The sequence below is a fragment of the Ovis aries genome, chromosome 8 (assembly GCF_016772045.2).
Source record: "Ovis aries strain OAR_USU_Benz2616 breed Rambouillet chromosome 8, ARS-UI_Ramb_v3.0, whole genome shotgun sequence".
NCBI classification, from domain to species: domain Eukaryota; kingdom Metazoa; phylum Chordata; class Mammalia; order Artiodactyla; family Bovidae; genus Ovis; species Ovis aries.
Genome location: NC_056061.1, coordinates 29,561,556 through 29,705,734, shown reverse-complemented (window position 1 = coordinate 29,705,734; position 144,179 = coordinate 29,561,556). Strand labels below are relative to the sequence as shown.

At 44.0% G+C, this 144,179-nt stretch overlaps 1 protein-coding gene across 14 annotated transcripts; it reads right to left on the bottom strand.

Annotated features, from left to right (window-relative positions):
* Positions 1-28,164: 28,164 nt before the first annotated feature.
* Positions 28,165-143,931, bottom strand: SCML4 (Scm polycomb group protein like 4). 14 transcript variants are annotated; one of them, XM_042253340.2, is made up of 9 exons: positions 143,741-143,931; positions 143,583-143,654; positions 98,557-98,771; positions 81,773-81,902; positions 78,438-78,638; positions 73,375-73,569; positions 48,241-48,531; positions 42,477-42,622; positions 28,165-39,992 (listed from the first exon to the last, which is right to left on the bottom strand). In XM_042253340.2, exons 2-9 carry the CDS (start codon positions 143,638-143,640, stop codon positions 39,867-39,869), a joined length of 1,362 nt encoding a protein of 453 aa, XP_042109274.1. In that variant the 5' UTR covers positions 143,641-143,654; positions 143,741-143,931; the 3' UTR covers positions 28,165-39,866. The 14 variants fall into 14 exon arrangements, with proteins under 14 accessions (XP_042109274.1, XP_042109275.1, XP_042109279.1 ...); XM_042253341.2 differs by having other exon boundaries at positions 143,583-143,676; positions 143,780-143,931; XM_042253342.2 differs by lacking the exon at positions 28,165-39,992 and adding an exon at positions 39,999-41,838.
* Positions 143,932-144,179: the final 248 nt, after the last annotated feature.

Genomic DNA, 144,179 nt, shown 5'->3' with positions numbered 1-144,179 from the left:
ATTTCGGATAAAGGTGGAAGTTGAGGCCCTGCCCCCCACTGGGTTTATGTCCAGTCACAGGGCACATCTAGACAACATTTTGGCTTCTGAAAGATGAGTTTTATTCATTAACTGGCACTTTTTCTTCCTTAGCAGTTGCAATGATGTAGACTAGACTCCCTGCATTTTACCTTTTAAAAGTGGTTTTCCCTCAACCCAATACTCTGTTAATTTAATAAGCCAATCAAAGGCAAATTGTTGTTCTAATAAGGATACAATTGAAAGTGGACCTGTTTAGATTGTTTATTTTGCTTGGATAGCATTTCCTTAACTAATTTCTCTGGCCCGCTGGATCAGCGCCAGGAGGGCAGAGGGTGGCTAATATCTTCTAGGGAACCACAAATGAATGAGGTACCAAGCCTTTAACCGGTTTCCCAAGCACTTCCTTTTAAAAAACAAAAAGTTAAATATAAAAATCATAATACTGAAGATTGGTTGGCTCTAGGAATTCATTCCCTTGGATGTAATTTTAGGCTTTTGTTTATCTTTCTTGATTGATAAAGTAATTATCAAAATTCGTTAGAAAATAATAGCCAACTGGTGAGAAAAGGAACAGTTGGAAGCAAAGCAGTGGAGGAAAAGCCTGCACAGACTCAGCCCCAAGCTTCCCAGTGAAACTCCGTGTAAATTCGTCTTCTCTTTTGCCTTTCCTGTCCCTGGGGGCTGATCATGGCTCTGGCTAGATAAAGCTTCTCCATCATCTGGTAGCTAATGAACTCCTCCAGAAAGGCTGCTCTTATCCTCCCTCCCCTGGTCCCTTCTCTCCTCCTCACCTTTTCTCCATCCCTCTTCACTCTGAAGTCTGCCACAGGCCAACCAGAACCCCAGCAGATGTTTGTATTTTATGAGCCAAATGGGAGCCTGAAGGATCAACCAAATACCAGCCCCAGTGAAAGATGGAACCAGGCCATCTGACATCAGAAACACAGAATGCCCACCCAGGCTGGGCTTCCAGGGAGCAGAAGGAGGGCTTGATAATGAGCTGGCACACCCTACGTGCTGGCCTGTTGCTCTACCTTCTGAAGAGCACACAGGGCCCTTTCATGGAGGCTTGGGGAGGTTGGGCAAGACCTTCCATGAGCTCCCCTCCCTGGAAGGCAGTCCTGGCGCACAGCAGCTTCCCCTCTCGCCAGAGCACCATGTGGTGCCCTGACTGTGACTCCTGGCCCAGGCACGAGCTGCAGGTTAAGGACCACTACCATTAGTGGCTTGGAAGTGCCATGTGGCTCAATAGACAGCCCTGCCTTCACACCACTGTAGGACCAAATAAGGAGAGTGGACAGAGTGTGGGGGGACAGATGGAAGGTCTAAGTTTCTGTCTAAGCCTCACCATTTATGCTGCTGTTGGCTGTGTTGGTTTTTATCATCTCTGAGGCTTGCTTTCTCCATTCGTGATATGGAAATCAAAATAGTCACTCGGGGTTACTTCCAGGATGAAATGATCAAATGTGCGCTAGCTCTGGGCCCATTCCTTCACTTTCTCTGCTCTGCCCTATATGGGAGGAAATCAGACTCTGACTGAGTTCAGCCAATGGGAATGGGGGAGAAAGGTTTCCTCCCCACCCCTCACCCCAGCCCCTCTGCTTCAGGCAGCTTTTCCAGTAGCAACTTCCTCTCTGCCGAGTCTCCTGTTCCCTCTGGAAAGCCCAGAGTATGGCAGGTCCCTTAGTGGCCTCCTCCCTTTGTTCCTCTGTCTTGGGGTAGTCTCACCACCCCCTGCCTAACTGCTCAGCTTGCCATCCCCGTCATCGAATTCCCTTGCATGTGAGCTGTGAGCGTAAGCACTGAGGTGCTTTCTGTTTCTCTGGTTGGACCTTAGCTGATAGAGTGTGTGAACGTGCAAATGTTTCTCACACCTAGAGGAAACAGACGTCCTGAAGATCTCAGCACACGAAGATCAAAGGGGCAGGGCCTCTACCCTGGTTCTTCTCACTCTGAAGCATCAGATCCTGGGCTTTAACCATGAGGTCAGGGTCTTCCTGCACCAGCTGTCAATCAGAAGCAATTTCCAGAGGGGTTCTTCAACTTGGGCTTTTATAAAGACAGAAAAATGGGATAAGATCTACATATTTTTTAAAAATCATACATTAGTTTAAAAATATACTATAATGACAATATCCAGTGGACTTCTGGTCTGCTTTCCGCACACTCTCTGCTAAGGCAACTACAGGCAGTGCAGCCTGGTCTGTCTAGACTCTTTCACGGTCGCTGACCTCCTGAGTCTCCTGCTACTCCTGTTCCACACCTGGGAGCATTTTCTCCTTTCCCAGCTTTGTTCTCCAGTTCAGTGAGTAAGCGTCCCTGTCCTACCAAGGAGGGGGTGTGTGTGTGTCCATCAGCGCCCTGCTCCATCCCTCCTGGGTTAGCTCAGCCCTCCGTGCTCTCTCTCTCCATCTGCCTTCTGTCTTCTGGTCCTTCTGTGCTGCGGGGATGGGAAGGTTGTGCTCCACTCCTTTTGGCAGGAAGTGTAACTTCCTCATTGAGGTCAAATCGAAAATGGATTTCCCCACTGGGCAGAGAGAAGGAGGCCCAACTTCCCTTTCGTGTTATTAATCAGTGCCCCTCCCCTGCCGGTGGCTGCCGGGCTTAGGACAGTCTTGCTTAACCATTTCTTGCTCAGCATCATGAAATCTCCAAAGGCACTGTGGGAGCTCTAAAGTGCTGGTTTTTGGATCATTGTGTTCTGTGTGCATCTCTTCTCGGGTCCTGGGCTACTGGTGCTGCGTGGGGAGGGGGACAGTTAGGACAAGAGTACTTTTGCCTGAGGAGTATATTTAATGCATTTTTCTCACTCCCATCTCCACAGGCAGATTTATGCTATTTCATCTCAAACTGACAGGCCTAGAAAGACATTCTTTATGGCTATGTCTCTCTCCTCCCCTTTGACTGGATTTCATGTCATTCCTATTGAAAGTATACTAACCAAACCACATGCGGGCATTTGAAACACACCTGCAACCTCACAGATGACATTGTACACTCAAGCGTAAATGGGGGTATCCTTAGTTTTGTGCTACCAACCTCTCCCGGATTACAGCCTTGCAATTTAGACTCATGTGTTCCTCACACAGTCATAAAATCCTAACACTTCAGATCTGGAATGGACTTGACTGTTCATGCCGTTCCTTGCACCTGTCTATGCACCTGAGAGAACTGAGCTGTGGACATAGGTTGCGTGACTTGGCCAGTGGCAGGTGGCCAGTGAGGGGCAGTGTCAAGGAGAGATCATGGGTCTTTAGGGACCTCAATCTAGTGCTCCTTCCAGTGACCACTATGGTGATTAAAACCAACAAACTTTTGTTGCCTTGATGCGTGTGAGTTGTGTTCCACTGACATGACACTCGGAGATTAAGTGTGCCCTGGTAAGTATTTAACCCTGGGCTCCATGGAAAATACTCAAGTGCATATACATAAATACACATGAGCTTTATAAATTTTTGCTAATATAAAACACATGTAGCACACAATTTACACATAATATAATACAACCCTCTTTGTTGTCAATTCCCTACTGCCAGTTAATTCTCACAGGATGTTTTTGTTGGTCTTGGCTGAATTCTTGTACCTGTACCTGGCTGCAATTGCTGAAGAAATGTTCAGTGGTGTTTTCTTGTACATTAGCCAACAAGACAAAAGTAAAGCCACAAAGACTCAAGTTGAAACTTTGCTTATTCTTCAGTGACAACAATGACATTTTCCTAAATCAGCTAGTAGCCTTCAAATATGGGGAGAATATTCTTTCAAGTTTTTGTGCTATTTGCAATATCACCGCCATAAATAGGATATGCTTTTGAGTTTAATCCTCAATATATTATTAATATTTTCCATCATCTCCCGAAGTTTAGACAACCAGCAAACAATAAATCAAGCCCTCGGGTCTAGCATATGCCGATTTCTGTAGCATGAATATTTTCATTATGATCAAGCTACCAGTGTGATGTCACTGAACTCGGAGTTGGCAAGACCTGTGCAGAGGCTCCAGGTTATGCAATATTTCCACTATTCAGATACAGTAGGTGTAGATAACCTCAAGAGCAGAGAGAATAGTATAATATAAGGTAGAAAATAATTGGGAAGTGGTATGTTTCGAGCATTGATTACTTTTTAACATCTTATTGAATTGTAATATGTGTAATTTAAATTTTAACAATGTCTGTATTTAACAACTGACTCAGAAAATTCCTGAAAATTAAGAATCAGCTCCTGTGAGCCCATAGGAGCATCCTCTAGCACAGCACTAGCAGGATATGGGTGGGAAGGTGCTTTGTTCCTGCTCAGGGCATGCAAAAGGGCACCAGGCTGAGGAGACCAGACACTGGCCACCTGGGTAAGAAGGCCTGGACAGAACTCATGTGAGGCATAGAGGGCAGATTGAACACCATAGATCAGATCCTAGGTAGCAGGTGAATAAAGATGGGGTTGAGCTTTTATATATCTTTCTAAACGTTACAGAAGGTAAAGTTTTAAATATTAGACAGTGTTGTTCCATCACCAAGTCATGTCCAACCCTTCGCGACTCCATGGACGGCAGCACTATCAGGCTTCCTTATCAGGGTAATTCAAAAGGAAATTGAATGGAAAAGGCAGGCAGGAGAAAGAGAAATAAGGAGGAAAAGGACTAGGGTTTTAAAATATCCTTTATGGAGAAAGTCATGTGCTGACCCAATCCCTAGGCCAGCTTTTGTGGAAGCTCCCACGGCCCTCCCACGTGTCTGCCTTGTGGGACACAGTGCTGGCCGCCCTGGGCAGTTCTCTTCGTGAGGACCTGACCTCTTACTGCTTTGGAAGTGGAGGATGAGATTACCAGAGCTTTGGATCCATTTTTGGATCAAATGAAAACGTCAGGCTAATCCTTAGCGTCTCCCTCTCGGCTTACAGATGCCGCCTCACCCTAGGGGTGGGGCGTCAGAGATCTAACAGTTCCCCTCCGTCCTAGGACGGGGCGGAAGGTCACATGCTGCTCACGAGGCCTACAGCGCCCCTCCCGACCTCCGTCAGCAGCACCTTATCTGCCCCGGGTGACCCAGTCTTTCCGGACAGCCCCAGAGTCACCTCGAAGCCCTCAGGGGCGATGTCCTAGACTGTTACCACTCTCTCCTCCTCCCTCCACAGCATCTGTTATCATTTACTGTACCTTCTGTTCACTCGTCTCTGTTCCCAACAGGACTGTGGGCTTTTTGAGGGAAAGGATCTGCTCTGGTCAGTGTTTGGTGCATATAGATCTCAATAAGCCTTAGATCCCACATCAGCTTGTTTCCTGCTTCTCAAACACTCGTAACATAAGAATTACCTGAAGAATGGACTAAAATGCAGACCGCCCCCCACTCCCCACCCAGACCCCAGAGCAGTCATTTTGAAACCTGGGTCTTTAATAAGACCATGCAACTCTCATGCACACATGTTCACAAACCACATTTTAAGAAATACAGGTTTGTTCAATCTTTTCATTTCATAGGTGGGGAAACAGAGGGCTAGAGAAGAAATGATCTGCTTCGGACGCTAAGCTATCAAGTGTAATGGGATGTCATGGTGCTTTGAGATAGAACGGTCTTAAATTCTTATTAAGCAAATCACAGCCCCACGGATGGTTACTGGTGGGAATATTAAAAACAAACCCTGGACTGAAATTACTGCGCACCACATCTTAAAAGAGCGATAGCATCTCAGATTCAGATATAACGCTTCCACTAGAAGGACGCACAAACAGGTATCAAAAAGCACCCCCTTTCCAGAGCTTATCAGTGTTTCCTGAGAATAAGGAGGCCCCCGATGCTCTCTGCCTCTAAACTTGCCTCAGTGGCTGTTAGCAGGGCTGGCTGTCACAAGCTCTATTTCCAGCAGTGTCCTCTGCCCGCCTTTTGATGCTCAGGTCTGCAGCAGCAGACCGGCGTTCAGGTGTCCGGTTCAGGCCTATTTTTACGAGCAAATCCTTGTTTCATCTGTCAGTTGTTTGGCGAGTGCCCTGCGTGCTGGTTACCGCCTTGGGCAGCAGGTGCCACCTAGAGGGCCCTGTGACAGCCACCGCGCCCACCGTCAGGAGCTGGACAGCCCCGGGGCCTGAGGAAGCGCTGCAGCCAGCCACCGAGGGTTAGTTACATCAGCTCCCTAGCAAACCTGGCAGAGGGGTTCAGATGAGCGGCTTGCCAGGGGAGCCCGGGAAGGACAGAAAAAGATCCGGCCGGCCCTAGCTTTGTTCAGCTTCCTTCCTTGATGGCATTCCGGGGGGAAGTGGGTGGGCGCTCTGTTTCTCGGCCACAAGGTGGCAGCAGTGAGCTGGCCAGGTGCCTGCTCTGCGCGGCTCCAGGAGGAACGCCCAGCACGCGGAGAAGGTGTCGCCGGCTGCTCTTTAAAATTCCTCGTTTTGAGAGGAATTTTTTGAGAAAATGCCTTTCTTTTTAGCAGGAGCACTATATTGAAGTTACCAAAGTCCCTCCCTCAGTCTTGCCAACGGACCAACCACAGGCCTCTCTCACTTCAGAGGAGTTTAAAACGGCTCCTGCGGGGCTTCTTGACCAAACCACCGCTTAAAGAGGCGGAGTCAGGTGGGAGTCGGGGGCGGGAAACGTCCAGAAAGCAGTGATGCACGACGTGTGGAGACAGGAGAGTAAGGACAATTTTTAAATTTATCTTTAATCTAGGCTTGAGTTTTGGCATGTTTGCTTGCTAGCTGTGAATCTGAAGCCTAGGTTTGCTTCCCCATCTGTAAAATGCCACATTCTTTTTTCAAATGGCAGGGTTGTTCTGTGGATCAAAGGAGACAAAATGGTTTGCAAACTGTGATGTCCCATATACACAGGGGTGTCGTTGTTGGGGTTGGTCTTTTGAGCTGAGCCGTGTCACAGCGCTTTCTTGGGACTGGAGGCACAGACATGGAGGGCAAGGCCAGCTCCTCTCCCAGAGGGTCACTGCAGTTCCTACATGAGCTGCAGGCTGTCAACTCCTGATCTGGCCCTATAGTCATCTGCCCGCGAGGTTCTTCCTGGATGCCTTTCCGTGGCAGGTTTCCAAGCAGAGCGCTGGCAGTGGCTGCTCCCTCTTCCTCCAGTGAGCCTGCTTTTCCATACTGGAAGAAGATGAAATGCACATTTCAGAATGTAAGTTTTTCCTGCAGGACACCCTCCCTAATGGTGGAGTGATGGAGAAAAATATTAGATGAAGTCAGGGGATAACTGAGTAACATACTGATTTATAAACTCATGGAATGAAATGAAGGCGTTTTTTCCACTAGTGGGGTTAATTTATTATGTCCTAGTTGGCCAGAGCCAAGGGTTGAAGAGGCTTTGGTTCCTGAGCAATAGAAATAGCAGGAACCAATTTTCTCTGTTCCTCCTCTTTCAAAAACACAGAACTCAGCCAGTGTTGAAACACACCCAGTCGTAGGTTTGACTGGATACTCCTTTGCTCATCACCCTATTGGGGTGAATAGGGACTGAGACCCAGACCCAGTCACCCTGGGATGATGGCAAAGAAGAGATTAGACTATCGTCAGTGGTCATTGCTCTGTGGAGTTTCTCCTATGGCCTGTCCCTCGGAGGAAATGAACTACTCTGGAAATATCCTATGAAAAACTCTAATGCTCTATGTTAATTTGTAGGGAAGTGGCATCTTTACAATATAACATTTTTCCTTGCATGAACATGGTGCATCTTTCCATTCATTTCTTCTTTATATCTTTCAGCATAAAATTTTCTTTCTTAATAAAGATATGGTGCATCGTATGGTAGGTTTATTCCTAAGTAAATTATAGCTTTTATTGCTATTGTAATGGTATCTTTAAGAATAGCTACCTCTTCTAAAAACCTGTTTATTTCTTTGCAAGAACAACTGATTGACATCAGAGAAGATGGAAATCTATAGCCAAATTTTAACAAAAGTCTTTCCATAATTGGTGAATGAAATTTACTTAAAACAGCCAATAAAAGAAATTATTATGGAATTATGTTTCTTCATGAGACATACTCCTTAGTTGCAAAAACCACTACAACAAAATACTGGAGAAAATGAATTAAGAAACATGTAAATAACTGTTGGACTATAAAGAAAGCTGAGTGCCAAAGAATTGATACGTTTGAACTATGGTGGTGGAGAAGACTCTTGAGAGTCCCCTGGACTGCAAGGAGATCCAACCAGTCCATCCTAAAGGAAATCAATCCTGAATATTCATTGGAAGGACTGATGTTGAAGCTGAAACTCCAATACTTTGGCCACCTGATGCGAAGCGCTTACTCCTTGGAAAAGACCCTGATGCTGGGACAGGTTGAAGCCAGGAGAAGGGGATGACCGAGGATGAGATGGTTGGATGGCATCACTGACTCAATGGACATGAGTTTGAGTAAACTCCAGGAGTTGGTGATGGACAGAGAGGCCTGGCATGCTGCAGTCTGTGGGGTCGCAAAGAGCTAGACATGACTGAGCGACTGAACTGAACGGAACTAAATGATCGTATCACACATTTTTTTGAGTTTCAGAAAATAGTGAAGCATATTCAAATATAAAAATAATTTCAGTGAGAACAAAAAGACTTTTGTTTCTTTAATAATTAAAATAAAAATAAAACCATGTTTATTTCATCATGAACTCAGCCTCTTTGGGTTATAATGGTATAGACTTTATACTATGCTCAATAGATATTGACACAGTATTTTGTCTACAATTTTAAAATAAATAAGTATACATATAGTAAAAAAAAAGAATATCTACATCTTCTAATTATCTGTGTGTGTGTAACAGTTGATTGAAGCCTTATTAGTTCTAACAATTTGCCTGTTGCTTTGAATTTTCTATGTAAACAATCATATCAAATAAATACCAGTTTTAGTTTTTCCTTTTTAATCCTAAATATGCTTTATTTCTTTCTGTTTTCTTCCAGTGCTGATTAGCATTCTGAGGTCATTTTACCACTCTTCCTGACTTGAAAGGAATTGTTTTTTTGCATAAGTATTTTATTTCAGAACAATTTTAGTTTACAAGTTGCAAAGATAGGACACAGAGTTCCTGTATACCCCCACCCAATTTCTCCCACTGTTAGCATCTTACAGAACATGGTACCCATGTCAAAACTAAGAAGCCAAAACTGGCACGTTGATTTGAACTAAATTCCAGATTTTATTCAAATTTCAGGAGTTCTTCCATTAGTGTCCTTTTCTTGTCCCAGAATCTGAGGCAGGAAACCACACTCTGTTTGATTCCTATGTCTCTTTAGCCTCCTCTGGTCTATGACAGTTTCCCACTTGTCTTTCTTTGTCAAGAGCCTGACAATTTTGCATACTGGTTGGGTGTTTTGTAGTGTATCCCTTCATTTTTTTTCTTTATAATGTATAATTTGGCTTTAAAGTTGAGTGATTTGTCTAAGGTCAAAGAACAAAGTGTTCTGGAAACATCTTACTTTTTTCTGATAATAAAAATTAAAACAATACTGAGAGAGAATAAGGTGGCAGAGGAGTAGGTGGATATAGACTACATCTGTCTCCATGGATACATCAGACGTGCATGCCGAACACCTGCATATCTCAGCTGAGAGCGGACAGGAGTACCTGGCTAGTGGAAAAGAATATATAGAACCACGCAAAACTCGGAAGGATGAAGGAACTAGGTGCCAGGAGCCAGCGTGAGGAACTCCGCCCACGGCAAAGGTCATGAGGAAGGAGGCTTGGCATACGCAAAGGCGTGATCAAGCCTCAGGAAACACTCTGTTCCCGAGCATCTAACCCCGAAACCAGAGTCTGTTTTATGCTCTCCTCCATAACCGTTTTTCTTGGAGAAGGAGTAAACGTGCAGCTCCAAGGCAATAAAAATTCCTGAGCATGACAAGAGTGTTTTAGCTTATGGACTCCTCTGAAGGTTATCTAGCCCACCTGTATAGGTCCGTCCAGCCACATGTGATTGTTTACAGCCTCCCAACCTGAGAGGCATGAGATGTTTTAGACTTACTAAAGGCAAATTCTTTTGGGGAGTTGGAAATTATTAGTATAGTGGGTTGGTTAGGAATTATATTGGTGAAGGGTTTTCCATTTGTTGTGTCAATAATTGCTGCTAATTCCCTGCTCTGGGTGGGATAAGGATGTCTCAGGTCAAACCTCTCTGCTGACAGACTAGCTTGTGTGACAGGATTATCCATACTCCTGCCACATGATTGTTTATTACCTCTTAACCATAAACAGCACAGAGAGTTTTGGAGTATTTTGAGAGTCTTAATTAGCATAGGACTTTTTCTTCTTCTTGAGTCAATGATTGCCGCCAGGCCTCCATATCCTTAGGCACCTGGGAATATATTAATCAATGTATTTGGAATATAGAAAAGGAAATACAGTAGTTTTTAAGGTTAGCAATACTAGACTTTTTGAGTTAATGGATTTTCTCTTTTGTAATAGATCACTGTACTTTGTTATAAATCACTGTGTCCTTGCTACGTAAAAATGTAACTTTATCACTATCTTAAGACTAAATAGATCTTAAGGGGAGCATTGGTGAAAGGATTTTGATTTGTTGGGTTGATGTTTGCTGCTAAATCTCCATGTTCCCTACCCTTATAATGAATATAGCTAACATATAGGAGAAATAAGTATTAACCTTTAAGCATATAGGAGAAATAAGCATTAACCTTTAAGATTAATCATGTTAACCTTGGGTTAAATAAATTCCTTTCTTGATTGTAACTCACTACACCCTCACCCTATAGGAATGCAACTTTATTTGGAGGGTGGTGCCTGGTTTAAGAAAAAACACCCTTGGAAAAAATAAGTTTTTGGTTATCAGAAAGAAAGGATCATAAAATCCCTAAGACCTTTTTTTTATACATTTATGTGAAGCACCTGATTTTGATAAAGGTCAGGACTGCTGACCCCCGCGTGACTCCATATTCATCCCTATGTGTAACAAAAGGTATATAAGCAAACCCAAAAATAAAGAAATCAGATCAGTTTCCAGAAAGACTGATTCCCCCATGTCGCTTCTTTCTTGCTCCCATTTTTCTGGCTGAATTCCCATCTGGAGCATGGATGCTATTCCACGTAATCCAAGTTATGCAGCCTCTTTTTCTCCACTAATCTTCCTACTACACTATCCATTTCTAATCTCTCTATATCTGTAATTAAATATGTATTTTTTCAAAGAGGCTGACTCCGTCCCCTCACCTTCGAATCACCCTGGATCCACTGGGGCTGGACCCCGGCAACTAGGGGAAAAAACAAGAGTGTTAGTAGGACTGAACCTCCCCTTTGCTGGTGGGGGAACTGAAGCAGGAGTCTGATCCCCACATGGGGGCAATTGTCTGAGTCAGAGGAGAAACATTTAAGGCTGAGAGTGAAACAGCTGATCTGTGGCAGCCTAAATGGAATGAGAATCAGACAGTCCTTGCCGCAGCCATATATACCCCAGACAGGAACGCTGGTCCCCAGGCAGGCACAGTGTCTGGGAGCTGGAGTTTAGGGATTGTGAAGCAATCCCAGGGCGAGGGCTGCTGTTGACTGCGGAGAGAAGGGTCAAGGAAATGTGAGGAAGGAAATTGTGGGGGGAAATGCCTGTGGAGGAAAGCCAGGCAGCCATGGAAGCAAGGTGATACTGCTGAGCCACACATAGGGGGTGGAGGCACCACCATAGCCTCTCTCTCCCTGCGCCAGCATGGGCAGCTGAACAATAGAGAAGCTGGCCCATCAAGTTCCTGACACTGAACTACAGAGTAGGACCCCAGCCGGGGACCCCTACTATGTGCCTGACACACTGAACAACAGAGAAGGACCCCAGGCAAGGGAACCCTCTAAGTGCCTGAACAGGCAGAGCTATGGAGAAAGACTGGCCAAAGAGGCCTTCGGATCACCAGCTACAAGAGGCTCGAAAAAAGACTCTGATAGGGCCATAACTCCTGCGGCAGAGGCAATCCATATCCCTGCACACTTGGTGCTGCCAGGGTCCCTGCTACCCAAGCAGCTGTGCCACCTTCATGCTCAACTCTCACTGGGGCAGAGCTGCCACAGGCAAAAAAAGCCTTGCATCTGTGCATGCAGGGTTGGTTTGGTTGTGTCCGACTCTGCAACCTTGTAGACTGTGGCCTGCCAGGCTTCTCTATCAGGGAAGGGGGATCTCCAGGCAGGAATACTGGAGCATATTGGCCAATACTGGTTACCACACCCTTCTAGAGTACTATATTTCCTGCTGCCCTAGCCACCAACCCCCCCTGAGTACCTGGTGCTGCCAGAACCCCTGCAACCCAAGCAGCTGCACCACCTCCACACCTGGCCCTCACAGCGGCAAACCCAAGTCCTCCAGGGCAGCCTCAGGAGCAAACCCCAGTGAACGACCCACTTGTAGAGGTGGAAATAAGACCACAATTGAAACCCAGGGGCAGTGTAGCTAAGGAAAGAGACCCAGAACCTTCCCACCAGCTATACAAGCTGCAGATTAAATCCACACAATCAGCTAGGCAGACTCTGTGTCTATGGAATATATGAAAGGTCATTGAGAGCTCCCACAAAAGAAAACGCACTAGTTCTGATAGCTGCGGACAGGAGTAGGACCAGATTAGAGTCTGAGCTGCCCCCACCAGCAGGTCCAGAGATCAGCACAGTGTTGGAGGGCTTCCTAGGGAAGTGAGGTGGACTGCGACTCCCAGCGAAGGAAAGGACTCGACAGCAGTGACTCAAGAAAAACATTTATTATTCTTATGTTTTGACTTGTTCTGTAGAATCTTTTGGATTTTTTCCTTTTTTCCTCCCTGCCCCACCCCCCCCTCCCCACCCCTCCACCCCGCCACCCATGTTGTAGCTGTCGATTTTATTGGCACTATGACATCCAATTAACCTTTTGAGCTTTTTTTCCCCCTCAGTCACACTTTTTATTGTTGTTATAAACCTTTGCCTCTACATTGGGCTTTTGCAGTTCTGTGGAGTTTTCCTTTTTCCCCCCTTTTTTCTTTTTTTTCCATTCTTTTTTCTTTTCTCTTTTATATAATTTTAATTTTTTAAAAGCTATTATATTTTTTGACATTTATTCATTTGTTTGCCTTTCCTACTCTTCTTTTCCCCTTGCAATTAATCTTTAATGTAAATAAATCTTCTTCATCTACCTCTAGGTAACTTTGCATATCTATTCTTTCTTTCTTTTCTTTCTTTCCTTTCCTCTCAACATATTTGCTAGTTTGGTATTCATTGCTTTATTCCCACTTGGCACCTTGCTTTAGTTTTGTTTTCCAATTTGTGCTTTAGGTAGTTTTGTTCTTAACTGCTAAATATAAGTCTTGATTTCCTTTGTTTGCCAGGTCAGTCTACTGTACTTTATTTTTGTTGGACTGCTTTGACTTTGCTCATGGGTGTATATGTATACCTGTATATTCCATTATTTTAATTATTATTTGCCTGATTTTGTAACTGCCATTTGTCTGGGGTTCATCTTTGGTCTCTCGTTTTTGGATATTTGTTTTAATTTCACTTAATGCCACATCAAACCACTTGTTGAATCTTCGTTCCTGACTAGAGATCAAGCCCTGAGCCTTTGGAGTAGAAGCACTGACTCCAAGACCCTAGACTACCAGAGAACTAAGCCTAGGGAGTATCAAATAGTGAGAACTCACACAAAGGAAACCACTTGAATATGAGACCTGGCATCATCACCCAACCACCAGTAGCACCCTGTGCAGGATGCAAAAACAACAAACAAAACAAAAATACAAACCCAATCATCAACAGACAGGATTACCACCTCACTCAGCCTTGCCTATCAGAAGAAAAACAAACAAACAAAAAATCAGCACAAATCTCACGTTATATGAAGCTTTCACAAACCACTGGACCAATCTTAGGAGGGCAGAAACCAAAAGGAAGAAAGAATTCAACCTTCCTCAAGGAAAGAATTCAACTTTCCTTGAAGCCTGGGAAAAGGAGACCTCAAAAACAATAGGTCAAAAAAAAAGAAAAGAAAAGGCAGAGAAATACTACACAAATGAAGGAACAAACTAGAAACATAGAAGTTCAAATAAATGAAGAGGAAATAGGCAAACTACCTGAAAAAGAATTCAGAATAATGATGGTAAAGATGATCAAAAACCTTGAAAACAAAATGGAGAAAATGCAAGAATCAACTAATAAAGGCCTAGAAGAATTAAAGAATAAACATACAAAGACAAACAACACAATTACTGAAATTAAAAATACTCTAGAAGGAATCAATAGCAAAATATCTGAAGCAGAAAAAATGAATCAGTGAGCTGGAAGATAAAATGGTGGAAATAACTTCTGAAGAGCAGAATAAGGTTTAAAAAAAAATGAAAAGAACTGAGGATAGGCTCAGAGACCTCTGGGACAATATCAAAGGCACCAATATTTGAATTATAGGGGTCCCAGAAGAAGAGAAAAAGAAAGGGTACGAGAAAATTTTTGAAGAGATTATAGTTGAAAATTTCTCCAACATGGAAAAGGAAATAGTCAATCAAGTCCAAGAGGCACAAGGAGTCCTATACAGGATAAACCCAAGGAGAAACCTGCCAAGAAACATACTAATCAAACCAGCAAAGACTAAACACAAAGAAAGAATATTAAAAGCAGCAAGGGAAAAGCAACAAGTAACATACAAGGGAAACCCCATACACTTAACAGCTGATCTTTCAGCAGAAACTCTGTAGGCCAGAAGGGAATGGCAGGATATATTTAAAGTACTGAAAGGGAAAAATCTACAACCAAGATTACTGTACCTAGCAAGGATCTCATTTAAACATGATGGAGAAATAAAAAGCTTTTCAGACAAGTAAAAGTTAAGAGAATTCAGTACCACCAAACCAGCTTTACAACAAATGTTAAAGGGACTCATATAGTCAAGAAATACAAAGAAGAAAAAAGATCTATAAAAGCAACCTCAAACAATGAAGAAAATGACAATAGGAACACATATATATAAATAATTATTTAAATATAAATGGATTAAATGCTCCAACCAAAAGACATAGACTGGCTGAATGGATACAAAAACAAGACCCATATATATGCTGTCTACAAAAAACCCCCATGGGGTCACAAAGAATCAGACATGATTGAGCAACTGATCTAAAGACACATATAGACTGACTTCAGACCTAAAGGCACATATAGACTGAAAGTGAGAGGATGGAAAAGTATATTCCATGCAAATGGGAAGCAAAAGAAAGCTGGAATAGCAATCTCATATCAGACAAAATAGACCTTAAAATAAAGATTACAAGCGATAAGGAAGGATACTACATAATGATCAAGGGATGAATCCAAGAGGAAGATATCACATTTGTAAATATCTATGCACCCAACATAGGAACACCTCAATACATAAGACAAACATTAACATACATAAAAGGAGAAATTTACAGTAACACAATAATAGTAGGAGATTTTAACACCCCACTTATACCAATGGACAGACCATCAAAACAGAAAATTAATAAGGAAACACAAGTCTTAAATGATACATTAGATGAGATGGATCTCATTGATATCGTCAGGACATTCCACCCAAATGCAGGAGAATACACCTTCTTCTCAAGTGCATATGGAATATTCTCCAGGTTAGACCACATCCTGGGTCACAAATCAAACCTCACTAAACTTAAGAAAATTGAAACTGTATCAAGCATCTTCTCTGACCACAATGCTTTGAGACTAGATATCAATTACAAGAAAAAGAAAATGTAAGAAACACAAACACATCGAGATTAAACAACACATATCTAAATAACCAACAGGTTGCTGAAGAAATCAAATGGAAAATTTAAAAACTTCTAGAAACAAATAACAATGAAAACACAACAACTCAAAACCTATGGGATGCCACAAAAGCAGTTCTAAGAGGGAAATTTTTAGCAACACAATCCTACCTCAAATAACAAGAAAAACATTGAATAGACAACCTAACTTTACACCTAAAACAACTGGAAGAAGAAGCACAAACAACTCCCCAAATTAGTAGAAGGAACAAAATCATAAAGATCCAAGCAGAAATGAATGAAAAAGAAATGAAAGAAACAATAGTAAAGATTAATAAAACAAAAAGCTGGTTCTCTGAGAAGATAAACAAAATTGACAAACCTTTAGCTAGACTCATCAGGAAAAAAAAGAGAGAAGAATCAAATCAACAAAATTATAAATGAAAAAGGAGAAGTTACAACAGACAGTGCAGATTTACAAAGGATTATAAGACACTATTATGAACAACTATATGGCAATACAATGGATAACCTGGAAGAAATGGACAGATTCTTAGAAAAGTTCAATCTTCCAAGACTGAACCAGGAAGAAATAGAAATTATGAACAACCTAATTACAAGCACTGAAATTGAAACTGTGAGCAAAACTCTCCCCCAAAACAAAAGCCCAGGACCAGATGGCCTCACAGAAGTCTATCAAACATTTAGAGAAGAGCTAATGCCTATCCTTCTAAAACTCTTTCAAAAAATTGCAGAGGAAGGAACACTTCCAAACTCATTCTGTGAGGCCATTATCACCCTGATACCAAAACCAGACAAAGACAACACAAAAAAAGAAAACCACAGACCAATATCACTGATGAACATTGATGCAAAAATCCTCAACAAAATTTTAGCAAACAGAATTCAGCAACATTTCAAAAAGCTCATACACCATGATCAAGTTGGGTTTATTCCAGGGATGCAAGTATTCTATATATGCAGGTCAATCAATGTGATACACCATATTAACAAATTGAACGATAAAAACCATATGATAACCTCGATAGATGCAGAAAAAGCCTTTGACAAAATTCAGCACACATTTATGATTAAAACCCTTCAAAAAATGGGCATAGAAGGAATGTAACTCAACACAGTAAAGGCATTATGTGATAAGCCTACAGCAAACATTATTCTCAATAGTGAAAAGCTGAAAGCATTCCCCCTAAGATCAGGAACAAGACAAGTCCAATTTCCCCACTATTATTCAGCATAGTTCTGGACGTCCTAGCTATAGCAATCAGAGAAAAAAAAAAAGAAATAAAAGGAATCCATTCAGAAAAGAAAAATAAAGCTCTCACTGTTTGCAGATGACAGGATACTGTACATAGAAAACTGTAAAGATAGTATCAGAAAATTGCTAGAGTTAATCAGTGAATTTAGCAAAGTTTCAGAATACAAGATCAATACACAGAAATCACTTGCATTTCAATATACTAACAAAGAAAAATTAAGGAATCAATCCATTCACCATTGCAACAAAAAGAATTAAATATCTAGAAATAAACCTACCTAGGGAGGCAAAGAACTGTACACAGAAAATTATGAGACACTAATGAAAGAAATCAAAGACAACATAAACAGATGGAGAGATAGCTATTCCATGTTCCTGGGTAGGAAGAATCAATATTATAAAAATGACTATACTACCAAATGCAATCTACAGATTCAATGTGATCCCTATCAAATTATCAATGGCACTTTTCAAAGAACTAGGACAAAAAATTTCAGAATTCATATGGAAACACAAAAGACCCCGAATAGCCAAAACAGTCTTGAGAAAAAAGAATGGAGCTGGAGGAATCAACATTTCCCAACTTCAGATTATACTACAAAGCTACAGTCATCAAGACAGTATAGTACTGGCACAAAATCAGAAATATAGACCAATGGAAAAAGATAGAAAGCCCAGAAATAAACCCATGCACCTATGGGTACCTTATTTTTGATAAAAGAGGCAAGAATATACAATGTTGCAAAGACAGCCTCTTTAATAAATGGTGCTGGGAAAACTGGACAGCTACATGTAAAAGAATGAAATTAGAACACTTCCTAACACCATACACAAAGATAAACTCAAAATGGATTAAAGACATAAATGTAAGACCACAAACTATAAAACTCTTAGAAGAAAACATAGGCAGAACACTCAATGATGTAAATCTAAGCAAGATCCTCTATGAGTAATGGAAATACTCCTAGAGTAATGGAAATAAAAACAAAAGTAAACAAGTGGGACCTGATTAAACTTAAAAGCTTTTGCACAGCAAAGGAAACTATAAGCAAGGTGAAAAGACAACCCTCAGAATGGGGGGAAATAACAGCAAATTAAACAACTGACAAAGGATTAATTTCCAAAATAAACAAGCAGCTCATACAACTCAATACCAGAAAAACAAACAACCCAATGAAAAAGTGGGCAAAAGACCTAAACAGACATTTCTCCAAAGAAGACATAGAGATGGCTAACAAACACATGAAAAGATACTCAACATTGCTCATTATTAGAGAAATGCAAATGAAAGCTACAATGAGATATCACCTCACACCAGTGAGAATGGCCATCATCGAAAAGTCTACTAACAATAAATCCTGGAGAGGGTGTGGAGAAAAGGGAACACTCTTGCACTGTTGGTGGGAATGTAAATTGATACAGCCACTATGGAAGATAGTATGGAGATCCCTTAGAAAACTAGGAATAAAACCACTATAGACCCAGCAATCCCACTCCTAGGCATATATCCTGAGGAAACCAAAATTGAAAAAGACACAGGTATCCCAATGTTCACTGCAGCACTATTTACAGTAGATAGAACAAGGGAACAACCTAGATGTCCATTGACAGATGAATGGATAAGGAAGGTTGTGGTACATATACACAATGGAATATTACTCAGCCATAAAAAGGAATGCATCTGAGTCAGTTCTAATGAGGTGGATGAACCTAGAATCTATTATATAGAGTGAAGTAAGTCAGAAAGAGAAAGATAAATATTGTATTCTAACACATATATACAGAATCTAGAAAAATGATACTGAAGAATTTATTTACAAGGCAGCAGTGGAGAAACAGACATAGAGAATAGACTAATGGACATGGGGAGAGGGGAGGAGAGGGTGAGATGTATGGAGAGAGTAACATGGAAACTTACATTACCATATGTAAAATAGATGGCCAATGGGAATTTGCTGTATGGCTCAGGAAACTCAAACAGGGGCTCTGTATCAACCTAGTGGTGTGGGGTGGGGAGGAAGATGGAAGGGAGGTTCAAAAGGGAGGAGATATACGTAAACCTACGGCTGATTCATGTTGAGGTTTGACAGAAAACAACAAAAATCTGTATCCTTCAATAAAAAATGAATTAATTAAAAATAAAAATGCTAAAATGCAATGAAAATTAAGGAACTAAAGATAGCAGAGACATCAGTTTGCCAACAAAGGTCCATGTAGTCAGAGCTATGGTTTTTTTCAGTTGTCATGTATGGACATGAGAGTTGGAACATAAAGAAGGCTGAGCACTGAAGAATTAATGCTTTTGAATTGTGGTGCTGGAGAAGACTCTTGAGAAGTCCCTTGGACAGCAAGGAGATCAAACCAGTCAATCTTAAAGGAAATCAACCTTGACTATTCATTGGAAGGACTGATGCTAAAGCTGAAGCTCCAGTACTTTGGCCACCTGATGCAAAGAGCTGACTGGTTAGAAAAGACCCAGATGTGGGAAAGATTGAAGGCAGGAGGAGAAAGTGATGACAGAGGATGAGATGGTTGGATGGCATCACTGACTCAATGGACATGAGTTTGAGCAAACTCCAGGAGATAGTGAAGGTCAGGGAAGATTAGCATGCTGTAGTCCACAGGGTCACAAAGAGTCAGACACAACTTAGCAACTGAACAACAACAACAAGAGATAATCTAAAATTTCATCACCCCAGAGGAACGCTCACTTTATATGTTGGTGTATATTTCCAGATCTAGTTTTAGCAAAGAGCAAGTTTAGAAGTTGAACCCAGACCAGAATTAAGGCTTCTCGGTCCCTTTTAAGGGTATTTGCTTTCATTTATTGAGATATATTTCAAATCACAGTAAGTGTAGACAATAGGACAAAAATCCGAGAAGCCAAGGCCCATATGTAACACAAGTTTGCATAAACTTCAGATACCTTTTGTTTTAGTAAACATGATGTGGCCGAGTTTTGATACCCTTCCCCACCCCCAATCCTTTCCTCTCTTCTGGAGATAACTTCTCTCCTGAGGTTGAGTCTCTTTCCCATGTGTGTTTTTCTATTTTTCTATGTGTATTCACATACTTAAACAATAAGGTATCATTTTTGTATTTTTTAAGATGGACACAAATTATATCAATACCCTTCACTTTCTTTTTTTGCATTCACCATTGTATTTCTTGCTTTATTCACGTTGACATATCTGTATTATTTTAGTTACTGTATAGTAGCCCATTGTAGCAAGCCTGCATGCATTGCAGAAGGAAATGGCAACCCATTCCAGTATTCTTGCCTGGAGAATCCCAGGGACAGGGGAGCCTGGTGGGCTGCCGTCACACAGAGTTGGACACGACTGAAGCGACTTAGCAGCAGCAGCAGCCCATTGAATGAATAGGTCAGAGTTCGTTTATCCATTCCCTTGCTGATAGGTTTTTAGGTTGGTTCTAATGTTTGGCTATTTCAAGCAATGTTGCTGTGAATATATTTGGCCTCCTTGTGAATACCCATGAGAATTTCTAGAAGTGGAATTTTGCTGTTGTAGTATAGGCACGTGTTCAACTTTGTTAGATGTCACCACATTGCTGTCTAAGATGAGATTCAGGTACGAGTCCTCCCGGTCTGCACCTTCTCCCTGGATTTGGGCTGGAGTTGGAGTAGCTCTCAGCACAGCTTGTGCTGTTCCATCTTGGAGCTGGGTGGCTGCTGTGTCTCCACCACTGCCCTCGGCCCAGGGCGGCTTGCGGGCATCAAGTGACCATGTGTACTCCTTATAAAGAGGGCGGGAATTATTGCTTCCCTGCCATATCCACACCCGTTGCCATGTGCCTGTCCTGTCCCTCCCATCCAGAGGCCTGTCTCCCCCTCCCTGAAGCCCTTGTGACTTCTTTGACTAATAAAATGTGTAGGAAGGACTTGTGTGACTTTTGAGCCTCAGCCCCAAGAGACCTTGCAGCCTTGTCTCCCCTCGTTAGAGCTCGATCCTGCCATGTTGGGAAGCCCAGGCTGCCCCCTTGAGGGTGAATGACCATGTACAGAGAGAGGCCCTGCCACCAGCCAACAGCTAGATGACTGAATGTAGCTGTCTAGACCATTCAGCCCCAGGTGAGCCCAGGTGAGCCACTGGATGCCTGTGGTTATGGAGCAACCCCTGGCAAGACCAATAGAGGAAACACTCCACTGTGCCCAGCCCAAGATGCTTGCCTGTAGTGTTGTGCTCTCATGAAAGCACTGTTGTTTTAACCTAGGGTGGTGTGCTCTGCAGCAGCACACACCTGTCACAGTGCCCTCCCACATGCCAACCGCCCAGTTCCTGCCTCTACCTGCTGAGATGTGGGAGGCTACCGGTGCCCATACACACACACCCAGAAATGGCAACTGGGATGCCAGGACCAGTGGAAGACGGGAGCTAGAGGTAAGTCCATCTCCCTTCTTCCCCTCGGGGGCACTGTCTGAGGATGGGTCTCATGTCATGTGGTCTCTCCACAGACATGCTGCAGTTCTGAGCAACTGCTTTCTCGAGAAGCCATGGGCAACTTGGTGACAAGCCCCCTCATGTGTTTGCCTTGTCTCTTCCCATTTCTCTTATCTTCAGTTCTGCTTCCCCCATTTCTAAGGAAAGTCTTAGCATTTAAACTTGGCTCAGTCTCCGTTTTCTAGGGATTCTGGGCAGAGACAATTCCCAGTGCAGCCCTAGAGAGAAGATCCTCCAGATGGATTTGGGAGTTGAATCACCTCCTGGTCTGAAAGTGCTGGACCCCCATTGCTCGTGGGAACAACCCTGAAGTGCCCTGACATGCAGTGGCCACGCTAATACTTTTGCAGCACTGCAGGGAGATGCGAGTCAAGGTGCCCGGATATGCCGGTAGTTTCCAAACTGCTACATGCTAGAATCATGTGGGAGAGCTTTCAACCCCCCACTTGGCCCCACCACTTACTTATTAAACCAAACTGTCTCTAGGTGGAAGCCAGGTGTCGAGAATTTTTGAAATTTATCAGGTGATTCTCGTAGGCACCAAAATTTGGGAACCCTTAGACTATGCATGGGCTTCCCAGGTGGCACTCGTGGTAAAGAACCTGCCTGTCAAAGGAGGTAGACATGGTTTGATTCCTGGGTCAGGAAGATCCCCTGGGCATGACAACCCACTCCAGTATTCTTGCCTGGAGAACCCCATGGACAGAGGAGCCTGGCAGACTGCAGTCCATAGAGTCACACAGAGTCAGACACGACTAAAGGACTTAGTACATGGTCTATGCATGGACCATGGCTCTCAACTGGTGAAATGGGATAATTATAATGGTAAGGCTTGAAGTAGGTGCTGGCTGCTTTGGATGGCATTGCAACACTTGATTTAAAAAAATGTTTGGGACACTTTACTGCCAACTTAGAGCACGCTGGGAAAGCCAGGGTCCTCTGTGGCCACCCGTAACTTTCATCTCCTGAGTCCATGGTGCAAATTGTGCTGAAAATCAGCCCTGAGATCTGATCATGGTAGAGGCAGAGTTGCCAAGGACACTGAGTGGACAACCTGAGGTTTCCTGCAGCTAATGCATGGTTCTAAAAGTGACAGAGTGGGACCCTGAGACTTGGGATGGAGGCATTGACTGGAAGCATCTGGGAATCTTCAGCCCCCCAGTTTTCCTTAGTTCTCCAGGTCAGCAGAAGCAGGCCCCTCTCAGTGAACAGAGGGGTTCCTTTTGCCTGGAGACAATGTAAAGTCTTCCTCTGAAGCCTCACAAGCTGGTCCATGGGCTCTTCGAGATCTGCCCCCTCCCCCTGACCTCACTCCAGGCCCTGGCTGCCTCCAGGTGGATTGCCAGGGGCAGATCTCAGCAGAGCTAAGTGAGGACACACAGCCCTGCTTCAGGAGGGCATGTTCACACACCATGTCATCCGGGACCTGGTGAACGTCTGCTGGCAGAGCAGCAGGTGCACACGTGACCGTGAGTCCGCAGAGGTGGGCCTGATGAGAGCAGACTGTAGCCGGACAAGGAGGACTCAATCGACCTGGGTCACTCACCATCGCCACGGGATTCAGTGTGCTGGCAGGGATGTGAGTCCCGAGTTTGCTTGAAAGCTACACACCGCGAGGGTCTACAGTAGAGGATAGAGCACATCGGCTGGGAGTGCTGTGTGAATGTGTAACAGTTGTTGAGTGTATTTTGAGTGTGTGGATGTGAGCACGTGTGCTTCCACTGAGAGAAGGCTTTACCTTGCCTTCCTCCAGGTGGGCCAGGTGACAAAAACCAAAATTTCCCTCCATTCTTGTGCTTGGCGTTTTGACAGCTTTTGAGAGGTTTATATTCATAGTCTCTGAGAGAAGGGAAAAGTTTCCCCTAGACTGAGAACAGGGGTCTGTGAGCTGGTTCTTGCCTAGGACAGAGGTTTAATCACCAGACCCGGGGACCCAGCCTCGATCCTCACGGAGAACAAAGGCCTCCCAAAGGACAGAGCACCTCGGGGCGCACTCACCTGGCCCTCCAGGTGCCCACAGAGCAGGGTGGGTGGAGGAATCAGCCATGTGTTCATGTGAAGCACCCAGGGCTGACCTCGACTCTGAGCAGGAACCGAGGGGTGCCCATACCTGGCGTGCTGCAGCTGGAGCTCCACAGCCGCCCTCCCAGGCCCCGAGCTTGCTAAGGCCCTGCCTGGGAGGTTGCTGCAGGCTTGGGTTGCACACTGGGAACTGGCCTCTTGGAGGAGCCGCCGCCCAGCTGCATAATCAAACATTAGGAGCCCAAATGAGAAATCACAGCTTAGAATTACATCCAGAGCCTCCACCAGCTTCTCAAGTCATAAATCAAAGTCAGTTCTCCGAGAACCATGGGTCATGGGGCCCTCAGGGCACCTCACAAAAGAGCGATTTCAGCAGCAGTCAGAATGCGAGCAATGGGTAGGAAGCGAGGCGACACCCCACGGGGCTCAAATCCTCCCTGTCCGGGGAGAGAGGGGGTCTGTGTTGGTAAAAGGGGAGGGGGAGAAGCCCAGAGCACTTGGTCCTGGCCTTTCCCAAAGCCCAGCCGCCCTCTCCAGCTCTGTGCAGATGGAGGCCCACGGGGGACTCTCAGAGCTTTTACTGGATGCCTCTCTAAAGTGTCTAATTTTAATGAAGAAATCTTTCATCTGCCGTCCTGTTTCCAGGAGACAAGTTTGGAAGGAATTTTCACAAGTCACTGAGGCCCTTGGAAGAGTGTTTGCGGGTGGAAAATGTAAGGCAGTGAGACTCGCGCAGGGATGGTCTTGCTGGGGTGGGGGCAGAGGAGGCAGAGGAGGAAACAGAACTCCGAGAAAAAATGCTCCGTGAGCCAAGAGGGGGAAGGGTGCAGAGGTGCAACCCAAAGGCGAAAGTGTTGGACTGGAGATGTGTAAAGAGTCATTCAGCCAGAAAACACAAAGTCCCTCCCCGGGGGAAATCACATGCAGCGCCAAGGAATGCTGGGGACCAGAGGATGCATGGGAAGGGGTGGGTGAACGGAGAAAGGGTGGGAGGGAACGTCATCCACAATGGAAGGAGGCAGAGAGCCTCCACGTGTAAACATAACACCACACACACACACACACACACCACGCCCCAGAAAAATTCTCAAATGCATACCCTCTGGAGCTTTTTGAGCCGAAAGGAAAAAAACCAACCAAACAAAATAGCTGAACTGGAAAGTGGAGCAGTGTGGCGAGGGCATAGCAGGTCGGCTGGGTTGCATCTGTCAGTGTCGGGGAGGGGCTGAGACACAGCCATGCCCCTCTGGAGATGAGGCTGAAAGTTCTCCACTGCCTGTTCTGGCAGCAGCTCCCGCCCTGCATTTTGCATGGAGGAAATGGCTCCCCTTGCCTCCATCTCTCCATCCCACAGTGCCTCCCAACAGCTGGAGGACACACTCGCCAGGACCCCGCCTCCCAATCCACAGGGGATGTGACGCCATCTTCGTAGGAGGTCAAAGCAGACGCCAACATGTTTAGCACCACCTGGTCCTTCCCCAGGCCCGTGGGGAAAGGGATGGGTGAACCTGTATGAATGCACACAGAGGAAATTTGGCAGATGAGGCTCTGAGATTTAAACATCAGCAAGAGCTAAGGGTGGGGAGGTATGAGGAGACAGGGAGACAGAGCTCAGAGCCCTGGAAGTGAGAGCTGACAGGGGTTTAATGGAGGTGGTCTTGCTGAGGCCAAGTGGCTCTCCTGGATCACTAAATCACTGGAAAGTCTTCTTCAAGGCTGAGACCTGGAATTGGCATTGACTTAGGCTTTTGCAAGCCTGTGAATTTACTCTCAGTGGACACAAGAGTGTGTTTCCTTCAGCTGGTGGTGAACAAAGGAGCTGCTTCCTACCTTTTTCTGATTTACACTCCACACCAGCACCAAACAATGGGTGAGAAGGGAAGTGGCAGGCTAGCACGACTATAAAATATTTGGATGAAAGCATCAGTCTGATTTGCACACAAATAGCATTTTCAATGCGCTTCTGTTTACCCCATTTCTGCTAACGAGATACTACTTGTAGATGCAAAATTTCAAGGATGTTATCTTCAGCCTGGAGAGAAAGAAACTGTAATTTGCAGCTTTTGCTAAGTGATAACCTTATTAAGTAATGGGATTCGCTGATTAACTGCTGCTAACAAAACATCCTTGCCAAACCTGTTAGTCTGAAACCAGCAACAGAGCTACTGTCAGATCCACTTTTTCTTCACCTCCCAATCCCGGGGGATTTTACAGAACTATTTAAATAGCCCTTGCCTCTCAATAGATTTTTTTTTTTTATTGCTTCCACTAATAGGTTAACAATAAGTTACCAGCTACTCCTAGATGGCTCTTTGAATCAACCTTGGTGAAGAGTTCAAGGAGAAAAGCAATTTTCCTTAAAAAATTATTTTTTTAATGAAAGGGGTAATTGGAAAATTTGCAAGTTCATTGAGCACTAAAATGAATGGAAGCTCTTAGCCATCAGAAGGCAAGCTGTGTCCGCCCTCAGTGTGATGGTACTTTACCTTCCTACAGTGGAGCAGTATCTCTCTCACTACGTGAATCACCGTGATTCACATGGTGTACAGGAAATTCTCTTTTCTGGGAACTTGTCTGAGAAAAATCAACTCCATTCTGTTCTTAAGAATAACTTCCCCTTGTTGATCCTTAAGGAGAGACCCTGACATAAGTGGTCATATTGGTCCCAGCTAATTAAACTCCTCTCTTCTCTACAGGGCCCCATGGGTTTCCCACCAGCTCAGGACTCTCAAGATCTTGACAGGAGAATCTAGGCACACAAGGCCTTTCTATGACCAAGCCGCAGGCTCAGGGCAGCTGGAGTGGTCAGGGTGAGAGTGGGAACATGGACCTTGGCTAGTCTAACACCCCTGGGGTCTGGAAAGTTGAAGTCATTTCCCCAACATCCGCAGCTGGTCGGTGGGAAAGTCAAAACTAAAACCCAGGCTGGGGTGGCTTCTGGTCCAATCTACTGATGAAATAAAATCCATCTTTTATGGCAAGACAAAAATTTAAATAAAATGTTTCTCTGCCTGCTTGGGTCTCCTCCTTCTCCTTTAGGTGTGTTTGTACATCTGCATTACCCGGACCTCCTTAGGGGATGACATTCCTTCTTCATTTCGTAAAGGGCTGTGATGACCCACTGCCTGCTTTGTACGTGCAGCTCTGGATTGTGTAATCTGTCAGAATGTCATTGGATGCATAACCTTTTGTCTCAAAAACGTACTGTTTTGACCTCTGATGGACAGACCGGTCTTCAGAGCTTCCTGGATTATAATACTCAGATTGGCTTGGATAAAAATTTTCCATTTCTTCCTTAGATTGACTACTGATTAATTTTTTTCATTAACAATATCTTCTGGCCCTTAAGAAACAGAGAATGAGGCAGGGGCTGTGCATACATGTAGACGCATTCAGGGGTTTACACGCCAGCTTCAGACCTGACCATGCACACCTGCTACACTGATCCTGCCCTGCAGTGATGTCTGCACACCATGTAGCTGCTAAAATCTCAGGCAAGATGCATCCCTCCATTGTGAAGTTCCCTCCTTGCTTTCCAGGTCTGGAAGTGTTCAGCTGGTCAAATCTATGTTCAGATTTGACAGAAAAGCATTTATTTCAGGATTTCTTCTCCACACGGACAGTTTATAATTAGGATACACAGTTGGTACAAAATAAGAAAAAGGTAGTCATGGAAGGTGGGTTTTCAGAGCTTTCATCTAACAACTGGGGAAGAGCAGGCTCGGGGAAGGGATCCTTAGGACCTGGGTGCCTGGGTTTTCTTGGGGTGGCTCAGGGGCTCATGGACATGTGAGAAAGGCCACCTAGCTTGGTCCTGGACTGGAGGAGAGAGGGGAGAAATGAGTTTGAAAATGGTTGTGTTCAAGGCAGGGCAAATAGTAAGGTTAATATTTTCAGAGGCTGTTAAGTTTTAAGCAAACCCATGGCAGATAGTGGGAGAAGGCTTTGGAGGTTTGCACCCCAACCCTTCCCAAGAGCTGTCCCCAAACCTTTCTTGCTGGCTTTATCCAGCCTAGAGAACACTGACATGAGAGGATTCCCCATCCTGGATTGTTTCATTGAGAACCACGTTGCCCTTGTCAAGGATTATAGCAAAGCATCAGGGATGGGTGGAAGGCCTCTGGGCAGGCCACTGGCCACTCAGGATGAGGGTTGGATCAAACACCAGGAGGAGCCATGATCCCCAAACAGCTACAACCAATGGGAGTAAACAGCCTGGAACAAGGGTTCCAGATTCAAAGGATGCTGTTTGAGGAGCTGTCCAAGCATTGCAATTTTAATCTTCCCGCCTGTCACAGGAGGCAGCCCTCTTGTTCCTGATTACTGACCTTGAAGAAGATCCTGGTCTAAGAAGACCCCTGGGGAACCCTCACTTTGAGGCTCCGACCAGATCGAGTTTTCCTTCCCTGCCCAGGGGCTGCCCCGTTGTAGTCATGAACTGGAATTGGAAGGTCGGGAGATACGAAGTGTACTCAGCAGAGACCCCCAGGTTCCTGTGACAAGTCCCTCCTGCGCGGTCCTGGGGCTGGGCCTCAGGCAGCTGGTGGGAGTGGCTTTCTAGACAGCTGTGAATCAGGCCTTTGGGGTCTTGGCTGTAAACAACCTTCATCTGAAAGACTTTTCCTTGTTAGCCACTTACAGGAACTAGTCCTAATGTAATAATAATGAACATTAAAAAGTTGATCAGATAAAATATACAGAGGCTCATAGAAATTCCATTCTTTATTAAAAATACAGAAATCCTTTTTACAGCATGAACAGAAAATACTGCACTGTCTTGGAATCTTAGGATTTAGAAATTTTATTGAATCAGTCTCAGGTCAATGATACACTGTGCTAGGAAAAAAAAAAAATACTGCATCAAAAATGGAAAAAAGCACCTGAAAATATTAAAATCATTAAGGCCAGTAGTGTTTATGTAATGAAACTGTACGTATCTATTGTGTACCTGTAGTGACCATTTAAGGGAATACATTAAAAACAGACCTCTAAATAATGAAAGAATTGTCAAAGGCAAAAAGTTACAGATAACCAAAAGGTTTTGAAAATTTTAAAGCACATTTTGATATGGTGTCCTACATGAGTCTATTTGTTAATAGTCCATTTGCACTGTACACTGTGACAAATAAGCACATCAACTCACTCCTGAATGTGGTTCATCGGAGCCTGCATATTACAAGCAAGAGAAAACCTGTATAAATATGTGTGGTAAAAAACCATGTATGTTCATACACAGATAATGCGTCTGTATGGACAATATGTGATGAAATTAAACTAGAGGACAAATAACTTTAATAAGATCTACACTTTGAGGCACATGAGGAATAAAATTCATGTTCTTTCTAAGTTATGGACACAGCGTCTTTTCTCCCCACATGTTTTTGTACCTTAGTGTAATGCTTATTGCATTTAACCTAGTTATCTTATGTTTGCATGCTTTGCAAACTGAATTACAGAACCAAATTGCCTATTACAATTTCCCATCATGTGACACAATTACACAGGAACACTTTGAGGTGAGAGGATTGTCCCAATGTCAGGAAACACTGATTGCAGCATGCTCGCAAAGAGCAAAAATTAAGGAGCCGCTCTTTCCCCAGGTGATAGAGCCTACCGCTCTAATGTAAATACTGTTCCCCATTACAATGAGTTCCATTCACTGATTTCTGGTCTGCAAATTTAGATCCACTAGTATTTTAAAAATAAAAAAGCCAGATCCTAAGACAACATCATTTCCTAATCAAAGCTCTGCATTCCTTGCACACTTCTAAATAAAGCAGTGAGTTGAAGTAATGTTCCAGAATTAACTTCTAACCATAAAAAGTAAAAGCACAGTGGATTTTCAAGTAATTAGAGTATCTGCATCACACTCACCAGGCCCTTCTTGCACACATGCCTCGGCACAAGCAAGTGCTGCAAAAACTTCCATCATCCAACAAATGCTGGATGAACTTTGCCTCAAATTTACAAACTCAGTCACAAGCACTCATGTGAATATCCATGCAAATGCACCCTTTCACAGTCTTTAATTAGAAAGGAGGAGAGACCATCTAGGTAGAGAAAAGGGATGGAGTCAACCTTCTTGCTCTCTTACTGAGACGAGGGGATGGCCTACTTGCAACTTCATTAAAAATAGAACTTCACCAGAGAAAGTGAGCAGCTGCAGTCAGTCTCCCAGGTGGAGAGAGCAGAGGGTCCCCTGTGTTGGCATATTGAGGTCCAGACATAGAATAAGGAGGTGGAAATGTGAAATTAACTAAGGCTGAGTTGAAAGAAAGAATCTGAATATAAACCCCTCAACTTACCAAACAACATTTCAATCACCATCATTCAATCTCGAGAGCTTAGTACACATAGATTTCCACTTACTCAGAATTCCTCATTATTTACCTAGAGCCTTGTCAGATAATCACAACCTAGCATAGCAGTAAAACACAAAACTTTTAGCCTCACGATGCTTCGTGATGTTATTAAGGACCTTAATAAAAAGTTTTCGCTGTCAATGTGGAGAAAAATTTGCAACAGAATACAGTTATGATGAAATTATTTTATTTCATCTATTTATTTAGTTTTCATGTGTATAAAATAAAAAGTCAATTTATCTATGGATGTACTTTTAGTATAAAATCTTTGTATTAATAAAATTATTTTATGTATATACAGGAGAGAAATAATCTAATCAACCGGTAATTATAAAATGAAAATATACACTATATAAGACAACTGCTATTTAAAAAGATCTGGAGGATGAGATAAAGAAGAGTTCATTTTAAAAAAATCCTCATGTGATCCAAGATAAAGCTGGAAGATGACAGAAAATTAAGTACTGTGACTTAGTAAACAGTGGAGAATGAAAGAAATCAAAGTTCTCCAAACTCTTTCACATTTGAGCAGAGACACTTTCAGTTCCTGGGGAGGCAAACAAGTTTGATTTCTAGAAAGACCTTGAGCGGGTGTGACAGTGCTAGATAAAGGCCAGGAACAGAGCATCCTTGTTCCAGAATTTTGCTGCCTTTCTCCCCCCTCGAAACCACATTTTCCTTTGGGAAATATGTCACCATCTTCCCCTACCGAGACACAAGCCCCTTAACACTCATCTCATCAGACTTGTAAAATGCCTAGAAACAACCCGTACCCTAGAAGTGCTTCTGATGTAGGTCATTCTGCTTCTCCTCTGATCCTGGCCGCCCTCCTCATTTAAACAGAGACCCTGGCCTGGCTTTGGTTCTGGGAGCTGCAGTCCGTGCTCAGTGGGTCTGGACAAAGCTACATGTGCTATGAAGAATGGTAGGATGGCCAGAATTGCTTCTGGAGGGCAGAGTGACTCCATGCAGGCTACAGGAGCCAGCATAGCTGGGAGAAACAACTCATGCTTCTCAAGAGGCATGTGTGTCCCAGCGGCTCCAGGTCACTTGGCTCTGACCTTTGCAGCTGAATGAGGAGGGACACCTGACAGGGTGGGCATGAGGTCCGATGCTGGGCGAAGGCTGAGGAGGCCCAGGAGGGAAATGTTAGGGTGAATCACAAAATGAAGCCATTAAAAGGGACAGGACTCTTGTTCCCACCCTCAAGGACAGACTGAAAGGGCAGGACCTTGAAGAGTGGAATGAGCAGGTGGAGATCAGGCCAGAAGCACCACAGAGCTGAGGAATGTTGTAGGTGGCTAATGATGGGATGGTGGGAGCCAGGCAAGGGCCAGGATGGCCCAGTTAGGCAGGGAAGAGGCTACTTGTTAATTCTTTATTTCCCTGTCCATTTCTCCTCTCTTTCCCTCAAGGCAATGGAGCTGATGGAATGAAGAAAACAGAAAAGAGGAAACAAAGAAAGCACAGAGGCAGGAAAAAAGAAATGGAAAGTAAAAATAATGAGAAAGGATAGCACAGTCATACTTCAGTGGCTTTGAGGAAGAGCCATGGGACTGATGCTGAGGCTGAAGCTCCAATACTTTGGCCACCTGATGGGAAGAACTGACTCTTTGGAAAAGACCCTGATGCTGGGAAAGATTGAAGGCAGGAGGAGAAGGGGACAACAGGGGATGAGATGGCTTGATGGCATCAATGCTTCGATGGACATGAGCTCTGGGAGTTGGTGATGGACAGGGAAGCCTGGCTTGCTGCAGTCCATGGGGTTGCAAAGAATCAGACATTACTGAGTCATTGAACAACCACAATGGGCCAGTGAGAGAAGAGAAGGAGAAAACATCTAGACAAGGTCAGACAGGAGGAGAGGCAGAAGCTGGAAATCGTAAAACAGAATATGGAGGAGCCAACAGCACCACTGGCCTTTGCTGGAAGTAATAGCTGTAAATGCCTTTGAAGGACATCTGGATCCCACTTCTTTTCCAGATGAGGAGATGGGGCATGAGGCAACTCGGAGGGCTCATTTCTTTGCACTGCACCATAATCTGAACCAGTGGAAGAAGGCTCTCCCCTGGAGGTGAGCTGTCCAGGCGTCCCCCAAGGCTTCTTCCTCCCAGTTCCCCTGCCATTTGAGGTTGTAGGGACACTCACAATATCCTGAGCTTACAATGCCTAGAGATACAGCGGCGAACTACAAACGAGCTTTACAACGAACATTTTGAATGTTCATCCAGGTAATGTTGCCCTCCATAGCAGTCTCTGCAGTGCAGCTCCTTATATTAATATATTCAAGTTAACAAATGAGTTGTGGCTGTTATTGTTCAGACCATCTGCATCCAGTAAGGAAATGTAAGCAAAAGACAAACTGATGAGTATGGAGACACACTGCTTGACATCCCAAGTCGATCAGCTGTGCTGCTGTGCAGACATGACCCCAATGCCTTTGACTCCAAAAAGAAAAAAGAATCCACCCTCAAGTGATGACAGTGGGCTTTCCACTTTGAAGAGAATGTGTTCTACCTTCTAAAGTGAAAGTGAAAGTGAAGTCGCTCAGTCATATCTGACTCTTTGTGACCCCATGGACTGTAGCCTACCAAGCTCCTCCCTCCATGGGATTCTCCAGGCAAGAGTACTAGAGTGGGTTGCCATTTCCTTCTCCAGGGGATCTTCCTGACCCAGGGATTGAACCTGGGTCTCCTGCATTCCAGGCAGATGCTTTAACCTCTGAGCCACCCCCAAAAGAGATGCACTAGTATGGGGGGGCCTGGTGGGCTGCCGTCTGTGGGGTTGCACAGAGTCGGACACGACTGAAGCAACTTAGCAGCAGCAGCAGAAATATTCTAAGCAGTGACAACATCCTTGGGACACATGCTCAGGCTTTTGAGCTGATTTCTTGAAAGTGAAACACTCCAAAATTTGGTGTGGTTGTGGAAAAAAACAGTCAGTCACATAGTTCTATTCTCAATGCTCCTGTTAACTATGTGGGAGAGAAAAAAGAAGCCCCTGATCTCTCCAAATCAGCTCTCAAGGGTGAAGACGGGTGAAGAGTGAAAAGGGCAGGAGAAGGTGGTCTCCTACCACCTCCTGTAGGGTGCGCCTTCCCAACCGGGCCACCATCAAGAGATGACAGAGTGGCTTGTGGGGGGGCTTGTCTGCTCTGCTGACCTGCAAGGCACCGGGAGTGCAGGGCTCAGGGGACGTGCCCTCTGACTCCCGGGGATCCTGACTGTCCTCGAGTGATTACTCAGTGCTGAGAGCCATCACGGACTGAGAAGGAAAAGATGTCTTAATAGCAAAACTGGAAAGAGCCTATTGTTATTCTCTGATACTTTGAGCAGAACGTGAGGCCACTGAGAATGTGAGATCCTAAGGCGAAAAGAGGAGTGAGATGCGAGTCCACAACTGAGGGGCTGACCTCCCTGAGCGTTTGGGGAACTAGAGGAAACGAAAGGCTTCAGCTCTTCTTTTGGCCTCCTCCCTTCAGCACTTCTCCTTTCAGTAAAGATACGGTGTCCAAAAAGGAAATCAGTGGCTTTTTTGAATAAAATATGAAAACTAGTCAAGCATTCCTTCTTTCAGCCAATGAATATTAATGAGGTAACTTTTATATGGCGGGTGCCATGAGGCAAGGTGCTGGATGGTAGCTACTTTTTCCAAAGACCAAGTTTTAAATATTTTCGGAGAATCTGTTCCATTATCCAGAATTTTATCTCAGCAAACTACATAAATTAAACTATATGTTACTTTGGGATCTGATTTCTAAATCATTGCTCAATAGTTCTCCTGAATAAGAATGCTCTAGAAAGCAAAAGCTCCCTTTTGCAATCCCTTCTCATACCTTCTCCAATTCCCACCTCTTATCTCACTAGCTCACAAATACACAGTCGCCGGGGCATGCACACACAAGCATGAAACCCACTTGGGCTTGGCGTCATAAACTCCATCACTCTTGCTTCAATTCACAGCAGACCATGTTTACTTTTCTGTCATCAATTACAACTTGTTTTTGTCTAAACTAAAGCTTCCTTAGTTTATTATATTACCAGCGAGTACAATTAAGAGGTAGGACCTCCACGTCTTTTCCAGTTATTGAGGAACATGGACTTACAGATTTGTTCACGCAATCTTTTCTAACTCACATGCTTATGTGACCACAGCCAGATTTACAACTACAGTAAAGATTCTCCCAGGACACCCTCTTCTGTGTGTGTGAGGCCACAAGAATTTCGATAGCTTTTCCTGACAGGGCTGATGAATCTGATGGCCATGACCTATCTGGGTCCCCCATTTATACACAGTGTCTGCTGCTCTACACTAATGTACTGGGGCTGGGGCCGACTTGCCAATGTCAATTTGTATTATAGGTGTGGTTACTGCACGGACAAGCTCTGTTGAAAAGAGAAAGATTGCAGAGTTGGCTTCGTCTCAAACGTCTGTGTCTGATTCACAGACATCTGTGTCTCCCTGAGAAATAACGTTTTCACAACCAGAGCCAGCCAACAGAGAAATAAGCCACTTCCTATGGGACTGAACTCCCCCTAATGGGAAGTGGTCAGGCAGAGCCATTTCTCAGGGGTGTAGGGAAGGCATTCCAGCACCGGAGGGGGAGGTGGAGCCCACCTGAGGTTTGAGGATGCTACATTTACGGTGGAGGTAGCCTCCGGTCACATATGCTTACTGTAAAATGACACCCAGGGAGGGTCTGCTATTTCTAGTGAGCTGCTTGGAGAAGCAAGGCTTTGGTTGTGTGCCAAAGTAGCATCCAATAGAAGGCGTTTGTGTTGGCCTTTACAACAAGCATCTGATATGGGGAGCAAAACAAAGGCTCGGGCCATGCAGTGGAGCTACAGAGCGGAGGACGGTGGGCCGGCAGCCTGGAGGTCTGAGTGGTACGTCTAGACCCTGCAGAGGGAAGATGCCCACACTGTCTGGTGTCATCACCTCATCCACTCTGAGCATAGCTTGGCTCTCAGACGCATCTCCCCCCATCTTGGGCCTCGTCTGTTGACGGAAGCCCGGTGGGGAAGGCACAGCCCACACGAGGTGGACAGAAGACCACCTTCCACTGCCTTTTTCACTCCTGACTCTCTATTCACTCTGGGCACCGTGCACCGACCTGGAGGAAGGTGTCTCTCTTTAGCTCTGCTGGCTGTGTTTCCTCTGGAGGAGATCAAGCTCATTGCTGACAGGGAGGAGAATCCCAGGCTCTCTAGGTGGGACTTGAAGAGCACAGATCTGCAGCCCTGTTCAAGAGCAGAGAGTGAAGGAAACGCACACCCTCCTCTAAAAAATGCTTTGCCCAGAACTGCTTCTAAGTGAGGGGACTTTCCTGCAGCCTGGGAGAGCCGGAGTGAGTTCTTCTCAAGTTCAGCGATTTGGTGAAGTCCGTGTGTGATAATACCACTGTAACCACAAAGGAATTCACCACAGGAAGTGTCCCAGCTGTTGCTTATTAGCATTAGAACAAATTACACGAAGCAAATTGTTAGCAGACATGTTTCCATAATATTTAACTGGTGGCAATAAATAAGAATGATTCTCTTTCAAGTAAATGCTAGATTTCCAAAAAAATCCAGCTTCCAATTGTCCGTGAAGGAATCGTCTTCGATTAGGATAAAGGTTGGAGGGAAGGGCACTCTCGAAGCGGGGGCTCCCAGCCCTCTTCCTGGAGCAGTGTGGCCGGAAGTCACGTGAGAGGAGCCGCTGGGGTGACGTCATGAGATGGGAGCCGGACTCTTCGTACCGCTAGATGGCTGACCATCTGCGAGGCTCAGCACTCGTCTTCTCAGCACAGTCTTCCCCTGCCACCGGGGCTGTGGCATGCGGCAAGACTACAGCAGGGCTGTGTTAATTCTTGGAATGTGTCAGTAACTACAAACAAGCCTCGCCCACAGACAGGTGTTCATCCCTCTCCTTAACCAAAAATCATCTCCTCCTTCCCCAGCTTCTGTCTCCCCCTCCTCTGTGCCCATCAGAGAAGAGCTGAAAAACCACTGGTCAGAGCAAACATCACAACTCAGCTTCTCACACGGCTGGAAACCTCTCTGGTTCTTTAGAAAGATAACAAAGGGTCTCCATCTTTCGAGACCTTCTGACAATGACTGAATTTGGGTCCCTGGTCACTTCTGGGCATTTCCAATCATCTTCAGAGCTGTAACAAAATCTCCTTAAAACAATCTCAGAAAGTAATAAAAAATAATTTTAATTTAAAAAGAAATATTCCATATTCCATACAGCACACAAATACAAAAATAGGTAATTGTAGCTGAAAGAGTTGGGCCTGTTAGAAGAGGTGTCTGCTTTCTAAGACAGTCACTTTTGGCTTCCTCTCCTCGCTGTTTCCTCCTCACGTACACCAACCTCAGCTCAGTCTTCCTTCCCAGTGTATTTTACTATCCTCTTTGTTTCTCTTGAGGAGCGTCCCATTCCTTTCTCCTGCTGTAAAGGAAAATACCAGACAGCCCCGCTGCCGGGAAATGATGAGAGTGCGTGGAGCTCTGGTGGGCACCATACCAGGCGCTCAGGATGCTCATTTCCTGCCCAGTGGGCTCCCTGGCGAGGCCAGTCCTCTCAGTCATGGGGAGCAGAGCCTGGGCTGGCTTGGCGCGCCCAGTCAGTGCCTGACAGCGGGCAGGTCTAGAACCTCAGCACCGCCCCCCAGCTGCCTCCCCGGTGCACCCTGCTGCCTGGGGTGGGTTCTAACTCAGTGCTACAAAACTGGGAAGGCATTAGAAACAAAGCAAATACAAGAGTGGATACATTCCCAGCTGCTCTCAAAGGCTCTTCCCACTTCACTGCCAGGGAGTACGCACGTACACACACGAAATGCACATCTTTCACCTAAAATCTTCACAAAAGGAATAATGTGCTTTATAAAATATTTTAAATGCCTTAGGCAATAAAATTATCTCAGATTTTTTTAAAAGTGTTTAACAGACAAGTATAATTGGAAATGTTTCGAACATGAACGCACACGCCCGCGCGCACACACACTCTAATTTGAAATTATGCAAAACTATATCATTATTCACCACAACCTGAAGCGAAGCTACTGCCATGGAATAACAAGTACCACATCTGTACAAGTGCAAGGCCTCCCCCCAAATAAGCTCCCATTTGGATTAGAGTGACACACACAGCCTGACTCCGTAAGGTCCGTGTAGAGGAGGTGGCCCGGCATGTTTTACATTTGCTAAGCTATTTATCTGCCTGGTTTGACAAGATTTTTGAAAAGGGTGAAAATTAATTATAATTGCAGGATTGGCAACAATAATTTGGCCGGCTAATTGCATTTCAGTGTAAAAACAGGCAAGGAAGAATTTCCTCCCTGGGTTATTCTCTAATGTGGCAGCATTCATTTTAAGAGTAATGAGATTTTTTAAAAGTCAAACCTTAAATATCATGGCTGCAGCAATCTGTCCTGCTTAAAGTTTAAAGCAAAATAAGACAGCACCTCTGTGAGAGCAGATCCACGTGAACATGGACCCGATTTTCTCAAGATGGAAAAATCTCTCTCCCCTGAACACTCCTCCAAGCATCTCCTCGATATTGTTTGAGGATGATTTTCACTCGGCGGCACCAGTGTTGGTATTTTTGTGACAAGGGAAGCACTAGCAAGAATGGTAGAAAGTTTTGAAAGTTTCTGTATGAGGTACAGGGCTTCCCAGGTGGCTCAGTAGTAAAGAACCCGCCTGTCAATGCAGGAGATGTGGGTCTGATCCCTGGGTTGGGACGACCCCCTGGAGAAGGAAACAATAACCTATTCCAATATTCTTGCCTAGGAATTCCCATGGACAGAGGAGCCTGGCAGGCTACAGTCCATGGGGTCATAAAAGAGCTGGACATGACTTAGCAACTAAACAACAGCAGCGCACGGGGTATATATGGATGGAGGAGGCACCACAAGTCTCAGAAGGTTTGGACTGAAGAACATGGGTTGTTGTGGAATTTTTCTGGATCTCACTGCTTTCATACTGGCTGTTCTGAATATATACACTCCCCATGGTTTTCTGAAGGAGACTAATTCCAGACCAGCTGTGAGCACTTCACGATGAGCAAACTTAGAGAGACAGAGTCAGTTTATTGCTTCAAAATCTTGAAGACACTGTCCCAAGGCCCAATTCAGGATAGTTTAGTCACTGGCCGGGACCGACAGACATTCAGCTCTTCTATAGCCTGATAACTCAAGCTCGGCTTCGTGGGCAGTTTTAGGACATTCTCCTCTGTCCCTTCTCTGTCGCACTTTAAGTCAGCCACTGTTTGTGTGTCTAAAAAGGATTCTGCTCTGATGTGCTTTCTCAAATATCACTCATTAAAATGGGTCTAGGAGCATGGCATGGGAGGTTTCTTAGGAATTTTATCCGTGGGATTTTTCAGACGAGAATACTGCAGTGGGTTGCCATTTCCTTCTCTAGAGGATCTTCCGACCCAGGGACCGAACCCGCATCTCCTGCACTGGCAGGTGGGTTCTCTACCACTGAGCCACCGGGGAAGTCCCAGTAGAGGGTGAGAGGCTGCACTCACCTCCTGCTCTTCTCACCAGAGAGATACCTGTCCAGGTTGCATCCTGAGGGTGGTGTGCCTTTTCTGATCTTTGGGCCAAGGGAGGTCTGGAGTTATCGTTGATCCTCCCCCTCCCAGGGAACACAAAGTCTAGGATTCATCTCATGTCCAACAACGTGGATTTCTTTTTCTTTTTTGTTTTTTACAGAAGAGGATATGCCCATAGCAAAGGTGAATTCATTTTGAAGATATGTTTCCTATTCAGTGCGAGAGGAAGGAAAAAGGAGACAGGAAAAGAGAGAAAGGAAAAGATAAGAAGAATGGAGATACGGTTCCCCTTCTGCCTAGTAAATTGTGGATTCATTGCCCTTCCCTGGACACAGCTGCAAAGGGGTAGAAATCAATTTTTTTCTATTATTCCAGAGTGAGAAATGAAAACCGATTTGTAAATTGAGTTAAACTCAATAATACCATGTCTGTGTACATGCTATTATTATTAAAATTAGCCACAGATACAACTATATAATCCCACAATGTAAGTAGAAATCAACACCTTCCGATTTCAAAGCTTAGTTGAGATATCTTTTTTCCTTTTGAAAGAAACTCTGTGGCTAAATGTCACTAAGAGTCTCTGGTGCGCCAATACGTTGACGCCTCAGAAGGACTCTGGAAGGGAAGAGACTCCAATACCCCATCTGGGAAGAACGTGCTTCCAAATTTTTTCCTTTGCTGCTTGTGCATCTCAGTCAGTCGATAATGACTGGTTATGAACAAGAACTTTCTAGAAGATGGTTTCTTCCCACATTGCAATCTGTGGTGCTGACTGTGGAATAAATTCTCTGTGTCTGTGTAGGCTAGATCTTATTCCCAGAAACCCTAATTCATCCACTGGGTACTGAATATCAGGCTGCTGCAGTGAGGGTCCTGAAATTACATTGGCAGTCTGCCCCCTAGTGGGAAAACACAGTACTTCAGATAACTAGGAATAGAAAAGATTTTTTTTCTTCTTCTCTTTCAGAGAGCAAAAGAATTCAAGTTTTCCGGATAGTGCAAGGTGAGGCATTTACCCTCAGAAGACAGCTTCCAGAGCTGAATCAAGCAAGGTTGACAATGATAGGTCTCCAGGTCAGAGTTAAAGACGGGGGGCTGCTGTGGTGGGCATCCCCACAGAGCCTGCAGAAACAAAGGTTCTTCCCACATGCTTGGAAATCTCCAAGGTCCTCCTTGGGTGATAGCCTTCAGTTCCCCAAACGCTTATTATAAAAACAGGACCTACCCTAAGAGCAACCAACCAACTAGAAATGTTAAAAATAATGGGCCTTTTTGGGGTAATTTTTTGGCAAATCGTTAAAACAGAGGAACCTTTCAAAAGGGCCATGTTGAATTTTTTAAAAGGTCAAGAACTATGAATTTTATTAAAAAAAAAAAAAGACCAAGTCTTTGTGATGGTTCTTTTTCAGAAGAGAGTCCTTGTGATGGTGGTGATGTTGGTAAGGCAGATGGTCTGGAGATTCTGCTGTCTGGACTTTGCTTGTATCTTTTAAACACCTTCAGAACTTGTCTTGCTTCAGTTTATCAATATGGTAGCAGAGTTTCAGTGCAGGCCCCAGCTTCAGGCCCAAGTATTTCATGATCATGTCACTCTTCAGCAACAAGAGGGCATTGCCATCAATCTCCTGGTGGAACAGGATGAGAAAAGAGAAAACCCAGAAGGTGGTCAAAGTAATCAAATAGTGGCCACGGCTAGATTGTGGTCAGGAAATAAGGTAAGGGAATATGGATTTACTTAGATGTATATTCTCCTGGTCCCACAGCAGTATCTTGAAAAAACAAATGAAAGCCCACAAATACTGCGTGCTCCTCGTGCCACATTCTCCCTGGGGTCATGATCCACTGGATCTTTCATATTACTGCTCTCTCCTGATAGAAGGAATCTAACCTAATCCCAGCCATATTCCCAATTCCATGCATATGTTGACCTCTTCATCCAATCTAGGGCTGTAGGAGCGAGAAAGCTTCAATGGACTGAATGTGTCCTCCCCACCTGCTCCCCAAATTCATATGTTGAAATCCTAACACTCAAGTGATGGTATTTGGAGGTGTGAGTTTGGGAAGTACATAGGCCATGAGGGTGGAGCCCTCTAGAATGGGATTAGTGTCCTCGTGAAATGAGAAGACAGCAGTCCAAAACTGAATGAGGGCTGTCACTGAAAGCCAACCTTGATGGTGACCCAACCTCGGATTTCCAGCCTCCAGAACTGAGAAATGAATTGCCGTTGTTCATAAGCCACTCAGTCCATGGTACTTTGTTATAGCAGCCTGAACTGACCAAGACAAAGTATCATCTCGTGAGACCCTGAAACTAGTGGTTCCCTTTCCATTCCAGGCGCCGGCATAAGGCCCTGACTTCCATTCATCATCCTGATTGCTGGTTTCTTTTCTTGGTAAGCCCACCAGCTTTCAGCTGATTATCAAATTGCTAACGACAATCTAAAAGGGATTTCAGGTGCTTTTTGACCCTGTCAATAGTACTAGGTGGCACACAACTAAAAAATGCACCTGCTTCATCGAGGGTTTAGCACAAACATGTACTAACGGAAAGCCAATCCTTTGAGATCCTGAAATTGCTCCCATTTGTCTCTGAAAACGGTAACCCATCCAGACTGCATGTTGAATTCAAAAACTTTCCTCCTTCATCTATAGTGCTACTTTCAGATCACTAGAGAGAGAGGGTGGAGATTTTAGGTGCTCTGGTGGGAAGAAGAGGCACGTACAGGAGTCACATAATGTCAAGTGTTATCAGCCCCTCCCATTCCTCTAACCAGCCAGCCGTTCCTGAGAAGCACCTACTCTGTGTCACTCACACTCTATGTCCTTCGTAGCAAGGCAAAGCTCATCTGTGAGCCCTCCCAGGGGCCTCATTGCCTAATGTTCTCTCTTTACCCACTGCCTAGACTTCTGCTGACTCCTCTCAAGCTGGAAGGAAGCCGGAGTCCTCCCACTCAGATCTGTCTAAACAACATCCCTCTGCAGTCCCTGCTCTCAAGGCCTCACTGTTAGCTGAGGTCAAATTTATCCCTAATAAAATGAGTGTTGGGTTAGACGACAATCCTCTCCAGGTCCGAGTGTATGATTTTTGTGAACTTCATTTCAAATAAAATAAAAGACAAGGAGCAAAAAAAATGGTAACGCTGGTAGACAGAAGAATGCTCCCTCTCCTTCACATGAGATGTCTACATCCTAGTCCCTGAAAGCTGTGAATACGGTAAGTTACCCGGCAAAGGGGAATTAAGGCTGCAGGTGGAATTAAGCTACTAACCAGCTGCATTTAAAATAGGAAGAGTGTCCTGGATTATCGGGGAGGGAGGGAGACAATACAATCACAGGGTCCTCGGAAGTGGAGGAAGAAATCAGAATAAAGAACCAAAGAGCTGGCAGCTTGAGAAGGACTCAGCTTGATGTTGTTGGCTCCAAGGATGAGGACGGGAAGGTAGGAGCCAAGAATGAAGGTGGATCTCGATGCTGAAAAGGCAAGGAAATGAATTCTTCCTAAAGCTTCCAGAAAGATGTCAGCCCCACCAACACCATGGTCTTCTCTCAGAGAGACCCCTGTCAGACTTCTGACCCACTGAATTGTAAGATAATAAATTTCTGTCGTTTTAAGTTACTGCATTTGTGGTAACTGGTTACGGCAACAATTGTAACCATGACACAGAAGGCTTGGCAGATAAAATACTAATTATTACCAGCGAAAAAAATTTACCATCTTTATGTATTTTAGAATCTCCTAAATAATGATACAAATGCCTGCTAACCAAAGGCCATCTTCAAGCCAGGCATTGTGCATTTTTTCATTTAATCCTCAAAGCAGCTTAAGAATAGGCACTGTTAGCTTGCTGGCACGTTGTAGGTGTGTTACCAACGTTTGCTGAATGCACAGACAATTAGACGGGCTGGGAAACAGGATTCCTGATAAAGACCAAGTGAGGGAACAGATGGGACAAACGTGCCTTCAGTACAAGACTAAGTGGCTGTTCTGCTCTGAGAAACCTGTGGTGCTATCCGGCCTCCCTTGAGTGGAGCCCCCAGGGTGTAGTGCAGATGCTCCCCAACCCCACAGCTCCCTGAACCCCACCCCCAAGGCCCACCACGGTGCATACATGCTTCCGGAAGAGCTCCACATGGGGCCCCAGAGCCTGCGGGTCTGCGTCTTTCAGGAACCAGACCACATCCTCCACGGACCAGCTGGAAGGGTTCCTGCTCCTTGGCCGCCGGGCATCCTGCCTGTCCGGAGAAAGGTTTGAGGCTGGAGGGGAGAGCACAGAGAGGGAGGCCGTGAGGCTGCGGGCTTGGGCTCGATGCCCACCTGGTGCCGCCTGCCCCCTTGCCTGGCCCTTGAGTCCAAGGTGGCCTGAGTGATCTCCTGTGACCGAGTGAGGCTAGAAGCGCACCGGACGCGGCTCACAGAGGCAGCCCTGCACCCCCTCATCTATACAGGGAGAGCACTAGAAGAGGGGTCTCCTCCAGCAGTGGAAATGCTGACCCATGCTAGACTTCAAAGACCCCTCCTGACCACTTGTCTCTGTGGGACCCGGACCTCCTGTGACCCAGGCCTTGGTGGCCAGAGAATGCTTATTATGATAGGCTCTGGAGTGCTGTGATGCCAAAATGACATCAGGTCCTGTGTGACTCCACTGGCATCACCCTGAGATGACATGGCAGAATGGAGGGCGCATGTCGGTGCTTGTCCTGGGTCTCTACTGCTGTGGTCTTGGAAGCCCTGTCTGCGAGAGGTCTGTATCCTGCGCCCACACTGAGCACCTCCCCAGCCCTCGGTTCTGCCAAAGCACTCACTCCAACCTCCCCACTAGATGGGGTTCCTGGACAACAGGAGCCTGGTCCCGTGCCTGGTCCATGCTGGTCAGGGACATGAGTTGCATTGTGGCATAAATGCTTTTCCCCCAGGGCAGATTAAAAGATGCAGGATCAGTGAAGGAGGAAGAGAGTAGGGGGTGTATCTGGGGGTGGTGTTTTGTTTTTTTTTTCAATGTCCCAAACTAATCCATTCTCTTTCTCTAGAAGCAGCATCTCCTCCTCTTCATGCTTCTGAAACCTCAGTGATCTCTCCTGTCCTTTATCTGCTCCTCGAATTTAATTGGTCGTTTCCCAATTTTTAACCAGTTTGTTGTTACATGTCTGGTTCTAACTGCTGCTTCTTGACCTGCATACAGGTTTCTTAGGAGGCAGGTAAGGTGGTCTGATAGTCCCATCTTTTTAAGAATGCTCCACAGTTTGTTGTGATCCACACAGTCAAAGGCTTTAGTGTAGACAATGAAGCAGATGTTTTTCTGAAATTCTCTCGATTTTTCTATGATCCAACGGATGTTGGCAATTTGATCTCTGGTTCCTCTGCCTTTTCTAAATCCAGCTTGTACATCAGGAAATTCTTGGTTCATGTGCTGTTGAAGCCTAGCTTGAAGGATATTGAGCACGACCTTGCTAGCACGTGAAATGAGTACAATTGTGTGGTAGTTTGAACATTTTTGGCATTGCCCTTCTTTGAGATTGGAATGAAAATGACCTTTTCCAGTCCTGTGGCCACTGTTGAGTTTTCCAAATTTGCTGGCATATTGAGTGTGGCACTTTCACGGCATCATATTTTAGGATTTGAAATAATTCAGCTAGAATTCTGTCAGCTCCACTAGCTCTGTCGTGACGCTTTCTAAGGCTCCCTTGACTTCGCATTCCAGGATATCTGGCTCCAGGTGAGTGATCACACCATCGTGGTTGTCTGGGTCATGAAGATCTTTTTTGTACAGTTCTCCTGTGTATTCTTGCCACCTCTTCTTAAGCTGTTTATCCTTCCTCCTTTCCAAAGAAGTTCTACTAGCCATCAAAGCCCAGGTAGACCCCTTCACAGGCAGCATTTCCATGTCCTGCCATCTGGAAGTCACCTTCCTCTACTTTTAACCCCCAAATCTTTGTTCTTCTCTTACAGATGCTCTCCACATTCTGCTTAGTATTACCATTATGCATGTGCTTGCCTGTAACCTCCAGTTATCTTTTAATTCTTGAGGATGATCTCTTTCATCTTCCCCCTAGTCATCCACAGACACCTAATGAGCATCTCTTCTGTACCAGGTCCTGGGCTAAGAGTTTGGTGAAAAATGTAATCCTCCCATTATGTGTGTGCATGCTAAGTCACTTCAGTCGTGTCTGCCTCTTTGCAACCCTGGACGGTAGCCAGCTAAACTCCTCTGTCCACGGGATTCTCCAGGCAAGAATACTAGAGTGGGTGGCCATACCCTCCTCCAGAGGATCTTCCCAATTCAGGGATCGAACCCGTGCCTCTTACGTCTCCTGCATTGGCAGGCAGGTTTGTGTACCACTAGTGCCACCTGGGAAGCCCAGAATGGTCTCATTACAGGGTTTATAATCATTGACTCCTCCATGGCTCCAAGCAAATATATTTGTAATATGGGTTCAATGAATGTAAAACAAACCAATACATTTCGCAAAAACAGTATTAGTAATTTACACAAAAGCTTTGTGTGTGTAATCCTTAATCTTATTTTCAGGCTCTGAACAATGAGGCAGCTTCCCTACAGAGTAATTCTAAGTTCGTAGTTGAGAAGACTTCCTTTCCGTTTATGTTCTTTAATCTCAGGGTGCAGCGATTTTCTGCTGTCTCTTTTTTCCTCCTCTTTTCAATGTGCTTGAGAAGGGCACAGCTCTGCATTGGTGCTGAGAAAAATACATTATCACATTGCTGTGTCTATCCTCAATACAATGGTTTGGTTGAGAATTGGATTTTCTTTGAGATTTTCCCTGCCTTTTCCTTGTTAGACTTGGAAGGGTCCCCTTAGGTGATCTGGCATAAGGTGGGGGGGGTGCATTTTGCTAGGAAACTGTTAATGTACCCCGGGGCTATCTGAATGTGGATGCATGCTTATTAGAGATGATTTCATTGCATTTAAGGACATCTGCACTCAACAAGGGGAGGAGGAACCAGGAAATCGCATTTGCCTTTGGAGCCTGCCCCATCGGAGTGTCGGCAGTAATCAGGGTGATAATAGATGCTCTGATTACAAAGGCGGGAAGCCTTCAGTGCCAAGAATGATTTTTAGAGTGATCAGAGCAGAGGTCAAATCTAATTTCCCATGTTTGACAGGAAGGAAAAACACCAGACCGACTCACAACACCATCCGTGGGAGCCTAAGATCCTCTGAGCAAGGCCAGGGAAAGGCTCTCTCTGTGAGCCACAGCCATGGGGTTGAGCAAGGGGTGTGGCTTGTCTTAAGGGTGAAGCTCTCCAGGCAATGAGTGTGGAGGGAAAGGGGCTCCACTCCTGGCACCTGGTCCTAGCTGTAGGCATTTTCATGTTTGCTCTCTGAGGGGCCTTAGAGTCACACAAGACAGAGAGGAGCAGGAAGCTGTCACACCTAGAGACCAGCTCAGGATCCAAAGCAAACTAGCTCTAGCAGGGAGAGGGAGCTTTCCAGCCTCTGCCAGGCTCACACAAAGATAATAACCACACAGTCCCTCCAGCTGCTGTCAGGCTGTCAGAAAGACACATGGGGCTGGGCTGACATAGCCAGGCTAGGCGGATGTGACTGCACAGTGGTCAGACATGATGGATGTGAAAAAAATCTTGTTCCTAAAACAGAGCATGCAAAGCACTCGCCAATTGCCTTTGTGAAAGGGGGCCGTTCTCCAGTGTGGAGAACTTGGTGCATGGTCAGGTCTGTTCCCTGGGTGCTGCTGGAGACATGTGCAGAGTGAAACCCAGCTGTGAATGGATGTAGGATGAAGATGGTGGTGGCTCTTTCGAATGCTGAATTCACACCCACCAGGAATGGAAGACTGTGAATCCATCTAAAGTAATTCCGGACACCTTCACAGCCCGGTCCTCCTGCGGCTGCCTGTGTATGACTCTGTCTCACACAGGCCCACAAGCACACGCATAATTTCCTTTTGCTCACTCATAATCCAGAAGACACTTTTTAACTCATGATAGAATCTGATGAAAGAAGAGAAGGATCAGTGAGCCAGGAGTCAGAGTCCCCTCCACCCAGCACCGTGTGAGTGTCTCTGTGCTCCTCTGCTGGGAAATGAGGAGTTGGGAAGGATCACCAAGGTCCCCTCAAACCACAGCCTGTCCTGGGCAACACGAAGGCACTACATTCTCACACCTCTGAAGCCTTATCAGTGTGTTTGTGTGCAAAGCGCAGTGAATGAGAGCCGGTGGCCAGGTTTCCAACCCCTTCCTGGACCTGATCATCTTATTCTTCATGGGCTTCAGGTTCTTCATCCTGTTTCTCAAGAGTTTGGTAAGAATCATGTGATTCTGTGGCTTTGGGCTGGAGCCTGACAACAAGCATCCTGAGGGGAAGCCCATCGGCTTCCAAAAGGGGCCCCTTGGTTTTGTTTGTTAACCATCTGTCTCTCTGCAATTGGAGACTGTCCGAGAACAGGGCCCATAACTGTCTTGCTCACAGCTCCACCCTTAGACCTTAGACAAGCATATCGTGCTCCATGAGTAGTAGCCCAGGGTAAGTATTCACGTGATACCTACCTTCTCACACGGTCTCATGCCAGTTTCTGATTTCTGCAGGTTTAAACCATTAAGGTTAGCACCATGGGGGAAAATCCATTTCTAGGTCCCTTCCAGTTTTATGACTTGGGTCAAACCCTCTTAAAGAAATATGGTTTCTTAATACCGACTGCTTCCATTTGGGATGCAGTTTCAGAGCAATACCAAGCACCTCTTTGGGCAGGGGGAAAACTTAATAGCCCTCCAGAGGGCCTGCGGCAGCACCCAAGCTGGCTGCTAGGTGACAAATGTGTAGGATTTTCTCTATCTTAATCTACTGTCACTCAGTTTAGCATGGTTTATCTCTACAGTTTCCACATGTGTTTAGCTGCGTAAGCTCTGCTCAAGCTACACAAATGAAGAACCCCACTCTGCAAATGTAAAGAGGCCCTGGTTACAGAGGGTGGTGTTTGAGTCCTGTCTGCTCCCATCCTCTCCAGCCTTCCCCTAGAACCTCAGAGGGACCCACTGAGGCCCACTGAACATGTGAAAACCCCAGGCATAGTTTTTGAAAGCCAGATTTGGAGCCAGCTGAAGTCAAATCCTGGCTCAATGCTTGACTGATCTCTTGATCTTCACATGCTTTATTTGTAAATCGAATCTAATAATGCCTACAATAATAATATACGCCTGATATAATAATAGAGCTTCCCTAGTGGCTCATTTATAACTCATAAAAGTCATAAATAATGTGTGGAGAGTGTCTGGCCCATAGTAGGTGCTCAATACATAGCTATTTAGGCTATGCCTCAGACAGACCACTTTTCTGGGGCTGCAGAGGATTCGAATTAGAGTGAGAGACCTCATGAAGCCGAGAGCTTGGCTCCTACTGTGAGATGGAAGGGGAAAAGTACGAGAGATGAGGAGACAAAGCACCACAGGAGGAAACAGGCAGAAGGAAGGAACGTTTCTAATCAGCAATGGCTGAAAACTGCCAGTTACCGACCCAATCCACCCGCTAGGTGCATGGGGCATGGAGGCCACAGGGCACAGCAGAGCCACAAAACGGATGATCCTGGGTCTCTGGATTGTGATACACACACCAACTATAAAAACTTCTACTGTAGCTGAGCCACTGTACATTTTGGATTCTACTTATTCCTATAGTTTAGCCTACTCTCATACACCATTGTCTTTGCTTGTGGTCAAAGGTTGAAGTCAGTTGCCTTCAAGAACAACAAAAATCCACAAAGGGATTTGTGGAGACATCTAATTTCCCTGCGTTCCCACATTCAAACAGCCACAGTCCCCAGTCCCGCTATACTCGGCCGTCTCAGGGCAAGGGGAGGGGAGGTCAGGTCACGGCGAAGCCAGCCCATGCGTTACGTTACCACATCTGTTTCCTTCAAGAGAGGTCCCATTCCTCTTGGGGCTGGAGCCAGGAGGCCGTAGCCCAGGTGCCGAGGGGCCTCCGGGGGACGTGGGGCTGGTGCGGGGACCACCGACTGCGGTGGCTGAGCCAGCCCCAAGGTGGCCGTCTCCAGAGCTCTGCCGCTTGCAGTACAGCGAAGAGGAGGTGGGCAGGGAGCTCCTGTGGCTGAAGGCGGGGGAGGAGGGGTCCGCGCCGTAGCGGTTCATGCTCGCAGGGTTCGCCAGGCACTCCTCGGCGGTGACTGTTTTTGCTAGGCAAGAAGGCAGAGCAGAGAAGCAGAGATTAGAGAGCAGTCAAGAGGCCACCAGGCGCTGGGTCTTGGAAAATCTTTCCCCAGCAGCACGGGGGCCACTGTGTATGGGGATGACAGAGGAGAAGGAATGGACCCCAAGGCGTACACCCTAGTAGCTCAGCTCTCAGCAGAATGACACCTGCCTCTCCAACAAAGCAGACTTTAGTAGGGGTTAGGACATGTGGCCCTTCGTGTTCCAAGGAAAATGGGGTCATCTTGGTTACTGATGAAGTATAAATAAAATTCAAACAAAGGTCTTTCTCCCTCTGTGGTTCTGCTCCTCCAGGAGTCTCTGCCAGCTTGTTGGAATCTCCTGGCTCCCTCTTCTTTCACCCATAACCACTGCCTTCCTCACCTGGCCCAAGATTCCTGGGAGAGATCAAGCTAGAGTCACAGTGTCCCAGAGTCAGAAGAAACAACTTTGGCTTGCGTTCTGGTACAGGTGTGGTGGTGCTTCCTCCCCACACTTTCAGTTCCAGTATACAGGAGGGCGCTAACCTTCCACCAAGGTGAACAAACTAGGGACATAAATGATGATGGCCCCATGGTCCTCCCCAAACCGTGCAGATAAGAGAGAAAGAGCCCATCCAAAGAACAGAGAGAGAAGAGAACCTGAAGAGTCTGCCAACCTCCTCCTCAGCTCCTTCACCCAAGCAGATCAGGACTTTCTACACTTTTAAAGCTCATTCTTACAGCCTGTTGAACTCTATCTGTGAGCTATACAAATGGTGTGGGGTGTTTTGTTTTGTTTGAAAACACAAGGCCTAGAGGAATTATAGGGACAGAAAGAGGAAGAAAAATATTCTAGCAATTCCTTTTCTTCTTGACCCTAGACAAGATCATATCTGTCTAACTCCATCAATAACCATCCAAATACCATACAGGACAAAAACAGATATCAGTTCAGTTCAGTTCAGTCACTCAGTCGTGTCCGACTCTTTGCAACCCCATGAATCGCAGCACGCCAGGCCTCCCTGTCCATTACCAACTCCCGGAGTTATGGACATCCCCAAAGTGACTTTAAAAAAGAAAAACTAATGGACCCCCACCCCCAAGGCTGGTGATAAGTAAGCACATCTGGGACCACGAGATCCAGATATCTTCTTCTGTAAACAAGTATGGATTACTCCCACAATATAGGTATTAAAAGATAAAGACTTGATTTAATTAGGGCAACTAGCAGGTCTTCGATGCATATGGAGCTTGCCTAGAAATAAAAACCACTGCATATGGAATACAGCTAAAGCAGTGCAGTGCCTAGAGCAAATTTATATCTGTTAATATTTATACTTAAAAAGAAAAATCTTAAATTAATAACCTAATCTTCCTCAATAAAATACTGGGGTAGAGGAGGGCAAACCAAACCTAAAGCAAGTACAAGGAAGAAAATAATAAAGACTGAAACAGAAAAATAGAGGACAAAAAAATAGGGAAAATCATGAAACCAAAGCCTGGCTCTTTGAAAAGATCAACAAAATTGACAAACTTTTTTAGCTAGATTGGCTAAGAAAAAAAGAGAGAGGACTCAAATCACTAGACTCAGAAATGAAAGAGATGACATTAACACCAAACTCAAAGAAATAAAATGGATTATTTAAAAATATTACAATTATTGCCAATAAACTAGGTAAATGGACACACTGACAGAAAGAAATAGACAATCTGAATAGACATAAAGCAAGTAAAGAGATCAAATAGCAATCAAAAAACAAAGAAATCCCAGACTTGAATGGCTTCAGAAATTAACTCTACGAAGCATTTAAAGAAAAATTAAAACCAGTTCTTCACAAAGTCTTCCAAAAATGGAGCGCTATGGACTGAATTGTGTCCCCCTCAAATGTTCATATATTGAAGCTCTAGCCTCGCCCCGGGGAACTATACTTGGAGAGAGGGGCCATAATGAGATAACTGAGGTTAATTAAGGTCTTAAGGGTAGGACCTCAAACCAATAGTACTGATTAAAAAGAAAGTACTGACAAGAAGAGGAAGAGATATGAGGGAGTCTTCCTCTTCATATACACGCACAGAGAAGAGGCAACGTGAGGACACAGAGAGAGTGGCTGTCCACTAGCCAGGAAGAGGGGCCACTCGAAACTAACCCTGATGACAGCTGGATCTCAGACTGCTAGCATCCAGAACTGTGAGAAAATAAACAGTTAAAGCTACCGAGGATGAGGTTCCTATTATGGAAGCCGGGCAGACTAATATGAGGAGGGAATATTTCCCAACTCATTCTATGAGAACACCAATACCCTGACACCAAAACTAGACAAAGACATCCCAAGAAAACTAGAGATCAATGCCTTATTAATATGGGTACAAAAATTCTCAACAATATACTAGCAAAACAAATCATAACATACAGAATAACTTATACATCATGATCAAGTAGGATTTGTTTCATGGATGCAGGGTTGGTTTAACGTCTGAAAATCAATTAATGTAACACATGACTTCATCCATTAATGTAATACATGCTGATGTCCTGCAGATGGTGACTGCAGCCATGAAATTAAAAGATGCTTACTTCTTGGAAGGAAAGTTATGACCAACCTACGCAGCATATTAAAAAGCAGAGACATTACTTTACCAACAAAGGTCTGTCTAGTCAAGGCTATGGTTTTTCCAGTGGTCATGTATGGATGTGAGAGTTGGATTATAAAGAAAGCTGAATGCAGAAGAATTGATGCTTTTGAACTGTGGTGTTGGAGAAGACTCTTGAGAGTCCCTTGGACTGCAAGGAGATCCAACCAGTCCATTCTAAAGGAGATCAGTCCTGGGTGTTCATTGGAAGGACTGATGTTGAAGCTGAAACTTCAATACTTTGGCCACCTGCTGCACAGAGCTGACTCATTTGGAAAGACCCTGATGCTGGGAAAGATTGAGGGCAGGAGGAGAAGGGGATGACAGAGGATGAGATGGTTGGATGGCATCACTGACTCGATGGATATGGGTTTGGGTGAACTCCGGGAGTTGGTGATGGACAGGGAGGCCTGGCGTGCTGCGGTTCATGGGTCGCAAAGAGTTGGACACGACTGAGTCTGAACTGAACTGAACTGATGATGTCCATTAATGTAAAATACAATGTTGATAGAATGAAAACCAAAGATCATATGATTATCTCAATAGATGCATAAAAAGCATTTGACAAAATCCAACATTTTATCATGAGAAAAACACTCAACACACTAGGAATGGAAGGGAACTTCCTCTAACTGAAAAAAAAGGCATTCCACAAAAAAACCTTACACTTAACATTATAGTTAATGGTGAAAGACTGGACACTTTTTCTTCTAAAATCAGGAAGAACACAAAGATATCTCTATTCTTGCTACTTCTAGTCAACACTGAATTAGAGGTTCCAACCAGGGAAAATAGGTAAGGAAAAGAAAAGGCATCTAATTTGGAAAGGAAAAGTGAAATCTGTTTATGTAGAAAATTCTAAGGAATCCAATAAAACACTATTGAAATTAAGAGATAAATTCAGCAAAGTTATAGGATACGAAATATGTAAATATCAATTGTACTTTAAGCTACGGTTTTTCCAGTAGTCATGTATGCATGTGAGAGATGGACCATAAGGAAGGCTGAGCACTGAAGAATTGATGCTTTTGAACTGTGGTGCTGGAGAAGACTCTCGAGAATCCCTTTTACTGCAAGGAGATCCAACTAGATCCTAAAAGAAATCAACCCTAAGTATTCATTGGAAGGACTGATGCTGAAATTCCACTACTTTGGCCACCGGATGTGAAGAGCTGACTCATTGAAAAAGACTCTGATGCTGGGAAAGATTGAAGGCAAAAGGAGTAGGGGGGTGGCAGAGGATGAGATACTTAGATAGCATCACTGTCAATGGACATGAATTTGAGGAAACTCCAGAAAATAGTGGAGGGTAAACGAGCCTGGCATGGTGTAGTCCATGGGGTTGCAAAGAGTCAGACACAACAGCACACACAGAGAGAGAAAACGGACCCTCACACACTGCTGGTGGGAATGTAAAATTGTACAACATCTTTGGAAACATCCTGGCTCTTTCTCAAATGGTTAAAAATAAGTTCACCATATGACCCAGCGATTCTACTCCTAGGTATATATATTTCCAAGAAAAATGAAATTTCCACACAAAAATTTACACATGAATGTTTCCAGAAGCACTATTCATAAGAGCCAAAATGTGGAAACAACCCAAATAACTATCAACTGATGAATAGATAAACAAAACATGGCATATCCATACAGCAGAATATTATTCAGGCATAAAAGGGATGAAGTATTGATCCATGCTACAGTGTGAATGAGGTTTGAACTATTATGCTAAGTAAAGAAACCAGGCCACAGAATATCACATATTAAATGATTTCATTTGTATGAAATGTCCAGGATGGGCAAATCTATAGAAACACAAAAGTAGATTAGTGGTTGCTGAGGACCTGGGGATTGGGGGCACTGGGGGTCCGAGCGCTGCCTGCGCTCTGTGCGCCATCGCAGCCGCCCGCAGCGGCCGAGAGTGCCAGGCTGCGACAGCGCAGGAGCAGCTGAGAAGAGCTACCCCACGTCTGAGGTCAGAGGTGGCGGCGGAAAGAGCTACCCCACGTGCAAAGAGTGGTGCCTGCGCGGGCTGGGGGCAGGAGGGCCTAAAGGAGCTATTCCACGTTCAAGGTCGGAGGGGCGGCGGTGAGGAGACACCCCTCGTCCAAGGTAAGGAGCAGCGGCTGCGCTTTGCTGGAGCAGCCATGAAGAGATACCCCACGTCCAAGGTAAGAGACACCCAGGTAAGACGGTAGGTGTTGCAAGAGAGCATCAGAGGGCAGATACACTAAAACCATACTCACAGAAAACTAATCAATCTAATCACACTAGGACCACAGCCTTGTCTAACTCAGTGAAACTAAGCCATGCCCATGGGGCCACCCAAGACAGGCTGGTCATGGTGGAGAGGTCTAACAGAATGTGGTCCACTGGAGAAGGGAATGGCAAACCACTTCAGTATTCTTGCCTTGAGAACTCCATGAACAGTATGAAAAGGCAAAATGATAGGCTACTGAAAGAGGAACTCCCCAGGTTGGTAGGTGCCCAATATGCTACTGGAGATCAGTGGAGAAGTAACTCCAGAAAGAATGAAGGGATGGAGCCAAAGCAAAAACAATACCCAGTTGTGGATGTGACTGGTGATAGAAGCAAGGTCTGATGATGTAAAGAGCAATATTGCATAGGAACCTGGACTGTCAGTTTCATGAATCAAGGCAAATTGGAAGTGGTCAAACAGGAGATGGCAAGAGTGAACGTCAACATTGTAGGAACCAGAGAACTAAAATGGGCTGGAATGGGTGAATTTAACTCAGATGACCATTATATCTACTACTGAGGGCAGGAATCCCTTAGAAGAAATGGAGTAGCCATCATGGTCAACAAAAGAGTCCGAAATGCAGTACTTGGATGCAGTCTCAAAAACGACAGAATGATCTCTGTTGGTTTCCAAGGCAAACCATTCAATATCGCAGTAATCCAAGTCTATGCCCCAACCAGTAACACTGAAAAAGCTGAAGTTGAATGGTTCTATGAAGACCTATAAGACCTTTTAGAACTAACACCCCCAAAAGATATCCTTTTCATTATAGGGGACTGGAATGCAAAAGTAGGAAATCAAGAAACACCTGGAGTAACAGGCAAATTTGGCCTTGGAATATGGAATGAAGCAGGTCAAAGACTAACAGAGTTTTGCCAAGAAAATGCACTGGTCATAGCAAACACCCTCTTCCAACAACACGAGAGAAGACTCTACACATGGACATCACCAGATGGTCAACACCGAAATCAGATTGATTGTATTCTTTGCAGCCAAAGATGGAGAAGCTCTATACAGTCAACAAAAACAAGACCAGGAGCTGAGTGTGGCTCAGATCATGAACTCCTTATTGCCAAATTCAGACTTAAATTGAAGAAAGTGGGGAAAACCACTAGACAATTCAGGTATGACCTAAATCAAATCCCTTATGATTATACAGTGGAAGTGAGAAATAGATTTAAGGGACTAGATCTCTTAGATAGAATGCCTGATGAATTATGGACGGAGGTTTGTGACATTGTACAGGAGAAAGGGATCAAGACCATCCCCATGGAAAAGAAATGGAAAATAGCAAAATGGCTGTCTGAGGAGACCTCACAAATAGCTGTGAAAAGAAGAGAAACAAAAAGCAAAGAGAAAAGGAAAGATACAAGCATCTGAATGCAGAGTTCCAAAGAATAACAAGAAGAGATAAGAAAGCCTTCCTCAGCAATCAATGCAAAGAAATAGAGGAAAACAACAGAAGGGGAAAGACTAGACATCTCTTCAAGAAAATTAGAGGATACTAAGGGAACATTTCATGCAAAGATGGGCTCAATAAAGGACAGAAATGGTATGGACCTAACAGAAGCAGAAGATATTAAGAGGTGGCAAGAATACACAGGAGAACTGTACAAAAAAGATCTTCACGACCCAGATAATCACGATGGTGTGATCACTCACCTAGAACCAGACATCTTGGAATGTGAAGTCAAGTGGGCCTTAGAAAGCATCACTACAAAGAAAGCTAGTGGAGGTGATGGATTCCCAGTTGAGCTATTTCAAATCCTGAAAGATGATGCTGTGAAAGTGCTGCACTCAATATGCCAGCAAATTTGGAAAACTCAGCAGTGGCTACAGGACTGGAAAAGGTCAGTTTTCATTCCAATCCCAAAGAAAGGCAATGCCAAAGAATGCTCAAACTACCGCACAATTGCACTCATCTCACACGCTAGAAACGTAATGCTCAAAATTCTCCAAGCCAGGCTTCAGTAATACATGAACCGTGAACTTCCAGGTGTTCAAGCTGGTTTTAGAAAAGGCAGAGGAACCAGAGATCAAATTGCCAACATCTGCTGGATCATGGAAAAAGCAAGAGAGTTCCAGAAAAAACATCTATTTTTGCTTTATTGACTATGCCAAACCCTTTGACTGTGTGGATCACAATAAACTGGAAAATTCTGAAAGAGATGGGAATACCAGACCATCTGACCTGCCTCTTTAGAAACCTGTATGCAGGTCAGCATATAGAAGCAACAGTTAGAACTGGACATGGAACAACAGACTGGTTCCAGATAGGAGTACGTCAGGGCTGTATATCGTCACCCTGCCTATTTAACTTCTATGCAGAGTACATCATGAGAAACACTGGGCTGGAAGAAGCATAAGCTGGAATCAAGATTGCCAGGAGAAATATCAATAACCTCAGATATGCAGATGACACCACCCTTATGGCAGAAAGTGAAGAGGAACTAAAAGCCTCTTGATGAAAGTGAAAGAGGAGAGTGAAAAAGTTGGCCTAAAGCTCAACATTTAGAAAACGAAGATTATGGCATCTGGTCCCATCACTTTATGGGAAATAGATGGGGAAATAGTGGAAACAGTGTCAGACTTTATTTTGGGGGGCTCCAAAATCACTGCAGATGGTGACTGCAGCCATGAAATTAAAAGACGCTTACTCCTTGGAAGAAAAGTTATGACCAACCTAGATAGCATATTCAAAAGCAGAGACATTACTTTGCCAAGAAAAGTCCGTCTAGTCAAGGCTATGGTTTTTCCAGTAGTCATGTATGGATGTGAGAGTTGGACTGTGAAGAAAGCTGAGAGCCGAAGAATTGATGCTTTTGAACTGTGGTGTTGGAGAAGACTCTTGAGAGTCCCTTGGACTGTAAGGAGATCCAACCAGTCCATTCTGAAGGAGATCAGCCCTGGGATTTCTTTGGAAGGAATGATCTAAAGCTGAAACTCCAATACTTTGGCCACCTCATGAGAAGAGTTGACTCATTGGAAAAGACTCTGATGCTGGGAGGGATTGGGGGCAGGAGGAGAAGGGGACGACAGAGGATGAGATGGCTGGATGGCATCACTGACTCGATGGATGTGTCTGAGTAAACTCTGGGAGTTGGTGATGGACAGGGAGGCCTGGCATGCTGCAATTCATGGGGTCACAAAGAGTTGGACACAACTGAGCGACTGAACTGAACTGAACCAACTGGGGGTCCTAGCTAAGGGGTGTGTTGTGTTTGAGGTGTGGAAAACGTTCTACAACTGACTGAGGTGAGAGCTGCACAAGTCTGTGACTATACTAAAGCTGTTGAATTTAAATGGATGAATTGTATGAAATATGAATTATATCTCAATAAAGCTGTTTTTAAAAACATCGCAGAGGCCCCAGTGTTTGGCTGTGAACAGATTCCTGAGAGTCTGTGCAGTCCAGTCTGACAACACCTTGGCCACTAGGACACAGACATGAGAAGCAAAGGGGAGGCCTGCATGCCCCGTGCTCGTCTTTTGTGGCTAACACAGTGCTGCAAGAGGTCTGTAGGAACCTGGAACCCCGCACCTCTGCCTGGATGGCCTCCGTTTCATCATCCCTCCTGGTCAGAAGACATCAGCGGGAAGGAGCTGGCTATGAAGCTATGTACTAGGCTGCTTCTTGAGTGGAGTGCTGAATAGGAAGACAAACATTTTTGAGAATCTACTAATATGGCCAGCACATTCCTAGCCAGTCGGCAGCAAGCCTGCCATTCCATTCCCTTTATCAAAAAATATTCCTAGTCTGGGATACTGATCCTTTCTGTGTCCCCAGTGGCAGGTGCTTTGATGTATGTGAGGAAGCTACTCATAGTGTCTGGCATGATGCTTGGCATACAGAAGGTGCTCAATAAATATTTATTAAGTAGACATTTGGGCACTAAGGCTGCTATTACAGAGAAGATGTGTTAAAATTCATATTATTAAGAACTAAATAGGAATGCTTCATGTGGATGCATGACAAACAATGAAAAACTCTAAAACATTTATTCTGTTTATTAAATATTTCAAATCCAAATTAAATATGCCTATGGCAGTCTGACAATCTACAGTAGTGAATGCAGATAATTCACCAATCTGCAGTATGGCTGAAAAATACAGACGCAGATGGAATATTGTTCTCCTATGACAACGTGTAGAGATGCGGAACAAGGGAATGTGGACTGTATTGGCTTAAAAACTGCTGACAACCATGGGTGAGATTGAAGGTAATAAAAGTCAGCTTCTGGGCTATGATCCAAGTGAATTCATCATGAAGTAAACCTGACTTGAGAGAGCGTCAAACAGCAGCCCTCTACCTGGCAAAGGCTGTGCCAGTGACTCCGAAGGCAGTCAGGTGGACAGTCGTGGAGACGGATCACTAAGCCGCGGCCGCGGTCCCGCACAGCCTGAAGCTCCCAGGAGCGGGCAGCATGCTCAGGTCACACACCAGGGTGCCGTTCCGAATGGAGGAGATGCACCTGCTCCAACCCAACTAAAACAGCCTTTTCCTCACCTTTGCAAATAGGGGTGCTGACACATCACACCTGAGGGTAAAACTAACTGATCCAGTGAAGGCCACCTTTCAACCACAGGACTGAAAAGAACCCTCGCTGAGCACCCTGCCCAGCATTTCCTCAAGTGTTAAAATGTGTCCCACTGACCCAGCAGGGGCTGATTCTTGGTGGTACTTAGGTGTATTCATTTCGGAAGGCTGCAGAAATGACCACAAATCTGGTGACTTCAAACAACAGAAATCTATTGTCTCCTAGTTCTGGAGGCTACAAGTCTGAAATCAAGGTGTTGGCAGGGTCATGCTCTCCGAAGGCTCTAGGAGAAGATCCCTTTTTGCCTCTACCTGCTTCTGGTGATAGCCAATGACCCATGGTGTTCCCTGGCTGCAGACACAGCACTCCAACCGCGGCCTCTGTTGTCACATGGCATTTTCCCTGTGTGTCTGAATCTGTGTCCAAATTTCTTATAAGGACACCAGTGATTAGATTGGCACCCATAATCCAGTGTGACCTCATCACAACTTGATGACTGCAAAGACCCTATTTCCAAAGAAAGTCCCTTTCACAAGTATCTGCAGTTAGGACTTGAACGTGTTTCTCTTTGGAAGACACAAAAACTGGTGAACGTTATCTTTTTATGGCCATGTATTCTAGTGCACAGCAATAAAATATAATTAACCCATCAAACTATGCTTCCACTGATAAGATATCACTGCTTGAGATGACTAAAGGCTAAGGTTAAAAGAAATGAATCCATTTAAAGGAATATCTTGAGTAAATACTTCTATAGGTTTCCTCAAACAAAGCAAAAATTACGAAGGTGGTAAATTAACGGAGGAACACCTGGAGCTCACTCCAAATTCTCTCTTCAGGCAGGGGTGGTGTTTGGAGAGGAAAATAAAGTAAATAGCTGAGCCTCTTATTTAAAAGCTTCCCCAAAGAGATTTTACAGTCTGCTCACAGTTAGGTCATTATGCCATAAACCTCACTGCCTAAAACTTCTTCCTTATATCTAACCCCAGTTCCTATTGCTTCAGTTAAAAAGATGACTTCTGGATACATACAGTTTATACTCTTAAAACCATTAAGCCATGCAACATACAGGGAAGATGAATTACAGGTAAGCAGAACTTCTAGTAGTTTAAGAATTTAATGAAGTGCGGCTCATGAATTGTTTGTTACAAAACGCCTATTTGATAAAGAAGAAGGACCAAACCTATCCTTGGAGACAGAACTATACTTTTCAAGCAGTTTTGTGGATGACTGGGGAGTGAACACCAGATGGGGCCAGCAGACCTGGGATTGTCTGGCGAGAGTGCCTTATGAAGACCCGGCTCCCGCACGCAGACTCACGGCAAACCAGAGGGCTGACAGATCAACACATTCCTGGTCCTTTTCTTCCAGATGAGATGAGAGAGAAAATTCCTTCTCATCTGAAATGAGTTGTCTTGTCACCCTGGCAGCTCTCATTAAACAGGAGGCAACAACCCAGCCTCTAGTTAAAGCTGTTTCATCGCTGTGGACGCCAGCACAGTAGGGTGAACAAGAGGCACTTGATGTACTTCTCTTCTATAAACCGTGCCTCTATCCCAGACACTAAGGATGCCACTTGTAAATCATCAAGTCTTTCCTCCCAGAAAGGGAATGATCTGCTTTTGTACGATCCCAAGAGTGTGCTTAAATAGAAAGGCACAGGCACAAATGGCTCTCACAGAAGCCTGCCACATTTTCAGGATTTGGTGTCTTGGAAACTTTCAAAAGAGGCTGGTGTGCCTTTTTCACTGAGGCTAATCTGTGGACTACAGTTTCCCCCAGCTGCTACATATAAAGTCTGCCTACTAGGCCAGAGAATACTCTGCGTGCTCTGTGTGTATGCAGTCGCTCAGTTGTGTCCGACTCTTTGTGACCCCATAGACTGTAGCCCTGAGACCAAACTATGGTGGAGGTAAAGAAGATGAGAAAGACTTCTGCTTTATTGACTACGCCAAAGCCTTTGACTGTGTGGATCACAACAAACTGTGGAAAATTCTTAAGGAGATGGGAATACCAGACCATGTGACCTGCCTCCTGCTAAAACTGTATGCAGGACAAGAAGCAACAGTTAGAACTGGATATGGAACAACAGACTGGTTCCAAATCAGGAAAGGAGTATGTCAAGGCTATATATTGTCACCCTGCTTATTTAACTTGTATGCAGAGTACATCATGCAAAACGCCAGGCTGGATGAAGCACAAGCTGGAATCAAGATTGCTGGGAGACATATCAATAATCTCAGATACGCAGATGACAACACCCTTATGGCAGAAAGTGAAGAAGAACTAAAGAGCTCTTGATGAAAGTGAAAGAGGAGAGTAAAAAGTTGGCTTAAAACTCAACATTCAGAAAATGAAGATCATGGCATCTGGTCCCATCACTTCATGGGAAATAGATGGGCAAACAGTGGAAACAGTGACAGATTTTATCTTGGGGGGGTCCAAAATCACTGCAGATGGTGACCATGAAGTTAAAAGACGCTTGCTCCTTGGAAGAAAAGCTATGACCAACCTAGACAGCCTATTAAAAAGCAGAGACATTACTTTGCCAACAAAGGTCCATCTAGTCAAAGCTATGGTTTTTCCAGTAGTCATGTATGGATGTGAGAGTTGGACTATAAAGGGAGCTGAGTGCCAAAGAATTGATGCTTTTGAATTGTAGTGTTGGAGAAGACTCTTGAGAATCCTTTGGACTGCAAGGAGATCAAACCAGTCAATTCTAAAGGAAATCAGTCCTGAATATTCATTGGATGGACTGATTGATGAAACTGAAGCTCCAATACTTTGGCCACCTGATGTGAAGAACTAACTTATTGGAAAAGACCCTGATGCTGGCAAAGATTGAAGGCAGGAGGAGAAGGATGACAGAGGATGAGATGGTTGGATGGCATCACCAACTTGATGGACATGAGTTTGAGCAAGCTCCGGGAATAGTTGATGGACAGGGAAGCCTGGTGTCCATGGGGTTGCCAAGAGTTGGATGTGACTGAGCAACTGAACTGAACTGAGACTGTAGCCCGCTAGGCTACTCTGTCCATGGAATTCTCCAGGCAAGAATACTGGAGTGGGTTGCCATTTCCTCCTCCAGGGGATCTTCCCGACCTAGGGATTAAACCCAGGTCTTCTGCCCTGGCAGGCAGATTCTTTACCACTGAATCACCTGGGAAGCCCAAAGAATACTCCAGAAGAGTTCAAATCTGCTCAGCCTCAAAGGATACCCCTTTGCTCCTGAATCTGCACCAGGTCCAAGCCTCCTCGTTCAGGGAACACAGCTCTAGGGTCTGAGGAGTGTGGACTCCTCCTTCTGCCTGCGCCCCTGCAGAGGCTGGGGCGGGGTGGGGCGGGGTTTGGCGGGGGGGGGGGGGGGGGGGGAGCAGGCGGGGTGGGGGAATGCCTCTGGATCCTCAGCTTCCAAAACACCCAGCACGGCCTAGCCTGCTGCATTTCCAGGTCAACTGAGTGCCTGGAATGTGGAGAACCTCTGAGGAGAAGCAAGAAGAGGCAGAGGGACAGGAGGGACAAAGCCAAGAGCCAGGAGAGAAAGTCCGAGAGCAGCCGGAGTGGCCAGGGAGTTCTTTTGGGGGGTGTTGACCCATTTTCATGTAGGACACAAGACCCAACTGCTCACAGTTAAGTGAGCTTGGACTATTTATTTAAAGAATTTTAATGGCACTTAACTTGGATTCTCTAACCAAACAAAGCCTTGAAAAGTGGCAAGACCACGATCTGCAAAATTATTCTCAAATAGGATCTCTACATGCAATAACAACCCTACACCCCAGTCTCAGACCCTGTTCTTCCCAGCACTAAACAGCTCTCTCTCTCCCCACCCCCTCTCTATGTCTCTCTCTCTCTCTCTCTCTCTCTCTCTCTCTCTCTCTCTCTCACACACACACACACACATACACACACACTCACCCTCCATTCCCCGTCTTATTTCCCCACATCAGTCACAACTTTCCAGCTGAAGGATCAGCTGCACAGAGTGAACCCTTTCTTCAGTCATCTCTGCTCCTGGCAGATTGATTGCCAGCAGGTCTGCCCTGCCCAGCCAGCCACACAACTCTGCCCAGGCTGGCAGGAAGGTCAGACCACAGGATTGTCCAGAGGGCTCCGTGTGTGCAGCCTTGGCTCTGCTGCATAACGAGATGGCAGCACCACAGATCCCTAGCCCTGAACCCCAGATTAGAAGAGGAAGTGATACAGTCAACCTGATTACACCGCCTCTTGAATCTGTGTGGTAACTATTCCCCTCTGCCTAATCAGGTGCCACCACCTAAGAAGCACAGCCAGTAAGCTCTGAAAAGCAGGGGAAGAGCCCTGCAAAAAGAACAACAGAAAGAGGTGGGGAGGAGGGCCAGGAAACAACCGCAGGCCCCAGTAGAGCTGCCCTCCCCGGCTCAGAGCCCAACACCTGGGTTCCTACCTTGAGCGGCTGCGTCTCCGCCCCCAGGTGCCTCAGGCACGCTCCTCTCCAGCACTGCAGGTGCCCAGCACGTGCTCGGTGCTGTGGGACCTAGGGGGTACCTCTGAGGGACTGCCTGGTGTCAGATACCCCCAGCTTTCCCCTCTGCCTTCCTGCCGCCTTTCGCTGAGGTTCTTGCGGAGGTCTGCAGGTTTCCTTCTCTCCGGCTTGGTCCCGCCCCTTGTTCTTGCTCAGATAAGCTCGTCGTGTTTTCCCTCAGGGCCCTCTGCAGCCTCTTGTCCCAGCCTTCCTGGTTCAAAGGGCACTGGGCCTCACCACCTATGAGGCTTAGCCTTTCATTCCCTCAATTACATTTTCCATTAACTTGGTCTCTGGCCAGTATAGATCTTCCCTTCAAGCTTGTCTGTAAGTTCAGATCGCTCAGCCCTCAGAATCACCCTTATGACTCCCCTCAGGTCCATTCAAGTACATTTATACTTTTCCTCCCTAATGAGGGGTACAGAAACCAACCGTAATTTTAATGCCTGGCACCTGAACTTCTTTAGTCCTTTCGAATGTTGCTGGTTTGCCTGAGACTTTGTTCTTTATGATTTAAGCTCTCCTCTCACGGAAATTTTGCCCAAAGGCAGTTTTGCCCAACGTAGGCCGCTTTAGAACAGTGAATCCCCTTTCAGCCTCCAGAGGAGAACAGGTTCCCTCTCTGTAGTCTTTTCTTTGCAGTTTTGCCAAAGCCTCTACCTGGAGGCTTCTGGGAATTCCCAGGAGGAGGTGGAGGCTGAGAGTGGGGGGCCTTTTGCTGTCAAGCTCTGTTTCTTCAACAATTTTTGGGTCTTTCATAGGAAATTGGGGAAACTTAGAGTGACCCTTACTCAGGAAAATGCTGGAGTCCCTGGAATAGAGGACACCATACAAATTCTGGTTCCAAATGGACATCCTGACTTTCAGGAAGGCATTCCAGTATTTCTCAAGTGGGTGAAGTAGGCTGCCATGTTGTGGGCATCTCTGTGGACGGGCCTACGTGGCAAGGAATCAATGGCTCGTGGGAAGCAAAATCCTGCCCACAACCATATGAATGAGCTGGGGAGTGGGTCCTTCCTTAGCCAAGCTCTGAGGTGCTTGCCACCTTGTGAGAGACCCACAGCTGGGGAACACAGTCAAGCTGCACCTGAATTCCAGATCACAGAAACTGTAAGATGATACATGTTGTTTTAAGCCACTAAATTTTAGGGTAATTTGTCACACAGCAATATATAAATATTACAGGTGGGAAAGGAATAATACATTCCTCTTGACTCTGCATATCTAGGTTGGAAGTTACAATTATTAATTCAATAGCAGTTAGGATGTATATGCTATAGAATATCTAATTCTCTGTCAGGAAGTTTATGGGATTCTTTTTTTTTTTTCAATAATCAAAGGGTTTGCTACTTATGTCTGAGACCCAGAAATGACCCACTAATAGGAGAAAGTCTGTGGAGTTTATCTTAGATGCCTGCTGGTTTCCAAAGTTGCTTCAGTTCCTCTTGACAAGGTTTACCATTTTATTCCTAGTTCTGATACATGGTCAGGACATACTGGTGTGGATAACCTGCAGCTATTACCTTAGAACATACCACAGAGGCTCAGGGTACAGGTCCAGTTACAGCTCCTGTGGGCCCTGGAGATTTGGGGATGGCCACATCTCATATATTCTTCCATCACAGGCAGGAGCCTCTTTGGACAGGCCTGCCAGAGACACAGAAGGCCTTCTGCAGCTGACCCAGATGTCCCCAGCATGATCTCTAGTTCTAGAGTGGCTCATGGGGGACTAATGGGTAGGGTGTCACCTGAAGGACAGTTAGCTTCATGGAACAAAGGAAAAGATTTCCAGTAGATTTCATTATTTGAAAAGAGGCATGGGGTTGGGGTAGGGGTATCTTTTAGAGAATTCCTGAGGCCAGCCTTGTGGGAAGAAAGAATCTACATCACCTCTTCTTTGACAGCCTCTTTTCTCCTCCTTACTCCCTCTTGGAAGGAGCTCTCCCAAACAGGAGAACGCCTACTAGGGATTTACAACCATCATCATTCTGCTCCTCAAGTCTTGGGTGTCTTTAATCCACAACATGACTTCATTTGTGACCTTGAAAGAGGAGCATTATCTTCATTTCTTTTTGTTTCATTTTAACATTAAAATCGGAGAAGGCACTCCAGTACTCTTGCCTGGAAAATCCCATGGGTGGAGGAGCCTGGTAGGCTGCAGTCCATGGGGTTGCGACTTTACTTTCACGCATTGGAGAAGGAAATGGCAACCCACTCCAGTGTTCTTGCCTGGAGAATCCCAGGGACGGGAGCCTGGTGGGCTGCCGTTTATGGGGTCACAGAGTCGGACACGACTGAAGCGACTTAGCAGCAGTAGCAGCAGCAACATTAAAATATTACCAAATTGGTCAATGTGATTCAACACTGGGTTATTTATGTCATATTGAAAGTACCTTGAGTGACTTCCTTGGTGGTCCAGTGATTAAGACTCTTGCTACCAATGCAGGGGGCTGGGGTTCCATGCCTGGTCATGGAACCAGATGCTACATGGTGTAACTAAGAGTTTGCCCGCTGCAACTAAAGATCCCACATGCCAAAACTAAAAGAGACTGCGTGCCTGAACAAAGCTCGAAGATCCCGTGTGTCACAACGAACGAAGACCTGGTGCAGCCAAATAAATAAGTAAAATACCTTGGGAGGTTCCAACAACTTAATTGGAGCATTCATTCATTCATTTAGCCAATAATTATTGAATCTTTGTGCTTTCTCAATATCTGTAGGATTTGAAAGAGAATCTAAGCCTTACAATGCAAAACAAATTGCTGAACATTGTAAAAATCTATTTAAGATTCTACAAAACCCAGTGTTTTACGTAGAGGTTACATTTTTCCCTTTTAGCTCAGTGTTTTAAAAAGTACAGACAGTATATTTTCATGAATGATATCATTGAAAATAGAATAAATAGCTTTTCCTAAATGAACTCATATAGGCATACAAGCAGAATTAAGATCAGGAATTCTACACTGGCAATCGCTCCCTCTCCCATGCTGTAAGAGCTCTGGCTGGGCTTCTCCTGGACATATCTGTCTAAAAATATAGGAAGACCTTTGTATTTTCTGCAGAACTGGTGGACATTCTATTTTTTTTTTCCTGTGGCATATGGAACTTCCTTGACCAGAGATTGAATCTATACCTCTTGCATTGGAAGTACAGAGTCTTAACCACAGGCCTGCCAAAGAAGTCCTGGACATTCTCCTTTTCATGTGTCCATCAAGACTCTCTCAAAGATTTTTAAAAACTGAGCTTGGCACTGAGACTCTTTTCTGCTTCCAAATGACCCCAATTTCAACACATGGCTTGAAAATCAAACCACTCATTTTGTTCACATAGCCCATGGCTATAACAGGATGAACATAGCTCTGCAATATTCTGATCATTGGCCTGCACATGCCTTCCTTCATTTCTCTTTTTTAATCCCGATCACTTCATATATTATTTAAAATACTGGGTTAAACCATGCCTGGGGCTTCTCAGGTGGCTCAGTGGTAAAGAATCCACCTGCCAGTGCAGGAGATGCAAGAGACACTGGTTTGATCCCTGGGTTGGGATTCTCTGTAGTAGGAAATGGCAACCCACTCCAGTATTCTTGCCTGGGAAATTCCATGGTCAGAGGAGCCTGGTGGGCGGCAGCCCATGGGGTCACAAAGAGTTGGACATGACTGAGTGACTGAGCACACAAACCACGCCTAGTGTTAGTGGCGTAGGCCACTTTGTGTGGATTTTGTAGGGATGAGGAAGTTCTCCTGGTGTCTAGGATGATAGGTTCTGCCTGTCCTGTGGATGTCATCCAGCAATGATGCAACTAGGGCACGAGGATAAGGATGAGACACTCCTTGTGGCCAAGATATTAAGCCAGAAGGAGAAAGGATAACTGATCTACCTAGAGTTCAGTTTCTGCCTAGAATTTGCTAAGTGGGCATTGGTGTTTGTTTTGTTCTTTCACATCTTTGCTAGAAGCAATGGCACAAGGGTACCACAAGCCACTTGTGAACATACATTTTGTGCGGTCACACTTCTGAGCCAGGAAACAGGACATATACTCCACTCAGTGAGTGTTGGGTAATGGGGCCCTATCAATAGGCTTGGGAGGAAAAGCAAAGGGCCAGGGAGGAGACCTGGGCTCAGTTTCCACTTTGCTGCTGCCTTTCTGGTTGGCTTTGAACAAGTGGCCTCAGCTCTGCAGGCATCACAAGTAGAGTGAACTCAGAAAACATTTGCTGTCTGACCATATGGATGTTTCTATATAAAGGAACTCATGCCACTTGGTATGCTCTATTGCCTTTTAGAAATAAACAACCTTTTGGAAAGAGATATTCTCTAGATAGTCATTCTTTTGTAGAGCTATTACATTAGACAAATTTGTAGTTCAACAAGGAAGCAGATTTGATTTCTGGATGCTGGGTATGCAGAAGGTACTGTGCGTGTCTGTTACTCCAAGAGTTTTCTGATGCCTGTCTCCAAGACCACCAGCCAAGGAAGAAAACATCAAGCGTCAAGAATCAATGGCCTTTCTCATCTCCCACCCTCACCATTTGTGTATCAAAAAAGCTACTCAACAAAAAGTAAACAATTTGTTCCCATCAAGTCAAAACTTCAGAAGGCAGGAAACCAATCACTAAATTAGATCTCGCAAAAGACTTCAGCTATCACATTTGCGGTTTCCAAAGAAGATCTCCCCAGCGCTTGGTGAGCACAGTTTGTTCTGATGTGTCACACCGAATTGGAGTCAGTAAAATATTTACTGTGGGCTTGTGTTTCAGGCTTTCCTCAAGTTCCCGCCCTCAAGTCTACCTAGGGAGATGAGGTCTGGACCTGGATTCTAGCAGTTTCAGGCAGAATTAAAAGCCATGAGCACTGTGCAAACAAGGGTCTGAGAGAGTGGATCCCCAGGGTCCTCTAGGAATTCAGAAGCTTGGAAGGCAACAAAGACCCTCCTGCCAGTGCTGCTCGGGCCACACTGAGAAATGTGCCAGTCATCATTCTTTCCTTTCTTTCACCTTCTTACCCAGCACTGCAAACCTCCCTTTTCTCACCTGCATTTTCACCTGTGCCACTTTGCCTGACCACTCTGCCCCCTCACACCCATGGACATCTCATCCAGCTCATCCTCAGTGCCAGTGTTTCTACAGGGTGGCAGCATCCTAGAGTAGATAGGTATATTTTACTGAAAACCTGACATAAACTTCCCTCTGTGAGCAGGACTCCATCAGCACACATCTTCTCATTCCTTGTGTTCCTAAGCAGCAACGGCGCAGGACATCCCCTGGGAGCCTGTCAGGAACACAGGCTCTCAGCCCACTCCAGCCATCCTGAGCCAGAGTCCATATTTCATCAGGATGCCCAGGTGGTTCCAGGGCACAAAGTGGAGAAGCACTGGCTAAAGCTTATTTACAACTGAGACCTTTTTTCCCCAACATTCAGGGTGAAGTTGCTCAGTCATGTACAACTCTTTGTGATCCCATTGACTGTAGCCTACCAGGCTCCTTCATCCACAGCATTTTCCAGGCAAGATTACTGGAGTCGGTTGTCATTTCCTTCTCCGGGGGATCTTCTCGACCCGGGGTTTGAACCCAGGTCTCCCGCATCGCAGGCCGACGCTTTACCCTCTCAGCCACCAGGGAAGCCACCATTCAAAGGTAAAGTAAAATTGTTATCAAATCCAAATCCAGAACCAAAAATGCTATCAAATCCATGTTTTTGCTTCCACTTTCCTAAAGCACCCAGAGAGCTGCTCTCCACCCGATAACATGAACATTTGGCTGTCAGTTAATAGACATAGAGGAAAATGACTGAAATTCCCAATCTCAAGCCAAGAACTCCACGGTCCAGACTGAATTCAGGCAGCTGATTGGATCTGAAGCTTGTTTTCCCTGAACACAAGAGAAAGGTCATTTGATGAGAGAGTTTATGTTTGAAAGGTCTGAGAAAGAGATTTGGGAGAAGCATGCTCTCTGCTCCACTGTGAGCCCTTCTGCCTTGGTATCCTCATCCTCCCTTCTGGGGGATCCCACCCCAGGGCTCCTGGGGGGCCCTCACCTCTTACTGTCTGCGGCTGCTCTCTGCCATTGCCAGCTGTGACTCTCAGCTTGGAAGGGACCAGAGAGGACATCTTGCCCTTACATCCTCTGGATGCCTGAGTTCAGCCTGATGGCCCGGACAAGTGGACATCTGCTTTGTCACCAGTAATGAGGAGATCACACCATCCAAGCAGCTCCATCTACTTCTACACGGTTTTGACTTTTCAAAGATCTTTACAATGTCAATGCCACCTGACTCCCGAGGAAGCCATCTTCTGAGAGTTCCACTTTGTTATTCAGCTGCCAAGTCTGGGAGAGTATTCCTTACACCCATACTTCTCAAGCTTTAATGTGTCTTTAAACACCTGGGATCTGTTGTGAAGGAGTGAGGGAGGGCTGTTGAGCTTTTCCTTTCTCAGGTGATGGTGATGCTCCTGACCAGAACTTGAGTGACAAGACTTGAAGGTTAATTAACTATATCTTCAGGACCATAGAGAACAAATCCATGTAACTTGCTGTCACATCCTAGAACAGAAAATCATTTCTTTCCCAAATCATCCTTAAAAAAAAAAAACAAAAACAAAAAACCCACCACAAACATCTTAGTTTCTTGTGTGTCCTGGTTTTGTATTTTCTTAACTGTCTGATTTACTGTCTTCTGGAAATGCCCTAATGAATGCTGACAAACCCTCTAACTGTGTGGCACCAAGCCTGGAACACTCCAGCTTTGAATGAACAACCTTGGAGCAGAGCAGGATCTGGTTCAAATGAGTTCAAGACTGTATGATCTTGTTTAGGAATAACATGGATATGAAGCCTTAAGTCAACAAAGACCTCAGCCCTTTCCTCATAAATACACCTGCCTTTCTTGCCACAATGGTGGGAAAGTGGGTAATAAACTAATTCCTCATCCAAGGTAATAATAGCTTGATATGTTATCCTTTAAGGGAACTTTGGGGCTTCCCAGGTGGCACTAGTGGTAAAGAACTCACCTGCCCATGCAGGAAACATAAAAGACACAGGTTTGATCCCTGGGCCAGGAAGGTCCCCTAGAGAAGGGCATGGCAACCCATTTCAGTGTTTTTGCCTTAAGAATCCCATGGACGGAGGAGCCTGGTGGGCTGCAGTCCATAGGCTCGCAAAGGGTCGGACATAACTGAAGTGACTTAGCATGCACACAAGGGAACTTTGACAAGGCAGTCCTAAAGAGGCAATGTCTTATTCTAAAGGCAAACTCTTTAATGGTATCATCCTAGGCCCCACGCAGACAGGTAGGAGAGACATGTGCCAGGGGGCTGCTCAGAGCAATTTCCACAAGTTGGTTGATCTGGAGCAATTCATTTTTTCAAAGCATCCATGGGCTGGGGAAAGGTTCTTGACGACAACTGAAGTCATTGCTTCCAAAGCCATGACACCTAGGAAGGAAATCAGCTTTAGGTAGAAATACCTGCCCCAGTCAAGGGAAGAAACAAGGTGGCTACTTCCAGGAAAAAGACAGGAACTTCACTCAGCATGGTGGGTTTGGAACGGGAGAGAATATGGTGGAAATCAAGTCAAGGGTTTCCTCAATGATCACTTAAGGAAAGCTGGAGGGGGGTTCCTGGGACAGGATGTTAAAATGAAACTATTTTAGTTTTAGTTTTGGCTGAAGTTGCAAGACAATAGGATCCCCATACAACAGTCAAGTGTGGAAATCTTGCAAAAAGAGATGGAGGTGGTGGGAAGCCAGTTTTACAGCTGTAGATGACCACCCACATGCAGCGGCGCACCCAACTTCAGAGGCTGAAAAGCAGGTTGAATAGAAGATGACTTGTGGAGAAAAAACTGTCCCATGTTCCCATGGGCTTCAGTGTGGCCCTGTGAATAGCTTGATCTCTGACCCTGGAACTCAAGAGACAGAAAGTATTATTGTTTCATTTCCATGAGAAAAAAAGTCTGATGGAAGAATAAAGGAGAGGTGGTGCAAAGATCAGCCCGCGAGCCCAGAGTTTGTTTGGGCAAAGGATGTGTGAGTGTTTCTAAGAGACCAGATCTGAAGTGAGATTAGCTTAGATCCTTTCTATGGGACTATCTGGAGGCACAGGGAGAGAAGCCAGAGATTTACCTGCAGATGCCTTGAGGCTGTGGGAAGAACTGCAAGTGACCAGCCAGAGAAGAGTCTTTGACAAGGAACGTGCAGATGAGAGATGGGGGAATCTCCAAAGGACCCATGAAAACAGTGTCAGATTTCATTTTCTTGGGCTCCAAAATCAATGCGGATAGTGACTGCAGCCACAAAATTAGAAGATGCTTCCTCCTTGGAAGAAGAGCTATGACAAATCTAGACAGTATATTAAAAAGCAGAGACATCACTTTGTCGACAAAGGTCCATATAGTTAAAGCTATGGTTTTTCCAGAAGTCATGTATGTATGTGAGAGTTGGACCATAAAGAAGGCTGAGCACCAAAGAATTGATGCTTTCAAACTGTGGTGCCGGAGAAGACTCTTGAAAGTCCCTTGGACAGTAAGGAGATCAAACCAGCCAGTCCTAAAGGAAATCAACCCTGAATATTCATTGAAAGGACTTATGCTGAAGCTAAAACTCCAATACTTGGGCACATGATGTGAACAGATGACTCACTGGAAAAGACTCTGTTGCTGGGACAGATAGAGGGGAAGAGCAGAAGGGGACGATGCAGGATGAGATGGTTGGATGGCATCACTGACTCAATGGACATGAGCTTGAGCAAACTCGGGGAGACAGTGAAGGATAGGGAAGCCTGGAGTGCTGCAGTTCATGGGGTCACAAAGAGCTGGACACGACTTAGCAACTGAACAATAACAACAACAAGAGCCCACAGGATGAAGAATCAGCTTGAAACACCCGCCAGAACCAGGGAGCCTCATGCCAGCTCACAGTGGGATTAGTCAAGCAAAAACTCTCCTACCTCTTGTCTCTCCTCTTTCCCTCACTTTGATCAAGAAGGATTTGGAATCACTGCTAGCTCCATACAGAAGGGACAAAAACACAGGACTAGGCAGGTGAAGAGAAGCCAACCATACCTTCCTTTGCTGCTGCAGGCAACTGGCCCAAAGCAGGGCTGCGCTGGGAATGGGGAGTAGTTACATCTTTGAGTGAAACTTTAAGTTTGATGATCACACTGACCTGGATATTAACTATTCACTAAAGAATGTTTTGTTTTCTGAAAGGAGCCAGGAAAGGCAGGAGATCTGCCCTAAATTTCATCCATGGACATGGAATAAGTGGTCTCACAGGCGACATTTATTTCAAGGAGAATGGGAGACATGAGTTCTATGACTTTATGATTATGTCCCATAGGTCATTGCTTATTCAATGTAACGATGACTTAGGAGTTTGTCAAATGAAATCAGTCATCTGCTGTTCTCATTGCAAGATTCACTGGAAGATACATTAGCTTTACAAAATGTTTCTGAGTCAACCAAGGTTTATAGGAGAGGCCAGATTCATAGACTGTCAGAACCAAAAGGTTATACATGAGCAACTCAACCCCTTATTTCACACAGGAAACTGAGGCTCAGAGACATGAGACTTTCTCAAGTTCAGACATATAGAGACATCAAGAAAACACAGAAGTATATAGCATCTGCTCACACAGGCTATATTTAATTAGGTACCTTTCTTTGTAAAGGACAGATTTCTTCCTGTTTCCCAGGTCTCAGAGAGTTTAAAGTAAAATTGTAGACAAGGTTTTTGACATTATATGAGAAAAATCTATGCTAAGAATCTTCCCTGGTGTCCTCCTAGGTTTAAAATATAGCCACTCTGATTATAAGTATCCTGCTGCTGAACTCTCTAAACCTGTCTGTGAGCACATAACTGCAAATGTATTGGTTTTTTAAATTATTCACAGTGGTCACTCAATACCTCAAAAACCTCCTAAGGTTACATATTTGCCTTATTCCAAGACAGGGTCTCACAAGGTCCTTGGAATAGGAAAGGGGTCAGCAAATGTTTGCAGAATGACATAATGGCTAAATTTCAGTTTCACTATCTATGTTTTCTTTATGTATCAACAACACCGCTTCCAGAGAGAGAAAAAAGGCGACATGTCTTCTCATCCTTGAAACCTGAAATCTAGAATCTGGACTCATGTTCAACTCTTTGCAAATCCATAACTCAGGGCCACTATGTGGGGGATGAGCAGCTCCCACTGGCACCTAGCCTATTGGGCAGACAATGGTGTGGCAAGTTTGTCCATGTGGCCTTGCCCTTCCCACCGACCACTTCCCTACATGGAGCTATTCTGGAGCTGGTGGTACAAAAGGCATTCAGCTCCTGGGATGCATTCCGTCCTGTGATGAGGGAGAAACACTAAGTCTCACTGGAGGACATATATGATTTACAGCCAGGTCAAATTCCTGCCGTGATAGACACTCGATTACACCTTTTATTGACCTGGGTAGGAACCTGAGGCCCCCAGACAGGACCAATGTAATCAATTTGTTAGCCCTTGTTTCTTCAGGATTTCTTTGTTACTTAGGTTAGTAGTCCTTCAATTATTTGACAATGATGAATAAATGCCCAAGAGTCTTAATTAGAAGAGAGGAAAAAAGATCACCCATTACAAGTGATGCGGTCTCAGTGTCTACATTCTAATAACATAGGCCTAAAAGTTACAATGTCAGCCCTCAGTAGCTGGAGCCATCTCTTCCACTGCAGCCTGGGTGGGGACCGTCAGGGTGTCCTTGGTCTTGGCTGGCTCTCACTGTGCCTCGGATGCCCAGAGGGGCAGCTCATGAACCTCTAGCGGAAGGAGGGAACCTCTAGCTCCTAGAGCTCCCAGGAGCCCCCTCAGTGGCAGCCTCCTCTGCCCTGGGAGGTCAGGGACACCTGGAACCACCTGCAGGCCCGGAGGACAGACGGCAAAAGCCTACCTGGCTCCATCCTGCCTTCCTGGCTCTCGGGGGCATTGTCGGAGGCGCTGGTGCCCCTGGGGAAGGGCTGGTGGCTGAAGAGGTCGTCACATAGGAGACTTCGGCACAGCTTGGTGAGGAAGCGGAGGACGTACCCGACGCTATTCACCACGGGCAGGCTCCGCAAGTGCTGCTTGCCATCAAAGGAGGCGGAGACTGGAAGAGCACAGACACAGCTACTCAGAGCAGGACTCTGGAGAAAGCCACAAGCCCATCAGCCCTGGGGAACAGGTCTTGGTGTGGTCAGTTCTGCTGTGCTTTTAACCAAGTTTTATTCGGATTTCACCTGTTTTTTCACTAACATCCTATTTCAGTTCCAGGATCTCATTTAGGAGATCACATTGGCTGTACCTGTTGCGTGAACTCGGTGTCCTCGGGTTTGTGACTGCTCTGTCTTTTCTTGTTTTTCATGATCTTGACAGTCTTGAGTACTGATCACGTATTTTGTAAAATGTTCCTAAATTTGGTTTGTTTGACGTTTTTCTCATGATTTGACTGGGATTATGGTTTTTGGGGAGCTTCCCTGATGGCTCAGACAGTAAAGAATCCACCTGCAATGCAGAAGACTGTAGTCTGATCCCTGGATTGGGAAGATCCCCTAGAGAAGAGAATGGCAACCCACTCCAGTATTCTTGCCTGGAGAATTACATGGACAGAGGAGGCTGATGGGCTACACTCCAGGGGGTCGTAAAGAGTTCGACACAAGTGAGCAACTAACACTTTCACATGGGTTTTTGAGGAGGAAGACTGCAGAGGCAAAGCACCCTTCCTGTATCAAATAGACACATGACATCCCTGGGATGTTAACCTTCATCTCCTGGCCAAGAAAGTGTTTGCTATGTTTCTCCACTGTATTCTTCATATTCTGTTCCTGGGAAATAAGCCACATGGTCCTACCCACATTCAAGGGCAATAGAGGGATTAAGCTCTACCTCCTGAAGAGGGAAAAGAGGGAACAGTCCCTACATAATCTGAAATTCTTTCATAAGGAAGACTTGTCCCTTCTCCTCCACTTATTTATTTGTTTATTCATTAATATCACTGTAGACTCAATATATTTATGTTGTACTGTGGGTTGTCCAATACTATGTTATTTATTTTATTGCTAAATTATTCCAGTTTGTATCTTCTGGGAGCTTGCAGATTAACTCCTGTATCCCTATGACACACCCTCATTTTTTAAGCAACTCTAGAGAAACAGACTTGGTTCAAAGGTGGGTCTTGATAAATGTCTGTATCTAGATGTGTGTGTGTGTGTGTGCACACGTGTGTGTGTTCAGTCCCTTCAGGAGTGTCTGACTCTTTGCAACTCTATGGACCATGTCCATAGAGGCTCCTATGTCCACCGGATTTTCCCAGCAAGAATACTGGATGGGTTGCCACGGCTTATTCCAGAGTATCTTCCCGACCCAGGGATTGAACCCATGTCTCTTGCACATCTCCTGCACTGCAAGCAGATTCATTGTGCCACTGGGTATATATGTATATTTAAGTAAAACTGAGTTCATGCTGAGGTGTCCCACTCTAACCTAGGAGTCTTTATAAAAGAACTCCAACGGTGTTCTCTCCCCAGTGATGCTGGGTCACACTCAATTTCTCTAGGGTTACCAGAATTTTGAAGAAACACCCAGTTTCCTCCAGCTGAGAACTTGTTTCTTTGTGTAATCCTCCTCAGGGAACTCTGTTGCCACATGAAGCTCACACACCAGCTCCAGCGTGGGGAGCACCTGAGAAGATCCCCAGCAGGACGCTGTGCTCCCCTCCTCCCCCAGGCTCTGCCCGCAGTGCGCACATGCGGAAGGCAGTCTAGACTTTTATACTCTAGCTCCCAAAGGCTAGCACACTGCAAGGGCTGGGACAGGGTGACCAGAGCTGACTTTGATTTCAGAACTGAAAAATAAACTCTCTCTCACACACACACATTCAAATTAGAAATAAAAAGAAACATTTCTTTTATGTAACTTTGTATAATTTAACAAGAGCTTTCATGTCTATCACCTCATTTATGCTGTCTGACTGTCCTGTGAAGACAGTGGAAAGAAGGTTATGATCCCATAATGTAGACGAGAAACTAAGAAGGCCTGGAGTGTTTTTCCAGCTCCTGTGGCCTCTAAGTGGCATTTGCCTGTCACTTTAATACTCCATAATAATGCCTCTGATTGGGAGGGTCAGCAAAGAGCTGCCAAGGTGCTCAGTAAGGAGGATCTTGACCTCTGGGACATGCTGGAAATTCCCTCTTTGGGGGAGGGGGAGCATGGAGAGGCGGGCACCACTGCTCACCTCCCATACCTTAAAAGACTAGGTGAGATGGAGACTGACCACACAGCAGGAGGGTCTGGGGCATCAGGCCTGTGCCTTAGATCAGTGTGTCCACATTCCCAGAGATTCCTAGAAGCTCACACAGTGGGAAAATCCCACCTCCTGGAAGCAGACGTGTAATATGTGAGATCACAATAGCTACCCCTCTGGGAGAGCATGGCTAAGGTGGAGCATCACAACAGGTGTGCTGGGACTGAGCCGTGGTGCTGTGACGTGGGACCTCAGCCTCTGGGGTGGCCCGAGGCCCAGTCACGGAGGTTTCAGTTCTTCGGGTCCACGACGCCCGCACTAGTGTCACCATTTTCTACACGCTGTGCCCACGAGGATGTTTAAAAAGCAGTGTCTGAAGGCTCGGGTTCTAGGTGGAGAGCAGGGGAGCCTGGGTCTTTCTCCTTAAGCCCCTCCCTAAACCACCTTGGAGCAATCGTCATCTTGCTGGGCTTCCACATCACCACCAGAAAAGTGGAAGACCACTGAGCCACTTCACAACCTCAAGGAAAGGCTCCTCAGTGCCACTGCATTCTCCAAGACCAGGCCCTCCACTCTGACCTTCCTGGGAATCCCTCGGCCAAGGGAAACTTGACAGGGCTCTGCCTGCTCGGGCATTGGTGCCAGGCTCTGCAGAACCTCCTTACCAGTGCCGAGGCCCCTGAGGCCACAGAAGGGCTGAGCAGCAGACCAGAGAGTTAGGGGTCTGCCCTCCCAGCCCAGAGGGCAGGGCCACAAAGAACCTGGGTGGGGTTCACTCAAGAGGGGGGCGGGCACAGAGCGCAGGAAGAGCTTTCTCTGAGCACTGGTCTGTGTCTTGAGCACTGCTGTTTAGCCAGGAAAAGGACAAGGCTTTCAACCTTGGAGAGCAGTCCAGGTTTGAGAATCTGGCTCTCAGATCAGGAAATAACAGCCAAGGAGCCCTCAGAGGTCTGACAGTGGGACTCTCCTCTTGGGCCCCTCTTAATCCTCTCTTCTGCCCGCATCTGCTAGAGTCTCTTAGAAGTCGCCCTGGGTCAGACACATGCACACAGATCTCGCCAAGTTCTGTTTTAATCAGTTACCAGCAAGACAGACCCAGCTTCCTTCTCAGAGGGAGCTCCAGAAAGAGGGCTGAGTTAGGATGAGCTGGTGAAGCTGTGCTGCAAAATCTCCCCACCTGCAAACCCTGGTTATTGACCTGGAGTCCAGTAAAACACTCATGTTTTGGTTTTGCAGGACACAGCCACATTAGAGGCCCCTCTCTCAAATCCTCTCTTAGCCAGCCAGCAGGGTCACCTGTACTGCCCTGTGAATGGAAAGTTGTCTCCCTTTTGCCTGGGTATATGGAGGCTGTGTCCATGATGCTGGCCCAGAGAAGACACCAGGCTGTCCTCTTGGATTCAAAGTATCTTGCAAAGGTCTGGAGCTCCCAGGGCTTAAGGGCAAGTGATGACAACCACTGTACACGTGGAGAGGACAGACAGAGTCTTGGTCAGGGGAGCAGCTGAAGGGGGCAGAGCTCTGAAGTCTGCCTCTGCCTGTGGTGACAACTTCCCCTCCCTCTGGATGCTGTTCAGTCAGGGTGGAACCTGGAGGAGTGTGCTGACAGTGGGAGGTGGGATTGAGCTCTTGTTAAATACAAACAAAAACATATCTAGTGAGATAGGCTGAGACCGTGAACTTCCCCCACTTCCCTGCACTATGAAAAAGGAATGAAATGGAGGAAGGGAGAATAAATAATGACAAAGGCTGATACGTCAGACAGGGTGGTCAGGAAAGGGATTTTTGAGAAGGTGGCATTTGACTATAAATCTGAAGGAAGTCTAGGAGCAAGTCACATGGACAGTTGGAGAAAGAACATTCCAGAAAGAGAGAACAGCAGGTGCAAATGTCCTGAGGTGGGAGGAGCATGGTTGGAGGACATAAGAAGGAAGCCACTGTGGCCAGAGTCAAGTGGGGGACTTAAGAGAAGTGATGAAAAAAAAAGAGAGAAGTGACCAGCGCCGGGTCACCTGGGGCCTGGGAGCCCTTGTAAGGATGTGAGCTTTTCCTGGGAGTAACATAAGAGCTGCTGAGGATTTGGAGCAGAGGAGGGGCATGATCTGGCTTAGATTTGGAAAGAACCAGAGTGGTTACTGTGGGTCATGAAAAGTGGCTTGATTCTGAACGTATTTTGAAGTTAGAACAATAGGATTTATTGATGAGCTGGAAGTGGAGATGAGAGAAAGGGACAAGTCAAGGGTGAGGATTCAGATGTCTAGTCTTCTTACACAGGTCCAGGAGCCTTTTCTTCTCAAGCCCCTTTGGCACACAGGCTCATTAAGGCCCCTGGAGCCCAGCAGATGGGGACAGACCCTGGCCACAGACCCCCAAGCCTGATTCAGCTGCTTTCCTCTTTGGCATACCCATGGATGCCATGCTTAGCCGCTCAGTCATGTCTGACTCTTTGCAACCCGATGGACTGCAGCCTGCTAGGCTCCTCTGTCGGTGGGGATTCTCCAGGCAAGAATACTGGAGTGGGTTGCCGTGCCCTCCTTCAGGGGATCTTCCCAACCCAGGGATTAAACTCAGGTCTCCTGCATTGCAGATGGATTCTTTACTGTCTGAGATACCAGGGAAGCCCAAGAATATTGGAGTGGGTATCCTATCCCTTTTCCAGGAGATCTTCCCAACCCAGGAATTGAGCCGGGGTCTCCTGCATTGCCCTCCTCATACAGCCCACTCCAGGGCCTTACCTGACACCATCTCGCCACCATAGCCCTGCTTGACCAGGGAGAAGACCAGCTTCTGCTGGTGGGCACAGTCGATACACGCTTGCACAGCCTGCTGCAGGACTGCCGACGGCCGCTCGGGCCCGAAGTGCTCAGGGAGCTGCTGCACCTTCCTCCTCTCCAGGTACGGTCCTGCATTGGCTTGCTTGTTGATGTAGAGGCAGACTGTGGAAACAGACCCACAAAGCCCTCAGTATCAAAGCACATCAGACCTAGGGTGGCTCCTGTATGTGGGGCTGGGCAGGGAGGGGGGAGGGAGGCGGGAGCAGAATGCCTCGGCCATGTCCCCTTGGCTCTGGCCTTGGGAAAGCTGAAAAGGCCAAAGTGGCACCAATTCTGCCCAACTTGACAAGTAAAAGAGACAAGAGAGTCAATCACCTCCAACTGCCAGGGCTTGCTCTCAAGACAGTCTCCTGGTTGGGAAGAGACAGACAGGAGTATCCCCTCCGATGTGTTCAAATCTGAATCGTAGACAGTTATGGACCATGTGTACAAATGTATTTCTATGCTGGGAATATACACATATAAAATCTTCCCTCTGGGCAAACTGAGAGAGTAGCACTGAAACATATGCATTACCATATGTAAAATAGATAGCTGGTGGGAAGTTGCTGAATAGCACAGGGAGCCCAGCCTGATGCTCAGTGATGACCTAAAGGGTTGGGATGGAGTGGGAAGTGGGAGAGAGGTTCAAGAGGAAGGAGACAGATGTATACTTATGGCTGATTCATTGGGTGGCAGAAACCAATGCAACATTGTAAAGCAATTATCTTCCATTTAAAAAAAAAAAAAACCTTCCCCTCCTCCTCTCAAGAAGCTCACAAGCTATACATAATGTTTGGCATTTGCCATCATTGTTGTTAACCTTCAGTAAAAAAAAAAAAAAAAAAAATCAACATGATGCTAACCGATGAGTTCTAAAGAGAATTCTATCAACAGTCTCAGGGATAATGAACACTCGGTAGTCCATTTAGGTGAGCCCAATCAAAAGCCCCTGTAGTTTTAGTTGTTTCTTAAATTTTTTCCTTTTTATTTATTTTTGGTTGTGCTGGCTCTTTGGTGCTGCATGCAGGCTACCCTCCAGTTTCAGTACACTGGCTTCCCATTGTGGTGGCTTCTCCTGTTGTGGAGCACGGGCTCTACAGCATGGGTTCAGTAGTTGCGGCACATAGGCTTAGTTGCCCCGAGTCATGTGGGATCTTCCTGGACCAGGGATTGAACACGTGTCCCTTGCACTGGCAGGTGGATTCTTAACCACTGGATCGCCAGCGGAATCCTCCCTGCAGTTTTAAATACATCATACTGGTAAAAAAAACTTTTGAGCATGTGTCCCCAAATGTGTTTATGTATTTATAGGTTATAGACATTCTCAACCATATTAATGTATTGCATACATTTAAAATGCAACCAAAAAATAGAAAAATTTAAAGGGTGATATAAAAAGAAATATTAATAGTAGGTATCATCTTTTCTTCCACAGGTTGATGACTCCTCTTATGTCTCCCTATGTCCCCAGCCCAGGTATGAGCATCTTACCTTGGGGGCCACTAGTGCAGAGGAGTGTTGAAGAGAGACTTTAAGAGGAAACCAAAAGAATTTTGGAAGGATTAAACAGTAATAACGCTGGAGAAAATTAGTTTTTACTGAGCAGCTACTATATAGTCCAGGCATTGTATATACTTTATCTTGTTTGATTCTCAAAATAAACCTGAGAACTAAACATTATTATTTTGTTGGTAATGAAGAAACTGAGGTAAAAAGTGGCTCCCCAGAAAGTATAATTAGTGATGCAACAGCGATTTGAACTCACGTCTTTCTGATGTCATGACCTGTGTGCTCTTTTCACTCTACCAGGTTGCCTTCTCCCCTACTAAGCCCAGATGATTCAGTAAAACCGAATTGACAAGGGACCTTCACGCCAGGCAGTAGTGTGCTAGGCCCTACAGAGAAAATGGTGAACCGAATCTACACAATCCCTGGCTTCAGAGAGCTTAGGGCCCAGCAGAGGAGATAGAGCTACTCAGAGAACTACAGAAAGTGATGTGGGACCTTGGCTGCAAAAACACTAGGGCGGGGCTAGAAGAGCTCTTCCTGGGAACCCTGGCAGGAAAGTCAGTGAGGGCTTTTTTGAAGGCAGTGCCTGAGCTGAGATGGGGCTTCTCTGGAGACTCAGATGGTAAAGAATCTGCCTGCAATGTGGGAGATCTGGGTTCCATCCTTGAGTTGGGAAGATCCCCTGGAGTACTAAATGGCTACCCACTCCAATATCCTTGCTTGGAAAATTCCATGGACAGAGGAGCCTGATGGGCTGCAGTCCATGGGGTCGCAAGAGTTGGACATGACTGAGCGACTAAACCACCACCACTACCTGAGCTGAGATACAAGAGAGGGTGACCAGAGGAAAGATCATTCCAGAAAGAGGAGAGAGAATATGCAATGATCCTATGGTGGGCCCTAAAGACTAAAGCAGGGCCTTGTAGGCCATACTGCAAAGTTTGGTTTTTACCTAACAGTATGGGGAGGGCACCAAGGAATTTAAGTGGGATGGGGCTGGGGGTGGTTTGTGATGAGGGGGATCTGTGTGTGTGTGTCTGTGTGTGTGTCTGTGTATCTGTGTGTGTGTGTGTCTGTGTCTGTGTGTCTGTGTGTCTGTGTGTGTGTCTGTCTGTGTGTGTGTCTCTGTGTGTGTGTGTCTGTGTGTGTGTCTGTGTGTCTGTGTGTCTGTGTGTGTCTGTGTGTGTGTCTGTGTGTGTGTGTGTGTGTGTGTGTGTGTGTCTGTGTGTGTGTGTGTCTCTGTGTGTGTATAAGAGAGAGAAAGAGACCATCCTATTGCTGTTACTCTTGGGGTGGAACTGTCGGTCCACTGGTGGACCCCCCATCAGAGAGAATGGGCAGAGCTCTACCCTGACTGGACTGGCTGGTACTAGGTGGGACTGGGGGACATCAGGATCCTTAGGAGATCTGGAAGCACAAACACAGGGACAGAAACTCTTTGAGGTGAGCAGCTCGCTATTGGTACAAAGTTAACCTGCCTCTGAAGAGGAGAAGCTGGGCCAACAACCACTCTTTCTAGTCCCCATCCACCCACAGCAACCAGCTGAACTCAAGATGCATTGAAAAACAATTGCAAATCATTCAGGCTGTGAGACATTTAAATAGATGTTCTCAGAAAATTTGGTCATCCTATGTGTTGTCCAGCTAACACACATTAAATCCTTCATTTGAGCCATCAAGGTGGTGGCTCACTCGTTCACAAAAGAACTTTAGCTTGGAGTTCAGAGTTCATTCACCTGACCTACCTGTGAGAGCCTGTGAGGCTGCCAAGCTGGGTACGGTGGCTGCATCCTGGGGGATGGAGCTGAGATCGGGCTCTGGTGTGCTCCGTGGAGGAGACAGGGCTAAAGGAGTCATGAGGACCCGAGACTTGAGCTGCGAGAGAGAACCCATGGAATCTGTGAAAAATCTGGAGATGTCCCCTACACCTTCCCAGGCTCATTCCTGGGCTCAGTTAACCACCGCTACTCCATCATGCTTCCACACCTTTCTACTGTGCTGCTTGGAAGCTGAACTTCAGATTCAAGTTCATGATCTAGATTCAAGTTTGGATCACACCCAGAGCTGATCTCTGCATCCCGTCCTTACAGTGGAGCCGCCCAGGAAATGACTGTGTCAGGCAGTGGGTGTGAGACACACAGAGGTGTGAAGAGTTGAAGCCCGTAAGCCTCCTGAGGGCAGGGTGCAGGGTGGGGTCAGTTCCCCACCTGAGCCCCTGTGCTCCTGAGGTTCCTGCGACAGGGTTTTCCAGCCAGCCAGCCAGTGAGCAGCACTGAAGCTCTGTCTACTCTGCTGAGCTTTCTGCTTGCTGAGCTTTCTGCTCACGGAGCACACTGGATCCTGCTGGCAAAGAGAGCAGGAGCTGGTCTTCCAAATGCTTCTCAGGGTTTTTTCCCTGCAGTGGAGCCTAAGAGTGCAGATGAGTGCATTCTTTGGTAGTGACAAGCAGCCACCTTGAATGTCGCTCACTTGAAACCACAAATGAGGAGCTGAAATTGGTTGTTATGGATTAAGGGAGAGATGACTGGGTGATGGATCAATACCAACAAATCACTCTTACCACAGTTCAACAGACAAGTTTCTAATTTCAGTTCTCCACCCTAAAAATATGAGTAAGTCAGTTACTTCACCTCTTCACTGCTGACCTGTGTTTCAACCCTGCTCCAGACTGCTTTTCATTGCTGCTTTCTTTTTTAATGGCTTGTTTTGTTTTTTAATGGATAAAATAAAACAAAATGCTGCTATCTTGATTTCTAATACCATTCTTCAATCAAAAGAACCAGGTATCCTTGGAGAAATGGCTGATTCTAGGACTTGGGCAGGAAACATACAAGATGAGCCTGGGTCATCTTACTGTGCCAAAAAGTAGGAAAGTATTAAATTAAAAAACCACCTACATACACAATGAAAGGGGTAGGTCACAGGGACACAGGAGTCATCTGAAAGAGTTTCAATGGTCAAACCAGTAGCAACACGAGCAACAGATAAAGAAAGTAGTAAACAAACAAACAAACAAAAGTCTATAGTGAATATCCATGACTCCATACTCACATAAATGAATGACTGACTAAGTAAATATGTGGGGAGAATAGACAAATCTCCCAGGTATAACAATTCTAAGTATTTTATTGTGAAGCATATCTCCTCACTCCTGAGTGTGGGCCACGCATAGTGACTTTCTTCCAAAGAGGACAGTATGGAAATGGGGAAAAAAGTATCTTTACAGGAGATAATCCGGTCAAACACCACCTCAGTTAGGGGAGCCAGATCACCATCCACAGTGATAAACCATGTCAATAGTATGCACCCTTGATAAGACATGATGGTAATGGCACCTTACTTGTGAGACCTCTTTTCCAAAAACCCATAATCCCAATCTAATCATGGGATAAACTTCAAACAAGTCCAAATTACAGAATATTTCACAGAATGAAAGTGAAAGTGTTAGTCACTCAGTTGTGTGACTAACACAGCTTGCAACCCCATGGACTGTAGCCTGTCAGGTTCCTCTGTCCATGGGATTCTCAGGCAAGAATACCGGAATGGGTTGCCATTCTCTTCTCCAGGGGATCTTCCCAACCCAGGGATCAAACCCAGGTCTCCCTGCAGGCAGATTCTTAAGCATCTGAGCCATCAGGGAAACCCTTACAGAATACATGACCGATACTCCTCAAAACTGCCAATGTCATCAGGAACAACAAAAGCTAAGCAACTTTCACAGCCCAGAGGAGACATGGTGACCAAATGTGTGATGAGGTATCCTGGATGCATGCTGTAACAGAACAGGGGAAAAGTAATGAATCTCATTCAAATAGTGATATGATTTAACAATATATTATTATTAATTCACTAGCTGCGACAAATGTAACACAATAATGTAACATGTTAACAATAAGGGGAACTAGGTGTCTGGTATATGAGAATCCTCTGTTATCTTTGCTGCTGCTGCTGCTGCTGCTGCTGCGTTGCTTCAGTCATGTCTGACTCTGCAACCGCATGGACGGCAGCCCACCAGGCTCCCCTGTCCCTGGGATTCTCCAGGCAAGAACACTGGAGTGGGTTGCCATTTCCTTCTCCAATCTGTATCTTTGCTACTCTTCTCTAAATCTAAAACTATTCTAAAATATAGTTTATTTTAAAAATCTTAAAAAACAGAATCTGGCAGGATAAACTGGGTAAAACAAATAGGAAGGAAGAAGAGGAGGCCTCTTTCTTGGCAGCATAAGACTGGAAGAAGATTTGCTGCCCAGGACGCCTTGCTCTGACATACAAGAGCTAACCCTTGGCCTTCAAAGCCAACAGCGCCATACAGATGCTGTCAGCTTTGGCACCTTTACCTGAAATTCAAAACCATAATCAAATGGGTGTGGCGATTCCTCATCCAGGGCTTGGTTGCCAGTGGCTGTGCTTTGCTGTGTTAAAGTATAGTGTAAGGATGAAGAAGAAGGGTAGAGGCGGCCCCTGCCAGCTGGAGCCTCCACTGAAGGGGCTGGGGAATCTGGGAGCGGCTCATCTTTCCTTTCCATTCACAGATCCAAAGTAAGGGCCTGGAGTGTTTCTTGTTCCCACTGTCTTCAGCGGAAGACCTTCTCTAAGACATTTGCTATAGAAAATCACTGACAACAGCTGGGAAGGGATTCGCTTACACACTGAGATGTGTGGCCAGAGCATGCTACAGGAGAAGAGGTCAGAGTGAAAAATTCAACTATTTTTCTAGAAATACGCAAGTGTGGCAGAAACAGATGTACTAACTAAACAGTATGTGTTAGGTTGACAGCAAGAGGTGGGTAAATGAAGGATATGCAATGTGATTTGGGGGGTATACACACGTGTAGAGGCTTCCTTGGTGACTCAGATAGTAAAGAATCTGCCCACAGTGCAGGAAACCCGGCTTCGATCCCTGGGTCAGGAAGGGATCGCCTGGAGAAAGGGATGGCAACCCACTCCATATTCTTACCTGGAGAATTACGTGGACAGAGGAGTCTGACGAGCTATAGTCCACGGGGTTGCAAACAGGTGGACATGACTGAGCGACTAACACTGCATATCAGCAGACGATGAAACGACAGAGCAAAACTGGAAAAAGTTCAGGCACTTCCCTGGTGGTCCAGCGGTTAAGAATTCACCTGCCAATGCTGGGTACATGGGTTGGATCCCTGGCCTGGGAAGGTCCCACATGCCGTGGGGCAACTAACTGATGTAACTACTGAAGGCCGTGCCCTCTGGAGCTTGTGCTCTGCCAACAAGAGAAGGCACCACAATGAGGAGCCCATGCACTGCAACCAGAGTGTACCCACCCCCCGCTTGCCACAGTGAGAGAGAGCCCACACACAGCAAAGAAGACCCGGCACAGCCAAAAATAATGACGTCCAGGTAGCAGTGGGCACATGCAGGGGGGCACTAGCTTTTGGATCTCGATTCAAAACCCAACTCAGTCACTCATTAACGCTGTGCTAAGTCTTGTTACTCAGCCTTTTCTTATCTGTAAGGTAAGGATGATACCTTCTCACAAGGATGTGGTAAGAATGAAGTATAAACATTTAGTATAGGGCTAGTGCAAAGTGAGAACTCGTCAAACATATATTATCATTATTGCTGCTGGCATTATACTTTTATTATTAGAAATTCCAGAAATACAAATGAGTTCCAAGTTTCCTGTTCCTGTAGCCACAGCAGGAAAGGGAATTGTCCATCTTCCTCCTAGGACCTATCTACATTTTCTACACCTATCCACTTGGGACCATATCTCCCCAGTCTTTGAAGACCCACCCTCTTACCTTACAACTTGCACATGATCCCCTTTAAGAAACATGTTCCCAACACATTTTGCAGTGGTCCCTAAGTATTGCTTAGGCAGGAGCTGCTCTTTCCAAGTTGCATTATTTAAGCTAAGTCTGAAAAAGGAAAAAAATTCATTCCATGAGGCAGTCATTCACTCAACAAATATTCATTGAGCACCTACTGTGTGCAGGGAACTGTTCTAGGTGCTGAGGATACAGCTATGAATGGGGAAGATAAGGTAATTGTTCTTGATGAGCTAATATCATAGCAGGAAGAAACAAGAAACACACAACAAAAATGTCACATTATGATAAGTACTACTCTGAGAGGTAAAACATGGTGATGTGATAAAAGGGAACCAGGTGACTGGGATAGGCTGATAAGAAAGTGACACCTATTTCAAGATCTGAATAACAAGAGGGAGCTTGGGGAAATAACTTTCCAAGCAGACAGAGTGGTCAGCGTAAACCTCCTAAAGCTTGGCTTTTTCAAAGTACAAGGAAGCCAGGGTGGCTGGAATTGTAAGCAGGGCAGAAGGATGTAAGATGAGGTTAGCCAGGTCATCAGGGCCCAATCATGAGGACTTTCTAGGTCAGTGCTGTAGACTGAATCCTGTCCCCTCAAGAAGGCATGTTCAAGTCCTAAGCCCCAGTACCTGTGAATGGGGCTTGACTGGGAAATAGGGTCTTTGCAGATGTAATCAAGTTAAGATGAGGCCACACTGGGTTAGAGTGGGCCTTAATACCAATTTCTTGTGTCCTTATAAGAAGAGGGGAATCTGAACACAGACACACAGGTAGAATGCCATATGGCAATGGAGGCAGAGATTGGAGTGATAGGTCTACAATCAAGTGATAGGTCTACAATCAAGACCTATCAAGTGATAGGTCTACAATCAAGGAACACCAAGGATTGCAGGCAACCACTAGAAGCTCAGAAGAGTCAAGAACCTTCAGAACCACTAGAACCTTCAGAGAGAGCATGTCCCTTGATTTTGGACTTCTAGCCTCCAGAACTCCTGTTTCAAGCCACACAGTTTGTTATAGCAGCCTGAGTAAATAAATACAGTCAGATTAAAGAGTTTGGATTTTATTCTAAGAGGTATGGAAAGAATTAGAGCATTTTAAGCAGAGAAAGACACATCCTAGCTTTTATTTGATAAAGTTAAATATGGCTGCTATACAGAGAATAGATGGAGGGGTACAAAAATAGAGACAAGAACACCAGTGAGGAGGTTATCATATGGTGCAGGCAAGAGGCATAGGTGGCTGAACTAGGGTAAAAGTAGTGAAGACAAATAATTGGTTGGATTCAGGTGCATTTTGGAATTGAAATTAACGTGATGGGAGAGAGAACATGCAAAAGCAAAGATAACTTCCAGATTTATTGACATAAACTTTGTTTTGATGATATGTTTCTAATACATTAGTTTAAAATATTGGCATTTTACTTGTTGCAAATTTAGTTAACTTTGAGGAAGACCCACTTGTCTCTAAGATTCTAAATATTCCTCCTCTACTACTCAAGCAGTAAGCCTGCAAAATACCACACAACAGGTTCTATGTAGAACTTCTGGGAGAAGACATGAAAAGAAGCTGAGCATCCACGTTTCCTCATCTGGGAAACGGACACTGAGAACTGACTTGATTTCATGTTGCCCAGCAAACTGCAGCAGAGGGAAGAGAACACAGGCCTCAGAGAGGCTGGAGTTCTAATCCGGGTCCTGCCCCCAGTTCCTGCGGGACTCTGAGGAAACCACTCAAAACTTCTGGGCTTCATCTTCCAAATGAGGGTGCATGCCTGCCAAGTTGCTTCAGTTGTGTCCAACTCGTTGCGACCCTATGGACTGTAGCCTGTCAGACTCCTCTGTCCATGGGATTCTCCAGGCAAGAATTCTGGAGTGGATTGCCATGCCCTTCTCCAGGGGATCTTCCCATCGCAGGGATAGAACTTGCATCTCTTACGTCTCCTGCATTGGCAGGCAGGTTCTTACCACTAGCACCACCTGGGAAGCCCTAAATGAGGACAGGGTTGTTGGACTGATTTATTTATTTTTGGCTGTACCACACAGCATGTGGGATCTTCGTTCTCCTGACCAGAGATTGAACTCATGCCCCCTGCAGTGGAAGCACGGAGTCTTAACCACTGGATTTCCAGGGAAGTCCGGGTTGTTGGTTTCTAAGTTCTCTTTCAACTCATAATGTTATTTATGTACCTTGCATTAGACCACTTTTGAAAACAAAGAGTTTGAGATAAAACCAGTGTCAGTGCCATATTTTGAATGTTGATTAGAAGAAATGTGACATTCTAAATTTCTTTGGAGCTTTGCTTCTGGGAATATAGAAAACTATGTTATTTGGATCAACTGAAAACAACTACTAACAGTGGATAAAATATAAAATTAGTAAAAGTAGGAGGGGCTAACAATGTATAATATAAAGAATAATTGGGCCCAAATACAGGTGAAATCTAGGCCTTGGAATTGCCATAGAGCTCAGGGTTCACCCAAAGGGTTAAAACCTCTGGATAAGGGTAAGCCAGCCGTAAACTTGTCCTGTTTTACCACACCCACACCTGACTCTCAGGAAAGTTGCCTTGACACACGGGAGGGGGTGTGCAGAATCCCTGGGAAGATATTGCCACAAGCTAGAGCTCATATAGGTTTGCAGCCCAAATTCACAAGACTTGGGTCACCAAGAAAACTTTAGGCTGTGAAGTTAGTTTGAAAATTACCCAATCTGGCAATGCTCCCAGATTACCAGAAAAAACAAACTCAAATCATCACTGGAGAAATGTCTCAAAGAAGTCTCCAAAATAATTTTTCAAAGTCAATGAATAACACAGCTCAAACACACAAGAAAGCAAGGAACCAAGCAAGAATGAGCAATAAAAACACACAGCAATCAAACTCTAGAAATACTTGAGATATTTCAATTATCAGACTGAGATCATAAAAGAAACCCTGATATTCTATATAAAGATATAAAAACAAGTTTGAAGATATGTCTGGAGAACAGAAAACTATAAAAATAACAGCCAAAACTGCAAAAGAACCAGATTGAACTTCTATACAATAACTAAAATTAAAAACTAAATAAACAGACCTAACAGAATACTAAACATAGCTTCCAGGTGACTCACGGGGAAAACTCCACCCGCCAAGCAGGAGACATGGTTTCAATCTGTGGGTCGGGAAGATCCCTTGGAGAAGGAAATGACAACCTGTTGCAGTATTCTTGCCCAGGAAACCCCATGGACAGAGGAGTCTGGTGGGATATAGTCCATGGGGTCACAAAGAGTTGGACATGGCTTAGCGACTAAACAACAACAACAAATATAGCTAAAGAATGAATTAGTGAGCCAGAAGATATGTCAGAAGAAATTCATTAAAAAGTAGATAAATGCATAAAACCTATGGAAGGAAGGTTAACAGACAAGGCAAATATAGACATTTTAACGTTAGAGTTTCAGAAAGAATGGAACAGAAGTTACATTTGAAAAGAAAATGGCTTAGAATTTTCCAGAGCTGATGAAAATTCTAATACACAGATTCACGAAGTCCAACAAATTCTAAACATGATAAATAAAAAAGAAATCCACAGGTAGACACAACAGAGTAGTGTCCATATTTTTTCTGGGTCTGACTGTAGATTTCTAGGTTTTTATTTCCTTGCAGCACATTGAAGATATTATTCTGTTTATCTCCTGGGGTACATTGTTGTAAAGAATGTATCCATCAGCTATTCATCTGACTTACTGGAGCATTCCCTCAAATAAGGTTTTGTATTTTTAAGCTAATTTTTTTAAGATTTTTTTTTTTCTGCAATATTCTACAGTTTCATTCTGTTGTGTCTACCTATGGACACAACATAGTCAGGTGGATAGTCAGATGGACACATTCTTCACAACAATGTACCCCAGGAGATAAACAGAATAATATCTTCAATGTGCTGCAAGGAAATAAAAACCTAGAAATCTACAATCAGACCCAGAAAAAATATTTTTTTTCCAAAAGTGAAGATGAACTAAAGGTAATTTTAGATAACAGAAGCTAAGAGAATTCCTCACTAGAGGATCTATAAAAGAGACTTCTAAAAGATCTACTGCAGGCAAATGGAAAGTGATTTTGGGTAGGATGTATGATATGTAAGAAGGAATGAAGAATTTTTGAGTGGTAAATAAGCAAGTGATTCTAAATGAAAATGACTCTACAAAAAAAATTATTGTTTTAAGGGGATTAAGAAACAAAAAATAATTAAGATGTATGTTGACAATAATATTCAAATATGGTGATAAATCAAGTTAAAAGTATTCTAAGGTCCTTGTATTATCTGGGAAGAAGCAAATGTAATATCAACTTTAGAAAACTCTAATATGTAAGCATGCTGTAATTTCTAGAGCAGTCAGTAATCTACTAGAAAACACAGTGCTTAAACTTCAAGGAGTAGAAAAGAAAGAATTATATACTTAAAAATCCAAAAGAAGGAAGGAAGACAGGCAAAAGGAACACAGAATGAGTGGGATGAATAGAATACACAAAATATCAATTTAAACCCCAAATTTTCAAGAATTACTTTAAATATAAATGGACTAAATGTCTAGTTAAAAGATAAAGATGATTACACTGAACACTATGGATTAAAATGTGTCTCGCCACAAAAGATGTTAGAGTCCTAACCCCCAGCACCTGTGAATGTGATCTTATTGGGAAATAGGGTCTTTGCAGATGAGCAAGTTAAGATGAGCTCATTAGATTGGGCCCTAATTTAGTATGACTGTGTCCTTATAAAAGGGGGAAATTCGGGCACAGAGACAAACATGCACAGAGGGAAGACAGTCCACAGCCAAAGAACACCCGAGGCCCCCAGGAGCTAGGAGAGAGACCTGCAAAAGGTCCTCCCTACCAGCCCTCGGGAAGAACAAACCTGGCCTACCCTGATCGGATTTCCAGCCTGCAAAACAGTGAGTCAATAAGTTTCTACAAAAAAAAAAAAAAAAAAATTAAAAAAAAAAATAAGTTTCTACTGTTCCATCAACAAACGAATAGATAAAGAAGATGTGGTGCCCAATGAAATATTATTCAGATTAAAACAATGCCTTTTGCAGCAACACGGATGAACCTAGAGATTATCATACTAAGTGAAGTAAGTCAGACAGAGAAAGACAATATATACATATATTCTACCCAGGGATTGAACCAGGGTTTCCTTTGTCTCCTGCACTGCAGGCATATTCTTTACCTGCTGAGCCTTCTGGAGGAGGAAATGGCAATCGACTCCAGGATTGCTGCATGAAAAATCCCATGGACAGAATAGCCTGGTGGGTTACAGTCCAAAAGAGTCACAAAGAGTTGGATATGACTAAGCGACTAAGCACAACAACAACATTATAACATAATGTTGTTATATATAATATTATATATACAATTACAATATATATGCTATTATATAATATTATAACTATATTATATAATGTAGAATAAATATTTTCTTATATATGAAAGAATACATATATATGTCACTGATTCAGTTTGCTGTATACCTGAAACTAACACAACATTGTAAATCAACTATATTTCAATTAAAAATAAAATTTTCGTAAAATTTTGTATTTTTTAAGTCACCCAGTTTGTTGTATTTTGTTACAGGAGCCCTAGGAAACTAATATACTAGGTTCTATTTTTTTAAATCATGTTTTCCCTCCCTTCACTTTTTAATCATGTTTTCCTCTCTCACTCCTTTGGAGGATAGCTTTGTCCACGTCCCTGCCCATAGCTTTCCCTGGGGACACATTGCTCATTCAGGTTCGCTCTATTTCTTTACGCAAAACTCCCTCAGGGTTCTGCAGCGATGCAGGAAGCAGGGTTGGGGAAAACTGAATGCCTCACCGTGTTTAACCTCAGACTTCAGTCTAGAAAAACTTGCCTGTTGGAAACGCAAATCAGCTCCAACAACAAGAAGTTTGTGGCCAATGACCTAATTCCATTCCGAGGAGTCAGTCTGTCTGAGTCTACCCACACCTTTTTCTCCTTTCCCTTGGGAGAGATTAAACATGCAAGGGATGGAGGGGCCAGTATCCTTTGACCTTGGGACCTGCTTTGGCAATATGCCCCTCAGTCAAATCTGAGATCCCAGTTAACCAATCTTTGCACAAACTTCTCAAGGAAAAAAAAATTACCTCAATACGATATACTGCCTGCATAACAATGAAGACAGAAGAGGATGCTCAGAGATGGGAGGGTAATGGTCTAGTCTCTTGTGCTTTCCAGGGGAGCAAATGGGATGGGAATAACATGAGGATGCTGGAACTTTCTCCCACCAACTCTGTGTTGGGTTTAGACTCTCCTCTGGGCCCATAGAGGTAGTGAAACTGGTAAAGTGCAACAGGGTGGGCGGAGGTGGGGGACATGATGATGCTACTATTCTGTCTGGGTGGGACTGAAGAGAATGACTTAAATTCCTCCTGACAGAGGGGATCTGGAGAGGAGACAATGAAGCCAGTACTCCATGAGTTATCAGGAGACAGAAGGAAGAAACAGGAAAACAAAAATAACCGTCACTGGCTAAAGTGGAATTCAGAAAAACAGATCCATTCATGTGAAATAGTTAATGGAGTGTCCACTCTGTCCTGTGACCCCAACAACCTTTAGTAGAGACCGCACACTTCAAGGAATGTAAATTGCTATGACTGAGTTTCTTACAGAAACGGGGGAGGCAGCTAAGTTCTATGCATCAGCAGGCACCGGGTCAGCCCTGCAGATAAAAGAGGGGGGACGTGGAACATGCAGTTGTAGGCATTCTGTGCATAGCAGAGCTCAGAGCAGTGGTGAGATGGAGCAGCTTATATCAGTTCACAAGATATGATTGTTAAATTTTCAGGAATATTGCAAGTTGTTCACAATGTCTGTGTTTAAACCCAGCAATTATTAAAAACTGAAGTGCATGTACTTACAGAGTACTAATTAAATAAAATATATTGGAAAAAAGGCAACAAGACACTCAAAACTCACCACTTTCTAATTATTTTACTGCTGTATCTGTGTGGAAATACAGTTACAGGAGTGACATTGCAGCATCTTTACCAGCTCCACGTTCTGGAACATTACATTTTTGCCTTGAAATTGGCCATGTTGGGAACATTTACACCTTGGAAATGGGCAAATAGGGCTGGATTTACTGTTTTGTTGACTCACAGGTTTAAGAAAGTAATGGAGAAAATACTTAAAATGCAAATTAAACTTAAAGTGTGCCCTGTCTGTAGCCATTACACAGTGTACAGCATGAAAACAAACACCTTTTGTTTTCACCAACTGGTATCCAATTCAGCAAAGTCAATCACATCCTTGACAAATGAGTGAAACTTAAACACACAGCTTCATTGTTTACATTTCTATTACTCCTCAAAATAAGCGAAAATACCAACTAACATTCATTTCTGAGTTACACTCAAAATGCTGATCAGAAAACATTCACCAGGTATTGCTGCCCCTGACCCACTGCTGAGCCTCACCTCTGATCACTGCTCAGCCCTAGGGCGGGGGTGGAGATGTCACAGAAAAACCACAGGAGAGACGGTCCCTGCCCTAGGTGCTGCACGCTGTTCAGCCCAAGGGAATGGCCCCTGCCTTGTGCCCATGTAGTCATTTCTCTCATGGCCACAGGTGTACATCATACACACCATCAGCAGGTGAGGGACAGGAAGTAGGCACAGCAGGAGTTAGATGTTGATTCTTCCCTTCTATACTATTAGACTACATTTAGTGTTCATAACTATTACTCTCAAGGCAATACAAGATCTGGATAATCAAAGAAGCACTGAAACCCATTCAGCGTTTACAACGAAAACACATTTTAGAAAAAGGCTTTAAAGAATTTTGTTGAAATAAACAAAATCCTTTCTACTTTCAGCTTGAGCATTCTCTTAATTGAGATTTCTGGGAATTTGACATCCTTGTTACAGTGTCAAGAACACACACTTTTTCAGTGGGGAAAAGGATGACAATAAAAAAGGAGGAAAAAAACCAAATGTTGCACTTACCCATGTTCTTTAGAAAATTACTTTCTTTATAATTTTCCAGTTAATGGAAGACTGTCCTTTAAATTCTTAGCAGAGATTGCTAGTTCTTCCCAAATGTCCATGCCCCTTTCTTCATTAATTAATGAGATCCCTGAATTTTCGCTCATCACCTTGTCACTCAGCACTACATTTTGTCACCGCCTGTGGAGCTAAGTGTGGCCCAGTGACACAGTGAGTTCTGGCCAGTGAGTTCAAGCGTGAGGGTCGTATGCAATTCTGAAGCTTTCATCCTTAAAGAGGAACAATGTGCCCTCCGCTACCTCTGTCCCCATTCTGCTGGCTGGACTAGTCGGCTTGTGCGACCTGGAGGAGCATGAAGTAGAGACTGTGTCTTAGGATAGCATGGCTATGGTCGCCTCAGTCCTGTGACCCCATGGACTGTAGCCCGCCTGGCTCCCCTGTCCATGGGATTTTCCAGGCAAGAACACTGGAGTGGGTTGCTGTGCACTCCTTCAGAGGATCTTCCTGAACCAGGAATCAAACCCACGTCTATTACATCTCTTGCATTGGCAGGTAGGTTCTTTACCTCTAAGCACCACTTGGGAAGCCCATTAGGATAGCAAAGCAACAGTATAACAGAAGCCTGGGTCCGCAACACCGAGGAAGCATCAGATCAGCCCCAGATGGCCTTCCCAGACAGTAACATGAGAGAGAAATTAGTTTCTACCATCCTTAAGCCACTGTGCTTCAGTCTTTGTTACAGCAGCTGAATTTGTTTTTAATATTTCAGGGATGATGTTCTTTCTACATGCTACACTATTCTCAGCTTGTTAAACAGAACAAAGTAATCTACTCTTTTTTGAATCAGGAAACATAATATTATTCTGAACAATAATGCAAAAAGATTACTGAGGGTCTAGAGTGCTCCTGACCTGACAGTTATGTGGCCTCAGACTGCAAGGTGTAGTTAATTCATGCTTAATTCCTACCACTTTTCTGACTCCTCTCACTATTGAACTATCAAGGATATACAAGAAATATATATATATATATATATATATATATATAGTGCTTAGGCTCAGAGACTCAAATGTAGAAAGTGTTCAGTGTTACTTATGACTATTATAGCTATTAGTATTGATTATTGTTATTGTGTATTGGGGATAAATGGCTATCTTAAAAATCCATCACTTTTTCTCCTGCTTAAATTATAAAGACACAGGAGCTGAAAATTCTGCTATGTGGAACCATTATAATCAGCTATGTTTACAGAATGGAAGCTAGGATTTGTCCCTGGAGCAGACCCTCTCTCTTTATCTTTTTAAAAAGACCTCGATGGTCTCCTTAGTCATGAAATGTAAGGAAAGCCTACCTGTCGGCCTTGGGGAGTCTCTGAGCTGACAACCTAAATCAACAGCAGATTCTTCAAACTGAGGTGTAAATGTTCTATTTGATAATAAGGAAGGTTGTTTTCATGGCTCTTAAGGAGAAATTATGATGTTAAGAGGTTTTTCCTTCCTTTGACGGAGATGAGAAGGGGGCAATAAGGCCATAAAATGATGCTCTCACAGTAGTGAGCATGCCCCAGCAAAGCGGCTGCAGGCCAAGGCCAAGAGACATAGCCAGATGGGCCCTGGGACGAGGGCTGACCCATGAACTCCGGAGCACTAACATCTGACCGCTAGTTAGACTCTTCCTTTTCTGCCTGTAATTTACTCATGCTATTCTCAAGACACAGAGAGAGGGTTAAATGTCACAGCCTGTGTTCAGCTGTGCTTGAGTCTCAAGGGAGAGGCTTGTCCTCATACTTGGACCTGAGAGATTTTCCATGTCTGCTGGGACACAGAGGTGGTTGACTGAGCCGCTTGGGACAGCACTAGGCAGGAAGTGGCAAATGTCAGTGAATACAAACCGGTGATACAGTCGCTACAACAAGGCCTCCTCAGACTCTCCTGGGGAAGAGCCTGTCAAAGGCTCAACAATTGTCATCTTATGATAATATTGCTAACATAAATATATCATGATAATGTACTGATATAATAAAAGTTATATTATTTATTATTTTATAGCATTGATAATATTATTGTTCTAAATTATTAATATGAAATCATATAATTATACTTTCAGTATCCAGCTGTGTATGCTATCTTCCCCAAATATCTTCCCCTTTAAATCGAAGGCTATTAAACTGTGATAATCAAGCTTGTAAGAAATATGTCTACAACAAAGGTAAATAGACTCTGAGGGAGGGTTTGGAAGCATTTTCTTAGTAATAAAGTACAAGATCTTTAAGGGTAGACCAAGTAATATCTTATTTCACTTGCTCAGGAGTTTTTATTTTTAACAACTCTGGCTCCCCAACTGTATCCCAGATAGTTAAAATCGCCAAAATGAGTGGCCATTCGGTAACTGAAATCAAACCGTACAGTTTCCTTGTTGAATTCTCCACAATTAAAACCATTTTGTTAATGGTAAAATGGGGCTTCAGGGTCGAAGAAATTGCCAAAATAAAATCAGAGAGACTTAACAGGTTGCTAACTTTATTTTGCCAAGTAAGGGCATTATTTTTTTAAGATTACCAAACCCTTGCAACATACGGCACTTTATAAACTTTTAACAACAAAATAGCAAGAAGCAGATATTTCAGAATAAAAGATGTTCCTTTAGTCTGTGAGGATTTTTAGATATTTTTCTCCTGTCACCATCAACGGGTCAGGACTTCATGCAGACTGGCACCTGGTTTGGAGCTGTTTTTCTAGAACATGAAGCCCATGGCGTGGGGAGCTATCTGGGAGCTGCTGGCCTGAAATAATTCCCACAATTCCTTCAAACATATGGGAGATGGACTAAAGGAAGAGCAGTGGCCTGTTATCCCCCAAAAAGAGATCTTATGAGGCATGGGAGATTTTATGAGACTTCCCTGGTGGCTCAGACAGTAAAGCGTCTACAATGCGGGAGACCCGGGTTCGATCCCTGGGTCAGGAAGATCCCCTGGAGAAGGAAATGGCAATCTACTCCAGTACTACTGCCTGGAAAATCCCATAGACAGAGGAGCCTGGTAGGCTACAGTCCATGGGGTCGCTGACAGTCGGACATGCCTGAGCGACTTCACTTCACTTCTCTTCATGAGGCATGGGAGTCAGATTCACCTGCTGTGTATCAGCTAAGTGTCCCCAAAACTTTCTTCCTGCTTTGAGTTGTCCCTGAGCATTGGGAGCACTGAAAACTGCCCTTTTCAAGATACAGGAAACCTGCAAAGTTGGGCTCATTCCACGGAGTGAATTTCCATTTTTCCTGGCCGCGTAAATGCTGTGTCTGTCGGTAATTTTCATTCTTGGGTCACAGCTCCCAGGGGAGCCGGAGAAAGGGCAAATAGGAGAGAAACGTTTTCTGTGTGTTTCTTCAGTTCCTAGATTCCCTCCCTGGGTCTAGCATGCAGAAGGGCTGCCCTGCTCCAGCCCTCCAGGTGCCATTCCCAGACCCCAGCAACTGTACAGGTAGCTGAGCAAAGAGACCTGCCCTGGGCCAGCTTCAGAGACACAGTTCTGGAACCGGTGTGTTCATGAGAAAAAGGAAGCTTTCTTTGTTAGGAAAAGAACCAGTGATGGAAGACTTTGCTGCAAGAGCTGGCTGAGTAAAAGCTTCTTTTACTAAAACCAGTGACCCCAAAAAAACTTTGAGTCACCTTCCCCCTACCCCACTGCATCTATTTCCCAGCAGTTGGAAGAACTATGGAGAGCCAAAGGGACAGAGGTTGAATTCATGACCGATCCTTCTGGAAGCTTTGTCTTTCTGCTGACCAGAAATAATTTCCATACATTTTCCTAAATATATGAGAGTTAATTGCCAATTTGCATCTTGGTTTGAGTGTTCAGATCTCAAGATGGAAACATAAGCCCTTTATTTCAAGAAAAATAGACAAAGGAAAATGTCTGAAGCTCATTTTCTAATGCCCAAAAGGCTCATGGAAAACAACTCAGTGGTCTTTCTTCTCTAGCAGACTCTTCACAAACATCTTGGAGGAGAAGCACTCCCTCGGGTTTGAGTTGTTTTATGTGATTTCAGTTACATCAGAGAATTTATTCTCCACCCCCTCCAGCCTAGCCAAATCATTAATTCTTGAAAGAGTAACAGGATTTTCATTTCGCTTGATGTGCCTCCTTGTAGCCAAACTTGACGTCAGCACCTTTTGTAAGCAGGAAACTATGAATTAACACCCTGCATTTTCATGATGAGTCCCCTTATTGAGGCTCTGTTAGGGAAAATTCTTCACATCCTTTGACACTGCTCGCATTATTAATTTAAATGTCTCAGGAACATCATCTGCTTCTACTAAAATTAATGACAAATGAGTTCTGGAAAGTGGCTTCCAGAGCCGCCCTCATAAGAACAGTCAGGGGAAAGCTCAGTGTCTGAAATGCTAATTGAGATGCGAAGCTTAATAACGTGTGTTTAGCTATGACCCTAAAATCTGCTCGCCTTACAACTTTCCCCATCTGGTGTGATTTGCTTTCTCTACTTGTAAAAATGCGCACGACAGCAACAGCATGTATTGTGTGCCATGTTGCAACAATGAAGCCTCGTCTGTCACATTCTTCACCAAGAGAAACTTATTTCTCACCCTGTCTTTACCCAACTTCCAACCTTTCATTACACTTTGCATTGGAGGTCTGCCCAAGCACCACGCCCCGGCCCAATCCCACTTTGGAGAAAGGAGATGATGGAGCCATACCTTGTACCCGGGTTTCCGCCCTCTTTTCTTTGGGATCTTCACTGCTGGTAAAGAACCAGCTGAAGCAGAATAAATGTTATGAACTGCCATCTTCACAGGTGTCGAGTGAAGTGGGGGTCGGCCTCGCTTTCTCCCCTGGATCCTCTGAGACTGCATTTCTGCTGGTGCCAGTCTTACAGAAGGAAGTGACAAATCGCTCACAGGCAGAAGAGGTGCTAAGAATTAGTCCAGACACAAAGCAAAACAAAAACAGAAGTGTTTGTTTGGTTTGCAAGGCAAACATGGATCCGGTTTGGTGATTTTGGCCATACCTACCCCTAAGGGAGGGGAAGACCAAATAGGAGAGAGCCAGACATTAGTCGGAGCTTTTAAAGTGCTTCTGGGCTCCTGGTATAATTTCAAGGATAGTGAATTTCCATGGGACTATAGTGAAGTAGGGAAGATCCTGGCTAGGTGAAGAGGACAACAGATTCCCAGCAACCAGTACAACCAATAGTGTCATCAGCAAGGAGACAGTTTTATCTATGTGCCTCAATTTCCCAGATAGTTCAACTTTGAACTGAAATAATAATAGCATTAAATAATCACAATCAGTTTTTTTCTCATATTCATTCCTATCCCTTTGGCTGGGTAACAAATACTTACACCTTTTTTCCCCCATGAAATAAATTTTAAAGTTGATTATATTCTTCAATCAAAATGTGGACAGAGATTTGCATACAGAGGTGTTCATTTTTACATTATCCAGCTTCCAAACTCTCAAAAATAAAATGAATAGGCCCAATAACAAGCAATCAGGGAATGGTTAATACATCTAAAGAATAATACAATCAGCTAGATACAAGCCTTTAACAATACTCTTTAATAACATGAGGTTGAGTGAAAAAACTTCCCACAAAGTGCAGGTAAAAGTTATCTCAACTCTGCAAAATTTTATGTGGTGATAAAGTGGCCAATAGCAAAGATGGTGGGACTGTGGGTAACTGTTCACCATGTACAAATCCTTTCCCCCTTGTACTACTATGCTCAGCATTAAAAATACTTAAAATAAGTGCTCCAACCAAGGATTGAACCCACACCCCCTGCTTTGGAAGGCAAAGTCTTAACCATTGGACCACCATAGAAGGCCTACAAGGCTCCTTTTGTTGAATAGGGTTTGAAGATTAAAGAAAGAGTAACAAACTAATTAGTACGTTACCCTAAGAATTCGTATTACTCAAAATTACACTCTAACTATCCCCAAATCTCAATATGCCAGAAATAACTTCCTAAGGAAAAACAGTCATCTTTTAAATTGAATTCTTTTTTTCTACTTTACTCTTCCTAGAGGGAGAAAAAACTAGGATTTGTGCTGCTTTCCAAGTCCTTCTATAGAAAAGCACATCAGTCTCGGGAATATGAAGACCTTTCCAGGTAACTAAATTGATCAACAGACTTCATGCCAATGGAACAACAGTAAAGTATTTTTAGTGGAATACTAAGTACCTCTGTGGTTGGGGAGATGCTTGGAGAGAGTCTTCTCACAGTCCTCTCAGTTCACAAAACACCTGATGATTACATATTGTATTTCATCCATCAATCAGGAAGATGCGGTTCCCCAATTTCTTGTCACAAATATAGACCATTTTAACACAGAGTCAAATCCAATTTTAAGTAATGGGATAGAAATTTTTAAAAAACTAAATAGGTTATTTTAACCACTGGGGAGTCTCAAAATAACTTCTTGGAATAATTTCAGAGAATTGGAGGAAAGTATATACAAAATGGTCCTTTCAGTAACAAATCCAGACATTCTGGAAAAGATGGTGTCAAAAGTCTGGGGTCCCCCAAATCTCCCTTTCCATGACCAAGATATGAACAAGGAAAAGTAAGAATAGCAAATATGAATACTTTAAAAAAATACCAATATTAGAATACAGTGGAAACAAAAAAGATGCAAATTTTTTAGGGAAAATGTAACTATGGATGATAGACAACCATAATTTATCAAATGTTTAAGGATAAGGTCAAAACTAATAGCAAGCTAAAATACTCAAAGATATATTAAGAGGCTGTCATCAAACATAAAGAGTTTCTATGTGTCTTAAAAATTTTTTTTAAGAATGAACAGCAAAAAATTCCTAAAAACAAACAAAAAACACTCAAAAGCAAAAAAAATCTATAAGCATTTAGGCAGAACAAACAGATAATTTACAGTGGGAAAAATAAAAAAGCTACCTGTCTTCAGCACCATTAGCCAGAAGATAATGGAATCAGTATGATGGTCATTTTTCCAGTTATTTATAGTCTCCAAACTTCCTCCCGTCACAGGGACTTTGCACATATAGTTCCCTTTGCCTATATTGCTCTTTCCTCTTGCTCTGGCTTAGTCCTCTCATTCTTCATCAGTTAACTCAACAAAACTCACCTTGAGCTCTCATTAGAGTTTCCTAAGCTTAGAGTTCCTCAGCTATGACAGCTGCATGTAAAGCATCCACAATGGAACTTGGACAAAAGAAGCAGATTGGAATATAAGGATTATACCACCTGCAATACCTCTGACCTAGCAGTTATCTTTTTTTCTGCCAATATCTATGACCCAAGGGTGGGCTAACTTGTTTGCTTGCAGCGGATAAAAGTTCAGACCCTTCACTATTTTTCATACAGAGTTAATAAGAAGTAGAAGGATTCATCTGATGAAAATAATAGTTTTTGAAATTATAATTATGCCCTAAAATAAGACTCGAATAAAGAAAAAGTTTATCATTGGACAAATGGGTATTTTAAAAATATAATTTTTACCTAAATTATTCTATAAATTAAGTGCAATCACATTAAAAACCCAAACTAATTTTAGGGGGGAAAAAAAGCAAAACAAGTCTCAGGACAGACTTGCCCTTCTGTTTCTTAAAATGTGTTTTTTGTTGTTGTTTAGTCACTAAGTCATGTCTGACTCTTTTCCTACCCCATGGACTGTAGCCTGCCAGGCTCCTCTGTCCATGGGAGAAAACTGTAAAAATGGCAGTAGTTTGGGTACAGAAATAAGCAATCAGATCAATAGAAACGTTAGTCCAGAAATTAAACTTATATCAAGTTTTCATTTGTTTGAAATTTAGGATCATTTCATATCAATGTAGACAGCTCAATAAATGGTTCGTGGACAAAGGGCACTTAGAAACCAATAGAATTTTACTATATTTATAAATCCTAGAGATATCCAAGACTAATACATACAAAAATAAGAGAAATATTAAGAAGTGCTGGAGACAATATAAGTCGATATTTTTATACTCTTGGGATTGGAAAGGACTTTCTAAATATGATGGAAAACTTGGGAAGTGGACATGGAAAGGCTGACAGGCATGCCCACAAATGTCTTCACACAGGAAAAGTAAAATCATGGAGAAGGGTGAAAATAAATGAAAACCTGAGGAAACTATTTGCTACATATGGAACCAACAGAAGGTTAATATAAAGAACTCTTTTAAATTATTAAAATAAAAATGACACTCCAATAGAAAAATGGGCAAAGGACACGGAAAACTCACGAAAAGCACAGGCTATGTTAGACAAGTCAAGAAAGAACAAGAGAAGGAGTGGGGTGGGAAGAAGGAAGTAAGAGAGAAAAATAAATGATCAGTTATTTTAAAAAAAAAAGATTCTGAACTTTACTGGTTATTTCCCAAAAAGCAAATTGAGGTATCATTTGTCATTTATCGGACTGACAAATGTGAATAACTCTGACAATACTATATGTTGGTGAGGGTGTATAGAGGACATTTCCTTTTATTGTTGGTAGAGTTAGAAATTGGCTAACTTTTCTGGAGGGCAATTTGAAAATCACTTACAAACTTTATTGCTGTGGGCTAGCTCAGTCAGTAAAGAATCTGCCTGCAATGCAGGAGACCCGGGTTTGATCCCTGGGTTGGGAAGATTCCCTGGAGGAGGAAATGGCAACGCACTCCAGTATTCTTGCCTGCAAAACTCTACGGAAAGAGGAGCCTGGCGGACTACAGTCCAAGGGGTCATAAAGAGTCAGACACAACTCAGTGACCAAACCGCCACTATTTACAAACTGTACACATGCATGCTCCTATTCTAGCTATATCACTCTTGAGGATTTGTCCTAAGAAGATAATCTGGGGGAAAAAACAAAACTATAAGGCTAAGGATATTCTTCAAACATTGTTTATATTAATAATAGTAAAATACTGAAAGCAATCAAAATATCTCTCAAAGCAGCCTCAGTTTAGTAAATTATTTCACATTCATAAAATGGAATAATTGTGTGTATATATTAATACACACATACATATACATTCATGCATCTATAAAGACTATAAAGTAGCATTTATAGTATGATTCTATTCATAACCTTTTTATATATACAGATTGAAATAAATCTGCATGTGCTTAGGCATAGAAAGAGGTCTGGGAAAGATAATCATCAAAAAAGCTGATAGTGGTGTCTGGGCAAAAGAATACTGAAAGATGTTTTTGGTTTCTTTTTTGTACCATTCTGCATTGTTTGAAAACTTTAAACCATAGGTAGGAAAACAGTTTAAAGGGAAAAATAAACAATGAGTGACTAATTCTCATTCTCTGAAAGTTTCTATTGGAAATTTTTGTTTCTTTCGATGGCCTTTTGTTGTCTTGTTTTCTAATGGTTTGGGCTCCAAAGCCACAGAACTTCACTGGCCGCTGCTTTAGCATCTCAAATAAATTGTAACAAAAGGCAAAAACACATTATACCCAACATTACAGAGAAGGTTGTTTCAGAGCTAAGAAGACTATCCATAAACAGATGGTGGACAGGGTGCTTTGCTGGGCTCCTAAGAGAACCAGCTCACCACCCTTATCCACCTTGATACCACCTCCTGCAGGCTTTTCTATCTAGTTGGCTCCTCGGTTACTGCTCTCCACCCAGAGATTTCCATTCATCTCCAAAGGCCTTCGAAGACCTCAAATGCTGTCCAAGGACACTTGAGCTATGGACACATAATCTGATATCACCAATCATATAAATCATTTGAGAACTGTCAAAATCTCAAGGTGTATATGACACCTCTGAATTTCTCTGCTTTCCCTCGAGGACTTTAGTGAATACAGATGGCCTCTGTTCACTTCAGAATCAGAGCCGTCTTGGAGCAAAGAGGTTTAGTAAACATTAAAAGATTCTGTCCCTAGAACAACATAACATTCAAGTTTCTAAATCTCCACGTTATAACCCCTTAAGTAGTTGTCAAATCCTGGTAACATATTAAATCAAGTGATTTGCTGCTGGTTTCCTAAGTCTCCTTCATCTTATACCCCCTTTCCCCCGAAAAAAAAAAAAAAAAAAGGCTTGGCTAGAAATATTATAGCTGAAGCCAAAAGAAACTAAGATCTGGTCTATGAATTTGGGGATGACAGTTTCCCTGTTAACCTTGCAAATATAATACATATACATCAAGATCCTGGCTAATGCTTCATCAAGGTAAAGAAAAAGGAATTATCAAATTCAAAGCACACACCAATCCCATGGGACCTCTGAGGCACCTAATTCAATCCTGAGGCATGTGTTATATATTCACTCATTCATTCACTCTCTCATTTATTTATTTATCCAACAAATATCTGTTGAATATGCAGTGAGTGTCGAGTATTATGCATAGGCACTTGGATTACAGATGAGAATAAATAATTCACATCTCTTCAGATATTCACTGTGGAGAAGCAGACAAGTAAGGAGGCAACAATGATACATGGAGTAGAGGGTATAACAAAGATTTCCTATTAAATGACATGTAAACATCAGGGATGAAAAAAATCATTCTTTTAACTGGGTTGGAAAGAGTGGAGGCAGGAGAAGCCCAGAAAAGGTGACATCGGAGCCTGGCTTTTCCAAGCAGAAGAAGCTAAGCACATAGAACTGGCAACAGAGTAGGTATGCCCAGGGATGCTTGGTGGTCCCTGGAGAAGGGATGGGCCAGCCAGACCGGAGGCAGGGGCAATGGCTGCCTGTTGTTTCTAGAAGTACTGAGAGGAGGTAGTTACAAGGCTCTCTAGCCTCCTAATGGACTTGAGACTATTTCCTTCTGCATGGGATGGGTCCCTGACCTTAGTGTCATGCTCTTTCTCACTGTCACTTTAGAAGTACAACCAGAATCCTATTTTGTCTCGTTCTGGGGAACCAGTTGAATTCACCATAAGCCAGAATTTCTAGTGTCTTTTTTTTTTTTTTTACCAGCAGCCTCGTATGCACCTTAATAGCCATGGCTCCCCACTCTGTTTAGGTCTGTATGTGAGGTGGTTTCAAGCAATTAAGATGCGCCTTGCCATCTATCTAAAATTCGGCTGCTCTCCATGGTGGCTGCTCTCCAAGTCTTTCTGCTTCAGAGACTTTCCCTTCTACATACTGGTCTCTCTCTTCTCTCAACTTTCTTACTGCCTATTGCCTGCACCACTAGTTTCAGCAGGCACTGACTGAATGATGGTTTATATCATTCTCTCATTGTTTCATGCACATAAGTGATTTCTGTGCACCCCTCCAGGGGCTATGTTTCTTTCATCTGCCATTCTGCACTTCAAAGCACCTGGTACATCACTGCCCCCACAGAGTGCACCTGGCACCTGGGGCAACGCTTTTCACTGTGGAGTCTGCCATCTCACTGAGGCTCACGGTCCACAGTCAGGGTCAAAGCTCTGCATTCAAATGTTTTAATTTTGGATAGAAATGTATCAATATAATAGAACACTTTGCTGGTCAATGAAAGCTTCCTACCATAAGAAGCAGGACAGCAATATAATCTGTTGAATGGAAAAGTATATTCCCTTAAGATACATTTTTTCCCCCAAGTCTGTCACAAGAATTGGGCCAACAGAAGCCAAAACCAATACTCATGTGGAGCATTCACTCACTCCTAGCATTCACTTTTTGCTCTCTGATACTATTTTCCACTTACAATAAAACCAACACTCTTTAGAGAGCTGATTCCATATCTGGGGGACAGAGAAAGGTCAGAATTAGCTTGGAACATCTTATTATTATCAGACAAGGATGACTGCTAAGAGGACAAAGAAGCAAGTTGTAACAATTTATGAATCAACAATAATAAATGGTGATATAGTAAACTGGAATGATTGTGGAAGGCTATGAGTTCTTTATGATATTCAGAAGAATAAGCTAAGGTGCACCAAATTCTATTCGTAATTTTTTAAATGCAATAGAAGTAAGAATACAATATAATATAATTTATATTTCTTTTTTGATTTTAATAAGTATAGGAGAGTTTTGCTGTTGTCATTGTCATTTAATCACTAAGTTGTGTCTGACTCTTTTGCAACACCAAGGACTGTAGCCTGCCAGGCTCCTCTGTCCATGGGATTTCCCAAGCAGGAATACTGGCATGGGTTGCCATTACCTTCTCCAGGGAATCTTCCCCACCCAGGGACTGAATTCACATCTCCTGTGTTGGCAGGCAGGTTCTTTACCACTAAGCTGCCAGGGAAGGGTTTATCTACAGGTATTTTTGTTCCATTGATTGCATACTGATATGCCCTTGTCTTTCCATGTTTAAATACACATGGAAATGATAAATGTCTTTCCACATCTAATACAAAGAAATGATAAATAAGTCAATTTGTTCTGGAAAAATAGGAACCAGCTTAGGAACAAAAAGGACTGGGTAGCCCCAGTTGTCACACATAATAACCAGGTAAAAAGTGGGTTCAACAGAACATTCTTAGGCAATGAGTCTGTTAAATGTCTTTAGAGGGGTTACAATGTGCAGACTTATTCCCTCAGTCCCTAGACATGTAGCTTCTAGATGCAGATAGTAAGTATATAGAGACTTCAAGGCATAAGTGTCTCCTTGCCCACCGCCAGAACTTCCAGCTCTGCTGCTGGGTAGGTGAAGGGCCTTCCCACTCCCTTGTAACTAACTGGTCATTGGCTGAGAGGGCAGATTCTAAAACCTGTCACATCCATTCCACCCTTGGCCAAACTTATCAAAGCTCTTCCCTTGTTAATACTGGAACCTTCCTTGTATCCAGTAAGGGTACAGTAAGGGTGCAGGGTGATAGAGAGCCAAAATTTATATATTTAAGGAGGAAAGATACTTGAAGCAAGAGCAGAAAGTATGCGCCTCAAAGTGGGGAAAACACGCATCCTGCTCTTCAGGGTTAGGGAAAACGTTAGAACACTTGAAAGCATGAGAGATAGGCATACTACAGAGTGACAAATTATTTATTGACTGGGCAGTAAATCAATCAACTAATTTCTGGGTCTCACCAGCCCCCTCAGCTGGCACAGGAAGAAAAGAAATTTGCTTCTAACTCCAGCACTGCCGTCTGGTCTAGAGCTGCTCCTGAGAGGTGTACTTGAGAGAACAAGGGAAAGCAGAGACCAAGCCCAGAAGGCACTGGCTGCTACCTTGTTAGGGAAATGAACATGAAGGAAGTCTTGTTTGGGTTTCAGAAGCAGGAGACCAGGCCTCTGACCTGCTTCTGATCCGCCTGGACACAGACCAGGTTCTGTGCGTGCCTGCAAGCATAGCAAATCAGGTGGCACTTTAAAAAAAAGGAAGGGAATGGGTCTTGGAAGTCTTAGGCCCCTGGAAGTCTGGCCAACCCCACCCCCCCACCCTGCCTGGGGTCTAAGGAAATCCTATGACTCACAAGCTGAAACAAACAGCATTATAAAAAGTAAAATCAGAGCTGCATTTTTGCATGCAAACTAATGGTAATATCAGTATGCAGCCTATGATTAGAACCAGGAGCCCCCAAACTGCAATTTGAAGTCTCACCCATGGGGTGTATGCACCACCCAGAACCTTTTCCCAGTTGGGATTCCCGACTGCTGTTAACAAGGGACATTCCCAGCGCTGTTAAATCTGGATGTTGGTCAACCCAGTTTGGTGATGTATGTGCTATAACTCTTTTCTGTTGTTTCTATTTCTCTTCTTTTAATGACTGTATTTTGAAATTAAGCCAAATAATCCTCTATTAAATATTGAAATTGTTTATTTTGTGTGATGAGTGATTTCTTTTGTTAATGAATCTTTCAAGCCTAAAACATAAGTAAAATTTTTGGCAAAACACACCTTCTTGTTTCAAATGTTCATCTCTGTTTTAAACAATCAGGTTCCCCACATTGAGAGGCCTTTCTTCCCTTTCAGGTGACATCCTTACAGAAAACAGCTTTCTGGAGATTCTGTGGGCCAGCCCTGGGCCTATCTCCTTCAAGTTCCATCCCTCACACTGCCCAGCAATTCTCTACATGAGAGGCCTGGTACCCAAAGTGGTTTTCCAAGGTTGCCATGACAGCTGACTGCTGGCTGGGTTTGCCCAATGGGAGGTGCCAATCTGAGTTTGCAGGGTGGCTGATGGCATCCACCGTCTTTGCTTTGCTAGGCTCTGCCAGAAACCGTCTATGCTCTGAGGCTCTAGCTCCCACTAGACAGGCCCACACAGCCCCACACTCTGCAAGATGGCCTGGCCCTGCCTGCAGCATCACCACCTCCTCTCTAGCCTACAGTAGTACCACTGCAGGGACTGCGGCTAATGGTCCAGCCTCCTGGGTTGGCCCGTCCATCCCTCTACCTCCATTTCCCTGCATGACACGCCCAGCCCTTAAATACTAATGAGATTTCCTAGTTAGACGCCTACAGGCAGACACGGAATGGCAGGTCAGTTAGTGACCAGGCAGAACTTTGTAAGAAAGACTCCTTTGGGAATTTCCCATCTTTCCCGCTATCTCAAAGAATGGAGTCTGTCTTTCTGTTGCCATATCTGGAGCTCTGCATAGCTGCAAACCCCTGGGCTGTGTGGAGGAGGGAGGTGATAGAATGCTTTCTGTCATTGCTGTGGTCAGCAGAATTGTGGTTAAGAAAAACAGGAGCACATAATCTTCAAGAGAAATGTTTAAGTTTACACAGTAGCATGGATAGCCTGCTATCATATGGTAGGTGAGGAAGATATACTTACATATACAAATATTCATAGATATATATATACACTTTTATATGCATAAAATATCTCAGGAAGTATTAAAAAATGGCAGCAGTCATCTGGAAGCTGGTAGCAGGGGGATTGGAACTTTTCTCTGCACAGTTTTCTACCTTTTATATTTCATGTCTATTCAAAAATAAAAATAAAATAAATTAGCGCATCTACAAATTCTTACTCCAGAGAAGAATAAGCGAGTGGCTGTGCCATCCACAACCACTGAGCAGCAGGGCTACCTGCACTAACATGTGGGGGGTAGGATGGGGCAGGTGCCCTGGACTCTTCAAGGGCCACAGATCACAAGTCATCCTGTGGGTGCCACACTCATCAGTGCCACCGTTGTGTGCATTCACACTGACCAGCAGCCATTTCAGTGGGCATTCATAAATTCACCAATTCCTTCAGCTGCCTCCCAGGGTCAGCCCTGAGTAGCATGCCAGGAGCTGGCAATGGAGCTTGCTAGAGGGACAAGGGGGGAACCTGACCCTTCAAGACACATTTCCACATCTCTACAGGCTCTAAAGAGATGGCACTGACACAAAGGGAAAGCTTAAGTGGTACTCAGTTCAGTCCAGTTCAGTTCAGTCGCTCAGTCGTGTCCGACTCTTTGCGACCCCATGAATCACAGCACGCTAGGCCTCCCTGTCCATCACCTTCTCCCGGAGTTCACTCAGACTCACGTCCATCGAGTCCGTGATGCCATCCAGCCATCTCATCCTCCGTCGTCCCCTTCTCCTCCTGCCCCCAATCCCTCTCAGCATCAGGGTCTTTTCCAATGAGTCAACTCTTCGCATGACGTGGCCAAAGTATTGGAGTTTTACTAGGCAACACAATCAACTCACTGAGCGTGTGATGACTGGAGAGACACAGGAGCACACTTATTTGGCCAGTGCCTGTGACCCACGGGCTGATCTAAATACTTTTAAAGGATTATTATAGTTTCAGTAGCAGTAGGGCAGCTTGTACTGGAAGACATTGTCTCTGCTGGGAGGTGGAACCAGTGAATTTCTGTCACTTGGGCTCTGAACTCAGTCTACAGCGTAAGGAAAGTCACTTTTTAGGGCAGCTACAACTATATCTCTTTTTTTGCAAACCACGATTTCCTGTTTTGTTCTCTATTTATACTTTACATTTAGTTTTAAGAAAGCACTAGTGGTTTGGTGTTTTGGTTGTTTCTAGTTCAATCTTTATCAACAAAGCAAACTTTCTTTTCAAGACTATGTTTTGTAATATAAGTGAACTGTAGACCTAGATTCCTTTAAAATACTTTGCTCAGAAAGATTCTTAAAGCTTTAATAATAAGACAAATCACAACTGTCTAAATCAATGTCTCATGAAGTAGGAATCCACTCAGCAGTCTTGAGGGTTGTGAATTCCTCAAGGATTTCACACAGGGCTGTTTTAGACAGCATCCTTTCAACACAAATGGTTTCACACAAAATTTCAGGCACATAGTTGTTCAGGTTGAAGTGTAGAAATGTGTAACTATGATATCTGCAGTATGATACTCTTCACAAAACACTAAAGTATCCAAGACACTTTGTTAGTTGTCTCAAGACTTAGCAACTCAATGTTTGCCCTTGAAGAATTTGTTGTCTAAGAAAGATACACACCTTGGCTCCATGTAGGCATGATACATCATCACTCAATAGATTACAAATATGAAAACAACTCAGGAACCAAAGCCCTCACCTCTTTGCAAGTCAAGGAAAGATGTATTTTAGAGATGAATGGCAACAGCCCTTAAAACTGATTTTGGTCCTCTGTGTTCACTGGCAGAGCTTTGCTTTCCCAGTATACAAGGACCATGTGTGTTTCTTTGATTGTGGGGCTTATAGGAGGAGCTGGCATGGCCAGCGAGCAAGGATCAGGTCTACACACACACCACCTTCCAGGGGGCCCCTCTGGCATGCTGTGGTGTGCAGATCACAGCCAAATTCTCAGTCCCGTCTTCCAGGATGGCTCAGAGCCTGATGACACTCTCAGGTCACTGGAAAAGGAGAAGTGGTCACAGCACACACTTGGGGTCCAGATAAGGAGCGGTGGCTGGTCACCCCAAGTACAAAGCCTCTGCAGAACAGGCCTGCCAGCCCATGGTCCAACAGCCAAGTTTATGTTCAGGTGTTCCCTGAGCAACTCCTGCTTCCCTTGGGACACACTCCCCATGGAGCATGGGATCCCAGGTCCCACCAGTCCCCATAAGCTGCTTCCCTCACATCTGTGCCTGAGATGCTGCATGTGCCAGCCCTGGTAGATATGGCAACACACAGGACCAACAAGGCAACAAACAGGATGAATCAGTAAATGGATGCAAGAAGCATCTGACTGTGCACACATTATTTTGTTAAATTCTCACTATGAGGCGTTAAGGCAAGTATTATTATGTACCCCCATTACACAGATGAAGAGTCTGTCACATCTACACAGATGACGGCTCAGAGAGGCTCTGTGTCTTGTGCCAGACACAGCCTCTCCCAACCAGCACCTGGTTAACAAGATATTAGCCATTGAGACCCAAGGGGGTGTCACCTCTCAGGGCTTTTTGCTTCTGGCTGGAGGTGGAGTGGGAGATGTTGTATTTTAAAATGTCTGACCAAAAAGTCTGGAAGCCTCGCATACAATTTCAGAGAAATCAAGGATGTTATGATTGTACCTGGGCTGGGTAAATTTAGTGTGACCTCCTGGGGCCCTGCAGGCACTGAATCCTCAGCAAATATGATTTGATTGACTCATAAAAAGAAAGGGAGGGAGAAGAGCACACAATGACACAATTGTGGCCTTCTACTGCTGGGTTGTGAAAGAAAAGGTCAAAAAAAGAAAACAAATAATGACTTTCATCTTGGCCCCTCTCCAGTGGGTTAGCAGTCAGCAAACAGGGGCCTCCCGGATAATTTTCCAGATCTTCTCCCCTTCTCAGAGGTCTCCTGAGGCTGTGCAACAGCAGTTAAATCAATTCTTAATTAGCTTTCAGCATTTATCTTTTGAAAATCCAGACCTATATGAATATTTATTGAACACTTATGACTTACTAGGTGCGGAGCATGTGTGCCAGGTCCTGGAGATATAAAAGGGGATCGGGACAAGCCTACAAATGGAAAAGTATCTGCAGTGGCAGATGCACCTGGTCTGGGATGAACCTTGCATACTTGCCGCGGGAAGCAGGCGGACAAGTCTCTGCAGGAGTCAAAGCGCAGAAGGAGCTGAGGAGCAAAATGTCCTGAAGAGTACAGGGGGGTGCCACTGGGCTAACTTTTATTTTTCAGAACAAGGATGGGATTAGCCTACTGCTTAAAGTAGACTGGAGGGGTCACAAGTGACAGTGAACTGATACAACAGCTCAGGAACTATTTGCTTCTGTTTAGGATGGGAAGGGGAAGGATTTCAAACTGGAAGATGGCAGAACACAGAGTTAAGAGAGAGGATGGCTGCCTGGGGCCGGGGCAGAAGAACTGAAAACTGTTCATCACTTTCATGAGCGCAATCTCTCCAGGCTCAGACAAACCCTTCCTCTGGGGCAGTGACAATTTACGCATAGGGTCTCAGAGCTACTGTTAGAAATCTCTGAGGACTCATGGAAAGAGAAGTACTAGAAGAGAAAATAGGCATATTTTATCCCAATTTTCAAAACTGTTTGAATTCTGGATGTGAATAATCCATTACCAAACTGATTATTAAACAAGTTGGTAAGCTCTTATAAAAGAATGAGATCATCGCTAACATTGGAACATTGGTTCACTAAGCTCAAATTCCCTTAATTAAAGTTTAAGGGTTAACCTAACTAGATTTATTGGTGTGGTAAGGGGGTGAGATGGGGTAGTAGAGATTAGGTGGAAATAAGGAACACTATAACCATGGGCTGTCTTGATATTGCAAAGTATTTGACAAAATTTCCCAAGATTATTTCATGGATCAAGATAGTAACTGTGAGCAGAGGATAATACTTTTGGGTAGAATTGTAACTAGTCAGGTTCCAACTTGCATAATTAATGAAAACACCAATCTGCCAGTTGCCTCCATTGGCATGCTACATGTCTCTAGTTTTATTAATACTTATTAATACATCTCCCTGATGACATGGATGAGGATCCAGAAAGTAGGCCTATCAAATAAAAGCAGATGATACAAGTCTGGGAGGGACAGCTAATGCAACACATTACAGAGTTAAGATTCAAAATTTTTCTAGACAGTAGACCAAATCAATGAAATAGAAACTTTAAAAGATGAAATATTTAAAATCTTCATTTACAGATGTAAAGGAGAGATTTGACAGGAAAGGTTTCCTATGTGGAAAAGATCTAGGAATTTTAGTTAACGACAATAACATCACATTCTGAAGATCTACATTGACATAAACTTTGGGGGAACACTATCCAGACCAGTACAAGTACTATATATTGATCTTTGATTTGGGGAAATCAATTTGGGCTTCCCTGATAGTGAAAGAGGAGAGTGAAAAAGTTGTCTTAAAACTCAACATTCAGAAAACAAAGATCATGGCATCTGGTCCCATCACTTCATGGGAAATAGATGGGGAAACAGTGTCAGACTTTATTTTGGGGGGCTCCAAAATCACTGCAGATGGTGACTGCAGCCATGAAATTAAAAGACGCTTACTCCTTGGAAGAAAAGTTATGACCAACCTAGACAGCATATTGAAAAGCAGAGACGTTACTTTGCCGACTAAGGTCCGTCTAGTCAAGGCTGTGGTTTTTCCACTGGTCATGTATGGATGTGAGAGTTGGACTGTGAAGAAGGCTGAGCGCTGAAGAATGGATGCTTTTGAAGTGTGGTGTTGGAGAAGACTCTTGAGAGTCCCTTGGACTGCAAGGAGATCCAACCAGTCCATTCTGAAGGAGATCAGCCCTGGGATTTCTTTGGAAGGAATGATGCTAAAGCTGAAACTCCAGTACTTTGGCCACCTTATGCGAAGAGTTGACTCATTGGAAAAGACTTTGAAGCTGGGAGGGATTGAGGGCAGGAGGAGAAGGGGACGACAGAGGATGAGATGGCTGGATGGCATCACGGACTCGATGGACGTGAGTCTGAGTGAACTCCGGGAGTTGGTGATGGACAGGGAGGCCTGGCGTGCTGCGGTTCATGGGGTCGCAAAGAGTCGGACACGACTGAGCGACTGAAGTGAACTGAACTGATGGTTCAGTGAGTAAAGAATCTGCCTGCAATGCAGGAGACACAGGAGACTTGGATTCAATTCCTGGGTCGGGGAGATCCCCTGGAGAAGGAAATGGCGTCCACTCCAGTGTTCTTGCCTTAAAAAATCCCATGAACAGCGGAGCCTAGCAGGCTACAGTCCAAAGGGAGGAATGGTGCTTCTGTTTAAAGTACATGTTCAAGTCTTTTGCCTGAATTTTATTGAGTTATTTGCCTTTTTTATTGTTGAGCTGTATGAGTTCTTTATATATTTTAGATATAAGAGTTGGACATGACTAAACAACTAAACAACTAAGCACAAGCACTGTCTTTATCTTACCATCTGTGGTGGCGTGTTAACTAGAATATGAATTTCTTATAGAAATCTTTTGCTATACTTTAAGGCATTTTCATTCCTATATCGCCTGGGAAGAAGAAGAAAACCCGATAGCCCTTTTGTAATTTAATCATGATTTATTTACATTCAAGCTAACTTATGCAAGTAAAGTTTTCCATTTTAAATTTAAATTTCCCAAGTACAAATATCTGTTTTAATTGAGTTACAAATATATACAGTGAAATGCACAGGTCTTAAAGGTACAGCTTAATGAGTTTTGCCAAATGTATACACCAATGTAATTCATATATCCCCAGCAAAATACAGAACATTTTCTTCAACTCAGAAAGTTCCTTTATGCCTCTTTCCATCAATTGCACTCCTCCAAAGCCAACCATTGCTCTGATTTCTATCACCATAGATTAGATTTGTCTGTTCTTGAGTTTCATATAAATGGAATTATATACTATGTATTCCTTTGCATCTGGCTTCATTAGTTCATTAAGTATATTTTTGTGTGTATCAGTAATTCATTTCTTTTTATTGCTGATTAGTATCCTGTTGTATGAATATTCCAGTCTGTTAATCCATCCACCTGTTGATACACATTTGAGTTATTTCTGTTTTTAAGCTATTTTGAACAACTTTGATGGAAAGATTCATGTACAAGTCTGTTGTGGGCATATGTTTTCATTATCCAAGGTAAATACCTAGGAGTGGACTATCTGGTTCATGGGATAGGCTTATGCTGAGCTTTGTAGGGAACTGCCAAGCAATTTTCCAGCGGTTGTGCCCTCTTCACTCCACCAGCAGTGTGAGCATCCATATCCTTACTTTCAGTGTTGTCAGTCTTTGGTTTCAGTCATTTTAATGGGTGGAACTTAGTCTTCATCTCTTAGATGAGTAGAGATGTTGAATAACTTTTTTATATGTATACTGGCTGTTCACGCATCTTCTGTTTAAAGTACATGTTCAAGTCTTTTGCCTGAATTTTATTGAGTTATTTGCCTTTTTTATTGTTGAGCTGTGTGAGTTCTTTATATATTTTATTTTATTTATTTATTTTAATTTTTATTTTTACTTTACTTTACTTTACAATACTGTATTGGTTTTGCCATACATTGACATGAATCCACCATGGGTGTATATGCGTTCCCAAACATGAACCCCCTCCCACCTCCCTCCCCATAACATCTCTCTGGGTCATCACCGTGCACCAGCCCCAAGCATGCTGTATCCTGCGTCAGACATAGACTGGCAATTCGATTCTTACATGATAGTATACATGTTACAATGCCATTCTCCCAAATCATCCCACCCTCTCCCTCTCCCTCTGAGTCCAAAAGTCCTATTTTAGATACAAGTCTTTTGTCAAATACCTGTACTACAAAACTTCTCTCAGTCTTGCCTATTTACTCTCTAACTAGTGTCTTCTAATGAGCAGAAATTTTGGTTGTCTTTTTTTTTTTTTTTCACTGAAGTCCAATATAGCAACCTCTAATTGATTAGTGAGTTTTGTGCCCTCTCCAAGGAATGTTTTTTCACCCCAAGATCATGAAGTTATTCTTCTGTTTTCTTCTAATTTAGAAGCTTTGTGATTTTACTTACTACAGTTTAGGCCTCAGTTCAGTTCAGTCGCTCAGTCATGTCCGACTCTGCGATCCCATGGACTGCAGCACACCAGGCTTCCCTGTCCATCACCAACTCCCAGAGCTTACTCAAACTCATGTCCATCAAGTCGGTGATGACATCCAACCATCTCATCCTCTGTCATCCCCTACTCCTCCTTGCCTTCAATCTTTCCCAGCATCAGGGTCTTTTCCAGTGAGTCACTTCTTCACATCAGCTGGCCAAAGTATTGGAGTTTCAGCTTCAACATCAGTCCTTCCAAAGAACACCCAGGACTGATCTCCTTTAGGAAGGACTGGTTGGATCTCCTTGCAGTCCAAGGGACTCTCAAGAGTCTTATCCAACACCACAATTCAAAAGCATCAATTCTTCAGTGCTCAGCTTTCTTTATAGTTCAACTCTCACATCCATACATGACCACTGGAAAAGCCATAGCTTTGACTAGATGGACCTTGGTTGGCAAAGTAATGTCTCTGCTTTTTAATACACTGTCTAGGTTAGTCATAGCTTTTAGGCCTATGATTCATCAAATTAACAATTGCGTTTGGTGTGGAGATAAGATTCAGAATTCATTCTTCCCCATACAGATATTCAGTTATCCCCAAAACAATTAGTTCAAAAGGTTTTCTCTCTCTGTTGAATTGCTTTGGTGCCTTTGTCAAAAGTCAATTTACTGTATAAATTTGAGTCTATTTCTGGACTATCCTGGTGCCAATGTCAAATTCTTTTGGTTACTATAACTTTATAGTAAATTTTAAAATCAGGTAATGTGAGTGTTCCGACTTCATTTTCCTTTTTCAAGTTTATTTCGTGAATTTCCACATAAGTACAAAAAAAAATCTGCTGTTTTTTTTTGTTTTGTTTTGTTTTGGCTGTGCTGCATGGCTTGCACATTCTCAGCTCCCTGAACAGGGTTTGAATCCAGGCCACAACAGTGAAAGCCCAGAATCCTAACCATTAGGCCATGAAGAAATTTCTGCTAGCATTTTAATTGGGATTGCATTGAACCTATGTATCAATTTTGGAAAAATTGAAATTTTACTAATATGGAGTCTTATCACATGTATACAGAGTATATCTCTCCATTTATTTATGATTTCTTTGGTTTTTCTTGGAAATATTTTTGTAGTTTTTTGGTGTAGATATCTGGTCATTTAGAAGTAGCTTACTTCTAGTAGAACATATGGTCAGTGTACAAAAGTCAATTGTATTTCTATGTAAAAGCAATAATTGGAAAACGAACCATTCCAGTAGCATCAAACACCAAAATATACATAAAGATATCATGCACATGTTTTATTAAATGTATCATTAAATATGCTTTGGGTTTTGATGCTATTGGAACGGTTCTTTTTCCAGTTGTTACTTTTGTATGGAAGTACAATTGACTTTTCCACAATGATTCTGTATTCTACTAGTAAACTACTTCTAATGACCAGATATAGTAAGGGTTTTTTGTACATTCCTTTAGATTTTCTTTATACACAATGCTGTCTGAATTTAAAATTACATTCTTTCTAACTTTTTAAAAATTTCATTCTCTTGCCTTCTTATAACAGCTGGCACCTCCAGGATAACACTGCACATAAACAGTGAAAGAGGATAGACTGGTTTGTTCCTGATTGTAGGGGAGAAGTTTTTTAATATTTTATCCTTAAGTGTAGTGTTATTTCATTTTCCATCATTTCAAAACATTTGCAACTTCATTTATAATCTCTTATTTAACATAATGGTTATTTGATAGCATATGTTTTATTTTCACATATTTAGGATTTTCCTAATGTTTCCATTATTGACTTTCAAAACATTCTGTATGGCTTCAATCCTTTGAAATTTGTTATTATTTTATAGACCAACTTTTGGTCCATCTTGGTGAATGTTCTATGTACATTTGAAAAGGAAGACTATTCTGCAGTTGTAGGGTATAGTGTTCTATAAATATTAATTAGGTTCATTTGGCTGATATGCTGTTCAAATCTTCTATACTTTTATAAATTTTTTCTATACTTGTTGTTCTACCAAGTATACCTGAATGTGCGGTATTAAAATCTGCACCTTTCTGACAGGTCTTATAACATGTACTTTGAGGCTGTTGCTGAGGTACAGATACATTTAAGATTTTAATGTCTTCTTGATGATTTGACTGTTTTATCATTGTGAATATCTCTATTTCTGATAAAACTGTTTTTAAGTCTACTTTGCCTGATATTAACATAGTCACTCCATTTTCTTATGATTAATGTTCATGCAATTTATATTTTATTGATCTTTTACTTGTAACCTATCTTCAGTTTTATACTTAAAATGTGTCTCTGGGGCCAGCTTGCTAGGTTTGTTTTATTATCCAATCTGACAAAATTACTGCCTATATGTATGAGGTATTTGGTCCATTTGTATTTAATGTAATTATTGAAAGTGTTGACTTCAGGTCTACCATCTTGCTATTTGTTTACTACTGGTCCTTTATTTCTCTTTCCCTACTTTATTTTGTGTTAATTTTCAAATTTTATTTTACCTTTGCCTTTCAATGTTGAGCTATTTGCTTTCTTTCTTAGTTGTTTTCAAGTTCACTTATCATTTGTTCTTCAATGGCTAATCTGTTGTTAAGGCCATCCAAGCATGTCTTGTATTTTATTTTTTGTATCTTGTATTTTATGTCTTATATTTTATTTTTGTATTTTATCTTGTATTTTATTTTTTTTAGCTCTAGAATTTCAATTTCCATTTATTTTTATTTCAGAGTTTTCATTTCTTTCCTGAAATATCCTTCTCTTTTCCTTACATTATTTAACATATTTATAACAGTTATATAATTATCAGTACTTATCTGATAACTCCAATACTGAGTTTATCCAAGAATATGTTCCTATTGTCTCTATTTTTTATCAATCATGAGTGACATTTTTTCTGCTTCTTTACATGTCTCTCTCCATCTCTCTCTCTTTAAAAGTTATGCTTCAGAGAATTGTGTATAGAAAAATAGTGGAGAATGGAACATAATTTTTGGCTTGCTTTTGTTTATTTCCCAGGTTGCACTCCCTTTCCTCTGCCGAGTAGCTATTCAGGTTTACCTAGAATTCAGTTGAAATGGTTCTGGTGCAGCTTTATTTAGACTGAGTGTACCTAAAGTTATTCAGATTAATTTGCCCAACTTCCAGCCAGTTTCCTTGATGTTTTGTTTACCTTTGAACTCTTGTACAGCCCCCAGAACTTAAACCCCAGGAGAATGTTTCAAACCATGTGGTTTCTCTCTGCCCACAAGTCACTCTTCCACTGGTGCTGTCCCAAAAAATTTAGAAAGGGGGAGATAATGATATTGGGGGTTTTGCAGGTTTTATGAATATATTTTTGTGCCACGTATTAATTTATTGCTTCCCAGCAATAAATGTGTCTTTCTTTGCTCTATTCCATGATACCAGAGCTGGATTCTACAGACTGTATTTCGCCTTTGCCAGTTGGCTTGATGTTAGCCCCTGTCAACAGACAGTATTGGAAAGACATTGCAAATCTGGAAGAGAAAGACTTTTTCTCCTTCCAGTGTTTTATTTTTCTACATGGTGGCAAGTGGGTCAGTATGCAGGGGCCCTGGCAGTGTTCCTAGCATGAAAGATGGTTCTTGGGTTCAGAAGCAGGCTCTCTCCAACACACATCAACACACTGTCTCCACAGGCAGAGGTCTGAATCCTAGCCTTACAGGGGCCTCTTTCTCTGAGTTTCTAAGTTTCTTTATTAATCACTTATCCTTCAGCTTTAGGGATAGTTACTGTACTCCGCAGTTACTACTTTAGAGTTCTTCTTTACCTCTCTTAGTAATTAACCATCTTTTACTTAGCAATTGTTTATATTAAATCTTTCCTACTAAAGTTGCTGGTGTGGTTTATACCTTGGACTGATCCCAGGGGTCTTTTAGTGCTTCCTACAAGCACACACTGTTATATAAAGTCCAAAAATTGTTTTTTTCTTATAAACTCTCTGTCTTTTACAGGCCTACTCCATTATAGACCCAAACTTTCTCTGGTCCCCACACAGTGCTATCTAGGCACACACTATTCTCAACTCTTGATATCCCTTCCCCCACCTCCCTTCCTGGCCTGGTGCACTCAAAGTCATCCTTCCAAATGGCTCAAAGGCATCTCCTTGAGGAAACTCTCTACTTCTACATCTACCTATACCTGCCCACCCCTTAGGTATGGAAGCTAGAGTTCTCTGCTACACCTAGGAAGGGCTCATTTCTCTCTGGAATATAGTTCATCAAGGTATCTTTGCATCCTTCAACTTTTTGCTAGTCTCATTGAAAAATTTGGATTTTATTTTTTCTAGCTTTTTCTTGTTGCTTCCCATGACCAAAAATATTTCACATTGTTTTTACATCCTAACTGGAAGTAGAAGCCTCTAGGTATTCCTGCACATGCAAAGACAGTTTCCAGAAGTATATGCTAATACAACGCCAAGTGTGGAATGGGTTTGAGCACATAAGTGGGTAAAGAGAGACATCTTTTACTTTCTACTATGTTCTTTGTTATTTCATTCATTTATTCAGCAACTATTTATTGAGCACCTACTATCTGCCTACTGTACGAGCACCTACTTCTGAGCCCTAAGAATATAGTATTCAGTTCAGTTCAGTCACTCAGTCATGTCCAACTCTTTGCAACCCCATGAACTGCAGCACATCAGGACTCCCTGTCCATCACCAACTCCCAGAGTCCACCCAAACCCATGTCCATCGAGTCAGTGATGCCATCCAACCATCTCATTATCCTCTGCATCCTCTTCTCCTGCTGCCCTCAATCTTTCCCAGCATCAGGGTCTTTCCAAATGAGTCAGCTCTGCGTATCAGGTGGCCAAAATACTGGTTTCAGCTTCAACATCAGTCCTTCCAATGAACACTCAGGACTGATCTCCTTTAGGATGGACTGGTTGGATCTCCTTGCAGTCCAAGGGACTCTCAAGAGTCTTCTCCAACACCACAGTTCAAAACCATCAATTCTTTGGCACTCAGCTTTCTTCACAGTCCAACTCTCGCATCCATACATGACCACAGGAAAAACCATAGCCTTGACTAGATGGACCTTTGTTGGCAAAGTAATGTCTCTGCTTTTAAAATTGCTATCTAGGTTGGTCATAACTTTTCTTCCAAGGAGTAAGCGTCTTTTAATTTCATGGCTGCAATCACCATCTGCAGTGATTTTGGAGCCCCCCAAAATAAAGTCTGTCACTGTTTCCCCATCTATTTCCCATGAAGTGATGGGACCAGATGCCATGATCTTCGTTTTCTGAATGTTGAGCTTTAAGCCAACTTTTTCACTCTCCTCTTTTACTTTCATCAAGAGGCTTTTGAGTTCCCCTTCACTTTCTGCCATAAGGGTGGTGTCATATGCGTATCTAAGGTTATTGATATTTCTCCCGGCAATCTTGATTAGAGCTTGTGTTTCTTCCAGTCCAGCGTTTCTCATGATGTATTCCGCATATAAGTTAAATAAGCAGGGTGACAATATACAGCCTTGACGTACTCCTTTTCCTATTTGGAACCAGTCTGTTGTTTCATGTCCAGTTCTAACTGTTGCTCCCTGACCTGCATACAGATTTCTCAAGAGACAGGTCAGGTGATCTGGTATTCCCATCTCTTGAGGAATATTCCACAGTTTATTGTGGTCCACACAGTCAAAGGCTTTGGCATAGTCAATAAAGCAGAAATAGCTGTTTTTCTGGAACTCTCTTGCTTTTTCCATGATCCAGCGGATGTTGGCAATTTGAACTCTGGTTCCTCTGCCTTTTCTAAAACCAGCTTGAACATCAGGAAGTTCACGGTTCATGCATTGCTGAAGCCTGGCTTAGAGAATTTTGAGCATTACTTTTCTAGTGTGTGAGATGAGTGCAATTGTGCGGTAGTTTGAGCATTCTTTGGCATTGCCTTTCTTTGGAATTGGAATGAAAACTGACCTTGTCCAGTCATGTGGCCACTGCTGAGTTTTCCACATTTGCTGGCAAATTGAGTGCATCACTTTGACAGCATCATCTTTCAGGATTTGAAACAGCTCAATTGGAATGCCATCATGTCCACTAGCTTTGTTCGTAGTGATGCTTTCTAAGGCCCACTTGTCTTCACATTCCAGGATGTCTGGCTCCAGATTAGTGATCACACCATCATGATTATCTGGGTCGTGAAGATCTTTTTGTACAGCTCTTCTGTGTATTCTTGCCACCTCTTCTTAATATCTTCTGCTTCTGTTATGTCCATACCATTTCTGTCCTTTATCGAGCCCATCTTTGCATGAAATGTTCCCTTGGTATCTCTAATTTTCTTGAAGAGATCTCTAGTCTTTTCCGTTCGGTTGTTTTCCTCTATTTCTTTGCATTGATCGCTGAGGAAGGCTTTCTGATCTCTCCTTGCTATTTTTTGAAACTCTGCATTCAGATGCTTGTATCTTTCCTTTTCTCCTTTGCTTTTCGCCTCTCTTCTTTTCACAGCTATTTGTAAGGCCTCCCCAGACAGCCATTTTGCTTTTTTGCATTTCTTTTCCATGGGGATGGTCTTGATCCCTGTCTCCTGTACAATGTCATGAACCTCAGTCCATAGTTCATCAGGCACTCTATCTATCAGATCTAGGCCCTTAAATCTATTTCTCACTTCCACTGTATAATCATAAGGGATTTGATTTAGGTCATACCGGAATGGTCTAGTGGTTTTCCCTACTTTCTTCAATTTGAGTCTGAATTTGGCAATAAGGAGTTCACGATCTGAGCCACAGTCAGCTCCTGGTCTTGTTTTTGGTGACTGTCTAGAGCTTCTCCATCTTTGGCTGCAAAAAATATAATCAATCTCATTTCGGTGTTGACCGTCTGGTGACGTCCATGTGTAGAGTCTTCTCTTGTGTTGTTGGAAAAGGGTGTTTGCTATGACCAGTGCATTTTCTTGGCAAAACTCTATTAGTCTTTGCCCTGCTTCATTCCGCATTCCAAGGCCTAATTTGCCTGTTACTCCAGGTGTTTCTTGACTACCTACTTTTGCATTCCAGTCCCCTATAATGAAAAGGATATCTTTTTGGGGTGTTAGTTCTAAAAGGTCTTGTAGGTCTTCATAGAACCGTTCAACTTCAGCTTCTTCAGCGTTACTGGTTGGGGCATAGACTTGGATAACTGTGATATTGAATGGTTTGCCTTGGAGACGAACAGAGATCATTCTCTCGTTTTTGAGATTGCATCCAAGTACTGCATTTCAGACTCTTTTGTTGACAGTGATGGCTACTCCATTTCTTCTGAGGGATTCCTGCCCTCAGTAGTAGATATAATGGTCATCTGAGTTAAATTCACCCATTCCAGTCCATTTTAGTTCGCTGATTCCTAGAATGTCAATGTTTACTCTTGCCATCTCCTGTTTGACCACTTCCAATTTGCCTTGATTCATGGACCTGACATTCCAGGTTCCTCTGCAATATTGCTCTTTACAGCATTGGACCTTGCTTCTATCACCAGCCACATCCACAGCTGGGTATTGTTTTTGCTTTGGCTCCATCCCTTCATTCTTTCTGGAATTACTTCTTCACTGATCTCCAGTAGCATATTGGGCACCTACTGATCTGGGGAGTTCCTCTTTCAGTATCCTATCATTTTGCCTTTTCATACTGTTCATGGAGTTCTCAAGGCAAGAATACTGAAGTGGTTTGCCATTCCCTTCTCCAGTGGACCACATTCTGTCAGACCTCTCCACCATGACCTGCCCATCTTGGGTTGCCCCGTGTGCATGGCTTGGTTTCATTGAGTTAGACAAGGCTGTGGTCCTAGTGTGATTAGATTGACTAGTTTTCTGTGAGTATGGTTTCAGTGTGTCTGCCCTTTGATGCCCTCTAGCAACAGGGTGCTATTTTATATTGATGGCCTGGGAAAGCCTCTCATCAAGGTATATTTGAGCAGAGACCTCGAACTTGGAGAGTGAGCCCTGAGGATATGTGAATGAAGAATGTACCAAGCGGAGAAAACAGCAAGAAGCCCACAGTGATTACATACTTGGTGTACTAGGACAGTGAGAAGGCCAGGATACTCGGTGTAGAGAGTCTGAGGGGAGGGGTGGGAGAAGAAGTGAAAGAGAGAATAAGGGGCCAGAGAGTGCAGTACCCTGTAGATCACTTATGAGTGTTGGTTCTTCCTCTGAGATGCAGAATCACCAGAGATTTCTGAGCCAGAGAAGTAATGTGAGTCACTCTGGCTGCTGTGTGGAGAACACAGCTATGTGAATTCCGTACCAATTTACTCATTTTCATTTTAAACATGAACATGTGTGTGTACAACTTGTATAACTCAAAAAAAAAAAAAATAATTTAAAATAAATAAATAACCCTCAACAGCCTGCTACAAAGTTAAGCCCTGGCAGAGTGTCCACCACTGCCTGAGGCCAGACCCCCTGGGAAGGCAACGTGGGGCCCAGGGCTCTGCTTCTCAAGTTTCATTTCAGCCTTACAGATGCAGGATACCCAGAGGGGAGGGGTGTACAAATCAGACAGAGAAAATGGAGCCAGATTGAAATTGCAACATGTTGATGAAGCATCCAAGGACCTAATATTGGAATCCAAACACATTATATTATACCTATGTATATGTGTATACACACACAGACACATAAAACCTTTTAATTTTAAAAGTTGGCCAGCCCTCCATATTTCTCCTGCTAGCAGAGGATATTATCCAGCTGTTCCACTTTTTCTCATCCCTTAAAAAGAAAAAGTGTGACAAAACTGAGGCCCTTGAGGCAACCCAGAGCTGAGCTGGACACACAGCCCTTACCTGGGAGGAGGCCCTGCTCTCATCCTAGCCTGAGGCGTGAGACCAGCACCGGTCATCTGAGCAGGGTTGGGTGAAGGTGGAGTTCAAATTCATCTCTCCCTCTCATCCCGTTTATGAATTCCTCCTATGTTTGACAGAGGAGCCAATCCCCACATTTGCTGCCCTCATATGCCATGGGCCTATACATGGTCTACACACAGAAAGCTGCTCCATTGCTAGATATGACTGATTGCAAATTCTTCTTGATCTTGAGCTGAACCTTGCCCTCCAGAAACTTCTCTTCCTTGGTCCTAGCTCAGTCTCTGGATTTACATGGGGAAGTCCACTTTCCCCTCCGTGTGGAAGCTAATTCTTTGTTTCTAGAGGAAAATCATGGTGAGATTCACACCTTCCTCCTGTATTTCTTACCTTGTCTCTCTCCATTCCAGACTCAAGGCATGTTCCCCCTGATCCACAGACAGACTGTCTTGTACACACTGTTTCACCTGTGCAATCCCTTACCACCTCCCTTCTCTGCCCTGGCACACTGAAAGTCATCCTTCCAGAAGTTTCCTAGGTCATTTCTGTGTCAAGACTCCTTACCTGTCCAGCAATGAGGACCACCCCCTTCTTACACTCCCATGGCACTTTGTAGGAACTCCTACAGTGGACCTCTCAGTGCCTGGTAATGATAGCTGCATGTGACTTGCCTGGCTTGCTTCTCTGCACCTCCAACCAGACTGAGAGCTTCTCTCAGGCAAGTGCCAACTTTTCATCCTCAGGACTTTCATAGGGATGAACATATAGCTGATGCTGAATAAGTATATATTGAGTAGATTTATTATTTAATGAAATTATCCTGGGAAATAGATGGGAAAACAGTGGAAACAGTGGCAGACTTTATTTTGGGGGCTCCAAAATCACTGCAGATGGTGATTGCAGCCATGAAATTAAAAGACGCCTACTCCTTGGAAGAAAAGTTATGATCAACCTAGATAGCATATTCAAAAGCAGAGACATTACTTTGCCAACTAAGGTCCATCTAGTCAAGGCTATGGTTTTTCCTGTGGTCATGTATGGATGTAAGAGTTGGTCTGTGAAGAAGGCTGAGCGCCGAAGAATTGATGCTTTTGTACTGTGGTGTTGGAGAAGACTCTTGAGAGTCCCTTGGACTGCAAGGAGATCCAACCAGTCCATTCTGAAGGAGATCAACCCTGGGATTTCTTTGGAAGGAATGATGCTAAAGCTGAAGCTCCAGTACTTTGGCCACCTCATGTGAAGAGTTGACTCATTGGGAAAGACTGATGCTGGGAGGGATTGGAGGCAGGAGGAGAAGGGGATGACCGAGGATGAGATGGCTGGATGGCATCACTGACTCGATGGATGTGAGTCTGAGTGAACTCCGGGAGTTGGTGATGGACAGGGAGGCCTGGTGTGCTGCAATTCATGGGGTCGCAAAGCGTCGGACACGACTGAGTGACTGAACTGAACTGAACCTGGGCACCTATGTATTTTCACATGACCTGAATCCTATGTTGCTTTCTTCCAAGTCTTAACAAAGATGGGGGAAAAAGATTAATAAAAGAAAATCATCTAGGCCTATGTTCCCAGTCAGAAGACTGTATTAGGTATTGTTGAGAAGAGTAAACAGCCCCCTCTTCCCTAAACCCTCACGGATGGAGGACCCTGCTTTCCTTAAGCAGCTGGTGGAGGAGAAAGAGATCTATTGGGTGGCACTTGACGCATGCCACGTCCTGACTCAGTCCCTCTCACATGAGGGAGGCCTTGCTGTTTCCATTCTGTAGGTGAGATTCTTGGTGCTATGTAAGTTGCCCAGGCTCTGTAACATTACAGACGGTGATGTGGAAAGTGTGCTTGACTCTAAAGCCCTCATTTTCTACAGCTCAATCTGTCTTTAAGAGGGGAAAACATAAGGAAGAAACAGAAATTAACAAAGAGATGATGGGAAAGTTAAAGTAGCTGGAGACCAGTTGGATTGACAAGAAAAAGAATGGTAGCTGGAGGAGATTCCTCCTCAACTCTCCTTCTTTAAAGCCCTCTTTAAATAGAGGAGACCTAAGTGTGTTTCTCGGAGATGGCAATGGCACCCCACTCCAGTACTCTTGCCTGGAAAAATCCCATGAATGGAGGAGCCTGGAAAGCTGTGGTCCATGGGGTCGCTGAGGGTCGGACACAACTGAGCAACTTCACTTTCACTTTTCACTTTCATGCATTGGAGAAGGAAATTGCAACCCACTCCAGTGTTCTTGCCTGGAGAATTCCAGGGATGGTGGAGCCTGGTGGGCTGCCAGCTATGGGGTCACACAGAGTAGGACACAATTGAAGTGACTTAGCAGCAGCAAGTGTGTTTCTGGGCAAAGCGTAACAGGACAGAGGGATGGTAGAACGTTCAAGAGAAAGAGCTGTATGGATAGTAGGTTTGGAGAAGATGTTTGGGTTACAGTGGGGTACGAGTCAATGATCTAACCTAGGAGAGGGGAGGGATGTTACTTTCTCAGATTCCTCTGGAAGGAAGGGAGGCAGCTAGTGTCTGAGTGAGAGCTTTACACTGTCACCTTGGTTCATCCTCACAATCAGCCTGTGCTGGAGATCCTGCCAGCTGTCCTTTGGGTGAGGAGACACGGGTGTTCATAAGGTGAAGAGTGAGGGTCAGCAGGCTGAAGGGAGGGAGGTGGGACTGGAGAGCTGAGGGGCCTGGAGGAGGCACTATTGAGGGGCTGCAAGCAAAAAGGCCCACATTCTAAAACATCTGGCAGTTTGGTCCTTTACAGAAAATGCTTGCTGACCCCTCCAGTATATCATCAGCTCCGTGAAGGCTGGGACCATGACTTAACTTTTTTCTCGTATTCTAGAATAGTGCCTAAAATGTAGAGCTGCTATTAGATGTTAAAATATGAATGGATGGGAAAACATCAGATACAATCTATTTTTAACAGCATGCTTTTTCTCCCTCATTGTGAGAACAATTGAGATTGTGGCCTTTAAAGCAACACATCATGCCATTAGCATACCCTCATTTTCTAAAAAGTGAGGGACGGCAGCCAGTGCAGGAATATTTAATAGAGTATTCTGAAACTCTGACATTGGACTGATTTTATGAGCCCTGATGTTTCTGTTAGATGAAAGCTGCCAAACTACACCTGAAAACCCCAATTACGCCCAGACCCAGCCAAAGCCATATTTTCAACCTGACTTTGTATTCTCCTAAACTATAAAATTTCCCACTTAGCTAAGCGAAGAGTGACATCAAGTTTCACATGTATGGTGAGAGGTTTTATGGGCCCTCAGATCCAAGAGCACATGATAGCTAAAATATTGGAGACCTGAGAAGTTAGCCTGAATCTAAAATATAACATTCTTAATTATAGTAGGAACAATACCATTGAAATGGACAAATGCTATCTCTGAGGAGAACCAGGATTGCTGGGGATCAGAGAGCATGAGAGCCCAGGCATTCATGTGGAGAGGGCCATGGTTATGAGTTCTTGATCTATAGATTTCTGTCAGCTTCAGAAGAATATCTAAGGAGAAGTTCATCTTCTTTTCCTTCCTTGTTGAATAAAATAAGATTTATCATAGGGACAGGAGACACATAGGGAGTTCTGGGCCTACTACCTTCGCTACTTCTTCCAAGCAGCTATCAACTTAGAGGGTCCCCTATCAACTCAGATAGCTGGAGAAGGCAATGGCAATCCACTCCAGCACTCTTGCCTGGAAAATCCCATGGACAGAGGAGCTTGATAGGCTGCAGTTCTTGGGGTCGCAAACAGTCGGACACAACTGAGCGACTTCATTTTCACTTTTATCAACTCAGAAGGACAAACAATCAGAAAGAGACTTTGTCTTCACAAGCGATGAACAAAAAGGGGCTCAGTTGAAAATCCATGTGCTAAGACAGACTCAGTTAGCGTCAACTTATTGCACACTCAATGTGGCCAGGCAATATGCTAGTGTTATGCCCATCTTACCTTGTTTGTTTCCAGAGCTACCTGTGATACAGATGTTCATGTCTGCAGAGCAGTGGGCCCATCAGAGGTCAACATAAGGAGCAGAACCACCCAGCTGTGCCCTGGATGGTGGTTACTAAGTCTCACTGCTAGTAGTGAAAGAAACCAACTGGTGTAGTTACTTATGTTTGTTACTAGTAGTTAATTAGTCAACTTGACAAAAAAATTACTGAACCCCTCTTGATGGGTGAGACACACAGTAGAAACTTACTCTGGCCATTCAGAAAGACAGTCAGATCTGCTAGCACCAGAAGTGAGTCTCCTGCCTTTCAAGGACGACCTCCTTCAGGAAGCCTCCCTGCCTTCACCCAATTCTTGTACTTTCTCTTAGAGAGCCAATCAGGTCAGTACCTCAATCCCCTGCTCCCTTAGGCTGCTAAGTCTGCTAAGTCGCTTCAGTCGTGTCCGACTCTGTGCGACCCCATAGACGGCAGCCCACCAGGCACCCCCGTCCCTGGGAGTCTCCAGGCAAGATCACTGGAGTGGGTTGCCATTTCCTTCTCCTCCCTTAGGTTGGAGGTTATCTATTTCATGTGTGTGACTGTGACTTGTCACTGAGGGAAATCTCTGAGGACAGCTGCTGCCTCGCACTTGAGGCTGTGATGCAAGACTGGTGTCTGAGCAACCCAGGATTTGAATCCCAGCCGTGCCACTGCCGAGGTGATTAGATCGCCTCTTTTCATCTCTCTGACTCATGCATCTCCAAGGCCGAATCACTGACCTGAGGGCAGCTGCCACATCTTTCTCTTGGTTCCCTGGCTCTTTGCCCATATGGTGCTGGTAGCTGGTCAGAGCTTTGACCTCCACCCTGCAAGAATCTCCCAGCTTGTCTGATGGCAAAGAACTGGCTTCCCCAGCGTAGGGCTCAGGCGCTCCTCTGTGATGAATCGCTGGCAGCCAGAGCACGTGCATCAGCAACAGGGGAGGGAGCGGAGGGAAATTTAAATAAGTCTTAGGGGATTGGAAAATTATCTGGTGAAATGTTCCTAAGCTTTTTCTACTTAATACCCATAAATTTCAGGGGCCATGTGCGCTAACAGCTTTTGATTTACAATGTCTTTATTCTTGCATTGTATTTATGCCAAATTATGAAAAGGTAGCAAGAGTCAAAAGAACCTTTTAAAAATGCTTGGGGACCCATCATGGGGTCAAGCCATTTCTGTCAATCTTTGCCGCCACTTGGTTAAAATGAGGGCTCTGGGTGCTGACAGCTGAGTAGCTAATTGGTGTTGGACGCCAGCCCACCAGGAGTCCTTCTCTTCATAGAAACTTTTTCCTCCCTTCCCCCAGCTCCCTGCCTTGGGTAAGACCTTTTAATGGCTGCTGAGGGCAAGGAGGAAAGCCCGCCTTGGGTAAACTTTGTGGGGCCAGGTTTCACTCAGCTACAACAGCAGAGAAATATTCCCAAGACCTCTAATTAAAATGCCTACAGTCAACCAGTATGCTCCTGTTTCATTGCCCAGGGGTTGCAAAGCTCCCTGCTAATGCCGAACACAAATTAACTAAATGCTGTGTCAGCCTTTCTTGTCCCATTACAATGTTATTGTCATATTTATTAGCACAATTCCCTGTTGGACACTGGCTGGAATATCTGAAACGCGAGTTAAGCACTCTTCTTAGCTAAATGGGAAAAATGCTTGGCCGTTTTCCTGCACACACATCAACTCTGTGATTTGTGTTCACAGCAACACCCCACCAAAGACAAGCCACCCTGCCCTGCTGACGTTGTCTGCACTGGATGGAGACAGTTCTCCAAACCTGATGGAGACAGTTCCCACAAACTGTAATTGTCTTTCATTCACATGACTGTAAAACGACTAGGTTGTTGCCACTGATTTTACTTCAAAGAACAGCTCTATTACCTGCTTACTAAAATTTAACAATCTATAGTGCTTCCTTGAATTAATTACAGTGTCAGGGGAAAACAAACATCACACATCACATTCAACATCACTCCAAATCACATCAGCCCAATTGCGTGATATTCAGAATTCAGTTTACTTTTGCACATCTCCCTCAGACTCCCTCCTGCTTTGTCAGTCTGGCTGCACGCCTCCACACTCATCTGTGGGAGACATGTTTTACCCAGAGTAATAGAGAAGCTGGATGAAAAAAAAAAAGAAAACAAAAACACCTCTTTGGGATGTTTGACCCTGCTACTGTCATAGACACTGCAGCAAGAGCGCGTCAGCCTCCTTGCAGCAGAGCCTGTTAACCACATGCATCCGAACATCCGTGTCAAATTCAGGCCACAGTAATTATCATTCATTTTCAACAGGCTAATCTCTCAAGAATAAGAAAGAACTACTACATTGAAGAGTTCAAGAAAATCTAGTTAAAGGGATGAAATGTAGATTAGTAGTTTTCACTTAAGGAGAATCTGTAACTTCAAGACTCCCCCCACCCAACTGGTGCACAAAGCATCTTAGGATGTCTCCCAGGACATCATCTTAGGATGTCTTGTGTCCTACTGAGAGGGGCAGTGTGCACTGTGGAAAGTTCCATCTGTCTCTCAGACACAGCACCTTGCGTGAGTGAGGGCTGTCCAGAGTACCCCCAGTCGAAGGAATCTGCCTGGAGAAAAGGATGTGTCTTCTTCAATCTCACTGAGGTACCCACCTCTGATTTTCTGTTCTGCTATTAAACTAAGTCAAAGAGGCCAAAGAGATAAAAATGTTGTCCTAAGGACTTTTCATCCCACCTCCAAGGGCAGTTAGAACACAAATTCTCAGAGAGAGGACAGGAGGTAAGTGAAATTGATGGTGTCACACAGCATCATCCAAACAAGCCCAGCCCAGAGAGGCATATGAAAATGACCAACTTCCGTCATGGTCATGAGACATGGACTTATTATAGCACCTATGATGTCACACTGCATACATCACATCTGAGCTCCTTGTCACCACTGTGCCAGACTTCACATTACATATTGAGACAGGATGCCCAGTGACACTGTCTTACCAGAGGACCAAGCTGCCTGTGACATACAATTCTGTGCAGGAGCTGGCAGGGGTGGCCCGAGGCACCTACAGAAAACAGGGCAGCCAGCTGGGGGTGCAGGGAATGGTCATTCCCAGGAAGACAGCTGGAAGTCTGAAGGGTGGCTCAAATCTCCCCAGAAGAAGAGTCACCAACAAGGACATTCTCTGACCTAAAATCTCCTCTGAAAGCCAAAGAATAACTTCTCCAAGACACATTACAGGGAGGATTCAGAGGATCACAGCCTCTATAGGTGAACTAAGCAATAGCACCAAGAATTTTAGCTCCAAACTCTCAGACCCTCAATAGGGATGGCCCAGGGCACAATACAGTGCTTAGCCAACTTTAGATCCTTAGCAACAACTTTTGTGATATCTGTCGTGTCTGAACATCTCCTATGGTGATGGTGAATTTTGTGTGTCAACTTGACTGGACTGTAGGACAACCAGATAATTTGGTCAAATGTATTCTGAGTGTATCTGTGAGGATGCTTTTGGATAAGATTAACATTTGACTCCGTAGGCTCAGTAAGCAGATTTGTTCCCTCTAATGTGGGTAGTGAAGGCCTGAATACAACACAAAGGCTAAGTAAGAGGGAACTCTTGGTGCGTGATGGCCTTTGAGCTGGGACATCAGGTTTTTTCCTGCCTTCAGACTTGAACTGAAACATCAGTTCCTCTTAGGTCTCAAGCTGGCCAGCTTTCAGACTGGAACTACTATTGGCTCTTTTGGGTCTATAGCTTGCTGACCAGAGATCATGGAACTTCTCAGCCTCCATAATCATTTGAGCCAAGGTGGGAGTGGGAGAAAGGGGCAGGGAGCCACGCTGCACAGCCTTCAGAATCTTAGCTCCACAACTGGGCACTGAACCCAGGCCACAGCAGGAAAGAGCCAAGTCCTAACCATTGGACCACCAGGGAATTTCCTGCCAATTCCTTATAATAAATCTCTGTCTCTAATCAGTCTATCTACCTATCCTCTTGGTTCTGTTTCTCTGGAGAACCCTAATAATATACCTCCTGTACCATATTTACCTAATAACTACTAAATCTTTAAACAGCCTATTTAAGTAAATGAATTTTAAAATGCAACTCTGTCATATTTATGTTTAAATCAAAAATTTTTATTAAAAATATAAACATATAAGCTATCTGTAAGATTAAATACACACATTAAAATAATAGCTTCCCTGAAAACACACACTTCTGATGGTAACTGTATATGGATCAAACTTCTCTCATTTCAATTCCTACCAAATGGAAATCAACTATATTTTATAGTGAATCTTACCCTCCTTTTTAAGTGGAAAATCCTTCTCTCTTAGGCACCAAAAATAATACCCAACACACAGTACAACACACAGAGTGACATTACTATGTGCTTAACGTGGCTACACTTGAAAACTACTCCAAACTACTTGTGGCTTATTATGTCCGTCTCATCATTTTGTGGGTCAGGAATTTAGGAAAGGCTCAACTGAGCAGTCTGTCTCTGCTCTTGAGGCATCAGCTGGGGAGGCTGGGACAGGAACACCCACTTCCAGGATGGTATCTTCACCCGCACGTCTAGTGGCTCCATGTACTGTCTCTTTCTCTCTCCCCTTGGGTGTCTCATTCTCCAGGGTCTCCAGAGCTTCCTGTGGCCTGGCAGGCCTGGGGCAGTCACGTTTCTTACGTGGTGTCTCAGCGCTCCAAGCGTGAGCATTCCAAGAGTCCCAGAGGCTCTTTACCTCTGTCCTGGAAGTCACATCCTATGAGCCAAGCAAGTCACTTAGGACAGCCCAGAGTCAAAGAGAGGGAATGAACCCGTACAGCTTCATGGGAGGAATGTCAAAGAATCTGTACCAGCTTTATTCCTTCACCCCATTCCCGTGTAGGGAAGAAGGAGAAAGTACTCAAACACGAGGTTTCCACATCATGGATAAAAGTGTATCATGTATCCAGAATGAAGGCAGGAGTCGGGTCATATTGGAGCAAAGGCATCAGTTTGAAGTCAGGCACAGTCAGCTTTGAGACCGTATATACCACTGACTGGGTGACCTTGACCTTAAACTCACTGAATCTCAGGGGGTATGGGTTGCATGGGGGAGTCTTGTCTGTAAAGTGGAATAATGGTATGTTCCAGGGCTATTGTGTGGATACCTAGTAAAAAATGAAAACTTTAATCAGTAAGAATTAATGAGCTTAAGCAAACCCAGGAAAACAGTGATGATTTTACAAATATATTTATAAAATACTGTATTTACCATAAAACCTACTCACACTCTGAAGGAAAATGAGACATAATAGAAAGAGCCTTCTCACTTAGCTTAAAAGCTGCAGTTTTTGGAGGAAATTCACCAGCAAGCATCTTCTCAGAATGTCAGTTACCCCCAAATTCCTACCATGATACCTGAGATGGCTCTGCTTAGTAATCATGTAGGGAGCTGGCAAAACAGCACCATCTTCTTTCTAAGCCATAATTGATCGAGTGTTTGAGGAGGTAGGAGACAGTGAAATGCACAGCAACTTGGCAGGCTCTGATCCTTCAGGTGCTTGGTGGTGGGGATAACACCCCTTGTGGAGGGGCATTTTAGAAATGTGTGGGAGATGCTTTTACCTGGCCCGCAGCTGGGGGCAGGGTGAACATTACTGGAGGGTGGCGACCAGGATGCTAAGTGTGCGGAGCTGTCCCACATAAGGTAGCAATGTCATACCAGACAGTCACATAAGGGCAGACCTCATTTTTCTGAACCTAGAACTAACTTCACTTACATGTAAACATAATGTATTTCTATTCGGCTATGATATTTTCCAGGCGTTCAATCAGTACGTAAATCAAGGAAAAGACTCTTCTCTGTTTTGTTCACAGTTCCCAGAGTTGTTTACCGCTTTGGAAAATCCTGTCACTGGCAGCAGCGTGAGCTCGTGCTATCCAAGGGCCCAATCCCACCCACTGTCCCAGCTGCACTGGAGGTGGCAGGTGTCATGCACCTGATCTCATCACTGTGGCGGCATCCAGAGCCGGGCTCCTGCACTGGAAGTAATCCCAAGTCATGCTGCCTTCATTCCTCTTTGTAATACCTCACAGTGACATCAGCCTGACTTTTCTTAAATTATGAATGTGGGTGGGTTATATTATCTGGGAAATTTACTTCAGGATTGTAAGTGAAAGTCGCTTAGTCGTGTCTGACTTTTTGTGATCCCATGGTCTATACAGTCCATGGAATTCTCCAGGCCAGAATACTGGAGTAGGTAGCCTTTCCCTTCTCCAGGGGATCTTCCCAACCCAGGGACCAAACCCAGGTCTCCTGCACTGCAGGCAGATTCTTTACCAGCTGAGCCACAAGGGAAGCCCAGGATTGTAAACAGGGTGTTAAAAAGTATTTGTAATAAAAATGAGAGTTGAGTTTGACAAGCCTGAGAGCCCATTGCTTTAAAAAAAAAAAAAAAAGTTTGCTCTGGATCAAAAATGGCTTTCCAAGTGGAAACACCAGGGAATCATTTCCTTTTTGGAACCTGCTGGACCTAGGAGCAGCCCAGCCAAGCTGAGCAGGAGCAGCTGGCACTGAGGCACGAAAGAACTCTTTCTCTTCACCCTCAGTGGTGAAGAGACACGGACACTTCATCAAGGCTCACCAGACTTCACAGCGCCATGTGACCCACGACAAGTTAAGCCTTGGTTTCCTTATCTGTGTAATGAAGGTAAAAACAGCCCCTCCTACACTGACTTACTATGTGGATCAAATCAAACAGATGAGATAAAGCATGTTTCGTGCTTTTCCCAACACCCCTGTGCATATGGGGCTCAATAAATGGAAACAGGCATTTATTACTGGGATAGGCTGGGACCCGGCACCCTTTGCTTCATGCTTGCACCTGGACAAATGTCTCCTGGAGCAACAGAAGACAAAGAAATTATATGGGACTAAAAATAGCTATGTGTATGTGCAGTTGAGGCAAATTATGGACAACGAGATACAGAAAAACCAAAAACCCAACTGCCACTTCTTAAAAGTGGGAAGCAAAAGAAAGCTGCTGGAAGCAAAAGCAGGGTGCTATGCATGGCCCCTGCACACAACATCACAAAGGGGTGGGCAAACCCCACTCTGCCCAACCCCTGGACACACCCCCTACAGCTCACCTCATATAAGCAACCAGCTCAGCCCTCCTCAGGGAGCAAGCAAGGGAGCAAGGGAACATGTTACTTGTGCTAGCTCCCTCCTGCTGCAGGAGGGGCCCCAGTAAAGCCTTGCCTGAATTTCTTTCCTGGCCTGTGATCAATTTCCATTGATTAAGGAGGCTAAGAGCATTACCATTTGTACAGCACTTTATAGTTTATAATGCTCTTTTCCGTATACTGGCTCCTTTGAACTTTATGTACATTATCCCAAGTACCCTTCCCAACAACTTCTGAAATATTGGGGAGAGACTGAGGCTTGCCCTGGGAGGGAGACCTTCAAAACCCATTCAGTCAAAGAATCTCATGATCACTTAGAGACCACTTCTCAGAGTATATGTTTTCACTTTTAACTCTTCCCTTCAAATGTCAGATGTTTCTCCCTCAGTATAATTATTTAGGCTATTATTTTAACATTCCAGCTTCCACTGAGGGGTGAGCTAGCTAGAAAATGGTCCAAGACTGAAGTGGATCCACGGTCTCAGTGTAAATTCCTCTTATCCTGTCCCAAATCTAGCAAGTGCACAAGCAGAATATATGAAATCTCAACCAAAGGGCAGCTGGTCACTGCTTAACTTTGTCCAGGAAGCCACCTAAACCACCCTGTCCACTGCTGGAAATCCACACAGACCAGCTAAGTCTTGGTCCCATGGAAATATTTTTCCCTTGGGCTTAGAAATGTCAACTATAGCCATAAAAGCAGTGGCCTAAGAGAAACAGATTTTTTTTTTTTTAATGACTGTGCTGTTGCTGTGCTTAGCTGCTTATTCGTGACACACTCTTTGTGACCCCATGGACTGTAGCCTGCCAGGCTCCTCTGTCCATGGGGATTCTCCAGGTAAGAATACTGCAGTGGGTTGCAATGCCCTCCTCCAGGGGATCTTCCTAGCTCAGGGACCAAACCCAGGTCTCCTGCATTGCAGGTGGATTCTTTTCTATCTGAGGCACCAGGAGAGCCCAAGAAGTAGAGTGGATAGCCTATTCCTTCTCCAGTGGACCTTCCCAACCCAGGAATCCAACTGGGGTCTCCTACATTGCAGGCAGATTCTTTACCAGCTGAGCTACCTGAGAAGCCCCTTAGTGACTGTACTTCCAGTTTATCCTACACTACTCTGGTCTCAAGCCAACTAGTAGGAATTCAATTTCTCCACACTTGATCCTAGCAGATTTGGGCTGCTTCCAGGGAAATGTGTGTAAAAGACAAACTTTTCTGAATGTATTTTTTCTTTACTCTGCTATCAGAGAATTTTAGGTACTTTATTCTTTATTGGGTTCATGCCAAATGACTTCATAACTAAAAGAAGAGCCAGAGAAAGAAAGGACCACCCCATTTACGGCATCGTGTACCCTTGGCCCCCACACCTCACCACACACATTGCACCCCAACTCCAGTTTCTAACTTCGATTCCCTGGAGAGAGTTTATATTCACTCGGCCTCATTAACACAAAACAGTTGTACAGCTTCTCACTGTGGGACCAATTAACTATTTCCACATTAGGCACCAACACAGTCTCACCTCACAGTCTGCTCTTATTATTTATGCTAAATACTTAGTATTAATTACATTGCAAACACTCAATACAAGGGCTATATTTTCACACTGTAGGTGATGATTTCAGGCATTAGAGCCAGATGGATTTTTTTCCCACTGTTCCTATGCTTTATAATTATGTGCACCAAAATTTAAAGCTTTCTGCAGCTTTCCACTTGAAGCACCTTTACAAATGAGATTGTAAAGTGGTGAAATCAAATGTGCTTGAGTATCTTTTGGCATCTGTAAGGGGGAATGCTCAATAGAAGTGTGAACGCACAGATGGCTGTTGACCCCCAAATCTCACAGCAAAGCCCCCCAGCACAGGCAACAATGGCAACAGCATGAATCACACTAGTGACCACAGGTTTCTTTGGACTGAAAAATGATTGAACTGCATTCTGACAGTGGAGTTCTTTCCTGATCAAGAAACCCAATGCCTCACCCAACATTTTATTTTCACTTTAGGATAAAGTTATTCACTTTAGGATAAAGTGAATTTAGGAGTTATTCACTTTAGAATAAAGAGCATATCTTAAAAGTTAATGGTTTTATTAAACCTTGACATCACCATAATTTCCCAACAGTGAGGGCAGTAAATCCTAAAGGCTGTGAAGACAAGAGGTCAGTCTCTTTTCTGGAAGGCCACAAAGAATGAGAATGATTCCTCCTGGCTTGTAATAGTTTAGAAATTGTTATGTTAGGGGAAGCACACTGATTGAAACCGCCCACCCTGGCCAGGTACCATAGTAACCATTTGCATGAGTTGTTTTATGACAGGAGATCCTGATAAGGAATATGGAACTAATAAGCCACCACCAATCGGAAGAGTTCGGGAAAGGTCTAAAGGAGACACCGCGTGTCCGTCCACTTCCCGGAATCCCTCTCGCTAGCATCCATCTTGGCTGAGCCAGGCGTGCACAACCAGGAAAGACTCTGAATTAGAATGATTGGCCAAAGACCACCCAGAAACTAATCCCATCACCATAAAACCCGACATTGCGAGCCACGTGGCAGAGCAGTTCTCCTGGGTTTCCTTACCCTACTGCTCACCACCTGGGTGCCCTTTCCCAATAAAATCTCTTGCTTTGTCAGCACATGTGTCTCCTCGGACAATTCATTTCCAAGTGGTAGACAAGAGCCCAGTTTAGGGCCCTGGAAGGGGTCCCTCTACCTGCAACAGTTAGACCCAAAGGAATTAAGTAACACAACCTCCAACTACCAGCTCCAAAACAAAAAGCATGAATGCCCCAAAGTTGTTTCATACCTTGGGTTTTTCTCAATTCTTCCTTTTTTCTTTTACCAAAACTCTGTCAAAACAGGATTCAAATCCTGATGCCAGCCCCAGTCCTGCTCAAAGGCTGCATTCAAGGCAGACCCCGACACATGGCCGCTGAGTGTTAACGTCAGTCCAGCAAGAGGGCTCAAGGCCTGGCTCGGGACACCAGAGAAAAACACACTCCTTGGCGTTCCACCCTGGTTTTCTCATCAGAACAACCATGTCTCAGGATGACTTGTGGACAAATGTGAAAGGGAACATAGAAAATCTTTCCTCCCCAAAGTAAACGAACGACCCATAAGCTCTGTGAGCTGACAGCCATGAGCTACTGTTGGCTCTTACTGAATCCTTTCTGAACTGCACCAAGGGATACAGGAAGAGAGGGTAATGGTCAAGTCCTCGTTGGAAGCGAGATGAAACAGACTCTCTCTCTGGTTTTTACCTTGGTTTAGAGCTATTTTCCCTGGGATGGACTAGGACCCAACCCGTATAATTCTTTGCTTTGCCCAGATCAGCATTTGCTCCCAAGTTTGCCCATTTTGATGAAAGGCTGTCTATTTCTTTAGAATGAATTTCAGCCATATGTTTGTGCTTTGAAAGAATTGGGGCTTTTGCTTTAGAATGGTCAGCACAGAGAGACAAAAAGGGCAAAGGCTTTTGTTACCAAAGATTCAGCTCCCAAATGTTGAGTCACAGTCATAGAGCTAACCAGACAACATCATTGCCTTTCAAAGTATAGCGATGACACTATTTTTCCCTGGCATGTTAATTTTCTCACAACAGCCAACTCCACTCCTCTGCTTGTGTGCTGAATGCCCTACGGAGACAGGAAGGCCACCACTCCTCAGCCCAACCCCTTCCCCAAAAGGCTCAAAGGAGGGTGCAATCTTCCTAAAAAGTACTAACATGAAGGGGAGGGGCGGGGAAAGCAGCAACACTGGGACCAGCTTCCACTTACGTAATCAATAAATGCAGCTGATGACAAAGAAATGCACACCTACCTCACCACAAATAAAAATTCAGGGAGAATGTGTCTGAGCTGATGGGATGGTAAAGAAGCGTTTCTACAATTCTCTATAAATCACAACTGGTCAAACAGTAACGAAAGCAATCCCAGGGAAGCCCCCGTTGTGGATCTCAGAATACACTCCAGTTACTCAGGGTGTCACACAGACTCGGTGGAATGACTTTTCAGCTTAATGCAAAGTGAGAACTGCCACTGGGTAATAAATCCCTTTCTGGGCTAAAATAGTAGTCCATGAAGTAATCACTGCAAGAAGCAAGAGGTGTTTTATCTCAGTGGTGGCAAAGTGCCTCTTCAGATTGAAAAATGCTGATTTATTCCAGAATGCACAAATTCTGCTGGTTGTTCCTCTCCATTCCCCACCCGCCAAGGAAGGAATGTTCTTGACTGCATCAGAACTGCCAGCTTAACCCAGAAGGAAGCTTTGTCTCCAGCATCCGGTCCTATCCAGCCCTCTTGACTGAGAGAAGTAAGGGCTCACCGATGCTAATGTTTAAAGAACCCAGAGGGTGAAGAGAGAGGTCTGACTCCTGGAAGGAGTCTACACCCATCACCACTTGCCTTCCAGCCTCTGTGGCCGGATAGCAGCGTCCCTCCTCAGGCTGCCCCTGAATGCCATCCACAAGTGACCAGCAGCCCCGGGAGTGTGTGGCAGGGGAGGGTTCGTGGTAGAGCAGGCTGCTCAGGGCTCCTCTGCCTCCTCAGACGTTAATCCACATAGCTCAGAATAAGCCAGATTTCAAACAGCCCTGAGCATGTCGAAAATGGCCTGCAGCTCTTCTCATCAGTCTCAGTCAATCTCGGCATCGGGCAAACCGCGGGTGAGAGTTTGCAGACACATTGAGGAAAGAACCCTTGCCAGAACTGAAACCGAGATGAACGCAACAACAATGAAAAACACTTAGAACCACATGGGCTCATAGCCAAACACTCGAATTTGGTCTGTACGTAGCAACAAACGCAGGCTTCACCACATAGGTTTACAGCAGAGATTCTAGCAGAGATTTACAGCAGAGACTAGCTTGTGGCGTTCTTGCAAATGCAGAGGTTTTTTTTTTCGGGGGTGGGGGGAGGGGGCGGGCCGCGGGGGAAAGGTAGAAAAGGAAAATGAAGAAAGAGAGACAGATGCAAAGGCAATCCAAACAGTGAGCCACTCTCAAACTTCAGAAATTGTGCCACAATTGGGGTGATCCTAATGGTCTCGGAATCACGTTAGAAAATGTCACAATAGACATTTGAATTAAAATCCAGTAGGTTTGCCAAAAGACCAATTGTTAAAACTTGGCAAGTTTCCAGAGAATTTACTAGGCTGCATACTGCCCGGGGCTGAGAGAATTGCTAATTCCAGAGAAAGTTAATTATCACCTTATTGATAAAGGGGTAATTTTTAAAGCTTATGGTGTGGCTTTTGTGACTCATTAATTAAAATTTAGAGTAATTTACTAGACACAGTGGTGGCTTCTGTTACATTATATCTGTACCAAACCATTTGATTTTTCTCCCAGTGGCTGTTTTTAATCCCCCTTGCCTCTCCTCACCTGTCTGCCTTTGAAAGCAACAAAAGCATTAAAAACGTGTAAATCTTTCAAAAGCCTTTTGCGAGATTGCAGGATTAAGAAGTAAGATGTCCAAGGGGGCACTCACACAAAGTCCTCTCCTAGAAATGTCAGATTTGCCCACAGAAATGAAGAAGCACATGTGCTCACACCAAAAGGGACTGCTTTTACAAACTTCATCTCCAAAATGTTAAACCGAATTGTATGCCCTTTGATAATTTGATGGAAAAGAGTCTTTCCTCATCTCTTTTCTTTTCTCTCCCACACCATCCCCAAATAAAAGCAGCGGCTCGGTGGAGCAGAAGCCTCAGGGAATGAAACTGGAGGTGTCTGGGCTCTTAAGTTCCCAGGCGGTGTCGCCTCCTGCTCTCTCCGGGACGGCTGGATCGGGGTAAGCACGCCGGGCCACCTGGCGTTGGGGTGACGCTGCGGCTTCCAGGGGTAAAGCCTCGGGAGGAACCTCAACCGGCGGAGCTCTGTCGGGGGCCCCAGGGTGCCAGTTCTGAGCCCCGCCTCATCTCTGCCCGGTCCGCGTTGGCTCTAAAGCGTCGTCAGGAGCGAGTGAACATGTGTGATGTGTCCGCCCACCGCGCCAGACTGTAAACAAACCTACCAAACCCTGTAAAATCTACCTCCCCACGTGTGCATAAAGATGATTTCTCTCTGGACATCCCTTGTTTAAAGGGCACTTCAGCAATGTTTCCTTAAACTTGTTGAAGTGTTTAAGGTCCAAAATTGAGATTTAAAAATACATAAAAGCCGCCACAATATAAGAGGTTTCTGCTTTTGATTTTTCACATCAGTTAAAGTTTAAAATTAAAAAAACAGAAATCCTATCTTTGTACTTTGGGGCATCGCTTGAATTTTTATAATAAGGAAGCATTTCACATTTAAAAAGTCATTATTTTTTGAATTTTCAATACAAAAGCTTTAGAGCAGAGACAGTACCTGGGGCTGGCTTGTGTTCTAGCAGCTCGACTGCTTATATTACCTGCTACTGGAAGAACCCCTGCGACCCCAAACCCCAGAAACCAAGAACTATAGAAAGTGAAACTGCTTCTGCTGGTTTCACTTGCCTCAAAAACACACCACAAAAAGCAAATAAATGATCGAAAGCAATTTATTCTTGTTTTCTTTCTATTAGTGTTCATTTACTTGTTAGGTTTTTGTTATTGTTGTTGTTTCGGGCGGTGGGTGCTGGCAGCAAAATAAAAGTTATTTAAGTGGCACAGGGAAGAAATTTAAACATGTTAAACATAAAAGAACTGGTTATTTGTGGAATTTTCACTTTTCTTATAATTCCACAAATCAAGCAGACATTAATTTACCAAAATAATACATAGCCTCTCCATAGACCCAACTTACAGAGATAAAGTACATTCATATTTTTAAAAATATCTGTCACAAATATGTTTGAAAGATAAAGACTGTGAAGTCAGCAAACAACTTCCCTAAAACCGAAGGTTCTACATTCACATTTTATTTGAGTTTAGACGATTCATTACTGCTTTTCTAGGTAATCTTCACCGAGTACTGTTGCTCAAATACCCGCTTCATTTTTTCAGGCTAGTTTTACCAAACAACACACACAAAAAATTGCTGCACAGGAATATTGCACCCTAGGTAGTTTACTTTTCCACACTGTAAATTCCTTCAAAGTTATTTTATACTTTCACTCCAAATAGCCTATTTTAAAAAAAAAAATCGTGAGGACGAAAAAGAACTATGTTTCTCAGTTTTCAAAAATGGTTCCTCTGAAAAAGAAGAAAAACAAAATATACAACAAATGTCTGGATTCTGAAGTGACTGGATTACTTTCTCAAATACCACAATTTCTGAAACTAACCCCAAAGCCACTTTCTCAGGAAGCTACTGATTGTCTTGAGTATCATTGTAGAATCCAGAGCCTCTTCTCCTAAACTGTTACAGGTAGTGGAAAGAACTTTTGACTTTGTACCTGAACCATCAATGAAATGATTCCCTTGCAGCTGGCTCCTCACCCTCATTCACTGTCCTGTCCTGTTCAGCAAGCAACCTGGATAGGCAGCTTCATGCTGCTGGATTCAAGTCACAAAAAGCCCCACCTGGGAAGGAGGTGACTCTGTATTCGAACTTGGGTAAACTGTTCCTGACACTCCACAATCACCTGAGTTTTGTTTTGTTTTTTTTTGTTTGTTTGTTTTTTTGCCAAAACTAACCAACACCAGCAGATAGCAATAAATAGTATTCTTGTCTATCCTGGTAAATTAGGAAAAACCAACATAAAGACATATGAAATATTCCATCTGAGATATAAAACACAAAATTCAATGTTAAATACCACTCTTGCATGTTCACAACATATTGATTACAAACATTAAATTCTAGGCTAATGTATTTTATCCTGAGATATACTGTAATTTTTTATAATTAAAAAACAAAAGAAGCGAAATCACCATGCCAGAAAAAAAGCGAACCAATTATTTGAGTTCACATTTGGGAAAAACAGTAACTCTCTACATATTCAAAGACAGAGTGAAAGTAGTGTATGCACACCAAATGGATAAACTATATAATTCTATACCACATCTCCCCCTCTGAGATCTGGCCAAGAAATCTCTGTATTCTGAATAGGAGGAACTAAAGTTTACCTGCCAGCCTCAGCAGTTTCAGTGCAGGATGCTTGTGCGTTGTTGTAAAGGTAGACATGCAACCCAGGAGATCTGAAACAGGTAAGCTGTCACGCTGATAGTGAAAAGAGAAGGACCCCATGTCAGCGGCACACCCACCGATTGGGCATCTCCCTTACCTACAGTTCGTGCACCAGAGCCCTGATCAGGTTCTTTACCAGGCCGGGAATGTTGACTCAGAAGACAGATGACTTTCAGTACATGCAAACCGAGTGTTGCAAAAGCTAATCTTCCACCCGTGTGTTAGTAGCTCATAGTTAGTCTCCAGCAGCCCTGCTCTCCGGCTGCAAACATCTCATTAGACTAATGCATTCAGCACAGGCAGAAAACTCGATTTACCATAGCTACAGCAATGAATTTCCATTACGATGACAGCTTCAACCACATCATGTCCGGAAAACCAGCCAACCACTGGCTTTTAAAGAACACACACATTTTACATGCAGAAAACGAGTCGCGAGTGTGTGTGTGTGTGTGTGTGTGTGTTTCCTTCCTCTTAGCAGCCCAACTAGAGAAATGTGCAGTGTAGCTTTTTTGCCTACACGAGCTGCAAGGTAA

Bases quoted from the DNA above. Each gene is read 5' to 3' on its own strand.
- SCML4 (XM_042253340.2), bottom strand. From the start codon at position 143,640: ATGTCTACCTTTACAACAACGCACAAGCATCCTGCACTGAAACTGCTG. The intron at 98,772-143,582 runs GTAAACTTTAGT...ACTAATTCTTAG, and splicing joins GAAACTGCTGAGGCTGGCAG to CACCTCTTCTGCCTGTGAGC. The intron at 39,993-42,476 runs GTATGCACCGTG...CTGTTCCACCAG, and splicing joins TGGAGCTCTTCCGGAAGCAT to GAGATTGATGGCAATGCCCT.